The sequence below is a fragment of the Corticium candelabrum genome, chromosome 21 (assembly GCF_963422355.1).
Source record: "Corticium candelabrum chromosome 21, ooCorCand1.1, whole genome shotgun sequence".
NCBI lineage: Eukaryota > Metazoa > Porifera > Homoscleromorpha > Homosclerophorida > Plakinidae > Corticium > Corticium candelabrum.
Window position 1 is genome coordinate 4,846,042 of NC_085105.1, and position 125,609 is coordinate 4,971,650.

At 40.5% G+C, this 125,609-nt stretch overlaps 9 protein-coding genes across 14 annotated transcripts; 6 read left to right on the top strand and 3 right to left on the bottom strand.

Annotated features, from left to right (window-relative positions):
- Positions 1 to 597: 597 nt before the first annotated feature.
- Positions 598 to 2,670, top strand: LOC134196631 (uncharacterized). Its single transcript, XM_062665828.1, has 3 exons — positions 598 to 1,726; positions 1,804 to 2,196; positions 2,313 to 2,670. Exons 1-3 carry the CDS (start codon positions 1,235 to 1,237, stop codon positions 2,532 to 2,534), a joined length of 1,107 nt encoding a protein of 368 aa, XP_062521812.1. The 5' UTR covers positions 598 to 1,234; the 3' UTR covers positions 2,535 to 2,670.
- Positions 2,671 to 17,234: 14,564 nt separating this feature from the next.
- LOC134196247 (uncharacterized) lies at positions 17,235 to 30,438 on the bottom strand. 3 transcript variants are annotated; one of them, XM_062665333.1, is made up of 15 exons: positions 30,308 to 30,438; positions 30,179 to 30,236; positions 21,798 to 22,033; positions 21,030 to 21,131; positions 19,903 to 20,680; positions 19,708 to 19,848; positions 19,089 to 19,231; positions 18,963 to 19,026; positions 18,785 to 18,905; positions 18,529 to 18,727; positions 18,382 to 18,473; positions 18,215 to 18,317; positions 17,788 to 18,136; positions 17,613 to 17,669; positions 17,235 to 17,552 (listed from the first exon to the last, which is right to left on the bottom strand). In XM_062665333.1, the coding sequence occupies exons 5-15, from the start codon at positions 19,982 to 19,984 to the stop codon at positions 17,419 to 17,421; spliced, it is 1,485 nt and encodes a 494-aa protein (XP_062521317.1). In that variant the 5' UTR covers positions 19,985 to 20,680; positions 21,030 to 21,131; positions 21,798 to 22,033; positions 30,179 to 30,236; positions 30,308 to 30,438; the 3' UTR covers positions 17,235 to 17,418. The 3 variants fall into 3 exon arrangements, with proteins under 3 accessions (XP_062521317.1, XP_062521315.1, XP_062521316.1); XM_062665331.1 differs by having other exon boundaries at positions 21,030 to 21,560; positions 21,642 to 22,033; XM_062665332.1 differs by having other exon boundaries at positions 21,357 to 22,033.
- A 6,658-nt stretch (positions 30,439 to 37,096) lies between these two features.
- Positions 37,097 to 60,210, bottom strand: LOC134196222 (protein ST7 homolog). Of its 2 annotated transcripts, XM_062665301.1 has the most exons (18): positions 60,123 to 60,173; positions 58,848 to 58,930; positions 58,680 to 58,791; positions 58,562 to 58,616; positions 58,436 to 58,505; positions 52,707 to 52,758; positions 52,540 to 52,618; positions 49,096 to 49,150; positions 48,934 to 49,042; positions 48,770 to 48,867; positions 47,949 to 48,041; positions 47,852 to 47,873; positions 47,721 to 47,793; positions 45,649 to 45,751; positions 42,601 to 42,751; positions 42,452 to 42,544; positions 37,392 to 37,531; positions 37,097 to 37,330 (listed from the first exon to the last, which is right to left on the bottom strand). In XM_062665301.1, exons 3-18 carry the CDS (start codon positions 58,789 to 58,791, stop codon positions 37,235 to 37,237), a joined length of 1,401 nt encoding a protein of 466 aa, XP_062521285.1. In that variant the 5' UTR covers positions 58,848 to 58,930; positions 60,123 to 60,173; the 3' UTR covers positions 37,097 to 37,234. The 2 variants fall into 2 exon arrangements, with proteins under 2 accessions (XP_062521285.1, XP_062521284.1); XM_062665300.1 differs by lacking the exon at positions 58,848 to 58,930 and having other exon boundaries at positions 45,649 to 45,754; positions 60,123 to 60,210.
- Positions 60,211 to 60,362: 152 nt separating this feature from the next.
- LOC134196374 (cilia- and flagella-associated protein 299-like) lies at positions 60,363 to 66,204 on the top strand. The gene is made up of 8 exons (XM_062665480.1): positions 60,363 to 60,471; positions 60,538 to 60,668; positions 60,731 to 60,824; positions 65,401 to 65,439; positions 65,503 to 65,541; positions 65,610 to 65,674; positions 65,746 to 65,800; positions 65,874 to 66,204. Exons 1-8 carry the CDS (start codon positions 60,364 to 60,366, stop codon positions 66,003 to 66,005), a joined length of 663 nt encoding a protein of 220 aa, XP_062521464.1. The 5' UTR covers position 60,363; the 3' UTR covers positions 66,006 to 66,204.
- Positions 66,205 to 68,094: 1,890 nt separating this feature from the next.
- On the top strand, positions 68,095 to 69,310 carry LOC134196492 (uncharacterized). The gene has a single exon (XM_062665635.1). The coding sequence runs from the start codon at positions 68,118 to 68,120 to the stop codon at positions 69,291 to 69,293; it is 1,176 nt and encodes a 391-aa protein (XP_062521619.1). The 5' UTR covers positions 68,095 to 68,117; the 3' UTR covers positions 69,294 to 69,310.
- Positions 69,311 to 69,487: 177 nt separating this feature from the next.
- Positions 69,488 to 72,927, top strand: LOC134196201 (uncharacterized). The gene has a single exon (XM_062665276.1). It carries the CDS (start codon positions 69,488 to 69,490, stop codon positions 72,908 to 72,910), a length of 3,423 nt encoding a protein of 1,140 aa, XP_062521260.1. The 3' UTR covers positions 72,911 to 72,927.
- Positions 72,928 to 73,104: 177 nt separating this feature from the next.
- Positions 73,105 to 76,781, top strand: LOC134196202 (uncharacterized). The gene has a single exon (XM_062665277.1). It carries the CDS (start codon positions 73,105 to 73,107, stop codon positions 76,525 to 76,527), a length of 3,423 nt encoding a protein of 1,140 aa, XP_062521261.1. The 3' UTR covers positions 76,528 to 76,781.
- Positions 76,782 to 83,744: 6,963 nt separating this feature from the next.
- Positions 83,745 to 103,800, bottom strand: LOC134196589 (ELKS/Rab6-interacting/CAST family member 1-like). 3 transcript variants are annotated; one of them, XM_062665765.1, is made up of 15 exons: positions 103,468 to 103,800; positions 95,431 to 95,850; positions 91,624 to 91,743; positions 91,510 to 91,560; positions 91,305 to 91,454; positions 90,691 to 90,849; positions 90,458 to 90,625; positions 87,197 to 87,475; positions 85,302 to 85,657; positions 85,107 to 85,242; positions 84,753 to 85,045; positions 84,551 to 84,695; positions 84,374 to 84,463; positions 84,115 to 84,288; positions 83,745 to 84,057 (listed from the first exon to the last, which is right to left on the bottom strand). In XM_062665765.1, exons 1-15 carry the CDS (start codon positions 103,780 to 103,782, stop codon positions 83,929 to 83,931), a joined length of 2,985 nt encoding a protein of 994 aa, XP_062521749.1. In that variant the 5' UTR covers positions 103,783 to 103,800; the 3' UTR covers positions 83,745 to 83,928. The 3 variants fall into 3 exon arrangements, with proteins under 3 accessions (XP_062521749.1, XP_062521748.1, XP_062521750.1); XM_062665764.1 differs by having other exon boundaries at positions 95,431 to 95,898; XM_062665766.1 differs by lacking the exon at positions 83,745 to 84,057 and having other exon boundaries at positions 84,121 to 84,288; positions 84,349 to 84,463; positions 95,431 to 95,898.
- A 14,577-nt stretch (positions 103,801 to 118,377) lies between these two features.
- LOC134196311 (protein Wnt-1-like) lies at positions 118,378 to 120,913 on the top strand. The gene is made up of 4 exons (XM_062665411.1): positions 118,378 to 118,499; positions 118,568 to 118,806; positions 119,364 to 119,638; positions 120,179 to 120,913. The coding sequence occupies exons 1-4, from the start codon at positions 118,432 to 118,434 to the stop codon at positions 120,638 to 120,640; spliced, it is 1,044 nt and encodes a 347-aa protein (XP_062521395.1). The 5' UTR covers positions 118,378 to 118,431; the 3' UTR covers positions 120,641 to 120,913.
- Positions 120,914 to 125,609: the final 4,696 nt, after the last annotated feature.

Consider the following 125,609-nt stretch of genomic DNA (forward strand, 5'->3'; position numbering starts at 1 on the left):
CGCTCGAGAAAGCACTACTGAGAGATTGTAGATGGTGAGCTCCTGTTTGCGATGTGACTATTTGACCTCCTGTTGAGACCAAGGTGGTCTCTAGTGGTCATAGTGGCATACTTTGGTGTTAGTATAGCCACTCCCCAGACTTCTGGAAAACTCTAATTCTGAACTAGTAGCTATAAGCTTTGGCGTATAATTTGCTCACAACAACCTCGCCAGACTTCTAAAATCAAGAGCATGTTCAATAAAGTCAGGTCTCTTAAAAATATTGATCTATCTATTTATTGTATAAAGCTCAGACATATATATATATATATATATATATATATATATATATATATATATATATATACATATACTTCACATTGAAGGCAAATTCAAATGCGTGGAAAGATGAGTGAATGGGTGGGCGAGCAGATGCATGGGCAGGGGAGTGCAAGTAGGTGGGCACACTTACACAGATAGATCATGCACTGTATGGTAAAACTATATACCTTCTTCTCTTCTCTTGGTCTTTTGCGTGTCCATTTTCTCTACATAGAATTGCTCTTTTCAACTATATCTTGGCTCCATGAATGTGTCACTGATATTTCTTCATCTGCTACGACTGGTATATTATAGAAATTCTGTCCCGTTTCTGCGTGCGTCAAACAAACTAAGTATTAACAATTTTTAAATTTACTACTAATACGTACATTGGTGCAGCACACTCAAAACATTCGCTCCAACTATTCAAAGTAGTGCTGTGGCCCCAGCAGGTCCATCTCCAAAACAATATTATTTGCAGGCTAGAAGTAGTATTATAGTTAAACAAATCATTGATCTTGCGGTCGGTCTACGCGTTAGAAAAAAAACAATCACACGATTTTTCCAGGAACTTGGTAAGTAGATCTCTAGACTCGAACTCTAGTATCATCTTGTTCCTGTAACGAGTGTCTATGGGTCAGGAACGTCTTCATCTAACTCAAACGCTCATTCGCATTACTGACTGGCTACGTACTAGCACTAGAAGAGTACTATACAATATATGCATGGTGCCTCGTATTGATTTTTGGATTGTACTTTCTCTATGTATCTATAACCTTCTTCCTGTATGACGCAATCGATAATTGGGAGTTTCCGCCGAGGAATCGCTAATTATCCTCTGCGGACACGCTAATTATTCCCGATGCATCCAATAAAGCGAGTAACACACTGCACGAAACCCAGTCAGTCTTGTTCAACAGCAGACGCCTAGGATATGGCAATAGACGCCTCCGAAGTCGATGGTCGCATGTGGTTCACATCGACAAAATTTTGCCCACACGTTGCAGAAGGACTGCATCCGTCTGCCAAGCGAGCACGTGTATACACAGAGCAGCTTCCTAGTGTCTACCAGCTGAAACACCTGCGAGCACAGCGACACGACGGACGAGTTCCAGAGAGTCTTTGCGGCTACACACTCGAGGGAAGGAAACTGAAACTCACAACAGATGTGAAACATCGAATCAGAGTAAAGCGCATTCAGCTGCATCTCCGATCGCTACACGAAACGATCAAACCGACATACAAGTCAATGACCCCGTTCAGGCTGAGTGTCTCGGAATGCAGTGATCATGATCATGACTACTACGCTCTCCACCTCGATCTCGGTCTCGTCTACAAGGTGCTGCATCAAACCGACAGCTCTGTCCTCTACAGCCTTCTCTACAGCTTCCACACGCCGCTGCCGTTGTTGGTATTTCCCCAGTCGGTACGAACAGGATACCACGCGTCATAAGCACGTGCTTGTCTAGGGGAAACCCCAGTTAATTATCGTTTCCGTTTCAGGATACAAATGCGGTCGATTGTCCGGATGACGACGTTGATTCATCCGACTCAGAATTTAACGAATCAGACGACGACGATGAAGTAGATTGCTCGTTAATTTTACAGCAACTTGTTGGGAATTTTGCAAAAGATGGAATCACACTCGTCACGTGTCGAGGTGTGTCTGCTCCCAACTCCGAGCCCTACAAAATGTCGGTCGACGAATACGGCGAAATCAACTGCTCTGGCGTTGAGTCCAGTTACCTACCAACACAATTCGAGATTCTCGCCGACAAGCAGAACGTCAGTATTCCTGGTCATGTCGTTTGTATACGCTCTCGAGGCTTCGGTCCGGAAGAAAAATTCTATGTGGCTCTGACGGGTAGTGGAAGAAAAATGAGATTTACAATAGAGGTGAGGCTTTCCATTTCTAATAAATTGCATGAAACAATTAGTTGTGGGCGTGGCTAGAGTGCAAATGACTATGCCTAATTAAATTAACGTGCTCATCGAATATTCGTTTATTGCAGAATGCTGGAAGTGGCATGAAAAATCATTCGATTCCTAAAGATAAAAAGTTTTACTTTACTGTGAGCGAACATTCCGGAGGGTATCGTTTCCGAGCGGTAACCGGTGATAAGCGATACCTCGCATTTGAGTCGGCACCAAGAGGAGGAGTTCAAGTGACTGTTACGGACAAAAACGCAAAGAGCAAACTGTTAAGCACAGTCTTTGATCTAATTAAATGGTAATTGGATCGATGAGAGTATGTAGCGATTAATTAAATGGTTTTTAAAAGCGTCTGTTGACAGATTTCGTAGATCCTAGTCGTTTGCTGATTAACTAAGTTTCTTTAATTGAATTGCCGTAAAACAAAAGAGAATTACTTTGCTACTCATATTAGTGATCAGCTTGAAATGAATGTCGCAGCGGTTCGTGTTATCAAAGCTGTAATTGCACGTGTTGCTTTACGTGTGAGATGTGATGACAATCTCTTGTTCCTTGTTGATCGCTTGAGACGTCTGTTTGTCTGTAACATCTTCACTGATTGAGGTAAACATACCTTTCCAATTTTCTGCAACAAAAATTTCATTTGTTCAAAGAATGCTCACACGACGGTAAATAGTTAGTTGCTTACTAGAACTTGCGTTTTCCACTTTATTTTTGCAATAGCTGGAACCACCTTAATAAATCAAAAATTAGATTAGTACAGTGCTGTCTTCCTGGGTGGATGTAAGGCGTATGTTCTTTCCGCATGCTGGGCGGCAGCGTATTTAAGTACATTCGTAAGTTTCTATATAACTAGTTTCATAGTCCCGTGTTATGTGTGTGTGCGTGCGTGCGTGCGCGCACGCGCGCGTGTGTGTGTGTGTGTGTGTGTGTGTGTGTCTGTCTGTCTGTCTGTCTGTCTGTCTGTCTGTCTGTCTGTCTCTCTGTCTGTCTGTCTGTCTGTCTGTCTGTCTGTCTGTCTGTCTGTCTGTCTGTCTGTCTGTCTGTCTGTCTGTCTGTCTGTCTGTCTGTCTGTCTGTCTGTGTAGCGGGTGCAGCTCAGTGGTGTAGTCAAGTATAACTTTTGGAGAACTCAAATTGATATTAATAGATAATCTTATCAATATGAATAATAAAGTTAGTATGAAATTGCATACAAAACGTTAATTTATTAAAATCGCCCTGAATTTTTATATTTAAACATGATCTTCTCCACAAACTCTAGATTTGTAGGGTACATGTACCGTGTATATATATCGGAGGTGAGCCAAAACCGGTCAGCCTAACACACGAAAAATGGCAGTGCAGTAAATAAATGTCACGTTATTCAATCCAGTTCTACTTTACAGTAGTCGATATAGACGGGTAAAGTGGCCGACGCTAGCTCTAGGAAAGGTCCGGCCCCTTCTGGCCTCATGGCATCCATAGAAGGAATCTACGTTATTGGAGGGTGTTTGCATGTAAATAGCATGCTACTGTACTCGTGGACCGAGAATCGGTATGTAGGCATGTGCGCGCTCAGCTGGGTAAGTAGAACTTCACGCGTTACGTGCGCGTATGCATGCATGCGTTGGCGGTTTCCTTTTGTGAGGGTGGAAGAACCGGTCCCGAGATAAGATTAATGCATGCGTTGCTCGCCGATGCAGGCCCCGGTGCGTGCTGTTCGAGTCGAATGACATCATGTAGAGTACGAATCAGTGTCCTGTCGACTGTCGTTGACATGCACCTAGTGCTGTAATAGCAAAAAGGTATAGGATGGACTAACGATAAAGTGCGACATGCTAGCTAGCATACCCTAGTATACATGTACTTACATTTTCCAACGACCCTCACGCAAATACGAGACGCGTAGGTTTGCCCATGAGCATTTCTGGCAATACACATGTACACTCCACACTTGCTCTTCCTAGCAGCACCGAGACGAAGCGAGAAATGTGGCATGGCAACACCGCATCGAGCAACGCTAGGAAATGGCCTTCCTACACGATACCAGGTAACATGAATTGAAGGAGAACCGCACACCCCGCACTGAAGAGTGATATTCTTGCTGTAAGGCGGCACGATAATAGCGTACCGAAGTGAACCAAACACGCCAACGAGCGGATGAAGTTCAGACGAACAGCGTGCGTGAGGTGGAACTGCAACGATACCATGTGACTTTCTCACTGATTCTTACACGCCGTCACAACGTGAACGTTTCTTACTTCTCTTTTTGTTTGTTGCCTTTGACAGTGATATTTCACACGATGGTCCCTCTCCGTAGCAGTCTACAACCGTGTCTGAAAAGAATGAATACGGAAAACGTTTGGTTAGCTAAAAATGCATGAAAGCTTGCGATCACGGCCACTCACTCTGCTCGGTTGTTAGCGTTGCAAGTGACGAACTGATATTCGAGCCAATCGAGCACGAATCTGTGACAAACGCAATACATTTGCAAGCTTTGGACTTTCATACATGATAATCATGTTTTATTACTAAGCGTTGAGACTTTCTCTTCATTTTCGAATGCGTTCTCGGACTGTCGTGTCTCTGTCTCTTGCTCTTCTAACGGTAGAGCTGTCGTCAAACTATGATAGTGACTACCGAATAGCAAAATCAGGAAAAGATATGACGGCATGGCTGCTCCGGATGAAGTGACCGAATGAAGCCGATTTGAGATTTCTCTAGATATATAGAGATGTACAAACGGAAGTTAGGCAATACGAACCCAAAATCACGGGATTTGCGTTGTCACATGAGTCACCCTCGGAACGTTATGTCACACCTACTAACTTTACTTTCTGCTGACTCATCCTAATTAATTAATGTTTATCTGCTGTCTATAACATTTGACCTTTATCACATATTCGTAATAATGTGATCCATATTTCGCCTTGGTACTGCTAAGAAAATTTATGGTTTATTGTTCTACTAACACTACAAATATCATTATATAATTATACTAAAATTGCAAACGCAATAACGCGATTAATTAATGAATTAGGGTGTGACCAGTTTCAGTCTCACGTTGTTCCGCCGTGCCACTGAAGCACCTCACAATAAGGTATATATATATATATATATATATATATATAATAGACATGCAAAACGCAAACTCTGCGGTGTACACATTTGTACGTACCGCAGATTTGGTCCGCCGGACATTTGACGCAAGCGAATTTGGTCCTACCCAGACCACACTCGCGTCGCGGCTCTAGTCTCCTTCTGCGGATTTGGTCCGCCTACGTAAATTTGTTCTAGAACTCTATTACATATTCTACGCCGTATATTTACGTCTCGAGAGCGTCTCCTACTGCATAACAACACATCTTTGGACCTAAAAAAAGGTTATGACATTCATCTCGGCGGCTGCGAAAGCCGCTTTTGTCACATCAAACGGGTAATCAGATTCTAGCACCTCCTTTGTGCGACATGCATCTGCCTTGGCGTTTGTATGGGCTTCCTGATAACTGCGACAGCAAAAGAAACGCCTGCGTGATCAAATGCAAGCAAATCGTAGGTGAGTTTCATGCAGGAAGCGTACGTACATACATAAACATTGCAGTTTGACTTCGAAGAAACAGGAACAATAACGTAGACTTCATTAGACATCTAGATAGGGGTACTAGATCCAGCCGCGAGTTGTTGCCGCAAGCGGACGTACCAAATCCGCTAGCCTGGGGAACTTTGTACGAGCGAGGGGGAGGGGACCAAATCCGCTGCTACACAGGATCATGCGATCGGTGTGTAGGTGGGCAAGAAGAAAGAACGAAAAGCATGAACCACACGTCTCTTTCGAAGCAAAGAGTTTGGATTGCACTTTCCTGTTTCATAGTTTAGACCTAGTAGGCTACAGTGACTGGAGACTAGCATTGTTTGTGAAACGGATGTATACATAGAGCTAACTGCATTTGTTCTAAACATGCTCGTTCAATTTCAAACAATTTCCGCATGTGCATATGTAACACACAAACTCGTTTGAAACCGACACAGAAAGGTCACGCTATTTTGCCACCTAAAGGTTATTTCCTATATTTTGTTTGCGATGGTAAACTGTTTTACGAATATTTTGTTTGTGTTTTCTACAAGCTCAATTTTGTAGCCTTGTTTCAAGACCAGACAAGGCGAGTTAGTAGTCTTCAGCAAATAATTAATTAGTTCGTCTTTGTTCAATGATTAATTAAAAAACATTTTCACGTTATCGTAATAGATTCACGACAATCATAATATGGTAGTCTACCTGGTCGCGGTTAGCTGTGCATGGCCGTGCATGTTAGTGCTTGGTTTACGCAAATAAGACGAGTAATCGCTAAAAATTTTGATTTTTTGTGCTCCTCAACCTTTGTACGCAGCAATGTGTCGTGCGCTGTAGAGAACTGTGACGACGTAAATGTTTAGAAAAGCAATTTTACAGAACGTATGTTAGTACCGTATTGGGTAGTACTCGTAATGACTTTGGAGATACCCTAGCATTGGATGCTGCATGCATGTATGGTTACTAGAATTAATGTGAGGAGATACTCAACAATTATTGTATGTTTCGTTACAATGACGCAATGCAAGCTTACAAATTGGAAGTAGTGCGCTGTATGCAGTTGTAGCAAACTTGACAGACGCGTTCCCATGCAAGATTTCATCGAGCCGGAGATTTCAAATTGATGTCAATAAAGCGAAATAAATATATCAATATATTACATTAAGTGCTGATTTTAACAAAAAGTGTTACTTGTCATAATCTTATTAGTAGAAATGTCAACTAAACGTAAATTTTAATTAAAAGATTTGTTTAGTAGCTACAGCAATTTGCACATACATGTACCAGTAGTCACATAGACATAGACTACTACTATACGTATACCTAGAAAGTCTAAAAATTTTAGTATTATTATTCATTTTATTAATGGGCATCGAATAAAGAGACGTGCAGTAAATTAAATAGTAGACTGGTCCACATAGTTATAGCCGTTTTTGCTTATTCAAGGCCGCAAATAAGATTGGAACGGTGAGTACAGTCTTGTAGGTAACAATTGCCAACACTTTGCTGGAGGGCTTATCACGATACTATCCAACAACTGTGCAATGATTCGAGATTATTGTTCGCAAAGAAAGAGAGATGCAGTTCTCCCGACAATTTGGTTGCTTACTTTAATTGAGCAAATAACGACGGGTAACTGCTCTCTACCTCGACAATGACTGCTATAGAAAATTCACGAAGAAGCCGACCCTTCCCTGCAAGCCAAGAGCTCCAAAATTCATAATATTGTCTAGCCACTCTCGAGAGGTTTCGAAGAAAGATGTTTCGTGAATCTCTGGCGACACGCATCGTGAAGGAAGGAGCCGCCATACTTGAGAATGTAACGTCTTTGGCACGCGCAAGTGGGGGGGTATCAAGAATGAGCTATTATTATAGCGCTGCAGGCTAAATACATCACTGAAGTATCACGTGACCATACACTACATTACATCACTCCCCCTCTAAAAAGTGTCTAAAATACCCTTCTCTAATTAACTTAATTAGCGAATAGACTCGATCAGAGTCCATACTAGAATCAATGTCAGAATCCATTAGGTAATCTCCGTATCGCTGTGGGCGACGTCGATTGCGGACGGGACGTTGGATTCGAACTGCATCATCACCATTGTGGTCTTCACCCATACTGTCTTCGTTATCATTCTCCAGTTGGTCCATATCGTCATCGCTGCCATTCTCCGGTTGGTCAACGTCTCCTGAACAACATTCCCATTCCTTGGACCCTTTATCCCGTCCAGGATCCGTCTTATCGTGTTGGAGATTACCAATCGGTTGACACATCACTTCCGATCGTTCATTCGATGTGAGATGTACGGGCCTTGACTTGTATGGTTTCATCCGATGGTGATGAACAGAAATAACTTTCTTTCCGCGACATCTTTGAAACAAATAGACGACATCCGACAAAGGTTGAATTATTGTATAGCGACCTGTCCACCGGGGAGACAGTGATCGAGACTTCTTCACCCGTCGAGACGTTGCTGTTATGCATACCAGGTCACCGATCTTATACTTACGAAAATTTTGAACTTATTTTTGATATTGTTGTTGTCTTGCTTCCTTCATCTGCTTGGATCTACTTTCGACATTAGCGTACATTTCTGCAACTTTCTCCTGTTCTTGGTCAGCATACACGGTAGGTAGTTGACGTTCATCTGTTGACTCAGAATATACCAGATCCGCTGCTACGTGTAACATAGTTCTTGAGAAATCTTTGAAAACGATTCTGTAAGGTGTATCTCCCGTGGTTTCGTGGTATGCTGTATTGTGAGCAAATTGTGCTGCAAAGAGATGGTCATACCAATCTCGTTGATGTGACGCAACCATCTTAGACAAAGATTCACCCAGAGAGCGGTTAAGACGTTCAACAGATCCATTAGCCTGTGGATGATAAGGTGTTGAAAACGAATGTCGAATACCGTATTGTTTGCAAAATTCTTTAAAGACATGACTTACAAAACAAGGACCATTATCTGAATGAAAATGTGTTGGAATACCATACCTTCCAATCCATTCTTGTAGTTTCTCACAAACTTCATCGGCTGTTTGTCTCCGTATGGCACACATTTCTGCATACCGCGAGAAGGCATCTTGTATAACAAAAATGTATTGATATCCGCCATCGGTTTTCGGTAGAGGACCTTTGATGTCCATTTCAATAACCTCAAATGGTTTTGCTGATGACGGTCTTTCCAACAGGGGAGCTCGAGCTTTAATGTTGACAGGCTTTCTTTCAGCACAAACAGTGCAAGATTGAGTGTAGTTTTCTACATTTTTACGAACGGTTGGCCACCAAAAACGACTCAAGACCCGAAGCAAAGTTTTCTTAGAACCCTGATGACCTGCCAAATGTTCATCGTGCGCCAGTCTAAGAACCTCTGGAATTAACTTTGATGGTACCACAATTTGTGATCCAACTCCAGGATTTGTTCTATACAGAATATCAGTTGAAGAAATGTGTAATTCTTCTTTAAACAACTGCTTCATGTCCAAAGACAAGCTTGCAGCGGAAGCAGAAATATTCTTTTTCAATAGGTCGTACACTTTGTTAAGCAACGGGTCTCTCCTTTGTGCTTCCCTGAACTTATCTGCTGACCATACATCTTCAGCCCAGGCAACACAGTTTTGTGATAACGACCTCACAGCACAGTCGGGAATTATCTTGTCGACTGCACCATATTCTATGTTGTTTTCGCACCAGTACTCATCCTGAGGTTCCAAACGACTCAAAGCGTCCGCCACTTTATTTGTTTCACCATTTATATATTCTACACTAAATGAGTACTCTTCCAGCTCCGCAATCCACCTGACTCTTCGACCCCAAGGGTCTTTAACAACCGATCTAAATTGGAGGGGACGATGATCCGTTCGTACTATGAACCTCGTTCCAATCAAATGGTGTCGAAAATGTCGTACCGCCATAACTATAGAGAGAAACTCACGGTCATAGGTAGAATACTTTCTTTCTGTTTTGGTCAGAACTCTGCTAAAATAAGCTACAGGTCTCACACCGTCTGGAGTGCTTTGTGCTAATTCGGCTCCAATTCCTACCGTTGAGGCATCCGTTGTAAGTATAAACATCTGAGATGGGTCAGGATGAGCTAGCACCGGAGCAGACATTATCTTGTTTTTCAAAGTAACAAACGAACTGTCGCATTCAGGGGACCAATGAAAAAGTTTGTCACCTTCTAATAACGACGTACGTGGTTTAGCAATTGTTGAATATTTCGGAATAAAACGTCGGTACCAACCGGTCATACCCAAAAATGACTTGACCTCTTTAATTGAACTCTGTCTCTGAATTTTGGCAATCGCCACTGTCTTTTCTGATTTTGGACTAAGGCCATTTGCACTCACTCTATATCCACAAAAAACAACTTCAGTCATACCAATCTCACACTTTTTTCCATTGACTCTCAATCCATGACTGTGTAATGTCTGAAGGACTTGTTCTAGACGTTCTAAATGTGAATGAAACGAGTCAGAAAAAAACACACAGATCATCCATATATAGCACTAGCTGTAATGGTGACATATGACCTAAGATTGAATTCATCATACGGCAAAATGTAGCTGGTGCTCCCTTTAGTCCAAATGGCATTCTGTTGAATTCCCATAATCCGGATTGTGTACTAAAAGCAGTCCTTTCTTTATCTTTCTCTGCAATGGGTATTTGGAGATAGCCATGCGCTAAGTCGATTTTACTAAAAATACCTGCTCCAGCCATAGATTCAACAGCTTCTAATAGATTTCCCGTGGGAATGGCCGTATCTTTAGTTCTCGCATTTAGAGCTCTATAATCAATGCACAAACGTAAAGTTTCATCTTTTTTTCGTACCGGACATACTGGTGCAGCAAACGCAGACGTTGAAGGACGTATAACTCCTCGTTGGTGAAGATTTCTTACCTCTTCTGCAACTTCCGCTCTCCACTTTGTCGGCAATCTACGAGGGCGGCATGTCACAGGAGCATCATCTGTTAACGAAATTGTATGCTCCATTCCTTTTGCACTTCCCTCATTTCGTTCATATAAAAATACGGTACGATAACGCTTGAGCAATCTTTCTAACTGAGTCCTTTCCACTTGCGTCAACTTGTCTCCAAAAGTTACCTCCGTCCAAGGTTTACTCCCTACATCTGGAGATTTACCACGTTTAATTCCATTCTGATTATTAACAACGGCCGCTTCCGAAAATTCTGCAATATTTTGTCCCTTATACACTGCTATAGGAGAAGACGTCAAATTGCAAACTCGGACAGGAACCCTCTTTTGATTACCTCCAACTGCAATCGTATCGCAACCCAACAAACCAGATCTTTCGCACAAATCTTCTGTTACCTCAATAATACCTGTTCATTCCGTTGGTATGGCAGAACGAACTTGACCCCATATAGTCCTTTCTTGTCCTGGAGGAATCGTCATGTGGACCGGTGCAAATACTCGCCCAAATTTTACCAGCCGAACAGAGTGTTGAATAGTGTCAACCTTCTCGAAACTTGATACTTCATCTCCGTCAATACACAATTTCTTATTGGCCACATCAATCTGTACCGCTAGAGACGACAACACATCGGTTCCCAATATCCCATAAGGAATTCCTTTAACCACGTAAAAGGAGGCACGAATACCACGAGATCCTAGCTGGATAAATTCATTCACCATACCTTCACATCTAAGTATCGTGCCATCGACCATTACCGGTTGGCGGGCGACCTGCCGTGTCATTGCCAACTCGTTTCCCTCAACGACATCATAGCCTATTAAACTCACATCAGCTCCCGTGTCAACGAGGAAAGGGCATTTCTCTTTACCAATTATAGCTGTTACCATTATGAAACCATGTACATTAGTTGTCAGGTTTGTAACGTGACTTTGCTTACCGCTACCTCGATGTACTGGAGCCTGTGCCGTGCAATTACGGGCTACATGTCCTGGACGTAAACACCGATGACAATCGTGCAAATGGGGGCAATTGGGACGAATATGGTTAGGATCGCCACAGATGAAACAAAATCGGCCAGATGTTTTCTGCATTCCAAAGTCTTTCCGTCGTCGACCGCGACCGCGACCGCGACCCCAAACAGACTTCTGTCGGCTACCGGAAGCCGAATCAACCGCACTGACATGACCAACGCCATCGGCATCCGCCGACCTGTCAAATGTTAATGATCGGCAATTATGACATCGTGTATCTTCGCCGGTTGACAAATGACTGGAACCAGACGATTGACTGAAATCATGTGAAAGTGCCGGCATCGGCCCGCTTGGTTTTCTCTCACCGATACCTGCTATCTGTAAACGATGTACTTCTTCACTTAATTCTGCCACTGATTTTAAAGCTGTATCTCCACTCAAACGGAGCTGAACTTGGAACTCGTGCGGCAACCCTTCCAAAAACGCGTCTCGAGCCACTGTAGTTACCGAATCCACGTCAAAACTAGGGTAAGATAAACGAACAAGTCGTTGAACATCATGACCAAACGTACCAACAGATTCTGCAGTAACAGCCCATTTTCGTCGTCGTAGGTCAGTGACTGCCTGCATGCGATCTGCTCCACCACGTAGAAACTCACGTTTTAGCGAACTGACGATTGCGTCAAAACTTGTTTTGTCGTCCACCGACAGGCGTCGGTAGTTATCAAATGCAGCTCCTTCCAATCGTGGTGCTAGGGCGAGAGCCTTCTTTTCTCCAGAAAAACCCTTCAACTGTGACCAGACAGTAACGCAATCCAGAAATACCAGCAAGTCATCATAACCTCCAAAGGCTGTAGGTACACAATTGTCCATCCTGTCACCAATGTAACGTCTTTGGCACGCGCAAGTGGGGGTATCAAGAATGAGCTATTATTATAGCGCTGCAGGCTAAATACATCACTGAAGTATCACGTGACCATACACTACATTACAAGAAGCAGGACAGCGAACAGGAAATAACAATCAAAGGACGTAGGATACTGACATTTACATTCCGTCATGAGATAGGAGGTGCCCTCACCGACAGGATGATGGAAACGTTGGCAGACCGCGTTCAAACGTCATTCTACCTTAGGTATCTCTACACCTACAAGATTAAAAATATCGAGACAGGGAAAATAAGGAATTTCCGCAAATACGCACCAGGCAGCCCAAGAATGGTTGGGATGACAAATGCCCGCGCCTGGATAACTAAGCGAGAAATTCGCTTCTCCCGGGACGACCTAGACCGTCCCAGCATCGAGTGGGCTCTCATACGGTTTATCGAAGTCGAGCTGACTGCCGTCCTCGGCAGAGATGCTCTGGTATTCATCCAGGTTTAGCTCCCTTTCAACTGGATTATTGATCATTTTGCACCGGACCCCTACCCGAATGACTACGCCGTAAGAGGGTCACTGCTTTAGACACATTCAATGACAACCAATGTCTATTCCGTTGTCTTGCCATACACCAAGGCACACGACCAGATCGTAGCACCACCATAGCTAGAGAGTTAGCTACGGCGTTTTACGATATCCACGTTCGAAACATAGCTAAGACCAAACTGGATAAGATCGCTGAAATCGAGAAATGATTCAAACTGAGTATTCGTGTATACGAGCCCGCCCAATATGTCAAGGGAGTCGATGTCAGAAATGGACCAGTCTGGAGTTTGATTCGACAACTCGCCTAGTATTCCAATATCATGACCATTGGTATGTTTGAGAAGCACGTCTTCTATATCAAAGATATCAAAAAGGTCTCCAACCTCTACCTCTGTAGTCATTGTTCCAATCCTTTACCCAAGCATGTCACCGTTAACGACATTCCGGTGCACCGAGTCAAGTGTCCGGGCGACACAGTAGAAGCACCACAGTCGGCTTACAAGAAGGCATCGAATAGATTCTACCCAAGCTGCAACGCAAGCAACATCGCCATTCGCTGGCTAGATTACGAAAGCTAGCAGCGTGGCGTTCACATCCTCAACGCCAAATGCGGACACGGTGGTGAGCGTTGGATCAAAGGCGCTCCCGTCGACGGTATGGCCGGTTGAACTGTATTTCAGTTTCACGGCTGTCATTGGCACGAGTGTCCAAAGCATGAACCCAACACAAACAGCCTATACGAAGCAACCCTCGAGCGAGATCAAACTATTCGAGACGCCAGATTTGATCTCGTGGTCATGTGGGAGAGCGACTCATATAGGCAAGCCTCTGCCCCACCATTGTGTAAGACTTCGAGGCCTATCTCGACAAGAGAAAGGACCGTTTCCTCACAACTTCCCTTACCTTCAAGACCGAGCACACCACATCTCGGTTTCCATTGGTGACACACTAAACCCATCCACACACCTATGCAACACCGATGCCAAGCAACTCGTTGCAGACTTTTTCGACGAGCTGCGCAGACGAGGAGATCTAACACGAAAAGTCGTACGTCAACGATATCTTCTAGATGGTCTCGATTTTCTCTTCATCAAGCAAAAAACTGGATCCAAGAGTGGTGCCACCAAGTGCCCGTGATGAGATTCAATTCGGGTATGTAAGACTTGAACCTCATCAAAGAGCAGTTTGTGAACAAGATCACCGACACTGCTAAAAAGATCAACGTAGCCAAGAAGGCCAACCAGACCATGTTCCTACTAACATCCCACTCCGATTCCTGGATGTCATAAACTATCTGGGACCAGGCACCAGCTACGACAAATGGGTCAAAGCCTATGAGTGCAAATTGCAAAAGAGATGGTTCCCCTAAGAGTGATTCGACAATCCCGACAAACTACATCAGCCAGGTCTACCTGACTACCCCGCTTGGTATTCCAAGCTAAAGGTCAGTACCGACTCTTCCTCAAAGAGTGGCAATCATGCAAACGCACATTCCGAGAGCAAGGTATGACCACCTTTGCTGACTTGCTGCGGTACTACAACGGCCTCCATGTCGATCCATTCCTAGAAGCACTCACCAAAATGAGAAACTTTTATCATGGGTATGGAGTCGACATTCTAATAGACGCAGTCTCATTTCCCGGTGTATCGCTCCAGTTCCTACTTTGAGAAACCCACCAACACCACAAAGAACCCAACCTCGTGGCTCCCAAAAAGGAGGCCTACGATATGCTGAAAGGTGCAGTCGTAGGCGGTCCAAGTCTTGTCTTCTCAAGATATCACAAAGCTGGAGTCACACGCATTCGATCACACCGGTACGACACTTCTGCCAAAAGGTTGTGAACTACAACGCCAACGGTCTATACCTATCGACAATCACCAAGCACATGCTCTGCGGACCAGGAGTTGTTCGGTGTACTACTACAATCCCCAAGCCGATGCGCAAACCTTCGCCCAAAACCTTGTCCAAACAACTGGTCAAACCACTAACAAGTGGTTCGGGTATGCAAAGGTAGACATTCGTGTCCCTCTCAATCTCCACGATAAGTTCGCGGAGATGTTTCCACTATTCAACAATCGAGAGGTTCACGAAGCCGACGCCCCCAAGAGAGGCTAGACTACCTACAACACACTAGTAGAAAACGCGTCAGCACCAAGAAGCTGCTTGGTACCCTATCTTCATCTCTACTTACGTGGAATTCATTTCTACTGAAGTAGAAATCAGCACTTCAACTGAAGTAGAAATCCATTTCTACTTAAGTAAAATTCATTATTTTTACTTTAGTTGAATAGAATTCCACTTAAGTAGAATTGAATTCTACTTCAGTAAAAATTGACCACTGAATTCTATTTTAAGTAGAATTATTTTTACTGAAGTCAACTGATTACTACTTAAGTGGAAATAAATTCCACTTAAGTAAAATTAAATTTTACTTAAGTAATATTAAATTTCACTTAAGTAGAATTATTTCTACTTTAGTGGAAATAGCGAATTATGGGACAAGTGGCTCGCTTTAGTATGGGTCTTATACGAGGTTGTCTTAGCTAGATTCTCGAAAGATCAAATCGAAACGTTCTGTTTGCTGTGTTTCTGCTGTGCGAAAGCTTCAGTTTGTAGTTACCACAGCAAATGAGCTTGTACACTGACGGAGTCTGTACAACTTACAAAACTTTACATACTCTATCTTCTCACTATAGTCTAGACAAGTCCAAAAACATTTTGAGAAAATGATGGGTATGTAGGGATGGGTATGTACTTATGTCATTTATGCCCATCTCCTACATCACATTCACAACTGCTGCAAGAGATATAGGTAAAAAGAGTGTGATGTAGGAGATGGGTATAAATGACATAAGTACATACCCATCCCTACATACCCATCATTTTCTCAAAATGTTTTTGGACTTGTTTCATACACTTTTAGATGGAAATGACAGTTTTAGTAAACGGAGTGGTTAGCATTTTGAACATGTGAGAATACTTTCATGTTCAAAACCCAGGACAGACCACATGGAGGTTGCACTCTCTGTCCCGCCCCCCCCCTCCCGCCCTAGGCCAGGAATTCCAGGCTGTAATTAGATGCTGCACATCCCAGTTTAGCTACGGTATTTCTTTTCAAGTGACCTTTTTAGACAGTATAACAATCGGGTATGCAGCTTCGCACAACTTCGAAGTGAACCATATCACGATAATTAATGTACATTGACATTTCAGTAGTGTCTTCAGTAATAGACCGGTCTAAGTAGTATGTGTATGTAGTTTGAAACTAAAGAGGGGTAATGCATCGAGTATGTGTATGTAGTTTGAAATGGAAATGACAGTCCTAGCGCTATAAACAACTGGCAGCTAGCCTTCCAAACGGTAGTCACATGTACACCCGTGACCGGAACAACATGGCGTTGTGGGAAGCAGTACGTGGAATTGCATGGCAGCAGTTGACTGATACAAGGTGACTTTGCACATTTCTAGCTGTTGGGTCAGTGCAATTCTTCGGACAAGAGCGAATCGTTTGGTGTGACTCTCGTCGTTGTAGCTGCTTCGAGTGAGGCGCTAGCCTGGCTGACAAAAGTGAAATGTGAAATGTGAAAGAATAAATCGGGTTTTTTTACTTGCCGATAGCTGGCTTCTGAGGGACGTAGTGTCAGCGGTGATAGTCTGGCTACCATTAGGAACGTTTGAAGTTGAGCGCTACGTGGGTCCGAGATCTCTGTAATGAGTTCTGAGAGATCCGGTTCGGATGCGTTTGGATACTTTTGTATGGGGCGCCATTTTAGATTCTTCGCATCCCTACATAGGGAGTGCGGTATATGTATACAGTGCTAACTCTTGGTCAACAGAGGTCAGCATTGCTCGAGTACGCCTACTACGGGCAGGCGAGGGGCTGCAGGTCTCGCGTAGCCGACCCCTCCCCTTTTCGAATTTGTGTACCCCGTGTACCGGATGGCAAGGGATGGCTGCAGCTCTCTCGCCAAGGAGTATGAGGTCCGGAAAAGCGAGGTTACGTGTTCCGTAATATCAGGAGCCTAGACCCTTGACGTTCACAGTCAATGCTCCTAGACATCTGTATCTCTAGATACGCCGCTGCATTCGTGCATACAGTACAATCCTGCACAAGCCTCATTCGACAAGATCTGCGTTTCTAAAGCACTCTAATTAATTGTTGCCTAGCTACAATGCTAACTAAAAGTGACACACAACAAACAGTGAATGCTAACAGTTTACCGAGCAATACAGTCTTCTCTATCATATTTGCTCTCATCATTACTACACTCGCTCATTGTCTATAGCAATGTGTCCTTCTAGTCAAGTATTTCGTCTTCGCGCATTTCCTCGGAAGACGGCTCTGCTTGATCCTGTTCATAGACCACAAGAAGAATGGAATGAGGATCGGAAGAGACGTCATAGTACTTTTCGTTAGCAGTTGGATAGAAATCTAAAAACAACAACATTAAATCACTCTGCATGACTATTATACAGAACGCTATTATCCGACCATCCTGAGTTAACGTGAAATCACGACAATCTTCAGCCATATGAAGACACATGATGCCTAGAAACGAGAAAAATATTAACGTTTTAACTATCTAGAGATCCTCTTCACTACAATAGATAGAGCATTTCCACTATATGTTTAAGAAGCAACTGGCAATGTTAGTCAGTTTTCCAACCTGGGGTTCGGGCGGAATGGACAAATTTGTTGATTACAGAGACAGGATGAGTTCCTCGCATTGTAAAGCAAATTCTATCTCCACCCTCGGCCAACAGAGTAGCTATATCGGGTGTAGGATTGGGAGCATACGCGTGGTTGGCCAATGACTTTCTTTTGACAATCTTCTGTTGATACGGATCCACCAAGAAGACCTCGTTCGACAAGCGCATGAAAGTGAGCAACATCTCTTTACCACCATGTTTTGGCACGCATGTGGCAACCCCGTGCGTGTCACCCAAAGGGATGTTTCCATATGGTGTGTTGTCGTACGTTGGATCCTTCACTTTAGTATGCTTGGGCAGCTCTAACTGCAACGAGACGAAGACAATCAACATATAACACACATCGAAAACAACAAGCAAAACGCGGCAGGTCTAGACGTATACCTCTACGGGGTCTTTCCATTCACTGGCGTTTCTAGTCCGGCACGCATCTACTGTGTTCCACAAGTACAAGTAGTCTTCAGCATCTATCCTCCCCGTAGTCGCCCTTCATCGACAGATATTGAATACACGATTGCACCCAAAATATTGAGACTAGTAGAACGACTCACGCGTTCGTGATCATTGAATTCTGATGCCGGAAACGACGTGCCCCTCCGCACCCATTCCCCTTCACCACCTCCTTGCCGTAAGCTCGAAGAACCTGAGTGTACACTCACCATAATACATTGCAGTCGTGCAACCTTATTGTTCTGTACCTCCATAGAGTGGCCAGTAAAGTTTGCAATAATAAAGCCACCTTCAGAAAGAGTAAGATAGAAATAATGACAGCTACAGCGTGGATCAAATCCTCCACATATTGGCCGTGCCAGTGTGGTTTGTAGCTGCTCAGTGTATTTAGAGAGTGCAAGAGAGTGAATTAAAGTCAGTGTACATTCAGAGCTTACACAATCAAATCTGCACAGATCAGCGAATGAAAGATGCAGCCAGAACACGCTAGATAGATTATATTACTTGACAGTGTGGAGGTATCCTGATTGCAGCTGAGAGTCGAGATCACGACCTCCAATGTCCACAACAATTATGTACTTGCCGTCAATAGTAAACTCAGCATAATGATTCTGAACAGACCCTCCTGCAAACGCCTTCAATTCTCAATTTTCCTACCAAATGCATTCGTTACAGCGTATACCCAGTGAGCCGTTTTTCAGTGTCCTCAAACACGCAATAATCTTCTTAGTCTTTGTGTCCAGCACCTAAACAGCTCGACTGAGCCTACCATCTTTTCATACCGTGGCATGACTTTGAGTCTACTAACCTGAATGTCTCCACTGCCGACGTTGCTAATGACAACGTACTTCATGCTGTAAAACACGTCGAATGCAGACATCATGTGAGGCCTTCTGGCAATGGGGCAAGCAGCAGCCTCTGCAGCTTCAGCAAGATCGATCACTGTAGCATCTAAAACGAAAGCGAGTTGTAAGGAGTCAGCTAACGTACAGTCTAAGTGCAGGAATGTCACGCGTTTTGACCAGTCTAGATCTATGTTTACAGTTACTCGCTAGCCAAATTAATTAATGTCCACAAAAGCGGACGTGATTTCAAGACCACTTGGAAACCTCTTCAGATGCAGATTGTTCACACTATGAATCTAGACAGAGCATTCTCTGACTAGAGAACACATCACTCAAGTGCAACCCAAACAATGCCTGAAAGCATCACTTGGGTACGTAATTGCTAATGAGATTTGGTAGCTGCAGAAATCAATCACAGAAGACCGCAATTTGTTCAATTGAAATAATGTATGGACCTTGTGTTATATCAACCCTTAGAACTTACCTTCCCATAACTGTATGTAGTTAACCTGCCTTCCTTAGGGTAAAGCCAACTCCAAAACCGAACAACTACACAAAAGTTTCAAGTATTCCGGTACCTACTTTTTTTCCTGTCCAGTGCGTCAACGTCATACACATAAAGCAAACCACCACCAATTCCTTCTCTGGTATCACGTTGGTCCAACATCCACACTTCCTTTTTCTGACTAGCCATCTTCTTCAGGTGATCTTTTGCATCGTTACCTGCAATACCAAACACAGTAACTTTCATGACAGAAACAGCAGAAACACTCCCACCTTGACACAAATGTTCACATCCTAGGCTGACACTATGCTGTAACAGCAGCACAAAAACAAGCTGATTAGTTATCACCATCATTTCGTACTGAAGGTACAGACAACGGCAACCCAACAAACTGAAGTTGAAGTCACGATACGAGCTGCTAAATAGACCATCAATCAATGCCGTCTCCTCATTGGCTAGCTCTCGAACGGGTGGGTGGATTGTACAGCTGTGAACGGCAGGTCACCGCCAGTTGAGGATGCATGACCTCCTAGACTGCAATTCACCTTACATAGTCATCATCAACAGCTTTGATAGACCAGTAGTCAATTCCAAACATACACAGAAAACAAAACGTACACAAAGCCGCTCTTCCTGCCGCCTTTGTAGGTAGCCACACAAACAGTAAAAGCATTTCATAGTTGCACCTGCTAACACCACAGCAGCGTTACTAAGGACCATCTCGTTTCTAGACATTACAAGTTCTGTAGACACAACCCCCCTTGTCGTAATTGGAGTTGGGCTTCGTTTCTGTTCCACTCGTTTCCACCTAGTAGCCAGAATCAGGAATTGCCAATGCGCAAGTTAAAAATGTAATGAAAGAACAGGCAATTGCAGGACTCCCTGACTAACGTCTGTTCTATCCACACAGCAAATTTCAAGCAGAAAATCACGTTGCAATGAAGCGGAAGATTCTGCCATTGACCACTTCCGAAACCAACTGCTGTCTATGAACATGGTTAAAGAGAAAGAAATATTCCAAATGTTTCCGGACTGTAGAGTGCTGTCCTTCTAAGAAAGAGAGCCCAACAATCAAAGACCACACACCACACAATGCCCCCGTGTTCAACAGACAACAGACAATAACAATGCGATTATATGCAATCAGTAATGAATGAGTCAAAATTCCATTTCTCATCAATTTCATGATTACAGACTAAGCTACCGTCTGCTGCTAAATAATGAACGCTTATACACTGTCTAAAGTTGACTACACTGCAATGCTTTTCCATCTTTGTTCAGTCGGTATCATTTGCTCATCCTGTCATGCGTTCACCGTTTCCAAACTTGGACACAGTAAGATGCGCACCTGACTTTACTATGCAGAGGATCCACTCTCATGAACCCGGAGGTCTCTAACCTTGTCGGTGACTGCATGAGCAATACAGATCCACAACAGTTGCAAATTTGTACAACAGTCGGACTCTTAGCTTCTGAGCCTCTGCTCTGGCTTCGGTGTAAACTAATTCAAAACAACAATACCATGAAATGGCAGGTCAGTTGTAGCACATGAAGGACAGAATGATATGCAAAACACAGCACAGCCTATATGTCAAATGAATCTAGCCTCTAAGGCATGTAATCTCACTACTTCATAGTCTAATTCAGTACCTTTGTAACATCCTCATAAAGGTAACAAACATTTAATTAACAATCATAATATATAAATAGTGGTAACTGCACTTACATTCCAGAACCAGACAATGAGACATGAAGAGAGACAAAAAGAGGTATCTCCATTTCCCAAAATGCTTTACAGGACCCACTACACTGCAATTTCATTGCAGGCTACACAATAACTGGCAACTCTATTTGGAAATTTACACCATTGCTCTTCAGCTTCAAAACAATCACTGCGCCATTAGAGTACATAATAGCCTCCATACCATTACTAAAGAGAAGCCATGAAATTGATACCACTATCAAGTCAGGTGAATGAGATCGCAATCTTTTGAACCAAAGTTGGTCATACTTTGCAAGATACATCTTCGTTTTCATCACTCAACCGCCACTTGGTCACTTGTATGTGTAATAGCAAAAGAAGACAAGGAAAATGCCAAAAGCATACGCCATGTATAACTCTACAAGTAAGAAACATGATAGCTTTACTGACATAATCACATTTTACCTTATATGTTCTGGATGTCATCAATCTGCAAGATTCATCTGATTCAGACCACTATTAGCAAAAAACAACTACAAAGTAACGGTTGTCTACTATTTCAGCAAGCCACAAAACATGAGAATAAAAAAAGTTCTGATTGTACGGCGTTCTCACCATCAGTCTCACAGCCCTAGCTGTCATGAACTGTTGTGCGTTAGCAGATACCAGATACTGAACAATTAGCAACATCCAAAATGCACCTACCACATATATATGTACCAACAAATTAAGTTATTATACAGCCACACTAATTAAAAGAGCAACACTCACAAGAAAAAATTAAGTGGAAGCTTTATAGTAGCTCTATTATAGAAAGCCCTATTGAGGGTCAGTCATTAACTGTAAATACATATGACAAACAGCACTTGCTCCTGTAAATTTAGTCGTTGATCCTAAATTAGAATCACTATTAGCTATGACATGCTAATCTATCTACTCAGTCCTTTAAACGGTATTCCATTCACATATCACCCTTAATCACTATAAAGAAACACTCTTACTTGCCCACTAAGGAAAGGGAAAAAACCCTACCTGCACAGTAGAGTAGAAATACATCCCTAATATGGCAAACAACTTTTGTCTCTAGCGCCTATTCAAAAACCTACCCCAAGGCACTCATTACTTAGGCTGCTGACATAGCTAAATTGCTACTCTTAGAGGTACCTGTGGTGTGCGTGTGCGTGTGTGTGTGCGTGTGTGTGTGTGTGTGTGTGTGTGTGTGTGTGTGTGTGTGTGTGTGTGTGTGTGTGTGTGTGTGTGTGTGTGTGTATCCAATGCATGTGTTCTATAGCTTTATGTACTGCAAGAAATGACGGACTTGAAACAAACATACATAAATCAATAGAAACACAGCTGCTCAATGTGCCATTATTGAGCCATTCAAAACATTCAAGAACAACAATGGAATCAACATAACTTTTCATCATTGTCACCTTTGTGAGAAAGAGATCGAACAATAAACATCAACTTCATTTCATCACAGTTGAGAATTTAAAAACAATTATAATTTTATTAATTATTCAATCAGTGTCGTGCACTAAGTCTTATACTGCACTGAAACTTTGCCATAACAACAGCAATCTCAAAATTTTGCTTCTATCTCCATTGCAATTCTGTGATAACTGATCCAAGGATACTTTAGGATGCATGGAAACATCAATTCAATTCTACAAAAATTGTGATGTACTTGAACCAATGACATAGCCATAATCATTTTAACCAAATTCAATTAATATTAACTACAAAGTTTTAATATTAACTACAAACTTTTGATATTAATTAATTAATATACAACATTCCCAATCAATCTAGACAGACCCATATACCACAAGTCCTGTGTGCCACCTGCTTCCACTACGTATGTACTTGCTGCACTTAAGTACACCTGGGGCACGACAGCTACAGCTTGCATATGCATCTCTTTAACAGTAAGATACTGTTTTCCATACACACTTGAAATACATTAACAACAACCATGCAGTTCAACTATTGTTGTCAGCCATGTACAATACTGATGCTACGTATGAACTGGTTTACACTAAAACGAGTCACTATACCTACCAAGTTCACATGCACACAGTAAGCCCCTACAAGCATATACGCATGTTACTGTATCTACTTTTAAAACGCACTACAAGGCATACTACTTGGAAATAGCAGATAAAGACGACACACCAAATGTAAAATCTATTAACTGCAGACATACAAGTCAAGGCCAAAAATGCCTACACAAAATAACTGTACAAGAAATTGGTTGCAGGGTAAAAGGTGTAATGCACAGTCAAAAATAACTCTACACCTTTGTTGAACAGCCACAGGTACAGTATCATGCACAGAAAATAATAACTAAGTAGCTCAAACTGCTGCAATGGATAGCCAAAAAATTCAGATAACTAAATGTACTGCCTGTTTGCACATCCACGGTGAATACATAATAACACTGCTTTTAAAGCAGCTCTTGCAACCAATATTAGTCCATCAATAAAACAAGAAGAACTATAGTACAATGAACAACATCAGATATTCTACTCTGTTCTACTACGCAGCAAATCCTTTTTAACCGCTAAATGATAATTGTCAAACCATCAAATAATTATTAATTTAAAAGCGTAACAGAATGCCTGCTTTTTCAGCAAGCAGCATATAGAAACAGCTTGATACCATCACACAAGTTCAATTTGAGAGACACGACAAAGTTTACACATCATCTGTAAAAAACTGGATCATGAAAAGTCATACGGATTGCAATTTAGTTCAACTGTTTTATCAACCACCCTATTTCATTGTATACAAGGACAGGGCTCTTGTAAGAACAGTTTGGTACTATGTGCCTTTGTACAGTGTGATTAAGGAATAGAGTAGACACTTCGGAATTCCCAGTGTCTACAGATTGCAATCAAAGGAAGACATCACAGAAAACCATATTTCTGATTGCGATTTGGTTGCTTCCTCCACAGATAAATTTTCAGTGGCCACTGCTCTTATGCATCAGCTACACATGCTGCAAACTTTCATCAGAACTGTAGCTACCAGTGACGTCTTCTTTTGTCTGCCATCCTCCAGAAATTTCATGGCTTCTACCCTGATCTTTAATCATGCTGTACAAAGGCATAAAATACCAAAATGTTCTAATACAAGCCCTTTCATTTTATAGGAGGACAAACAACACATTTATGGCTTGTGTCACAAATTCTTGCACTACGTATTATTTTAGAAATTCCTGTTATTTTCTTGGTAAATTGGCAGTTTTGAAAACAATATTTGTTGCAAAGTTGAAATTAATGATGCACTTAACTAACCTCTGCATTGACACACATGCGCATACACACACATACATAAATGCATATAAACACACATACATTACAATCTTTAATACAATACAGTAGTTGATAAACTCTTAATTAATGAAACAATGAAATTATCATAAAGAACTAAACACGTTTCTAGAACTAAACTGTTCAATGTTGCAACTAGATAACTTGCAGACACAAAACACACACAATGTCTTGCAAATGGGATGCAATGTCATCAAAATGACAAGACTCTGTTGTTTAGCCAGTGAGCAAACCAAACAGGACATAAACCAAAAGTTTCTCATTTGTGCCAGTATGTAATCCAAAAGCTTGAAAAACACATTTGATGACAAATAGTCAACGAAGTAATATGTGAGGAATGTAAGCGACAAACAGTGTAATGCAGCATTTCTCTATATGAAGCAGATCAAAAATGCATGTTCAAGAATATCATTGGTTGATGACACACAAGAAAATGATCAAAAAAAGAGACTTGCTTAATGGATTAGGGCATTACATTCAATTCATTGGTGTCCATTCGCGTCGAGAGACAATATTGTCCTCCAAGACATAGAGCTAATGATACAGCACAATGTGCCTGAGCAAGTATCTAAAAAAGATGTGCCCACGATTGAAATATTCCTTCTTGACTAAACTGGCAAACCCAGAAGTTCTGTTAGCAGATGCATCTGCAGCCAGCCTAACTGCAGATTTCTGTCAAGGCTAGTTTACTCCCTTAGCAACTCTTCAACCAAGAATGATGATGCATAAGAGCCGCAATCAACACTTTGTTTAGGTGTCTGAACATGTCAACCTATATTCAATTACCCAAGAATCTGTCTAGCATATCAAGTCAGACATAACACAGTATTCGCTTACACCATTAGCTTTACAAGCCTATATGACACAGGTCCTGTACTACTAAAAGCATGTCTTAAATTGCATTGTATGATAAGAGATAGACCTATGCTGTTCCTGTCTCCCTTTAAACACATGAGCAATTATGCTGTCTATGCTCTCAAGAACCAAATGAACTACACATACCTTCAATTTATTATAAACTACAAAAGAGTAGTTAATTAAACAACCCCAGATGAATAACGTCTCATCTCTGTAATAACTCGTATGTTAAAACAATGTTAATTGACTAGGCAGTATACCAAAAACATAATACAGAAACTAATGAAAACGTAGACACTATAAGAAAGTAGCGTTCAGTAGCACATTCTCAAACAAAAACAGTCACTTTTAGGGAGAAACACATTTAGATACAAAGTTTTAGTCACAAATTACTAAGTGATATTACACAATTGCAAACTAGAGTACATTTTTTATCTCCACCAGGTCAACCATTGAGTGAAACCCATAGAAGTCTTTGCATTCATTCACCTCCACCAACTGACATTGGTGGAGCTCCATTACCTCCACTGCTTCAACCAGCAGTTTACTGGTAGAGCTAATGAGGTAAGTGAAGGCAAACATTATGTATGCTCATTGTGATACAACAGAACTTTAATGTACAACTATAGTATTTTGCATTTAATTATCCAAACCTAGCGTTCAGTTATCCAATTCAGGCATTCAATTATCCGAATTTCTGTCATAGAAGTGCCAAATTTATAATAATAATTCTTTCAGTCTGATACATAAAGTCAAAACCGTACACCTTCTATTTATGACGTCTTTCTAAGATGCTCAATCACGTTTCAGCTGAACAATAAATGATTGATTTAACCAAGGTGGGAAGACAATTAGTGAATTCAAGCTCTTTGATTAGTTAAAAAAATGGAAGTGTTGCAGTATCCAGCAGGACACAGCTTGTAAGAGTATGCAGATCATACTAAACAAAACCAAGGGGCAGGGCAAGACATCAAAACCTTCATACATATGTAGATTTTGTTCGCTCAAAACAGCTTAAAACCAAGATTTATTTATATAGTGCAAAGAAACGTGTTATCACAACACACACACTAACTAAAATACACCAACTTCAAGATTAATTACAAAATTATTGCATAGGAACGGCTGATGAATGATGATATTTCAGCAGCTGCCCAACAGCAGACTAGATAAGTTATTTAGTTTTCATGCAATTGCACAGCCATAAGCAACAGATAATTGAATGCCTACATGAGAATCAGATAATTGAATGCCTAATTCAGTTAATCAAAATTGCCTAAATCAAATAATTGAATGCCAGATTTGAATAATTGAATGCAAGATATTATAGTACTGTGATTAGTCTCACAGAAGACGGACTATACAGCTCCTAATTCTTCACAGCAAAGACCAATATCCAGCAACAGAGGGCACATGCTTGCTTCCACTAGAACATTTCTTTATTAGGACTGTCCGTAATTATCGTATTCTCAGTGATCAAAAAAGAGGTCATCAAGTTGTCATTTGACAACTAACTGAGTTCATGTGATAACCAATTATTCCAGTGAGGTTGCCATTCTGACGACTAGAGTTACTCAAGTTGTGGTGGACCCAGTGAATTTTTGTTTTTATGCTGTAGAGTAGAATAATGAAATTGCTCAGGATGGGCTAGGGCGGCGCCTCTGGGATCCTGGGATATCGTTTACTTACCAAAGCAATCAGTATCACTATTTGATATTTATGAATATATGAATATAGTTCAAGTCGCAGTGATGGCGAGCTATAGCATAATTTCCTTAAAGGGGAACTCCAACGGAAATACAACCTCATCTCAAAATGTAGGCTTTATCATGAAACTTCATGCTGTGCTACTTTCAGACTCACAGTCGCTTTGGAGAAAACGTGGGTTATGTACGGAGTATGCGCCAGGCTGATATGTCATTGGCACTATGCTCCGCCTACTCCAAATGAATTGCCCGCGTAGCTCAGTTATCTTGCCAGTAGACTACACGAAAACTAAACAGGAATGGTAACTAGAGAAGGTTCTTGTGCTTTAAGGCCTCAAAAGAGCTCTCTGCAACGAAAGTAGGATGCTAGACGTCGTTTTCTCCCAGCAGACTTGACCCTCTCCTCCCACAGAAGATGAGGCTAGTGCAATAAAACTCAACGGTAATTAGCGTTAGCCTTTGTTCTATTAATCTATGAGGAGAAACATTTAGAGGGTTCAAATATAAGGTTCTCTTGGAGAGATCTGAGTAAGCGGACACGCTCCTTTCAAACAGCGGCTTGGCGAAGTATTACAGGTGCAGAATGGCTTTGATTGAGCCTTAGAATTTTACCTAAGTGCAATGATGTAGACGGTGTAGCTAGTACTGTAGTACGTAAGTTGTTTCACCCTGCACAGTGTGTAGACTCGTGACCATAGCAATATACCGCCCCTTCATCATTCCGGATACTCAATCCTCTATCACAGCTCTTGAGGCATCTAGAAGCCAAGCTAATTGCCAAAGCTGAACACACCGGACTGCTACCTAAATTTGACGTGGACGTAGGACAGGAGAACGGCAAGAAAGGGCGTGTCCATCTACGCAGGTCTCTCAAAGAGAACGTCTACGCTTCCTTGACATACTTAAACCTTGTGCGTGTTTCTCATCGTAGATCAATAGAGCGAAGGCTGACACTAATTACAGTTGAGTTTTCTTGCGCTAGCTATATCTTCTGTGAGAGGAGAGGGTCAAGTCTGCTGGGAGAAAACGACCTCTACCATCCTACTTTGTTACAAAAAGCTCTTGTAAGGCCTTAAAACACAAGATCCCTCTATAGTTACCATTACTGTTTAGTTTTCGTGTAGTTTACTAGCAAGATAACTGAGCTACGGAGGCAATTCGTTTGGTGTAGGCAGAGCTTAGCGTCAATGACGTGTCAGCTTGGCGCATGCTCCGTACATAACGTGTTTTCTCCGCTACCAAAGCAACGGCTGGCCTAAAAGTAGTGAAGCACGAAGTTTCACGATAAAGCCTACATTTTGAGATGAGGTTGTATTTCCGTTGGAGTTCCCCTTTAAGCAAGAAACTAACACAAAAATTATTATTGCTTCTCTCGACTCAGGAGTATAAATGAGTACACATGTACCAGCAGAAATGCTGGGGGAAAAGGCAGCCTACTTAGGTAGCAGCTGCAGGACCCCTGGAAGATCGGCCTCAAGGCTGAAGGGGCATTCTGGGTAAATATAACCGTCTTCTTCTTCTTCTTCTTCTTCTTCTTCTTCTTCTTCTTCTTCTTCTTCTTCTTCTAAGGCCTAGAGTTTTCTGCCTTTTTCATTTTGGCAAATGCAATGACACCAATACTTTGAAATCCAACAGCAGACACTTCCTGTGTCAGATCAGGAGTAATATCTAGTGACCAAATCAGCTAATAACAGATGAAACCAGGAGTGTGGGGAATGCTACAGCATATGGGTGCGTCACACGCGTCATATTATTTTAGGAACAAAATTTGCGATGGGTGAGCGAGTCAACAGCAATTTGTCCTAAATCCAAATTGATAAACATATGAATTATGGATGGCCCTTACCAGGATCAACCAAAGTACCTGCACCAACTCCAACAGTTCACCTGGTGAATATAAAAATGCACCCTCAACAAGTGTCCGTAAAAACTGTGTAAATAAACAAAATGCTGCTGTAATGTCTGATATGTAAATTGGCTCATATCAGTGTTCTGCCAGAATTTGAGCTAAACTAAATGACAGTGGCTCATCCTGTTTGTGGCCACCCTAAAGGCCAGTCAAACTTGGTCATAAAATGGAGGTACATGTAGTCTATGAACTGGTTTCTTACACGTTAAGTGCAAATATGTAAAGTTAATTGATGGCAAACTAGGCTTTTCTGACTGATATACAAGTGTTTCTACAGTCAATATTTACCATCAACCAACTTTACATATACATGTAGTCTTTCATATAGGTCAGCATATTCTATTAGTCATGTATCAGAAGTGCATGACCAATCTTGTGAATAGGAGGTGGTTATACATCAGAGGAGTCAGACATGAGAAGGACTGGACTGCTGTAGCACGAAAGGCACTGTACCTTTTAGAATAAGCCTAGCAAGAAGAACCGTTCAGGCACCACAACTACAGTTAGATGCATTCTGCTCAGAGCACATCAACTGCACTCCTAAAATGGCCATTTAATAATACCGTATAACCAGTTATTTCTGTCATCATGATATTTCTGCAAATTTTGCGAAGAAATCACGAAACGCACAAATAAAATTTGCAGATATTTAGGCCTACCCTCAGAGTCCCAAGAAGTCACTGTTCCTGTGTACCAGTAACTGTCTTCCTGGTTGGAACGCTGAAATTGAATTCCCAGTAATTAAAACTTTTGTCTAAATTCTCAAATCACAGTCATTTAGGACCTCAGAAATAACCGGCTATACGGTAGTCTACTAGCTGTACTGATACCTGTTCCCGTAAAAGCACTACACAAGATTGCTGTGATAGAAGAACTAAACAGCTAGCTGAGTTACTGTCAAGCCCGTTGACCTATTTGATGCACACTTTGAAAAGATGTAGCTTCCGTTAACAAGCTTGCATTTTATAAATCATTTGAATGCCAGTAATTAGCTAACGTAAATTTGCCAGCTTATACTAACTGTTCTCATTTCCTTACCTCCAAACACGAAATTGCAGCACAACATCCATGTGTAGATGGTCCTGCGCTAGAAGCCCTGCAGCACAATATTAGCAAGTAGTATAGTACTGTAGCCTAAATAAACACACACATGAAGAACATTGTAACCTTGCAAAGATCTTCAGTTGCCTTGGTAAACTGGTGTCAAGCTACCAATCATTTATGCACGTAGTAGACTAGTCAGTCAAATCCAAACATGTCCTCTGAACCATGTCAAGGCTGTCAAATGTCACCCGGATGTTGATACAGCTGGGCTAGACTGCTGCTGATGAGCTCGCAGTTGAGCAGCGTCCAAGACACATGAGACTCTTATTCATCAGAGACGTAGCTAGGCATGAGGCAATGAGGCAGTTCCCTCACTAACAGAAACAGATGCTGTCCCATCACGTGTCCACATTCTCTCGTTTCTGTCGTGTGCCCGCAGCATGACTGAGCCTCTGGCAAAGAAAAGAAGGCAGACTACACTTCAGCAGCTGCTTCTCTCAGGGTAATTATTCAAAATGTCATGTAGGTAGCTGACTTAGCAGCACAGACTGTTCTGACGCATACTGTTCACACACTATCTGTGTGTGTGTGTGTGTGTGTGTGTGTGTGTGTGTGTGTGTGTGTGTGTGTGCGTGTGTGTTCACGTGTTGACAGTGTGAGCTGCAATTTTCTTGGATGTCGTTGTGTGCACTTGGACAAATTGTAGATACTACTAATCAAATTTATGTCAATGGCAAGACTCATATCAACTTGCCTTGGTTAAAAATAATCCTGGCAATGGCTATGCCACTCACTGTTCTTGCATGGTAATATTCGCCTTCTGCAAATACAAAACAGATGAGCAGCTAATCAACGCTGGCCTTTTGTTTCTTGTGTGCATCAACTTCCATTATAAGTCTACGATGCTAAAGCAGTGACAGCAAAAAGGAATCGTTGTTATGCGCACCACACAGGCGGCAAGTTGCGCACGCAGATCTCAGCAGCAAATGAGTATGTTCGTACAGAGCCTTAGATTTAGGGATCTGTGCACAGCGATGTACCCAGTCCAAAATTTGGGGCCACATTAAAAATTATCTCAAATCTGTATTTCTACCTCTATTTTAATTGCCCACCTTTTCACTTGTTAAGCTTGATTCTCCTGCTTTATCTACTGCAGAAACCCTGTCTACAGCTGCTTCCAGGTCTATCTTACGAGAAATATCCATTTCTATGGCCAGAAGCTCTAAGCTATTTAGTCTATCTTGTCCCATGCCATCCCTAAGGTAAGTCTTCAGTCTCTTCAAACATGAAAACAAACGTTCACATGACGCAGTAGATACACCTACAGTAGTGTCAATACAATGTGTGACAATGTAGGACTTTGAGCAGATCTCTGAACACCTCCTTGACTGGCAAGAGATAATTTAGTACATCACAGAGATTTTACTTCCAGTTTGCTAAACAGTTTTGTAGATATCATGCTGCTGATTCTGCCTGAAATGACACTATTTCATGATTAATTAAAAGACCACTGACATTCAAACATCAAAAATTATTTTAAATTGCTGTATGATAGTTCCAAAGATGTACATACTGGGAAAATTAATTTTAGATTTTTCAAATCAAGTTCTATCAGAAAATTGCACCGTAATGTGCTTCCGGTTTATCACATCCTGTTTAACAGCAGATTCGGGGTGTGTACTTAGAACATAAAAGTGAGAATGTATGGATGTTGTGTTAGCACAAAGTGAAGTAAATAACGTACAAGATTCGAGCGTGTGCTATGGTTAGAATTCAATGCTTAGACGATGTGTAGCAGCTGGGTGTTATAGTACGGCAAAAGAAGGTGTGAGGGTCTTTTGGTTTCTGACAACCTCAAACAAAGACGAAAGTGGGGCGAAACAAGTCAGACAAACGAGAGATCGCTGGGAAGGCCCAAGTGATTCTTCCGTCTTGTGTAATGGTTTTTAAAAGCAGACTGCTTTGAAGATGAGCCAGGATTGTGTAAGCAATTTAGTTCAGGCTCTGGGTGCTGAAATTGAGGCCGAATGCTGTGCATACTGATTGAGACAGTGCAAGAGCTGAGCAGTTGGAAAAACCAAGAAAGAAGAGATTGACATATATGAAAAACGTGAAAGAAAGAGAGTAGGTTGTATTTAGGCTTTACAGAAGTGTACATGAATTAAATTGATTAAACTATGAGCCACTGAACAATTTTACGGTGGAACTAATCTTCTAACTGCTGACAAGAGGCATTTCAGCCAGTTTACACCATCTTGCTAATTGATGGTAAGAAGTATATCTATATATCTCCTGTGCAGCACAGAAATCCATTGAAGTCAACATTGTTGTTATAATTGTTTCTCATGAATTTGGAGGACTCAAGAGAATCAGTTTCATACACTGCCATAGTCCTGCCATATGCAGTCTACAGAGCCCACACAACTTGGCAGACGTCAGAGAATCTTTGGTGTTCAGCGATGCAATTTTGTCAATTAACAAGTATGTCCTGGCAACACCCACAATGACGACCCGAGGTCAGCAACCACAACTACATGTAGTAGTACACCTAAACAAAATTCCATTACATGACTTGTAATATCAGCCTAAATAAATAAGCCTAAAGAAATCAAGTAGTCATTTGTTTCGCTCATCTTCGGGTGCTACCAGCAATGGCATCTCACTGGCGAGAAGCTCAAAGCTAGACAGCTCCACCTATTCTACAGCTTCACTTTCATCGTCTTCCGAGCCATTCTCCACATCACCAGTATCTACTCCATACAATACTGAAGGTTCTACGCACAGACCGTTTCAAGACGTCATGCAACGACGATACCGGAGGCAGACGTAACCGTAAACAATGGTGTTTTTCAGGGATGTCATTGCCATGGTGATGGTGCCAATTGTGGCACCAGACTTCAAAATTATGGCACCAAGCCTGGCATCAGAGTCTTATACACTTGGTATTCATGGCTTAATTTCTAAGGACGTACGCTGTCTCAGGCATTTTGTAATCATTCACCGTTTACAGCAGTTTGCTCGACTTAGCCAATTTTTGGACTTGGCAATTTTTTAATTTGCTGCTATCAATATAATTAATCAATATTAATATAATTAATTAATATTAATCAAGTGGCACTGGAGACCACTTTGGGGCCACAATTTTGGCACCGGCCATAACTAAGGCCAGAAACACTGGTTTTGCCCTGCTAACGATCATGCCTCGTAAAGAGTATGATTGTGCAAACCATTCTTGAGATCGCCGCCATCTTCATCACTAGAGCCAAGCCACTTGCTCTGTCATGTTCACTGCCTGAGCTAGTCATCAATACGTTTTTCGATAATACAACATCCGTTCTCACTTTACGTCATATGTACACGCCTCAAATATGATTCTCAAAAACAGATGTGATAAACCAGAAGCACATTACGGCGTAATTCTTATAGAAACCTTGACTTTAGAAATCTACAATTAGTTTTCTGGGTATCTACACCTCTAGAACTATCATACAAGAATTTAAAATAATTTTTGATTTTTCGTGTCAGCGGACCCTCAAGATCATATATGACATTAGCAAAGGAGGATGATCTTGAGCTACACACACTAGCAGCTGCTGTCATCAAAAGACCGAATTTCAACCAAAAAGCGTCAGATGAATTCTCTTACCACCTGATCCAGTTTTGTGATGTAAATGAAATGTGATAATGGTTATCAATGTCTCCAAAATCTTCTTCATTACTTCCATGCTTCTAGCTGTTGTTTCATTACAAGAAACTCATCTATACGGGTAGGTTGTTGCAATCTGCAACGTGGTCTAGGAGGGACTTCAATAGAAAGACCGTTGTCTTTCACCATAGATACAAAAGCTTCATCCATCGTTCCTCCAATCCTGAAGAGTGTCTCTGGTGCTAAAACCAACCAAATCTACAGCAGCAGCCAAATAAGTCTAGATCTTTGCTTGAAGTACTTCGGATAAGCCTTTTATCAGCAGCAGAACCTTCTCAAAGACAATAGTACAAACAAGAAATTGAAGCGACTGAATTTGAATTAGGCAAAAGTTGTATTAAATAGAAGTAATTTAATATTATCGTCATCAGCATCATTATCAATGTCATGGGCATTCCAATCATTGACTCCAAAGTCTGGCTAACCTACAATTTGAAAATATTGGTTGTAATTTGCAACCTGATAAGATAAAATCTAAACTACTGGTAGCAGCCAAATTTTGGAGGCTCGTGCCCCCAGCAGGCCCCTATAGCTACGCCACTGCTGTGCACCTAGCCAGACCATCTAGCTTTCTTTTTTATAGATGAGATCCCGCTCTTTGCGGGGGCTTAGATTTTCTACTGTTAATACCTTGCTGAAGACAAATGACACTGTAGGTCCCGTTCCGAAAAATTAGCAGCGAGTTTCCTGTCAGAGTTCGTGCAGCAGAAATTTAGAAGTCACGTGCAGTTTGTTACTCACACGTATAACGCTTGACTTGACGTATTGACCTAGTTATAGCACTGTTCGCTCTCCGTTTTCGGCTTACCCCGTCATTTTGAAGACGTTAGTATCCGTGCAGCGAACAGCCACATCAAAACACGACAACGGTTGGAGGCGCGAGGTCCTGCATGGATGCTCGAATCTTGGTCTTCTCTCTTTTCGGTAGAAATCGATACACTCCCCGTGTAACGCTCGGTGCAGGAACGTGTAAGTTGGATTCGGTGCAAATGCAATCAGAATTTGCATAAGCGCTCTAGAAGAGTGGCTTTATTAAATCATCGGCCACTGGAAAGCATTATGAGGGCAGGAAATCTTCGATCGCTGCAAAGAATTGTAAGAACAACAGAAAATCCCGCGGCACAGTGAACGATAACACTGAAATCGCTCGTACAGCAACTCCCGGATATTACGAGGCTGATAGACACAAACTCCCGGATAATATGCGACCAAGTCCGTATCGTCTTTCGACTGTGTCGTTGGACGTCTTCACTTCGAAGACGTTGGTGAAGTTGCAGAAAACAGGTATATCGAACGTGGCAGCTATTCGATGCGCGTACACAGGCATACGAATTCGAAGGTACAGACTACTACGGAAGCCGAGCGGATATTTCTGAACTTGAGCAGTCGTGCCTCTTCCGAAGTCACTTACAATAGAGCTGTCCCCAGACTGCTTTCTTTCTCTCCTCCCACTCTCCCCTCCCATCACGTGCAGAAAGCAGTCTGGAATACCGAGGCTACTGCTGTAGGTGCGTGTTGATATAAACAATCCAAAATGCAGCGCGCGCTACTAAATTATAACGCGCTGTATTGTTTAATATCAATGTAACTTATATGCGGATTGTTATCAACAATGTATACATCATAACAGTTTATTTCATATTCGATAGACGCGTTACAGCCTTATATTTTTGTTGTATTCTAAATAACGGAAGTGTGGAACGTGTCTTTGATCAGTAACTGCAACGCTTGTTTCAGAGGGGTCCCCATTTTGGGATCGTTGACTACTAGAAGTCGTGCAAAAGGTACGAATCGACTTTCCAGTAAACTGGATACGAGTAATGGGTTTCTGAGGCCATACTCTTAGGATGTAACGATTGCTCGTGCGTTGAAAGCGTTTTGGTAATTAATTGATTTATACTAATTAACAAACCTACACAAATACACACATATGCACACAGTTAGTTAGTTAGAGAGAGAGAGAAAGGGAGGGAGGGAGGGAGGGAGGGAGGGATGTTTCACTGCATTGCTTTGAGATGAATTGTTTTCGAGGTAACTGACCAATGTGCATGGGGTTGTTCTTAGTAGCTGCTGAGGTTTTTTGTTGTTGCTAGTTTATCATTTATAGTTTACATATTATAAAGAAAGAAACTGATTGGTGGCCAATGCATGCATCTAAACAGACTCTTTCGTTTGTGGCTGACATGTAATATTTTTAAGCATGCAGTCACTTCACACCTAAACAGGAGCAATGAAGTGCGTGTAGGAATGCGTGCCAGGGCGTTTGACATATATCAGCACCTGTAGAATCACAAATTAACAGAAGCTAACTACCTTCACCTGACAATGATATTGCTCTTAATTAACTTTAGGATCAAATGTCTCCCCATTACTGTTGACAAATGGTTAATTAAATATCATACCAGTGTACTTAGATGAACCCAAAAAGCAGGCATACACAGATCCTGCAATGAAATATTCAACCGTCTCTTGCACCACATGTGGTACTGTAACCTATCGTAAATGCAAATTGCAGATCTGATGCAACAAGTGTCCTTCACATGTTCTTTGATGATCAATTCTCAAATCTTGTAGAACACAGATGACAGCGTTATTCCACTGTAGTTAGACATGCCTGAGAGATCCTCAAATTTATCCTTCACTCCCCCCATTTTATCCTTCACCACCGATGGGACTACCATGCATGCCATCATTTCCTGAACCTTTTTACTGCAACTTGTGGATAGCTTTTTCAACCATTACAGCAGAAATAACACAATCAACATCACTAGACACATTTTACATCCTGTAAAAGCACTGAAGAACCAGACAGCATGAACTGCCAACTTGAATTAGTCTTAGTGTGGTACACAACCTGGAACACCATCATAAACTTCAGGTGCTGTCTAGGGATATTATTAAACAAGAGCTGATGATGCAACTGCTCCGGTCATAGCACACACATCAACTCTTCTTTTGCAGTATACACAAAGCAAAGGACATACACAAAACATGCACACGGTCATAGCCATAACTAACACAGCCCTCTGCATGTTCTAATTTACAATCAGCATGTAAATTCAGCAGCTCCACCTGACTCAATTGGTCCAACCACTGTTGATCAATCAGTGTCAGGTCTACTGCTAAACTATTTTGCCCGATAACATCTTGTATTCATTGTACAAACATCGTTGTCTCGACAGCATGGCTTAGCACAGTAGACAAACTCCAATTCCAAACAAACAATGATTAAAATGCTACTTAGATCAAAAGGTACAGAAATGCTTTCATTCATTCTGTAAGTCAAAACCTACAGTTAGTTGCATTCAGATGTAAGTCATAAATTTCATCAAATAAAGCTGCCATTACGAGTCAGTCAAACTACGCCAAAGCTGAGCTGGCAACATGTCTTCCATCTTCTCAAACAAAAAGAGAATAGGTGCCATCACCCATCTCATAGTCTTGCATATTAAACCACACATCTTACAACCACATATTTGAATTAATCAAAAAGTTGCTTACTATCTTTGCAACTCGAGCCATTAACCCAGGATAATGATGCGTAGTGACAGATAAACCAGCCATGAAAGTGCACAAAAATCCAGTAAACAAGATGAAAAACGGCAATTCTCTTTTTGGATACACTGACAACTCATGATGAGCTAAAAAACAATAACACATTAACTGACAGAAGCTGAAAACATTAGCAACAAAAACAACACAACCCTAACAAAGCATTGTCTTACACATTCATTCCTGGTCATGCATTCATTTGCTTCTTATTCAATAAATATTCTCTTCAAAACTATCTTATCATTGTTAAACAAGACATACTTTCACAAATAAACTGACTTGAACAAAAATGGCACTAAAAATAAAGTTGCTTGCTGCTGTAGCATGAAAGTCCATATAAATTATATAACCCTCTGAGGCTCACACTGTGTAGACTTTGCTTGGCATAAAGTCATGTAAACCATCGTGACATTATAACAACATCAGTGCAGTAACAAGTCATCACAATAATCCTTCTTCACCTAGAATAACATCGAAATGACTTGTCTACACAAGTACCGTATGGTAATGACTGGATTCACATTTACGCAAACAGTACTATAAATAATAGCACATGTCTGGCTTCAATAAATACTAGATTTACAAAATCCCTCAATGCACAAGAATGCTATGCCACTTCTGGTAGGTTGCATACATCTCAAGAAAGTTATTTCTGTAGCTTAGCCTAGAGCACTGAAGAACCTGGAAACCTACCTGATAAGCACCTGTAAAAACAGTGTGAACTCATTTAGCCAACACTTCCAGTCACAAACAAAAACAAGACTTGAATAAGTAAACAATGAATAACTAAGAGTTCAAATTTCGTCACACTCCCATAGTGTCAAACCATATTAAGTCATTAAAATTTCCACTGGTAAATAACCACCAGCGCTGTAATGACACCCCACAACTTGCTATGGCACTTGATTCCACACATGTAAACAACCCATCTAGCACAAATAAAACTACTCAGTGAGAAACCTATGTACACGCACATGTTAATTGTAATACTGACTCACTAAAACCACATATTGCATCATTATCACTTTCAAGAAAGTCTTACAGTGTACATATACCATATTTCTTTACCTAAATGCCTAATTAAAAATATTTATGGCTCTAACGCCTACAGCAAACTAGCTAAATTCATTACCTAGCACAAGCACCTGCACTCCTGTCAAAAACTGTAGACTCAGAAAACTGACAAAATAACATTTTGTTAAACCTACAGTAAGAGTCAATGAAACAGATAACCAGGAAAAGACACTGCAAGAGTCAAAACTTACAAAGTCCTTGCAGGAGTATGAAACACAAAAACTGCATGTAAATAAGTATTTGTATTGCTGCATATGCTATTCAAACAACTACTAATTACTAATACTGTAGATGCGATACTGTAATACCGTAAAGTCACCAATAGAAGCCATCTTGAATAAAAACCCTCTAGATCAAGCCACCCTTTTGCCTAAAAACCCTTGCACCCAAGCTGCACACAAATAAAACCACGGTCATAAAATCCCTAACCAGAGCTTCCTCTTCTCAACCATGCTGGCTTGCCGCGGCCAGCTTGGCATTCAACTTGCGGTCAAAAAATGAAACAATGACAGACTAAAGCTTACCCTTGCATCTTGGAATGTTTGTACTTCACAAGACAGTAAAAGAATCATGAATGTCAGTCTGCAATTATTGCAAGAGAACTGAAGCAATATAACATCAGCATAGCAGCACTGAGTGAAACCCATCTTCCTGGAGAATTGACTTTTGAAGAAAAAGGAGATGGATATACTTTCTTTGCATCAGGTGTGCCCAATGGTGTAGCTTATCAAATCGAGTGCTGGTTTTGCAATAAAAATAGAGGTTGTGCGTCTGCTCAATTTTCTGCCTAAAGAAATCGACTTTTGTCTAATGACATTGCGAATAAATCTTTCCCAAAGGAGGTTTGCCACTCTTATTAGCACACATGCACCTACATTAACTGCCTCAGACTCATGCAAGGAACAATTTATGAAGAATTAATCAAGGTTCTTTATTCAATGCCTAGACAGGATAAGCTATTTCTTCTTGGAGACTTTACTGCTCATGTTGGTCATGACAGTAAAGCATGGTGCACAATAATTGGTCACCATGGTATAGGGAAGGAAAACTCCAATGGCGATTTACTTTTGAGAACATGTTCAAAATGTAATCTGGTCATAACCAACACCTTTTCCAACAGTCCAACAAATACAAGGCAACGTGGATACATCCGCGTTCGAAGCACTCGCACCATTTGGACTAACTACGTCATTGCTAGACAGTGTAATTTACAAAACATCAAGTTCACATGTGTCATGAGAGGTTGTGGTAGTTGGTCCGACCATCAACTTGTGAGATGTACCACATCTATTGTAATCAGGCCTAAACAACGCCAGCAGAGTGTTATGCCTGTGTTGAGTTACTACGCTTGGACCACACTAGACATCAACTTTGAGGCAGGATGGCAGTCCCTAGCTGATACAGTAGTTACGGATGACACTGAATCTTCCTGGCAAAGCAAAGTTTTGTATGTGTGCATCTGACATATTAGGCTATGCTAAACGTAAACATCAAGATTGACGAAACAACACTTTGATTCAACTGTTACTTGATAACATGCACACAGCTCATGTGGACTAGAATAACAAATCATCAAATGTCAAAAAACGGGGCTATGTAACTTTGAGACGAGAGGTGCAAGCTAAGCTGCGCTCCATGAAAGAAGACTGGTGGTTATAGAAGGCACAAGATTTACAAATGGCAGCAGACAAACATGATATGAAGACATTCTACTCTGGTCTAAAATCAGTTTTTGGACAACAATCAAAAGTACCACATCCATCTTATCTAATGATGGCTCCTCACCAAACATGAAGATATCCTTCAGACAGGGGCAAAAACCACTTTCATTCTGTGTATAAACCATTCATCTGTCGTAGACAATACAGTTTTGGATGAAATTCCATAGCTGGCAAAACAATTTCAGCTAGTGGGTAATCTAGATATTGGCGAAGTTATGGATGCAATTCAGCAAATTTCGTCTGGTAAGGCATGTGGGTCAGATGGTCTACCAGCTGCAATTTATAAACATGGAGGAATAACTTTGGTGAAGAAGTTGACTGAACTCTATAGTGCTATTTGACAGCAACAATCGATGTCTCAAGACTTTTAAGATGCCACTATTAATCACCTATACAAACGTAAGGGTGAACGCTCTGTCTGTGAGTATCTCACTCCTGTCTACTGCTGGAAAGATAATGGCTCACATTATTCTGAACAGACTCACCAATCACTTTTCTAACAGCGTATTACCAGAGAGTCAATGTGGCTTTTGCTCTGGTCGAAAAACCACTGATATGATATTCACAGCCAGGCAATTACAGGAAAAATGTTCTGAACAGCAGGAACATCTCTAATTGATCATTATTGATCTTACAAAGCTTTTGACACTGTCAACAGGAATCTCTTATGAAAAACTTCTTAAAATTGGTTGCCCGAGCAATCTTATTAACATCATTATATCTTTCCAAGACAGCATGTCATCTAGAGTAATTGACTCTGGTAATTCTTTAAAATCTTTTGAAGTTTGAACAAATAGTGTAAACCAAGGATATGCTCTTGCACTATTGCTATTCAATACCTCTTTCTCCATGATCTTGCATGTTACCTTCACGAGTTGTAATAGAGGTGTCTACATTCAATCATGCTTTGACGAAAGCAATTTCAATCTTTGTTGTTTCAATGCTAAAACAAGGTCAAAGACATTCTTTTACGAGATTTACTTTTTGCAGATGATTGTGCACTTGCTGTACACAATCTTGACATTCAATTCATCATCGACTGCTTTGCTCATACTGCACAACGTTTTGGCCTCATTGTCAGTCTGAAAATGACTGAAATAATGTTCCAACCAAGACCTGGGGCTCCAAACATACCTCCCTCCCGTTGTCAAAGTTTACTCCTCTTAAGACAGTAGACACATTTGTCTATTTGGGGAGCACTCTTTCTCAAACTCCTATTATTGATGCTGAGATATCATTGTGCCTACGTAAGGCTAGCACTGTGTTTGGAAATCTTACCGGATGTCTTTAACTAGTACGAACACGGCATTAGCATACCGATAGCTACAAAAGTAAAAGTATATCTGTCTGATAACCACTTTACTCTATGGATGTGAGAACTAGAAAGTGTACCAAAGGCACATCAAACAACTCGATCAGTTCCACAAGCGCTGTGATTGCAAATTTGAAACGGCAAGACAAATTGTCCAACACTGAGGTTTTGAAGAAGTGTATATGTCAGGACAAGAAATTCTGCTGATAAAGGCTTGACCTCGTTGGTGTGGCCACATCATTCGCATAGATGATAATAGATTCCCTAAGACAGTGTTTCACAAACAACTGAAACAAGGGTTTAGACCAGCTGGTGGTCTAAAACTTCGCTTTAAGGACAAACTGAAAGCAAATATGAAATCATGTGGCACTGGACTTTATGGAGATCCTACTGCAAACTCGACCAAGAATTTGAAGACAAACGTGTGCAACTTTAGCAGCAAGCATTACAACAAAAGAGGGAAAAGTGAAAAACAGTAGAGTCATCTGTGAGTGGCAATTACATCTGTGATAAATGCGGCCACTCTTGCTCAGCGTAAATTAGTTTATGGAGACACAAAGTCATAATTGAGCTTAGTGATATGAACTACTCATGTCATTATTAGATTATGGGTAATTGCATAATTGTCATTGCATCAAATTCCTTACACTTCCCTATATTCAGTTTTATTTGAAAATGACTATAGAAGTCATTCAAAGTAACAGACTGTCAGACAGAAACAGATTATCATCAAACTTAGCAAAACCAAACAAACATTGACATGCATGAATACACTCAATTGGTGACATCCTTGACATGTACCAATCTGAATCAACAATGCTGTTTGTTTTTCATAAGCTTAAAAGTACACAAAGACCTACCCATATCAATTAAATAATAATTATATGCACAATAATTCTTACCTGGAAGCAGATCCCGATCAGCATTCTCAGTGCAAGCTGGATATGGATGAAACAAATGTCCCTTGTCTAGAGGGTATGGTATAAGTCTAAAAGCTGCATAATTGAATTAATCAAACAATACCTGTTACAATGACAGAGAGATTACCTACCTCCTTCCCAAGTGCAATGAAGAAGTGAGAGTGCACCTTCCACACGCTTCCAGTGCTGCAGATGATGGAAAGCATATGCTACTGCTTCACTATCTCCCCTCTTAAGAATATGTTCAGGTGGTAACACAATGCTCTTCTGTTCCAGCAGATACTACAACCACACTTTAATTAGTACTGTACATGTGAAATGCAAACATATATGGTCTACCAATGGCAGTTATCAAAGACAACAAAACATCCTCCAAATACCTCCACACACATAAAACCTAAAAGGCTAGTTTCACTCTTCTCACATTTATCTCTGATACAAATAACATAGAATACTACTAGTTGTGAATAGCTTACAACTAATCCTTCACTATAGCAGAATACATGTACACATAAATATCTCACTTCTTATTACAGTCATGCAATAATTATCTCTAAGACAAACAATTCTAGTGACAATACATTGCACAAATCAACTTCACTTGGCAAACAACTCACTAGAGAACAAATACAAGCGTCAACTAAACGGTCAACTAAAACAGCCAACTAAACGGCTCCCGTGTTGGATAATGTTCAGTCTAAATCATAAATGGAAGTCAAATTAGAGAACAGCACCACTACTGTAGAGTAGAACCAGTATCTAGCACAAACAGCATCTAAATTTGACTACTACTGCTGCATCTGTCTGCTTTAACACACATTTAACATGCCACCTACTAGAATGTCATAAAACAAGTTTACTCAGAACTACAGAAAAAACTTAAATCTGGTACACTCTATAGCTATAGTGAGCAAAGCAACAGAACACATTATATCTTTACTGGTGACTGTTACTTTGCACTATGATTTCTCTGCTAACACATATTCTGACACATGTTGTGTATGAGTACGCAAAAGATGTTAAAAACAGAATTCATGGGTCCTGTATAATGTAACGCGCTACCGCAATAAAATGATGCAATGAAGTTCCATTCTCACAGTTCCTAGAGAAGTCATATGAATTCAAATATTGTGGTTAGACCAAGCATTCTATACGTACTACCTCAACTTGGATTACATACAGCATGTGAGACATAAAGTAGCAAGTGGACCACTATAGTAAACAAAGACAAAAGGTCTTCAAAACACAACACATATAGCCTTAGTGGAGGTTCACAAGTAGGTTATGGATGACAATGTGGTTACAACAATCTAAACTAAATATTCAATTAGAGCTCTTCAAAAATCAGTCATGACTAAGAATTCAAACAATTTGCTGAAACAGTACTCTCATCTGGTCATGCGCTAAACAAAGTCCAGACCAAATAAGAAATAACATTATAAGTTCACAAATTCATGTTATGGTAATTAACAATATACCATAGACAAGAAATTTTGGCAACGGTTTTATTTTGGACGATTTGGCAATTTAAGAGTGAATCACCAAAATAGAAAGCGTCAATATTATTTTAGTTTAGCTTCATTGCGCATGTGCACAACTGAATGACAAAATGGCACTGTACAGATACTTTCAGCGCAAGACTTTGAATGGCCTGCTTTTGTCATGATAAATGTCACGATAAATGTGATGGCCTCGAATGCAGCTTGGAACTTCATATAAGTCTCCAATGACTCCATGCTCCCAGTTGTATGGTATCCGTTTTCACGTGCACTACTAGCCTCGCATTGCCAGACCAGACAGACATCACATGTAGCAGATGAAGTGACATCAGAAGTTCACCAGCTTTGCAAATCGCCAAAATATAACTCCTCAAATTTAAATATAGTAATTTTGGAAGATTTCACCACGTTGCCAAAATTTCTCGTTCTATGATATTACTTACCGAATAAGATGATTTATTGGCGGAGACAATTTATTTTGGTAAATTGGCAGATTTTCAGAAAGAGCCAATATAAATTTTACCATTAATTTGGCCACCGGGATATGTTGACCTCATCACCCACATGGATCGGATATCTACCTAATTGTGATGTGACGATATGTCATGCAGATGAGGCCACAAGATGGTAACACCTGCTTGCCTTCTGTTGTGCCTATACTCCATCTAGCAGGGAGGTTAAGAATGAGAATGAGGCCGTGAAGCTTTCGATAAAGCAGGAGGCGTCATGCAGGTCACGTTCTTTGCACTGACACATCAATCCTTCATCAATACAGCAGTTGGAGACCAGTAAGTTAGGGAAATGTGATGGCCACAAACGCAGCTATTAATCACAAACTTCTCCATTAGCCAGCCACATAAATGTAGTGGGTAGGGACTATTGTACATATCAATATCAAACAACGATGACCACCGCCAAAATACAATCCACCAATATGCTGCTCTGTCAACTTGCAAACCGCCACAATAAATTCCCGCCAATGTTTCTTCTTATACGATATTTAACTGTAACACTAACATGCAAGTATATTGAATCACTTGTAATAGCAACTGTCAACAGCAATCTGACTTCATTTGTTTGAAAAAACTACAACAACCAAAGTGGATTCTACAAGTATTTTATTTTATCTTTATACAGATATACAATTGTTTCTTGATTTGCTGCTTGTTTGCATACCCTATAAATTATTTCTGTAAATATCAGGGCCGTAGGAGCCGGTCCGACTGGTCTGGCCATGGCCAGACCACTTTTTTCTAAATGAACTTTCACCAGAGGCCTAATTCAGAGCCGTAGGAATTGGTCTGGTCAGTCCGATTTTGGCTGGGCTATCTTTCAAAAACTTTACTTCAGAGAGTCAACGATTGGTGAAACTTCTCGTGAAAATATAGGTGATTAAATAACTAATATATTTATAGTTGAAACAAAAGTCAATTATAGCATCTTGACTTAATTAATTGCATTTACGCTGCCTTGAGGTCATTGCATAGCCAAGTATTAAAGTAATTATTAGTAAACAAAAGCAATTATTCAAGAACCAGTTGTGCAATAGACTATGCTCCTACAGGCCTGAATATGACCACTCCATCAAACTACTCCTAAAAGCTCACAAACAAGAAGAAACAACTAAGATATATAGCTGTTCTCCTTTAGATACCAAGCAAATCCGAATTGTATACTGACCTTAGGTACATGTGGATTAAATTCAACAGCTCGATGAATTGCATCAACAGCAGTCATTTCAGTAGAACTCAGTCCTCTTCTAGATGCATTTTCTAGACTAAACCTACTTGAGTACACAAAAGAAAAAACACAACAAGAGTTAATCAATATGTTAATAAAGTCCCTCTGTCAAGCAACTTGCATTAAGTGCACATGCATTTTTCATATATTAAAGCTTGCAACACTGTTTTAACAAGTACATGTACTACTCCAGCTTAGACAATACGTAAACAAAGAAATTCTTGTTTGTAAATAAAAAACCATGATTGTGCAACACTGTCTCTACAACAAACTGTCCAGATCCAACTTATGCAATTTCAAAGCCACATGACTACCTTCCCACATGCACATTCTTAGCAAAACAACTACAAATGCGTATATGATACCCTTTACATGCTGCTGGCAGTATTTCATAAGTGCAAAACCATTTGCTTCAAAAAAGTAACTATTTCAAAAATTTCTGTTTAGCAACGTTCAGTTAACATTGGAACTACATAAACTGTTCCATAATATGATCAGACAACAAAAAATCCACATTGAATAATAACTATCACTATAACCTAAAATAAAAAATTTTCATAACTATAAGCCATTATAAATACCATGATTAATTTATCATCTTGATACCTTTACAGTTAAAGTAATAAAAGTCTGTCAATCGTTTATCCCATAATGCCTAAGGCACGTGCTAATTATTACCATTTACTGCATCATGGCAAAAATTTTCAAAACCAATAAAAAAAGTATAACTAGTGTAATCAAAACACTTAGCAATGCCAAAAATGAAAAAGATCATAAACCTGTTGCATAATTCACATCTTTACAATCAGTACTACAGTGTAAGCAAGTAGACAACAAAGCTTAAAGCAAGTAAACAGCAATAAACTCTAGTATATTTAATAGTCACTGAGAGGTAGCAAAGCAAATGTATTGATCTTGTCGTTTGCTATCATGCCTGAGAATGCATAAAATTAATTAAACAAATTTCCCCAAGTCAGTTTTATGACTATAAAATTATAGATTATCTATAGCCAGTTGATGTCAATATAACACATTTTGTCCCAGGCAACAAGTTATATTAGTTTTCTGGTTTCACTAACTACAAGAAAAGACATAAAAATTGATATCAATTTATTGTTTAGAAATGTTGCTTTGGTAGTCAAATATGTGCATGAGTTTTTAGGGTTTAATCATACTTTAACAAAGCTATTTTTAGCCCTGCCTTTCGTAGCCAATTTGTAGCTACCAGACATTACAATGACTGGTAGGCATGACTGCAATAGTCTTATGTATGTATCAGTGACTGTTTACTTTCTCACGTGAGTGTACAGCAGGAGCTCAACACTTGAACAGTACAGAACTTTCGTCCATCAGTCATTGGCTAGCTTGCTCTAGTAGTCATTTAGTGTTCAATTATATTCAGCTAACCAGCTGAAGTAGAAAAATGTTTACACCTACTATGTGCCATTAAGTTAATGCCACATTTCCTAAATGGATTCTATACTATGGCATACTACGTATTGACTGTAGTAAACTCCACCAAGGAGGTCATATTTTCATCACCAAAGGTTATGTTTTCACTCATGTGAGTTTGTTGGTTTGTTTGTTTGTTTGTTTGCTTGTTTGTAAGCAGGATTACTAAAAAATGTGTAGATGGATTTTGATGAATTTTGGCAGGATATAGAACTTTGATACGAACACTCACTTAGGTTTGGGATTAATCCAATGTTGTTTAAATAGTCGTGTACATGCTAAGGTGAACACAGAGTCTTTCAAATAGCTGCCATGAAAAATCTATTAATGGCATTATGAGGAAGTAACTGAACTGCCTTGGCAAAGTTTGTGCTCTCTAGTACTACTGTAGTTCAAAATAAGCATACTTATCATTACATGTTCAATTTCCAAAATTAAAAACTCAATAGTGCAGAAATGTCCAGGAAACATCATCAGACACCAAAACAATATTTCAATACCTGCAGACCAACTGCACAGACAGAAACAATAATATTTTCATTGAAAGATAAATTCCTTACTTTTCACACACAGAACGAGTTTTCAGCAGAGCCACTGTGTAGCAAATAGTAGCAGACTTTGGCAGGTTTATGTCTACCAGAACACAACGTTCATCTACCTACCACTTTACTACGTTGATTTAATCACCAACCATCGTATTTGGCCAGAACTTGCTATCAAAGACAACCAATTACTCGCTTTACCAAATGATTTTGATTACACAAAAAGGTACAAAAACAGCCATTCACCTGGACTTCTGAGTATGCTTGCATCTCAAGTAGAACTTCCACAAGATTCTCGTGAACATTCAAAACACTGATCATTGGAAACTCCTTAATTAGCTACACCACAACATGACATAACTGTAGCTTTAAACATAACTCGACTAAACTACAGCAACATGTTAAGAGTTACAAAAGACCTTCTTTTGAAGTTATCTGTATTTTTCAAACGTTCAAAAGCAGCATCATAAAAAATAACACATTACAATCCACAACAAACCAAACTACTACAGCACATGCATGGAATAATAAGCTAAATTTCAGAAACCACAAAAATTGTACGTTGCAGTCACCATCAGCTCAGAATAAAAGCTCAGTTACTAAAGCCAACCAGTCATCACAGAAGTTCAACGTCATAGTGGCATGGCAGAAAACACTGAAGGACACTGAGCTATCCATGTCTAACTTAGACAAAGTAGCACAGCTTAGCATTAACCCTTAGGGCAGATATTGCAATCTGAACTCCTCACATATTAATTAATACAATAAAAATAAACAGTTCCACCCATAGTTGTTTGCTCAAGTAAGCCTTATAGGATTATCTTAAACATAACATGGCTTTGTACTTTGAACAGACCATGACCAACAGTCATGCTCCTATAACTGCACTGACCTTAATTAAAACACTAGCAGCAAACTACAAGCAAGACGTCAACAAAACCTAATAGCACCAACTCTAATTGCCTGTTGAAAGGAAAAGTCAGTACATTTAAAAACCCTAGCACATTCACGAAGTACTAGTATTCATGTTGCTGCTAAATCAAACCGACATTAACTCTATACCATACATCTTTCATAATTTTAGCAGCTTCACGATAACGCCCAAGCTTCCTTGCACACATGCCCAACCTCCGTTTGATGTAAATACACAGATTAGTCTCATGTTCTACAACAAAATCAGCAATTACGCACTACTCATTTAACAAATAACCAATAAAACTTAGATATTTACTTTGATGGGGATCAGGTACACTGTCCTTATGACCTTCTCGAACCATTTGTTGAGTACGTTTAATCTGAGATTCAACTGAGCGAAGCGCATGCTTAAAGAGCTTCTCGACCTGGTCATACACATATAATGAAAAAACTAACAAACCCCTCTACAGTTAGACACCTCAATAATGGTCTGTGCTTTCTCTTCAGCCACCAGTATTAAAGCAGTTGTGCAACTATAAAAACATAATAAAAATAGAACTTCAGTTTGTAGAATAAGATCTAGCACAATCTAAGAGCTATGTGCAAAATTGCTGTCATTTGCAGAAGAGCCCAATTTCTAATTCTCAATTCCATACTGTGCCAGAACTTTTACACACCACAGTTGCTATATTATCCAACAACAGTGTTCCCAGAAAGCACAACTGTCTAAGAAAGTTGAGTTCCATAACTCTTTAACATGCATATATTGTGCATAAAGCGCAGATTCAGACAATCCATGGATAGCCCAGTACAATCTATGGATTGCCTGTACAAACTAGTCTCGTACCAGACCCTCTCACACCATCGTGCCCGGTTCCTGTATGACATGACAACTCCACCAATACAAACCAGCATACCTGACCCTAACCTTAAACCCTAACCCTAACTCTAACCCTAACCCTAACTCTAACCCTAACCCTAACCCTAACTCTAACCCTAACCCTCAAATTACCTGGAAAAACTAGAAATCCACGGTTTGTCCATATCCACGCTTTGCACATAACATATACATACAAAAGGCCTTAATGCTACTATAACATGTTCCCATCAATTAAAACAGTGAAGAAGACGAAAGAGATGTTAGCTAATCTCTTGCACATGCTCTAGAGCATAGCTAACCACACTTTATTTTTCTTCAATCAGAGAGTGTTCATGTTTGTCCCCAGCACCACTGTAATACTACAAATACAGAAGGTACTAAATATTTAAGTGTACCGGCTCTTTGTAAAGCTCTAACTCGGCTGACCTTAAGCAAACAAGTTCTTAGTGCTATACTTCATTTCAAACCTACAATCAATATCTTAAATGCAAACGTAACAGAAGCTGTGTTTACACCGTTGCTTGTGAGCTTTCTGAAAATCACCATATCTATAGCATTGTTGTGAAGAATTACAAATTTAGACATTATTTTCCTTATAAGTGCACTACTTGTAAATGTATCTAAAATTATACAAAGTGACTGCTGTTTCACATGACCACAAAGTAGGTAAATGGTCTGTAGTCATCAAAGTATAGTAGCAACAGTCATCACACACAAGATATAACAGGGATGCCCAAGGCTTTAGCAACCAGGGCCCCCGCACAAGCTTTAGGTTGTCTGGAGTCACGCCCTCTTACCACGGAACCTTAAGACATATAATATCCAACTAAATTAGCCTGTTGTTTCACATAATTGTGCAATTGAGCAGACTATTACCTAACTGCAAGCTAATCAAAAGATGAGCTAAAATTTATTCAAATATAATTGATTAATTAATCAAAGTTTAATCAACTGGTAGTCTTCAACTACTCACTCACACAAAGCTGACACATGCCAGAACCCTATACGTACGCATTGAACTTGGGGTCTCTAGACAGTATAGAACCAGAAATCCTCTGTGTATGTATGATCATTGCTCAAATAAAGATTTTAAGAGCAACAGGTCAGGGGCTTCATTTGGCAATCTCTGTATAAGTATTGCAAGAGGTTATGCAATGTTAAAATGTCACGTGACCTTTACAAATGCTGATTGGTCAATATGAGGTCTTCTATACATGATAGAGACCTCTCGGCTGTGATAGAGACCTGCAGTTTGATATGAAGACTGTAGTCCAGAGCAACTAACATAAAGCACTTAGGACTCCCTCTATTGAATTGTCTCGTTGATAAGTCCTCAGGCTTTGGGTCACTAACATTGATAGATCTCTACAACTATGCTCTAACTATTACTTAAGTTCCCATATACATATTGTAATACAGGAAAGTGACTTTGCATTCGCAGTTGCAGCCAGGTAAGTTCTGTTGTTTATTTCTGACAAGACCTGGAAATTGCAAACATGAATTACACTGTTCTGGTAAAAATCTTTCAAAAACATTTAGCAGATTTGATTGGCAGTTTGTCCATTGTCTCTGGTTGCCATGTATGACAAATCACAAATACTGCTTGGTGATTGGATCATACTAAGACATTGTCAGCCAGCCACACAAATAGTCACAAACCAGAAGTCAGTTAACCCCTGTAAGTTTTGAGTGTGCTACTCGCTAAGTCATGTGACTTTACGAAGTCCCATTTCTTATGGCTCATAGCTGAAATAAATAATTAATTAATACAAGTTCAAGCAAAACGACAAGATTTGCATAACTCACTATTCCTACAAAATTCAAAGATCTTGGCTAAGTACCATACACTAAAACTACAGTACAATTCAGCATCTCCTCATAACTAAAATGTATAAACGTAACAGCTCTTTAATTTGTCATTTTCTTAAGGATGCCTGACTTAGAAACACCGTGAGCTCAGCCATGATAAGATTATCACCCTACTTCCATTCCAAATAATAACTCACTACTACAAGGCAAAATTTCTCTGACAAAGTAACTGTGGTAACAACAAAACCCCACTGTCATTATCTCTGAATGAATAAACTTGCTGCCCTTCATCTGACTTCAAGTCTGCCACCATGTTATAAATTACACATGCCTTATGTTACCTTGAATTCACTAGTAACTCAAACTAGCAGCTATACTAATCTTCACATTTTGATAATATGCTATTAAAGTAATGTAACTAGTTAAAGATGCAAAGCATTGTTGGGGCAAGCCTCAATGAGAACAAACAGACCCGAAACACAGTGATTTGTCATCACAGAGAACATGCACGTCTAGGTACAGTGCTAACATAAATTTCTTTGTAGTTTGGAGTTCTAGCTATAGCCTGTTTGCTTCTTGTAGTAGTCCTGTGGAGTGCAGCAATTAGTTGTGAACATCTTCCTCTCTTGATGTGTCAGCTAAGAAAAATGTATGTACAAACTTGAAGTAGACACAAATCGATTAATTCGTACACCTCCGCAACACAGAACGCAAACCACTTTGTCGTGTGTATGCTTATAGCGTTTGTAGATACCCTATCAAAGAAATTTATCTGTAAATTTTGTCCGCTTCAAATCAAGCTACAAGTACCATTTCATTTACAGCCAGACCTGGACGCTCACGTTTGGACATCACGAAGAACATGCACGTACAGATAGAGCGCTAATGTAAATTTGTTTGTAAAAGTGATGTGTTCTCACATTTAGTTGCATTTTTGGCCGCCGTTAACAAGCCATCTCTAGAAGCTCTAGCCTGTTTGCATTAGTCCCGTGGGGCTGGTGCACAGCAACCTGGAGAGCCGTGTACAGCTACGTAGTACACTTACATCTGCATTGTGACATCACAAACCATCATGTCTGTGATTGGCTCAAAATCAACATTATTTCCGGTTGGTCACACGTATGTACCATCACACACATCTCAACACAGTACAGTACACATAGGAAGGGCCGTGCAATAATTATTGTGGGTAAAATACATGTTCATTAGATACATAGAAGTATTCAGATATACTTTGGATCAACCATAAGAGCTTCCTCAGCCAAACCGATCCGAAGACTGTCTTCTTTTTCCCGCCATGCCTTGAACATGACTACAAAAGAAATGCTTATTACATTATATTGGCTTGTACCTCAGTAAATCAATTAATCATCATGCATGTAAAAGACACTCTCACTCACTAGCATCAGCTTGAATGTCACTGTCAAGATCTTGCTCACGAGTGAAGAATGACTAGTAAAGTTCAAAATGTTTGTACTTTCATAAGTAAAAATTGTTGCAATTGTGTAACTAGCCAGAACATTATAAATTTATATAGTATTATCTGTAAACTAACCAGAAGGTTATGAATACTATCACTTAAAATGAATTAATCAATCAAAAAAGTACTACCATAAAAGATCTCATTTAGGCGCCATTCTACTGTCCATTCCCATAATATTGGAAGTGAGTAATGAAGTAGAGGTCACACTAGGTGTGCTCATTTGAGTACTAAGAGCTGCTCCAGTTGGACCATGTTACACCAATTATCTTAAATGGTTCCAGTTGCTGATCTGTTGGTCTTACAAGATAATTGGATAATAGACATTGCTCCACCGGTTTGTCTTTCATATGCACAAGTATTATCCTTCCGTTTTGTTCGTAGGAAGGGCTTAGATAATTTGATAAACAGAAATGCCAGACCTAGCAGTTTCTAACAATACCGAGATCATTGGAAAGTCCAAAACAGCGGAGATATTGATGATTTTCAAACTTCACACTTATGGGGAACAAACAGTAGGTTAGTCGCTTTTTGATGCTAGAACTATTTTTCTGGGTTCTGAAAGAAGCGCCTTTCAGATACTGCATAACGTGTTATTTTCGGTGTTTTAAAAGTTTGATATTGTAGAAGCAAATACCGTTCCGTGTAACCTAATTTCAAAAAGATAAGGCACAGATTTGAAGAAGAGATTTTGGGTGTCAAGTGAGATCTATAACCGATTGCCCACTATGTATGATGTCATAAACATGGTGCACCTTGGCTCTTGCACTTGTGGGTTGCTCTAGAAAGAATCATTGTTTCTTCAAGCAAGCGGTTCTCATTGCTGCGGGAAAAAACTTCCAAAAGTTTGTGAAGTATCCAGGTTACTCCCATTCTATCAATGCCTTCTGCACGTGGAGTACAGCACTTAGAATTTTAGGTGGTATCTTATTTTAGGTAAAGAAAAGTCACACCGAATTACTGAAAATAGAATAACACTGAAAATAACACATTATACAGTACCTAATTATTTTTTGAAAGCGACAAGTAATTGTAACCTGTTTGGTGTCCAATGTCTGCTGCAATGAGCTGGTCAGTGGTCTGGCATTAAAGACAACTGCAAATAACTCTGTCAGTCCAACAACAGTGCCCTCATCAGCTACTTTGAATTCCTATTATAAAGTCGTCTCATCATTCTTCAATCACATTTTCTTCCTGCGTACACTTAGTTTGCAAGGATTGTGATTAGACTCATTAGTGAAAGTGATGACAGTGGTAGTAGTGACTGTGTAGAAGACTAGACTACTAACACCAGATGTGTGTTACTGTTTGTGCTGTTCTGGTGCCATTATTGACAAACTGCAATGGTATCTACCACGTTGGTATGTTGGGTTGAGTTGTTGTTCAGTTCTTCTGTAAAAGCGGGTATCACTATCAACCATTTATGCAACAAAGCTGATTCTTACACAAAACTTCTCGCTTGCAACAGAGCAAGTCCATGACTACTCAAATTTGTCATTGCAGAGCATGGGTCCCTCTTGAGAAACTGACCCCCTTTCAAGAACCTGACCCCTCCTCCTTCCCGAGTAAAAAATCTCAATGACAATCATTACACCTTCCAGTTCATTCAAACACACGCCCACACCAGTCCTGTGTAGACTGTATGTGTCGTCGCCCTCTGCAACCCTTCCAGTGATCGAAGACTTCTTGCCGATTGAAGCCTCTCATACATCATTAGCTTTTCTCTCTAAATTCTGATTGTGTTTGCACCGAATCCAATCTACCCATTTCCTGCACTGAGCACTACACGGGGAGTGTGTTGACTTCTCCCTCAAAATACTGCACATCTGCTCGCATACACCGTTACCTACTGCGCATATATCTACGCTCAGAAAGGAACCGTCTGAATCCAGATGCCGTCTGAATGGTAGCTCTTGTTTTATTAACTACATCAATTATCATGTGCATTCAATATATTTCTTTACTTTCTTAAAGAATATCAGAAAGGAATGCAAACAAGTGTAAAAACACTTTAAAATCATGAGAAACATGTAGGGTTGTCGTATGAAAAAGAATAGAAACAAGACATGTAGGGTGTGCCGTGACACTTTTCATGAAGTCACTCATACAGACTGAGCAATACATCACACCTACATCTCACCATTTCTAATACTGTAAATCAAAAAAATTTCGTATGCAGAAACTTAGGTAAGTGTCCAAATTTGCCATTTCATAAGCAGCCAACTTTCGTAACAGTTGATGAACACTTTTCTGTGCAGAACATCAACACATAATCAACAGAAAATCAAAACCACAGCACCGTGCGTAAATATCTGCTATTGCTCAGAGCACCAAAAGTTAGTAAGCAGTTAAGTTTAGTAAATCTGAGATCGCTTACAAAATTTACGAAAGTTTGATGCTTACAAAATTTGTTGATTTACAGTAACACTGCATTATATACCCTAATTAGAAAATGGTGCAAAATGTAAGGATGATGTATTGCTCAGTCTGCATGAGTAAATTTATAAAAGATGTCAGCACACCCTACGTGGTCTCGTTTCTACTCTTTTTCACACGACAACCTTACATCTTTCTAATTTTTTCAAAATGTTTTTATACTTGTACAATCTCAAGTGTCACTTGAGATCAAACTGAGGTGCCTTCTGAGATCAAAATTACCTTAGCAGTCTCTATTAAAATGATGCACGGGGCACCTAAATTCGAGCCTTTAGGGTAGGTATCCATGCCATTCCAGCAAATGAACCTAGTGAAACCAAGTCATATGTAAAAGAACAAAATATGTGTACCATTGTAACACTTAAATTGAGATGTTACTCTAAAATGCTTAATAATTCACTCACATTAATATCATTTATCTGACAAGCAATTGTGTGCTTCTTGGTAACGTATTGCACCTTGTCCAACACTATTCACTTACTAATAAATCTTATGTTTGTATCAAGTTATGTGCCTGCTGCTGCAGTCAATCTATAATAGAAGCTTGGTTGGCTGCTCTCTGTGGTTTCCCTCCAGCTACTAGCCCTGGTGGTTCAAAATTGCTCTGTCAGTATCTTCTAGATGCCATTGAACGCCTGTGTCTTCTGTAAAGATCTCAGACCGACTAACACATTTCATGTGTTTTCTTCTTTCTGGTCAGGCAGGCACTTGGTTAGCTCTCTGGCTTACAGAAGCACTGCTAACTGCTCTATACAAGAAGCAAGGTGACATCAGGCCTATTGCAGCAGGAGAACTTTTAAGACGCCTTCCCAATCGTCTCTGCAGCATAGCAGCTCAATCATTCCCACTGCCCAAGTTGGTGCTGGTATTAACTAAAGGCAGGCTAGAAGCTGCTATTCACTGTCTTTCCACCTTCATAGAATCACATGTGGATAATCAGAATCTCTGTTGTCCGACATGTACCTGCTTTAGTTCAGGAGCTATTAGTGTGGTCTCAATGGTCATATAACTAATTGCCATGGAGCACTTCGTTTTGGGAAAGATGTCACCAGATCATCAGGGGGAGTTAACAAGGCGCTCTTGGTCCTCTTCTTTTTCTTCAGTCATCCTGGAGCTCCTTGATGATATTATGATATACCTAATCTGCACATCTAGCTTTCGTACCTAGACGATGGCACCTTTGTTAAAACACAGTTCTGTAGCTGTGTTCCTAGATTTACTGTCATCAAAAGGTCCCTCTCATGGCTTTAATACACACATATAAACATGTGAGGTATTCTGACCTTCAGGTGACATTTCCAGAGTTCCCTAGAGAATACGAAGTAATTAGGTTTGGGAGATGCAAAGTATTTAGGAGCTCAGGTTGTTGGCTCTGATTCGTTCCTCAATCAATCATTTGCCAAACAAGCGACTAGGTTCTCTCCTGTCAGAATCATCTGCTTTTGAATTCCTCAAAAGCAACATCACCAGGTGGAATAGAGAGACGAATAATAAAGTGGACCTACTGTCCAACAGATGACAATACAGTGGATTGACAAACATGTGACTTGTTGCTAGTACGTGGTTTCCATGTCAAGCTGTCAACAATCACTCAAAAAAACCCACAGAACTGTTCATGGTTTTAACATGACATCAAATCTCTTCTCACACTTAGGGTGCATTGTTTAATTCTATTCCCACTGTTCTGGAATATTCCAACTCATTCTAATTCGAACACAACAAACTCACATTCATGTATCCATTCCGGATTGTGGCGGATTATCTCCCAGAGCATCCGGGGATAAGGTGTATTTGTGCAAGATAGACGCTGAACAAACTATTTCTTCCTCTGCTACTGCTAAACTTGCTAGAGGCATTAAGTGACAGCAAAAGTAGTGAAGAAAGCAGCGGAAATGAAACAATAAACTTCCAACTGGCGTACAGTACGTCGTCAACTTTCTCCATGACCTTGAGTTAGGAAGTGGAAATAATAGCCAAGTGGATACTCAGTCATAGAATACAAGTTAGGCTGACTTTTGCGCCATTCAAAGAGTCATGCCATTTAACAGTGTAGCATTGAGCATGTACTGTTTGCAGTTTGGTCAAAACAAGCAGGGTATTCCTTTCATTCTCACACCTCTAGTAAACCAACCTCAAACTAAACCTAAGTAAACCAGTCAACAGAGTGGTTTCATCGGAATAGTCAACTGGCCATTCTGGAACAGTTTTCAAATGATTATTCCCTTGTATTCTCATTCTGGAATGGTTAAAACAGAATAAACGAACGTGCCCTTTTCGAGTACAACTAATAGCCAGCAATCTGAGTAATCATACACTACAAATCACTTAGGGCGCATTTCCACTAGAGCCTAAACCGGTTTAACAAGTGGTTTAAGCTAAGAATTGACCTGTTTCCACCTGCACTAAACCAGTTATAGTTTAAACCTAAACCGCTTTCTTAAACCTACTTCAAAGTAGGTTTAGCGAAGTGGTTTAGGTTTAACTGTCACATGACAGCAGCGCGCTATTTTAGATGGCTTCTGACAACGCTCTTTTGGATAATATTGACTATTTTACTGGGATAGGATTGCCCTAGAAGATGTAAGGGTCGCTAACTTGGGGAAAGAAATCAGCAGCTACGGAGAGAGAGAAGACGGTGTCCTTGGTCATCGTCATGCAACTCCTACCAGCAGATGCCGAATCAGTGACAACCAACAGTTGCTCTGACTTGGCGACAGAGCAGCCCAATACTTCGAAATAAGGCGTTCATACACAGTTTGTCTTGTACATCCCGGATGTGCAAGTTCCTAGTGGAAACAGTCGCTTTCTTGAACTGGTTTAGTTTTTAAATGCGTTTAAGCTAAACTAGTTTAAGGTGCAGCTAGTGGAAACACGGCCTTAAATACAGCTAGTTTAGTGTTATCACAATAAATTACCTAAGTCTTGAGGCTTGTCCTCGATCATTAGCCTTGGCTTCACATCAGCCAACTATTAACTATTCTCGAGAAGTCCTCAGACTCTTGTAATTTATCTTGATAATGTTCCCAACCATAATTTAAGCATGGCAATATTTAGCTATATATAAAATTTGCTTCTGCAGCCCTGACAGGAAGCAAACATGCATCTCCAAAACAACATTGCAGTGTCACTTAATATTAAACAAGTTGACCCACTGCAAATCAAGCAATAGAATAATCAGCAATTAATAAAATTTTACAAATTTTAAACATTCACCTGATAATCTTGAATTGTCAAATCCATATCATGTGTTGTTAATGCCTTGCTTCCAGTTGCTTCCAAATACCTACTCAATTCAACATGGAGTTGCACAACATACATACTGCTTCACTGTCCACACACCTGGAATACTCAGCACCTCGAAACAAATTCATGGGATTGCGCCATACCTTGCAATCTGTGAGAAATACATAAAACAATTGAAAAGAATTTCAGTATGCACTTTCCACTTAGTATAAACCTGGTGTTGTGGGTAGAGTATCAGCTCCACCAAGAATAGGAGTAAGATAATGAAGAGACAAGGATTCAATAAATGACTGACCATATCTTCGATAATACAGCCATTCGAACATCTGCAACACACAAAAATATACATTGTCTAGCAACGTAAGAGCGAAAGGATTAGTACCAGTATTAAACATGAAATTAGTGAAGAAGTTCCTGTCAGTGCCACATAGAACTTTGGCGACAAACTGTTCAACACAACTGCCGCTAATAAAGAACAAATTAGAAAATAAAGAGTACTCATGACCACTGAACTAGTGCTAGATTACATATAGCAATAAAATGAAACAAATCTTATCCATGAAACTGGAGCAGTCAACACTACTACGTTTGAACTTAAATCTAGAACTGACAGAGCACTTTAGCAGTTTGACTGTCAGAGCGGGCCACAGGGGCCATGTCCCCCCAATCAGCAGCCTATTGTCACTATATATAAAATAGGTCACCGTGAAAACAAGCTACAAATGGAAAAGAACCAGGAGCTCCAATAAACGCCAAAGCTAGACTTGCATGAAGGTGATGAGAAACAGACATGCAACAACTAGGCGCCTAACAGATCTTCTTAGAACACTCCAATTTTAAATGAGACTGCTTGTACATTGGTTTTACATTCCTGTGTTTGTACGATCACTGCAAGAGAGGAACACACAGACAGATACTATATCACAGACAGTCAGACGAAGAGACAGACAGACAAGCAAAGACACATTAAGACTGTGTCCGCACTAGATCTGCTCTAAACTAGTTTAGACTAAAACTTGTTTAAATCTAAACCTGTTTAGTTGAGAGCGTTCACACTTGGCTTTCTCATGTATGGGACAGACTAGCAAATCGTTGTGTCCTACATTGCAGCAACTCTCTCTTTCATTCCTCTGACTGCCTGAGGCGCTGTCTATTCCGAATGTCCCATTAGAAAGTAAATAAGACCAAAACAAGGGCTACACTTGCAGCAGCCATCATTAGTTAACATGAACACGTGTTAAAACCTTGAACTAAACTACCTCCAACTAGGTTTAGCAAAATTAACAATTAAGCTGCCAACTAAACATGTATAGTGCTAATGCAGAAACGCTAAGTTTTAAACATATTTAGATCTAAACAATTTTAAAATTAGTTTGCTCGTGCTCTAATACAAACAAAACGACAGGTTTGAGTCCACTCTCAAACCAAAACAACAATTTCCCTGTCTTTTTATTTTCTACCAGCAACTCTATTCAATCCCACTGTTAAAAAGCTTCAATTTAGTATCATCACTTTCTAGTAATTTTCAACTGCGACACAGCAGCTGAGCTAGAATTAAATTTTCATCTTCAGATTTATAAACACTACAATGAGAAAAATCAACCTAGCCTCCCCAAAATTATTGTATACGCTAGAGGTAACAAAGGTTTATTCTCACAGTAAGCGATATTCTCACGCAGTCCCAACGGAGTTTTGACCAGCCACAGAAAAAAGGCGACCACTAGAAACCACACGCCCCACAAATACGACCACGACCAGCCAATCCACCACTTTACGCCTGTCTGCACTCCAGCACTCTCCTCCTCTGTCTGACTCTCGTTCTCGACCATTGTCCAAAGATACTTGATATAAACCAAGGGTTTTTATATAAACTAATGTTTCTATGGCAACTAAAAATTATGGAAGACGACGGACCACCCGGAGCAGACAACGTTGTGAACGAGTTCTCCACATACGAAGCGTTTTTAGACAGTCAGATAACACAGACAGATCTCTACTATCTCGAGGTTGGCTTCTAATAAGTGTTTTTTGATCATGATTGATCAACGAGACGAGGCAGACTTCTGTTGAAGGATGAGGAACTAGCTAGACAACTTGTTGAGCTAGGTTACAGAGGGAGTGGTGAGGTCTTGAGACGAGAAGAGTTTCAGGCTAGAAAAGAGGCCGCTGAAGCAAGCCGTTTGTCGAAACGAAGCCAGAAAAAGTGAGATTGCCAAGATGTCCTGATATTCTAGTGAGAATGATGCTATTTTTGTTTTAATTAAGGACATTGGCCCACACTGGTAAAGAAGTTAGTAGTTCTGCCTTTTTAACTGCTTTGGCTGAGCGTGAAGAAGCCAATAGGAGTGGAAAAATGACGGTAGGTAAATACTTAATGATCACTTGTTCAGGACTAGCTATGAAATTTATTTAGATTAGCTATACAAAAAATAATTGACGGGCAATATGGCATTTAGATAGACAGACAAACAGATAGAAATTACATGCTGTTGCATTGTTGTGAACCTCTTGACGCTTCTTCAGAATCAAGACTTGGGTGGTAGATTGATATTAATGATTTTAATTGATATGAATAGTAATGTTGATCCTTTGTCATCACAACTAATATTTCTCGTACGCTATATACTATAAAGATACAAGAACATTATCAGTGTCAGATCTAGGGAGAGGTGTGCGCCTGTACCTCCTGCAGAGTACACATCTCGTGGACTACTAGTACTGTAGAACTTGCATGTGTGACTCCCGTGTATCGTTTGTACTAACGTGCACGTGTGTTTCATGCATGAACTCGAGCTCTGGAACTTAAGCTCGCCAGTTTGGGATAAAAATATGAACTTGTCAGACAATATCTTGGACTAGTGTTCTTCGGTAGTCTCGCGTAGCCAGACCCTACAGTACTTGCTCCAAAGTGGAAGCGGGTAAGGTCTGGCTATGCGAGACTAGTTCTACGGATGTTGCACGAACTTTCCACCATTGTTTGTTAGTTTCGTTGTTGGCGGATAGAAGTCATTGACTAACCTTAAAAGATGTACGGTTTTAAGTGTCTTTCTAAGCAGAGGGCTGCTGATTAGAGGAGCTTGCCAGAAATGTTTGAAATAGTTACAAATATGAAAATAGTTGTTATTTGAAAAACATCACAAACTCGACCTCATTTGAACTGATGACTATAAGATATTCCTAGAGGGCCAGCTGCGAATTCAAATGTTGAACATAGACACGTGACTAACTGGGACGTCATTACCGAACCTGACAGACCACGCCAGTTCCTGGTGAGAATTCTGGATCCGCCACTGATTATAAATGTATTTTAGTAAGAATGGCTACACAAATCAGCAAAAAGTGAACAAACAAGTGTGAATGGTTTAATACTGTACCAAATTGAGGGTGCCAGACTAACTCACACTGTGTTACTATTTTCTGCAATGATGAGTTAGTCATGGCACCCTCAATTTGGTACAGTATTGAACCATCCACACTTGTTTGTTTGTTTTATATATTTATATTGTTTTTGTATCTTGTTCATTCACTTTTGCAGGGTGCCTCAGAATGACAAAAAATGGGAATCTTCATTAGCTGAGTGAAACCAGTGTGTTAGACGTTGCTCCTAACAATTCCCAATAACGTATGGTGGGTGCACTTGATACTCACAGGGGCACTCTGCTGTGCTGATAAATCTAATTACACAAGCCGTCAGATTTTACCCTAAGAAAGTCCAACCTACATATTTTGAGAGCATATGAAGTGCACTTTTGTCAGTTGCATTCAGTTTTAAGTTTACCGTCCTAGACACTTTGTAGCTGCTGAGCACATTTTTTTAGATAGGCATAGCGCGCGCAGCAGAGAGGTTAGTCGCGCTTCCTTCGTTGTCTTGTCACAGCATCCATAGACATGTTTGTCAACTCCTCGCATGTCGCAACATCCATAGACATGTTTGTCAACTCCTTGCATGTCTCATCATAAACGTTTTGGGAATCTCTGAGAACAACAGAAGCGGCTGTCGGCAGACATGCCTGTGAGTATCAGATACTGGAGGACACGCTACACTGCTCACACAAAATCATGGTAGTTGTATTTTCGAACCAATCGCAAAATGGAGAAAAATACTTCTGCCCAGGATAGTTTGCAACAAAGAATTAAACGTAACCAGTTCAGTCGGAGAAAGTGTACAGAATGAGAAACCCATCTGAAGAAAGTTAGTTAGTTAGTCAGACAAAATTGTGGTATTGCAAATACATTTAAAAAATAAACCAAGCAGTTTTAGAGCTTGAAACTTGGCACACATAGAGAGGAAAAGCAGGAGACTTCAGTAATGCTATTGGTTTTTTGTAGTAGTGCTTCTGAGCCAAGATAGAAAGGGGGCGTAAACGAGCTTATGCATTGACACCCCCAGTCTACCAAACAACCATAGAATTTATGGTGGAACAGGTCTCTTATACCCATGCAGTACGACCCATATAACAGAGCTAGAGTTCAACCACGCACACGCATAGTCCTATCATGGCAGAGCTTTGCCCTACGTTGTAGCTCCAGTCGAACAGAAGCCCTCGCTATCTGACTGGCACATGGGGTCTGCAGTGTTCCAGCTGTTGTGACTGCCTCTTTATGCCGCAGACTCAAGAAAGGGACACATACAAGACTTCCTCACAGAAGTATTGCAACATGTAAGTGCAAATACTTCGTACCAACTGCTTCCAGAGATACCAAGGGTTCTGCGCTAGAGGAATTTAGCCAGTCACACAAACATGGATGTGGACGGTACATAGGGCCTAGGCTACGTCAGTTACTGTGCTTGAATATTTCTAAGACATGCACAGTATGCGCAAACCGCTATTGCGACAAACTAGTACGATACGCAGTTGTAATTACAGCATGCAGATGCCAATAATGCAACTGCAAAGCTTAGCTATGAGAGATATTGATCTGTGTGAGAGCAGGGAAAGCTGCCAGTTAGCACCCAGTGACAACAAGGAAGAGGCACTTCTTGACCATTGTGGCTTCGCCTACATACCCAGAGAAAGATCTGAAAACACTGTTAATAGGGATGAGCCAAATTATATTTTTTCAGACATTTTAAACCATCTTCCTACACAACATTAGCTAATTAAGAGTTACTATTTTCAAGTAACGTGGCAATACACATAATTCCATAATTACTATGGTGTTACACACTGTATGCTACCACAGTACTGTACACGTGCATGTTCTGCTTTCAAGTCACCATAGGTGTATTACTGCAGTGTATACATTACACAGTTAGCTAAACATCTTCAAGTTAGAGCCTCTACACGTATGCTACACATATTGTCCAAACGATTGTCCACTAATTCGCAAAAGCAAATGCAATATCTAAATGTCACGAAGCAGCATCGCCCTGACACCACAAGTCTCGCCTAAATTTGGCTGGCATCTGTCATGAGTCATGTTGGATAGCCTTGACACAGCGGTAGTTTGCATGGTGCTGGCGGGACCTGACGGCTTAGAGAAGTGCACACACGACTGAAGTAATTCTTCTACTTTGCATTCATGCAGATAAAGAGATGAAAATCATTTGGGTAAAATGTAGGGAGCAAAAGAATGTTGCTTACTTTGACCGCTCTCAGCAAAGTCCAGTCCGTACTATTAGCCCACAAAAACTTATACCCAGCAAGCCCCAACGCAACCGATTATTCATCAAATGTATGTGCTAACGACAGTCTTGCACATGCTTTACAATAAATGCCAATAACACTCACCTTGTAGGACTACCATTGTGAGTCAAAATGACCAGAAACCGTCATGATCATCGTCACTTTGACCTCGTCCTGCACCTCCAAACAAGAGAAGATTTCATCTTGACAAGAAGTTCTGAAGAAAGCAATAGTGCAGGCACATCCAAGAACCAAGTAGGTTGGATTCGCTCCGCTCTATATGTTGGGCAAGCAAAACGGCCGAATATGGTGTTCGTTTGCCAGTAGCTTTGACTATTTGTATCTGCTCTCTAGGGTTGGAAAGCACGCAAAAAACAGAGAATAGATCAGTTGTCAACGCTGCCTTGTAAGACGAGCTGAGGTCAAAGACTTACTAAACTGTGCGCGGATGTTTCGAGGTTGTCATGCAAGCTATTGATACGCCCTACAGATGTTCAGATTATCCAGGACATCTCGCAAACTTAACTTCCCCGGTTGTTTGGTAGACTGCTCTCAGCCATTCCTAGATAGTGACTATACGTCACTATCAATACACTGTCCACTGATCTGTGCTGGAGTGGGAGACAATTTATCAGAACTCTCATTCAACACGTACAGCAAACAAGTGCTAGTTGTAGCTGACGTTGCATCAGCCAGGACTATTCACTGAGTGATTGCACTTTTACACCAACACTTTTCTCTCTAATTAAGATCATGCAATGGCTCAGCGCAACTGTACAACTTCCGTAGATTGATTCAGCTAACGTTCAGCCCAATATGATTTTGGCTTGGAGATCTGAATTATGATAGCTGCTGCTGCACTCTGAATTGCTACAATTGCCTAGATGCAACCATATATAGAGTGAATCACTCACACTTAGTGACTAACTCGCAGTGGATTGCTCACTTGCACTTACGGTGAATTCACAGTGAATCGTTGCGAGTCACTGCGACTATAGCTGTCACTCACCAGAAGTCGCAATGACTCACCATGAGGCACCATGACTCGCCAAAATTCTCAGTGATTTGCAGTGACTCGCAGTGACTCGAAGTGACTACTAGTGACTTGCAGTGATTGACTATGAGGCTCTGTCATAGGTACCTCCCTTTTGAAATGCGGTTCATTTTTTTGTTTAAGTGCGAACGTATGAGATCTTCCTAAGCAAGCAGGAAGGCAGGCAGATGCTTAGTTTATCACAAGACTAAGGCAATGTGTTGGAAATTGGAAGCATTTTGCATGATATAGATTATAATGGTTTGTACATTTAGACTATCATATTCATCAGGGACAGAAATCCCAATGGGCAGGTTTGATGTATAGTATACATTTATGTTATGCCTCAGAGGTTGTAATTTGACCTTTCTAAGCAGGAAATCTCTGGATATATTGACTATGCTCACAGACTGAAGGTACACACTAGCTATTGATTGACTAGAGTTTACAAAGTGGTGCTGTTATTGCTATATTATTATTGCAGACTGAAGATTTTGATCCTTATTTCAGTGGAAGAAAGCGGTTACTACCACGACAAACCGATCTTAGGTTAGCCAACTAGTAATCATGTCAATGATATCAGAACATTTATTGTCTTATTGACATGATCTATTAATTAGCTTCTACAACTGGGAGACTCAAACTTCTACTTCAAACAACACTCCAAACTATCAGGTTGGGCACAGACATGAAGTTTAGAGATTAGGTGGCAACATTGGTTATCAGGAGCTTGGATTTTGATGCATAGGTTATAGCTGATAATGCCACTGGTTTGTTGTTCAAGAACAAGAGAGATAGGAAGATCCTCAATGTTGATCCAAAGGTATACAGTCGCGGACATAGTACATATCCTCTACTCCATTTCAGAGCAAATTCTTAATAGTTGTTGCAGATTTAGTAATGATAATGGCATGTCCACCAAATACGGTGATGACTTGTTAGTGCCTTTAAAGTGGGTGAAGATTGTGCAAGCTGAAACCCACTCTTTTGTCTTGAAATGCTTCATATTCACTGAGGCCAATACAGGCAATGAGTGGAAATGCATACAAGATGCAGTGTCTTGCCAGTTGTACTGATGGGTCTGTGTTATGCCATAAATACCCTGCTAAAGTGCCTGATTGATTTTTTACTGCAAGCACCACTTACAAAAGACTTTGAAAATAGCACTAGTTTTGAATGGCGACCAGTAATCGCCATGTCACGATACTGTCAAAGGTTTATGTGAAATTTTGAACAAGAGTAATAATTTAGCCACCTTTAGCATTACCAATGCCCTGATGGCATGATCACTGATGGACCATGATTGCTATGATCTTTATTAAGGAAATTTTAAGTGGTGATGAAGCCAGGCATTACACAAACGATGTTGCAATTAAAGGAATAGGGTTACCGGTAATTACTAATAAATGTAGGAAATAATTGCAATCGGGTTAGCTATACTGTAGACAGAGCTATACTTTTGGCAGAGCATGTAGAAATTTGTTGTATGCATGCCAGGCAAATGGATGGGTATATAGAACATGTTAGTTGTTTGCATACAAATTGTTGTGTTAAAGAACACCCCAGGGAACTGCGCAGCTTTAGTGCGCAGCATAGCGAGGTCCGGTGATGGAGGGAGTCTGCGGAAGTGTCCCTGTGTAGGAGTGAGTGCTTCGTAAACTGCTAGAACACAATTGACGACAGCGTCCACTGCCTTTAACGCCAAAGAATTTCACAAAACGCCAATTCTCTCGAATGTTGCCGGACGGAAATAAATTGTACCAAAAGAATTTCAGTCTTTAGACAGTCTGAAAGTAGCACAGTGGTTTCCACTGTTCTTGGAGCGACGATTTCCGGGAACGTGATTGCGCCAGTAAGGCTCACGTAATCTGATGGCGCGCAAAAAAATGCTTCACTTGGGGGACGAAATTCTTAAAATGGCCCCTTCAGTTTCTAACCTTTTAAACGTTCTTAACGTGCATCGGTTGGGTTTGCTCTGATATGAATGAATAGATGATTGAATGATTTATTTATTTCACACCTAAAGGGTACAGTTCCCTCTTGGGGCAAACATAAAAACAAGTAAGACATAAGACGTACAGCTAACAGACTACAAAATACACCAACTGTATAGCGCCCAGATACCCAACTTGGTTAGTATGGATTTCCCATTAGCAAGTGAAGGCAGAGCCAGCAGCCTAGCATATATCTCCGGAATGCTCCTTTAATTGGAAAACATGAAAACACAGAATGGTTTATCTTGGGCTTTGATAATGTAACAGTATGTAGCGATATAACACTCTTTAGTTGCCATAACAATGGCAGCTGTATGTTTCCCCTCAATTTTATGCTGTTCAGACAGCTTGTGAACTTGAAGATAATGAAATATATATAAGGATACATTAGCTATTTTTACCCTAAAACTTAGTTGTCTTGGTGTTCAACAGAAGACCATCAGCTATATTCACACGTGTGTGTGTGTGTGTGTGTATATATATATATATATATATATATATATATATATATATACGCAACAGGAAGCATATTCGAACCACTTGTTGTTGAGTCTCTTGATCTGTGGACGCTGAACAGTTTACGCACATTGAAGAGTATAACACGCAAGGCATCATTTCACAATGGACAAACTTTAGTTGAACAATTACTAGTTTGCATGAACCAATTTGCAGTAGCTTGTGGTTGTTTAATTCTATACTGATTCTAGAGAGACTGGCATTGTCCTGTAAGGACTCGCTTTGAAAGAATATACTATTGAATTATAAATATATATATATATATTGATATATATATATATAGAAAAATTAGCTTTAGTTACTTTTGATGTTGACTTTTTCAATTACAGTGTTCTAGAAGATGACTCTACTGGGTCACCATTAGTCAATTAAATATATATACTAGCTATACTACATATATATATATATATATATATATATATATAGATAGATAGATAGATAGATAGATATTGAATAAAGTCGATCAAACAGCCGTTTCCCGAATGAATAAATGTCTTCTCTATAAGAGAGCGGTGCTACCGCGGCTTTCATGGTTACTGAGCATTGCATCTATTCCTTTGTCATGGATCGAGCAATCATTGGACAGTGTAGTCACGAAATTCTTAAAAAAATGGGTCGGTCTTGCTCATTCAGCAGCTGTCTCTCGCCTTTTCCTTAACACCAAGAACGGCGGCCTCCAACTTGGCCAACCGTCAGATTCTTTCAAGAGACTACAGTCTTGCAACCTGCTTCGATTTACTAAATCAAATGACGAATGCTTGAGAGCCCTGGCAACTATAAAGATTTCAAGAGAGACTGAGTTGTCATCAACCAGATTTAGTGCCGGCAGTTTCTTGGCAACTCTTGATACTTCGCCTGGGTGCCTGCAATCAAAAATAAAGAACATCAAAAAGACGATTACGGAATCATCAAATAATCGTCATTTGTCACATCTTACCTCCCTGTCTGTACAAGGTCAAGCGGCTCGATTCAAGGACGTGGAAGCTGAGCACTTTGCCTTGTCCCTAAAATCTCTACCCGATGACTTGTTCAAATGGGCAATAAATGGGCTCCAGGACACCCTCCCATCAGCAACCAACTTACAGTTGTGGAAGAAAATTTCGTGCAATCAATGTCCTCTCTGTCACCAACCCCAATCGCTGTGCCACGTGCTAAATGCATGTCCCAGTCTACTTGATCGAGGTTTGTACAAACAGAGACACGACAATACGCTGAGACTATTTGTGGACTTTCTAAAACGTCATCTTAGTCAACAGTTTTCCATAGTAGCCGACCTACCAGAATCAGTATACAATTTTCCTGTCGATATAACCTGTACCTGCCTTCGTCCAGACATTGTTGTTTGGAATGCCGTCCTCAAAAAGGCCTGGATGCTTGAGCTGTCGGTCCCATTCGAAACAGTCGTGGAAGAAACGAAGGCCCGGAAAGAACGCCGCTATGCCCAACTTGTCAAAGATGCTAACCATCAGTATAAGACGGAGCTTTTGCATCTCTTGGTTGGGTCGAGAGGATTGATTTTTCCTGAAACTCGACGAGCAGTCTGCATGTTGTGCAAGCCTCTTCAACGCGACTTGGACGATCTGTTTCAAGCTGTCATTCATTCCACCCTGAAAGACTCTTTTCGATGCTGGTTGGCAAGAAGAGACAACATCTCTTAACTTAAAAGTTTTTTTTTTTGTTGTTGTAATTTCTGCTTTTAATCATTTGTGATGTATAGTCTTCGACTGGACCTCTACATAGTACTCCAGAACTCTACTTCTGTTATAGTGCTACCAGTCCTGTAGACGCTTATTGTACTGTATCGTTCGGTATATTACAATAAAGGACCTTTCATAGACTTACTACCGGCCAAATGTCCAAGCAAAGGTCCTGCCCGTTCTGCAACAAACTGTACGCTGTTCTTGGACGGCACATTCACTCTTGTCATGAGAGAAAAGGAAGGCCTTACTCCGAATTTATTGCCGGCCGTGGCGCATCTACTGTTCAGCTGTCTCCTCCAACTGTCAATGAAATCGTTGGACTCCATCTTGAAAGTTCCCGGATGAGTCTTGTTGCCGCCTCGCTTTCCCCGGAGCATGATAGCAATCACAGAGTAAGAGCCCCTTCTGTTAAATCAAGCGGAAGACATTTTGTTATGCGTTCATGCCCATCTTGTTTGAAGTCGTTCAAACGTTTAGATGTACATCTAAACCGGTCTTCCAAATGCTCTTACGTCAAATTGAGTACTGGTAATAATGCAATGTCTGAGCAAGCAATTACTGGGTCTACTTCGTCCAATATTTTGACTGATGTTACCAGGTCTCCTAGAGGTGCTGCTTGTGCCCCAATGGAAAAAACCTCTTTTTCAGAACCTCCGGAAGTTCAAAATCTTGGTAACAATACTACCGAATTCCCTCTTCTTCGACGCCTTAAACTTCCTACTTGTGATCATGAATGGAACACTGCTGACATTTATTTTGCTTCATCAGTTGTGCCTTTGGTATGTTCGTACATCGACCCAGATGAAGCAAATGACATCTTAGTGAAAGGGATTTTCAACTATTTCAGCAACACCTTTGGCGTTTCTGCAAGCCAAAGAAAAAGAACAAAACGTCATGCTTCCAACCTTGCTCAACGTTTAAGGGTCGCAAAACGAGAAAACAGATTAGCTCAGAAGGCCCTGCGTCGTGCAAAGAAATCCCTCAACATGTCCAAGGATGATTTGTTATCTCTTGTTGCCGCCCTGCGGAAATCTGTGAGATCTCTTCAAAAAATGAAACGGCTGCAGATGAAGGCAAATTTCCAAAGACAATCAAAATTCCAGCAGAGGGACATTTCGTCAAATTTTTGGAAATTTGCTAAACAAATCCTTCGTTCCGACCAAAATGAAGTCAGTCCTTCATTTACTCAGACAACTGCCTATGATTATCTTCGTTCCGCTTACTCTGCTTCGTCACCAAGAAATTGCTTTGACTACCCAGAGTGGCTGAAGCACAGAGATGCTCCATCCTTTCCAATGGGTGATCTTGTCATCACGGAAAAAGACATCTATGATAAAATCAAGTGTGCTCGTTCTGATTCGGCTCCTTGTCCTCTTGACCAAATTAGCTACAAGTTATTGAAACGATGTCCATCTTTGACTGTCGGTCTCCTGCACATCTACAATCTGTGCATTCAGCAATGCAGAGTTCCAAGACTATGGCAGTGTGCTGTCATAAAGTTAATTCCTAAACCAGGAAAAAGTATCCCTTCTGACCCGTCTACCTTCCGACCAATTGCTTTGACTTCTGTAGTTGGGAAGGTGTTCACGTCATTCATCAAAGACACTCTGTTTAAGCATCTCATATCTAATGGATATCTGGATACATCGATCCAAAAGGGGTTCATCAATCACGTCAGCGGGTGTCAAGAACATCAGTTCAAATTGGTGGAGGCTATCAGAGATGCGAAAGCCAATCAGCGGCTTCAAACCATTCTATGGATTGACTTGCGTAATGCTTTTGGAAGTGTTGATCATAACTTAATCCGCTTTGCAATGTCCCATTACAATTGTGGTGATATGGTGACAAATCTCATTTCCAATATATATTGTGGTCTTCGCGCAGTCATTTGCACAGATGACTGGTGTACTTCCAATTTTCCTTATGAGGTCGGTGTATTTCAAGGGGATCCTCTGTCAGTGGCTATTTTTGACATGGTTTTCAACCTTTACACTGATGCTTTAGAATCTCTCGCTCTAACTTGTGCCTATCAGTTTTCGTCAGTGGCTCAAAACTCTTTCTTGTGTAGTTTTGCTGATGACGCTGTCGTAGTCACAAGAGGTCCACATGAAATTAATGCTGTGTGCAAGCGAACAGACCAATTCCTCGAATGGTCTGGCCTAGAAGTCAATGCGGCAAAATGTTCAACTTTTTCACGTCGGAGGCTGATTCATCCAACTGTCTTTGACCCGGAAATCTCTATACAAGGGCAAAAGATTCCATTCTTGTCACACAAGAAAAGCTACAAGTACTTGGGTCTTCCAATTGCGTCTGATCTGTCTCATGCCGACATTTCAAGAGAGCTTCTGGAGACTACTAAGAATTTATTGAATAAAGTCGATCAAACAGCCGTTTCCCGAATGAATAAATGTCTTCTCTATAAGAGAGCGGTGCTACCGCGGCTTTCATGGTTACTGAGCATTGCATCTATTCCTTTGTCATGGATCGAGCAATCATTGGACAGTGTAGTCACGAAATTCTTAAAAAAATGGGTCGGTCTTGCTCATTCAGCAGCTGTCTCTCGCCTTTTCCTTAACACCAAGAACGGCGGCCTCCAACTTGGCCAACCGTCAGATTCTTTCAAGAGACTACAGTCTTGCAACCTGCTTCGATTTACTAAATCAAATGACGAATGCTTGAGAGCCCTGGCAACTATAAAGATTTCAAGAGAGACTGAGTTGTCATCAACCAGATTTAGTGCCGGCAGTTTCTTGGCAACTCTTGATACTTCGCCTGGGTGCCTGCAATCAAAAATAAAGAACATCAAAAAGACGATTATGGAATCATCAAATAATCGTCATTTGTCACATCTTACCTCCCTGTCTGTACAAGGTCAAGCGGCTCGATTCAAGGACGTGGAAGCTGAGCACTTTGCCTTGTCCCTAAAATCTCTACCCGATGACTTGTTCAAATGGGCAATAAATGGGCTCCAGGACACCCTCCCATCAGCAACCAACTTACAGTTGTGGAAGAAAATTTCGTGCAATCAATGTCCTCTCTGTCACCAACCCCAATCGCTGTGCCACGTGCTAAATGCATGTCCCAGTCTACTTGATCGAGGTTTGTACAAACAGAGACACGACAATACGCTGAGACTATTTGTGGACTTTCTAAAACGTCATCTTAGTCAACAGTTTTCCATAGTAGCCGACCTACCAGAATCAGTATACAATTTTCCTGTCGATATAACCTGTACCTGCCTTCGTCCAGACATTGTTGTTTGGAATGCCGTCCTCAAAAAGGCCTGGATGCTTGAGCTGTCGGTCCCATTCGAAACAGTCGTGGAAGAAACGAAGGCCCGGAAAGAACGCCGCTATGCCCAACTTGTCAAAGATGCTAACCATCAGTATAAGACGGAGCTTTTGCATCTCTTGGTTGGGTCGAGAGGATTGATTTTTCCTGAAACTCGACGAGCAGTCTGCATGTTGTGCAAGCCTCTTCAACGCGACTTGGACGATCTGTTTCAAGCTGTCATTCATTCCACCCTGAAAGACTCTTTTCGATGCTGGTTGGCAAGAAGAGACAACATCTCTTAACTTAAAAGTTTTTTTTTTTGTTGTTGTAATTTCTGCTTTTAATCATTTGTGATGTATAGTCTTCGACTGGACCTCTACATAGTACTCCAGAACTCTACTTCTGTTATAGTGCTACCAGTCCTGTAGACGCTTATTGTACTGTATCGTTCGGTATATTACAATAAAGGACCTTTCATAGACTTACTACCGGCCAAATGTCCAAGCAAAGGTCCTGCCCGTTCTGCAACAAACTGTACGCTGTTCTTGGACGGCACATTCACTCTTGTCATGAGAGAAAAGGAAGGCCTTACTCCGAATTTATTGCCGGCCGTGGCGCATCTACTGTTCAGCTGTCTCCTCCAACTGTCAATGAAATCGTTGGACTCCATCTTGAAAGTTCCCGGATGAGTCTTGTTGCCGCCTCGCTTTCCCCGGAGCATGATAGCAATCACAGAGTAAGAGCCCCTTCTGTTAAATCAAGCGGAAGACATTTTGTTATGCGTTCATGCCCATCTTGTTTGAAGTCGTTCAAACGTTTAGATGTACATCTAAACCGGTCTTCCAAATGCTCTTACGTCAAATTGAGTACTGGTAATAATGCAATGTCTGAGCAAGCAATTACTGGGTCTACTTCGTCCAATATTTTGACTGATGTTACCAGGTCTCCTAGAGGTGCTGCTTGTGCCCCAATGGAAAAAACCTCTTTTTCAGAACCTCCGGAAGTTCAAAATCTTGGTAACAATACTACCGAATTCCCTCTTCTTCGACGCCTTAAACTTCCTACTTGTGATCATGAATGGAACACTGCTGACATTTATTTTGCTTCATCAGTTGTGCCTTTGGTATGTTCGTACATCGACCCAGATGAAGCAAATGACATCTTAGTGAAAGGGATTTTCAACTATTTCAGCAACACCTTTGGCGTTTCTGCAAGCCAAAGAAAAAGAACAAAACGTCATGCTTCCAACCTTGCTCAACGTTTAAGGGTCGCAAAACGAGAAAACAGATTAGCTCAGAAGGCCCTGCGTCGTGCAAAGAAATCCCTCAACATGTCCAAGGATGATTTGTTATCTCTTGTTGCCGCCCTGCGGAAATCTGTGAGATCTCTTCAAAAAATGAAACGGCTGCAGATGAAGGCAAATTTCCAAAGACAATCAAAATTCCAGCAGAGGGACATTTCGTCAAATTTTTGGAAATTTGCTAAACAAATCCTTCGTTCCGACCAAAATGAAGTCAGTCCTTCATTTACTCAGACAACTGCCTATGATTATCTTCGTTCCGCTTACTCTGCTTCGTCACCAAGAAATTGCTTTGACTACCCAGAGTGGCTGAAGCACAGAGATGCTCCATCCTTTCCAATGGGTGATCTTGTCATCACGGAAAAAGACATCTATGATAAAATCAAGTGTGCTCGTTCTGATTCGGCTCCTTGTCCTCTTGACCAAATTAGCTACAAGTTATTGAAACGATGTCCATCTTTGACTGTCGGTCTCCTGCACATCTACAATCTGTGCATTCAGCAATGCAGAGTTCCAAGACTATGGCAGTGTGCTGTCATAAAGTTAATTCCTAAACCAGGAAAAAGTATCCCTTCTGACCCGTCTACCTTCCGACCAATTGCTTTGACTTCTGTAGTTGGGAAGGTGTTCACGTCATTCATCAAAGACACTCTGTTTAAGCATCTCATATCTAATGGATATCTGGATACATCGATCCAAAAGGGGTTCATCAATCACGTCAGCGGGTGTCAAGAACATCAGTTCAAATTGGTGGAGGCTATCAGAGATGCGAAAGCCAATCAGCGGCTTCAAACCATTCTATGGATTGACTTGCGTAATGCTTTTGGAAGTGTTGATCATAACTTAATCCGCTTTGCAATGTCCCATTACAATTGTGGTGATATGGTGACAAATCTCATTTCCAATATATATTGTGGTCTTCGCGCAGTCATTTGCACAGATGACTGGTGTACTTCCAATTTTCCTTATGAGGTCGGTGTATTTCAAGGGGATCCTCTGTCAGTGGCTATTTTTGACATGGTTTTCAACCTTTACACTGATGCTTTAGAATCTCTCGCTCTAACTTGTGCCTATCAGTTTTCGTCAGTGGCTCAAAACTCTTTCTTGTGTAGTTTTGCTGATGACGCTGTCGTAGTCACAAGAGGTCCACATGAAATTAATGCTGTGTGCAAGCGAACAGACCAATTCCTCGAATGGTCTGGCCTAGAAGTCAATGCGGCAAAATGTTCAACTTTTTCACGTCGGAGGCTGATTCATCCAACTGTCTTTGACCCGGAAATCTCTATACAAGGGCAAAAGATTCCATTCTTGTCACACAAGAAAAGCTACAAGTACTTGGGTCTTCCAATTGCGTCTGATCTGTCTCATGCCGACATTTCAAGAGAGCTTCTGGAGACTACTAAGAATTTATTGAATAAAGTCGATCAAACAGCCGTTTCCCGAATGAATAAATGTCTTCTCTATAAGAGAGCGGTGCTACCGCGGCTTTCATGGTTACTGAGCATTGCATCTATTCCTTTGTCATGGATCGAGCAATCATTGGACAGTGTAGTCACGAAATTCTTAAAAAAATGGGTCGGTCTTGCTCATTCAGCAGCTGTCTCTCGCCTTTTCCTTAACACCAAGAACGGCGGCCTCCAACTTGGCCAACCGTCAGATTCTTTCAAGAGACTACAGTCTTGCAACCTGCTTCGATTTACTAAATCAAATGACGAATGCTTGAGAGCCCTGGCAACTATAAAGATTTCAAGAGAGACTGAGTTGTCATCAACCAGATTTAGTGCCGGCAGTTTCTTGGCAACTCTTGATACTTCGCCTGGGTGCCTGCAATCAAAAATAAAGAACATCAAAAAGACGATTATGGAATCATCAAATAATCGTCATTTGTCACATCTTACCTCCCTGTCTGTACAAGGTCAAGCGGCTCGATTCAAGGACGTGGAAGCTGAGCACTTTGCCTTGTCCCTAAAATCTCTACCCGATGACTTGTTCAAATGGGCAATAAATGGGCTCCAGGACACCCTCCCATCAGCAACCAACTTACAGTTGTGGAAGAAAATTTCGTGCAATCAATGTCCTCTCTGTCACCAACCCCAATCGCTGTGCCACGTGCTAAATGCATGTCCCAGTCTACTTGATCGAGGTTTGTACAAACAGAGACACGACAATACGCTGAGACTATTTGTGGACTTTCTAAAACGTCATCTTAGTCAACAGTTTTCCATAGTAGCCGACCTACCAGAATCAGTATACAATTTTCCTGTCGATATAACCTGTACCTGCCTTCGTCCAGACATTGTTGTTTGGAATGCCGTCCTCAAAAAGGCCTGGATGCTTGAGCTGTCGGTCCCATTCGAAACAGTCGTGGAAGAAACGAAGGCCCGGAAAGAACGCCGCTATGCCCAACTTGTCAAAGATGCTAACCATCAGTATAAGACGGAGCTTTTGCATCTCTTGGTTGGGTCGAGAGGATTGATTTTTCCTGAAACTCGACGAGCAGTCTGCATGTTGTGCAAGCCTCTTCAACGCGACTTGGACGATCTGTTTCAAGCTGTCATTCATTCCACCCTGAAAGACTCTTTTCGATGCTGGTTGGCAAGAAGAGACAACATCTCTTAACTTAAAAGTGTTTTGTTTTTTTTTGTTGTTGTAATTTCTGCTTTTAATCATTTGCGATGTATAGTCTTCGACTGGACCTCTACATAGTACTCCAGAACTCTACTTCTGTTATAGTGCTACCAGTCCTGTAGACGCTTATTGTACTGTATCGTTCGGTATATTACAATAAAGGACCTTCCATATAGATATAGATATAGATATAGATATATACTAGCTATTTAGCCCATTCTTTGCCCAGAAAATAAATTAATGTAATTATCACACATTTCCATTATACAATTTAGTTATTGGGCAGAGAGAGAGAGAGAGAGGGAGGGAGGGAGGGAGGGAGGGAGGGAGGGAGGGAGGGAGGGAGGGAGGGAGGGAGGGAGGGAGGGAGGGAGGGAGGGAGGGAGGGAGGGAGGGAGGGAGGGAGGGAGGGAGGGAGGGAGAGAGAGAGAGAGAGAGAGAGAGAGAGAGAGAGAGAGAGAGAGAGAGAGAGAGAGAGAGAGAGAGATGCACACGCGTGCAGCTCTCCTTTGTATAGCCTGTGGAGATACAGAACAGTTGATCATGAAGATGAAAGTGTGGAAGTAACAAAGTGGGAAAGGTGGGCGTTGATTACTATAGGGGTATAATGACATGACATTCAGGATAATTGAATATAGCAGAACACCTACAATTTCACCACTACTGTACTGCTCAGCAAAATCATGTTGTAGGAGAGACTAGCAGTTTTCCATTTACCAGTGTAAAGTGTAACTGTGTGAATGTAGTCTGGTGGAGGTAGGTATGCCCTGTGTACACCGGTGCTTTCTCGGTAGATAATATGATTGTGGTAAGAAGATATAGCCAGATGGTTTTGATTGCCACTGTCATAATAACAGATGTCTCATTCTTATGACTCACTTCAGTCCAGTAGAGATTATATTCGATCCGCCATTAGCTGTAGAGCGAAACCCAGGCATGAAACAGGTTCAACCAGTAGGAAATTGATCATCTCTCGTGGCACATGCATGTATGTGTCAAAATTCAAAGTCACGCTGCAGTCATGATCGTCGTGAGATGTTATATGGGGTTGACTCATCGAAATTGGACCAACAATTCATCAATGGGCGCAGGTAGAAGAGCAGACAAACAACAGTTTGATCACCTCTCTCCACAGCACCATTCAAGCGTTTACTTTGAACACACACACACACACACACACACACACACACACACACACACACACACACACACACACACACACACACACACACACACACACCTTCCTTCTCCTGTATTGCTTCCATCTAAAGAGACACGCTACCCCTTCAGTGGGGACAAAGACAAAGTCATGAAAAAGTTTTCCCATGAATATTGACACATTTGTGTATTGCATTGCCTCCTTTGCTTCGAAAGTACTTGTACAGGTCTGGCATTCAATGGTTTCTTTTTGTTGATGTATAGGTTTTACTCTTTCAGCAATGCATTTGTGTCTCTTCAAGTCATTAATGCGTTTAACACCTCTGTGGCATTCAGGGCAGACAACAGTTTGTAAATCAACATTGCCAGATGACACGTGACTAGACTCCAGACATGCACGGTAGTGGTCTCTCCAGGCAGATCTTGATTTATTTGCTAAGTCATATCAACAGCTTTCTAGAATGTTCAGATCATTTAGGTCTTTCCTAATGATATCTTGCCAGCTTTTCTTAGGGCCACCTTGTGGACGTTTTTCTGATAACCACCCAAAAAAGCGCATCTTGGGAATTCGACGGTTGGGCATTTGAGCCAAATGCCCTAGCCATTGCATACTTTGTCTAAGCTTGATGTTTGTAGTGTCAGGATCTCCCCATCTTTGTCTTATTGTTTCATTAGAGATACGATTTTCCCACTGTGTTGTGATAGAGATTCTAACACAAGACCAAAGACATCTATTATGAAAATAGTTCAATTTCTGAAGATGTTTCTTCAAGGGGTCCACAATTTAGAGCCATATAGTAGTGTAGAGAGCACACAAGCATCATATACTTTGCGTTTTGTCAAGGTAGTCAGATTTTTATCCTCAAACACAGCTTTACGTAAAGCTCCAATTGTCTTGGATGGTTTCGTAATTCTGCAATCTACATCCAAGTCTAATTTTCCTGAAGCTTCAATTGTAGATCCAAGATATGTGAAATCTCGTACATATTCAATGTCACCATGTTCAGTATGTATGGGACTGCAATCTTTGGAACATACCTCCCTACCTGCAGCCATCACCTTAGTTTTTGGGATGCTCAGTGATAAACCAAAATCTTGACTTGTCTTCATATAGTCAGTCACTGCTCTCATAGCCCCTGATCTAGTAGTTGACAGCAGGGCAGCATCATTCGCATATTGACAGTCAGTTAGCAGCATCTCAGTAGAATTGCACGTGTATCTCTGAAATAGCTTTTTGTTATGCTTGTAATTGATCATGACACCTACACTAGGATCCTGTACTCTTGTACTCCAGCTTTTCATTACAAAACACGCATATAGATTAAAAAGCGCAGGAGCCATGCAACAGCCTTGCCGTAGTCCATTATCAACACTGATTGGCTCTAGCAAGGTTTCATTTAGTTTGATTTGAGCCGTCATTCCCCTCTTCCACAATTTTGTTGATGTTCTTTGTGCAAGAAATCGACCCCGACAGACTTGGAAGTTCTCTGCGGGAAAACAAGAACTTGCACACACACACACAAACAAACAGAAACAACGGCTTTCTAATGTATAGAAGTAAGATAAGATATATAGTATGTATATATAGAGGTGAGCTGTCTGTATGTGTGCCCAAGCGTATCTCCACCACCCGGGTCTAATCTCCACCGAATTTGGCTTGCACACACCGAATCCATGCAGATCGATAGTGAGCCTGGCATCGTCTTCCAGAGTACTCTCGGGATGACACTATTTCCTGCCGATCAAACCCGTCCCACTTGTGTATGCCCATCGAAGTGACGACATCCAACGGGACTGTCAAAATGACTGGGAGTTAAGACATGAATAAGTTGTATATATGGGGATCCCTTTATCCGGGTGAGTAAGTAACTGCACATTGTAGTATTGTAGTGTGGAACTTCGAGGATGGGAAGCATGTGCAACATAGAGAGTTGTGGTTTTGGCGGTACTATCTAAAAAAATATATCAGTTATTCTGTCATTCTGCAATGGTGTAGTCATCATGGCCTGCCAAAGTAGGACGAGCCCCAAAAGAATTTGTTTTAGACTACGGCCACAACATGGCCTCAGAGTTTGAGCTCTGGCTCAACATTGTCAATCTGCAAGGTGACAGAGCCTGCGGAGAAAAAGAGTCTGTTCCTAAACTTGACTGGACTGAGCCTGAGGAGAGTGGTCAAGGGATTGGTAGTAGAAAAGCTTACTGGAGACAGAGCAAATGAGTATACAGCCTTGACAGATGCCATTCTCGCATACTTTTGACCAGCTGTCAATACAACAGCTGAGAGGTACAAGTTTTGGCAGGTGAAGCAACATGATTATGAATCTGTAACCTCCCTTGTTGGCCGATTGCGTTCTAAGGTAGAACGATGTGATTTTGCATTCACACGTGTTGACACGGTGGTAAACAGCCAACTCCGAGAACACCTGATCGCTGGTATAAGGAGTAATGATGTTAGGAAGGTATTGATGAAGTGCTCAAAACTCACCTTGGCAGATGCAGATACTAGTAACCTGTATTGCCAAAAGCTCAATGTATGAACATGGACCTTTGGAGTCACCGTCCCCAACTTTCATGAACAAAGTGAGTCTACCCAGTCTAGCAACCAGGTAAACTCCCCAAATGCAGTACTGTGGTCGCCTGCATATTCGAGGCAAACAGCAGTGTCCAACAGCAGACACAAAATGCCACATTGTCTGCAGAAAAGGAAAGCATCCATAGCCCAAGTTGTTGAATATGAAACACCAACGTCCAGCAGAGCCACTTCATCATGTCTATGAGGCTATGTATACAGCCAGTTTTTCTTCAAAAGCTGAGACATTTACTGTCATACTCAAGGTGAATGACAGAGTGCAAGGGTCTTCTCAACACTGATGCTGCTCGAACACTCGTCACCCAAGACACAGTAGCACCAACACGACCCAGTCCTGCTGTGTTGAAAGCATATGATGGTAATGCTGTGGAAACCATGGGCATAGCAGGTGTCACGATCAATGCAGGAGATAAATCTTGTTAGTACACCTGTTTCGTGGTGCTTCCTGGACAAACAGTTCTTTTTGGGCAGGATGTCATCCTGCAGCTGCAGCTGCTTGCTAAGCAAGATGTCAATGTGGTCAAGATTCAGTCCATCAACTTTATGATAGATCCTCAAGCAACGCCAGCAGATCTTCCAGAGCGGCGCCATGCTTTCAGCCTTTGTACGGCCTGGCCATAGAAACAAAGCTACAACGCTTCAAGGAAGCCAACGTCATTGAATCTGTTCAAGAAGCTACTCAGTGGGTGTCAAGACAGGCTTACCTGCATTGGAAAAATTGCAGCAAAACTAGATGGAGCTGGATTTTTTTAGTCTTGGAAAGTACCTTGGTATTGGTGCTAGAAGAAGCACCAGTTGGCATTAGTGATATTCAACAAGCGTCAAAGGAAGACTCCCTTCTGTCTAATGTCATGCAAAGAGTTCTTACAAATGGATGGAATGAATGCAGCCGATCAGAAGAACCCTACTACCTAGTGCAGAACCAGTTGACTGCTGTAGATGACACCTTGCTCTTGGGTAACAGGGTTATGATTCTGGAGGCCCTTCGTAGATCATTCCTTTGCCTAGCTCATGAGGGACATCCTGGAGTAGCAGCTTTTCAGGACACATTAAGGACCCGTGTTTGGTGGCCAGGCATCACAAAGATGCAATATGCAGAGTGGTGTGATATAAGCTGATGCTGACGCCCAAATCCCCCTCAACAATTCGACTTTGAAGCCGTATGGAACAAATTGGCATGACAGCGGACCTCGTGACTATTGAAGGGATATCATGCTTATCAATTATCAATTATAAATCACGTTTTCCCGAAGTACTCCCCTTAGAGGATACCACAGCTACAGGTGTGATAAACAAACTCATAGAAGTATTTGCACTATTGGCTTGCCCTCTGTTTTTGGTATCAGACAATAGTCCCCAGTTTATTGCCAGCGAGATGGACCACTTTCTGAAAAAATTGGAGTTCAGCATGTCAAGGCATGCCTGCGGTATCCTTAGTCAAATGGAATATTAGTCAACTTTGAGAGTTGAATTTCCGTAGGGGGAAACCCAAGTAATTTTATTATGTTTGGGAATTAAACATTTTAGTACCAAATAAAAGAAAATCAGCGAGATTCCGTTAGTAGCAGCGAGCGAAAACGGAGTATAAGCTCCTTAAAGCAGAGAGTCTTACGGGAGAGACGTAAGGGACTTAGGTGCTCAATTGCTATTCATCGCTGCCTTTAACAAACCTTGATGGATATCCGCAGTTCAACTAACTGATTGCTGGGCACAACACCCTTGGAATCACTGTTTCAAAGGATCCTTCACACTCGAGTACCAGCTTACAGGACCTCTCTTATGATGAATCCCAGACATCAGTCTCAAACAAAAGCTCGCATGGCAATCGACCATGACCTTAAAAGAGGTGTGTGTCAGCTACCTAAACTAAAATCTGGTGCGGTAGTTATCCTTCAAGACTGCTATACTAATCCCAGCAAGCAGTGGAGAGTATTGGACCAATTCAGTCAACAAAAGAGTGTCACAAATGGGCAACATATCATGCTTAGGAAAAAGAAACATGTAAAGCAATACATTCCAGACATGGCAGTAACACTTCCTCCAGTAACTGAGGTCAAAGCTGCAATGAGAAGAGGCCGCTAAGAGCCAAGCACAGCTACTCCAATGAATCCTACAGGACAAGTACCAACGAATTGGTCTATGAGTGTTACCCAAGAGCAGTCTAGTCAAAGTGTTTTGGACACTGTGTCTTTGGAAACACCTGCAACTAACCCTGGTTTGAACGGCAGCAGGGAGTCAACGACTGTGAGATTTGCAGCTAGTTCACAATCAACTCTGGGACATTCCTTTTTAAGGAAGAAGTAGTAACTGGATTCTGACATCAAGTGCAATTATCAGTAAGAGCCAAGGAGGCAGAAATGTCATGAATACTTTTACATTGAGTTGACTTTTTTTGCGTCAAGTTGAGTTGGGTTGTTGGTTAAATTTTTACAAGAGGGTATTGTAGTATTGTAGTGTGGGACTGCGAGGATGGGAAGCATGCACAGTCTAGAGAGTTGTGCTTTTGGCAGTACCATCTAAACATCAGTCATTCGGCCATTCTACACACGTGACTCCAAGTTTCTGCTGCTTGGCTATATCTCTGAAACTCACTGGTAAATTTCTCGGAATGGGACACTCGGTTGCATTTTCATTTGTCTTCAATGGGATACTAACACTAACACCTTCCAGGTTATTCGAATGCATGCCTACACCAGTCATTTGCACTGAATCCACCTACACGTTTCTTGCACCAAGCGGTACACGGGAAGTATGTCAATTTCTACCAAAAAGCGAGAAGAGCAAGATTCGAATTCATTCAACACATACGGGACCATGCACATAACTGCACGTAATTTCCAAGCTTCTAATGCCCAGATATCTAACTCTGACCAGGACGTTCCCTGTTAAATTTTCAGAACAGGACACTCGGTTACATTTTCATTTGTCTTCATGGGATATTAACTATCAATAATCTAATCAGTCTGTGCGAAGAATGGGATCTATAACAGCATGTATACTGGATCTCATTGAATGGGATTTAACTCTGAACAAAATACTTCATGAGAATGCTGACTGGCTGCTAATTCTTCAGAACGGAGTAAAAATGCATGTGAACAAGATCTACTTCTTGATAAATTCTGAGAACAAGATATGCATGCAACAACATACATTTACATACAATGTTAAATTAATTAACTGACAACCAATAAGCTAATCTGCCCATGCAGAGAACGGGCTATCCAGCTAGTTATTACATAATCCAATAATCATTATTATTGACTTTGCTTCCAAATAGTACCACAAGTCCTTTAGAAAGTTTGCCAATCGATCATATTTGCATTAAGTATCAGTTGGGTAACTTTCATAATGTGTACAATATGGTAATATATGAAAGCCTTCATAACATCTTCTTTACTTAGGTGTCCAAGCCAGGAGACAATTCAGTGCGAACACCACTGCAGACAACTGAATATGTCCAAGTTGTAATTTATGATCATATTACACGAAGGAAAACTTAATATTTCAGCGTACAAACCATAATAGTCAGAAAATGCATAGTCCAATATTGACCTTGTTCTAAATATAACAAAAATACTTAGCAACAGCTGCGTAGTGTTTCATTCTTATCTTAGATGACGTGTCAGTCACACTCCCACCTAACATCAACTTTGCAATATTGCAACTGCCTCTAAGATCGAAGGCTGCTGCTCCATGATTCGCTGCAGTAGCAAATTGGCATAACCTTGAAGGTTGAAGTTGTTGCGCTCTTTCTCTCGAAGCTCCTGAAGCATCTGCAACAGAGGTGCACTTTGCAACAAACTATAAAACTGTATGCTCAATGAGGAAACCTCAGAGAGTGAACAACCACAAAGTAAATCTATTGATTGGCCTTGGCCTTGCTGCCGTCTGGGCATTCCCTCAAGTAGTCCAGGACATTGTTCAAGCACAACTGCCAAAAGCTGGTCAATATAGCTACGTAGTCTTGTCATGTTATCATCCATGTTTCGAATAGCTTGTAAAACCTGAACAGAGGCATTAGCACAAATTGTTGCGTATTGATTATTCAATTAATACACAGATACATAGGTATGAATTATCACAGTAGACCTGGTCTGGTGATGCATCCGACAGCTCTTCTGCAAGCTGTGAGCTCATACCATCTTCATCACCTCGATGAAATCTCACACGTCGTTGTGTCTAAGAAATATACAGCCACAGATTAAGAAGAGCATGATGGTCATTGACATTAGACTGCTGCTGACTCAACAAACTCAATATATATACCCATTCTTTCAATTCAACAACCAGTTGATCCTTTTGACAATGCAAGGTATGAATTGCATCTTGATGCTTCTCTTTATTTGGTGAAGTTTCTAGCAATGCAATGTTCGCATCCTTTTCTGAAATAGCAGACAAGAGAGCGTTTTGCCTGATAACATATCTAACATTAGTATGTACTACTGCTGAACCTGTCCTGTATACTAACTTTAATTCCATTAGCTCTTCTGTCTGGCACTGCCTTTCTGCACGTAAGGATGCAATTAAAGCTTCTCGATCTTGCAATTGTGAATACACACCAGCCAACCGGCTCTGCAAAGTCTCTTGCAACTCCTTCAGTTCAGTAACTTGTCTCTGAGACAATTTTAGCTCTCCCTCAGTGTGTGCACATTTTCTCTTTTCACTTTCTAGCTGACTTTCTCTGCTTACTATCATTTCCATACTTTCTTTAAATGCTGCTTCCAGTTCTGTTATTCTGTGGTTTTTGTCTGTTACATGATCCTGGACAATAAGATCAATAGATTTGCAATAGTGACCTATGCAATAACTTATGCAGGCAGACTTGTAATTGTGACATGTCATTCTCTATTTTATCTTCTCGTTGTTTGGCTTGACCCAGCAGCTGAGCACTTTGGGTCCTTTCCCTTAGCTGACTTCTTTTCAAACCAGCAAGTTTAGTTCCTTGATTGGACACAATCCTATAAGTCATTGCACTTAATTAAGAGAAAGCTGTTGGCATGAAAACTACTTTAAGTACCTTGCCATCTCATCAATACTAGCATTTCTAACCCTTAATTCTTCTTCAAGTTTTGAAATTCGGTTTTGTAACTGCTGGCATAGGACCTCATTAGAATTTCTTTCTACCTCTTCTTGAAGTTCTTTTTCTTTTGCAGAAAGTTTTTTTCCCAATTTGCCTATTTCTGTCTCCAACTGCTGTCTTTGCTTAGTAGCCTTTTGCTGTGCTAATTTAAGGTTACTTGATTTCTTTTGTTCATCTTCAAGATGCATATCTTTCTCCACAACTTCTTGTTCCAATGCAAGTATCCTGGTGTTCTTCTGAGTAATTTCTACATGTAATGACAGAAGATCATCCTGTGCTGCTGAAAGTTTGCTCTATAAGACAAAAGTGACAATAGAAACAAAACTGTTTCTTCATAATATTCATAACTTTAAAGACATTTGGAGCCATTTCAACATATGTTTGTTTTGCCAGTAGGGATTGAAAAGGACAATTGCTGGTTCTCCTCTCACTTATTAAAGAATTTGTAGTCTTTATGTTTACAAAAAAATATTGTACATGATGAATCGTTTCTTAAATCATTTAATTGTAGAATCGCAAACCCTGCAAGTTCTAATTTAAAGTCAAGACTAGAGGTGACAGCTACTGTAAATATATTTGATTAACACAGGAAATATTTTATAATCATTTAGTGTTGGACTAAAAAACAACAATGTTGCTTTACTACAGCAATGCTAAAACAGTGAAGAAACTAACATGTATCACATTGCAACAATGAATCTGCTGTTCAGTGACACCAAGATACCTATAATTGCACAATGAGCTCACTTGCAATGTGCCACAAAGAACGATAGCATATGCTTCATATTTAATAAGTTTTACACAGTTGCTTCTCTTGTATCCCCAACAACAATTAATTAAAAGAGAAATATTATGGCTTCAATACACTGCTATGAGGATAGTTTACTCGTCACAGTGGCCAATAGATTTAGATGTAGCTGTTTGCTTCAACTTCAAAATCTCAAAACCATTGCTGAATGTTGATCAGTCTGAGACAATTAGTACACAAACAGGCACAAAATACAAATTACCTTTATATTGGTTTTATTGTATAGTATCAGATGACATGATACAGAAGTTTTCACAGACATCTCGGTGCCTGGTACTACACGCATGTACTTGTATAACTATTGATTCACTGATGTGCTTACCAGAGTTGATGAACACTAATTAATTAGTTTCTGTATTGAATTGTTGCTACATCCTTTCATCTTTGTTACTGTATCACACACATGCAAAACCACAATGAGACAGCTTATAATCTGCTTTTATACTATAACAGGGTATAAGAATAAAAGCAGACTATTAGTATTTTATGCAGACCTAAAACATACCCGTATCAGTAATATTTATCATTTTATATACAAGTAACTGGTTCCATGTAGCCCACAAAACAAAACCACCAAGAGCTGCAAGAGGGTTTCAAATGTCCTGAACGCTTTCTGCATACATTTGACACCACTAAACAAAATTATGACCATGCTGTACTTGTATGTTAGCGGTATTCTATCCCTTGTTTGCAGTAACTGATGTATAAGTAGTAACACAAATCTTATGTTGATCTATCAGTTGATGACGTAAAGAACTTATTGCAAGCTGAAAGAAAGCCAGTCATGTGGCCAAGCTGCTCAAATGTCAAATATCAACATGTTTGCAATTCTGACTAAATGATTAAAGTCAGACTTTCTAAGATTTTAGCAGAAAACATGTGGATTAAAATAGCCCATTATAGAAAGGTATTTATGATAACTAAAGACCACCGTACTATCAGTTAGCATTAATTTTCTGTGCTATCAGGCTATAATGCTATCATGCTAAACTATATTTACATATCTTATAGACAAATAGGTTACCTCTGTGTCTTCCAGACTTCTTTCTGAGCTTTTCACTTTAGCCTTCAGTTGTTCTACTGTCTGTTTAAAACCGTCTCTTTCTTCATCCCTCTCCGAGTCATATCTCACACGCTGTTCTTTCAGCATCTCAATATTCCTCTCCTTGACCATCAGTCTTTCTTCGAAACTTTGAACAACATCAGAGAAGTGTTGTTGATCAGACTTACAAGCGGCAAGTGAACGTTCACTTGATTGTAGAGCACATTCCTTCTCATGGATTCCTGCTTTCACCTTACTAAACTGTGATATAAGGAAAAATAAACTATCAGTACGACTAACCGTTAATCACAAACTAAAAGGAGATACAACCCTAATTATGCAAATCATGTGTTTATACATTAGATATATCTCTATTACAATAAAACACATATATACTCTATGAAATAGGGCTGCAATAACAATGGTGCAAGTTAAGCCTGCAACCAGTCAAAAATGTTCAAGAGAACATTAATTAATTAATTAATTAATGCAAGTATAAGTTTTTTGCAACCAGATGGCATTTGAAGATATCCTCCTAGTCCTGTGTTACATTTATGGGTTCTAGTGTCACATACAAGGAAAAATTTCTCCATGATTGAAAATTGTTATTTGACACCATGCTTTCTCTAGACCCTATGCAGTCAGAAGAAAGAGTTCACCAAGAGATCCCTTGACCCAGTGCTATTTTTCATTGCCTTGCATCCATTTCTCTTAGATCTTCAGAAAAAGCATCCATCCACTTGTGTTCTAACACATCTGGATGACATGTTTTTCGCTGGTCCAATGGATGACGTTCTCTCATGTTTGGATAATGTAGCATCAAGGTTGAAAGATATTGGTCTTCAAATTGTCATTGAAAAATGTGAGCTGTTTTGTAATGGTCTTCAAATCAATCCTACTACTGATAGAGCCATTCAAATTGCTTCTGATGGAATGCTCAGTTTGGAAATCCCAATTGGTCAACATCAGTATGTCTCAGATAAGAATATTGACAAACAAGAGTCTTGTTTGGACATTGCAAATTAGGGCAAAATCTTTGCAATGAGTTAGTATCTCTGAATGACCCCCATATTTCCGGAATGCTGCTCCAACGCTATTGTCGTCTGCCTTGCATTAATCACCTTGCAAGGTCAAAAAATTTGTCCCGCCCTTCTGGAGTCTGCTGCAAAGTACCATGATAGACTGAAAAAGGAACCGTTCTCACAAATCGTCTGTTGTCATGACATAGGGGAGGCTCAATGTCTTCAAGCTAGTCTGCCAATCAATGGAGGGTTTGGAATGACACCAGTGTGGTCAACCTGCCACATTGGATTTGTTTCTAGCTGGGCCCACTCATTAGCCTGTCTTCCTCATTCATTTGGAGATCTCATGGATCTAGTTATAAAACATTTGTTCAACCCAAAGTTCGGATAACACCGGATCCATCAGTTCTCAGCTACTTCAGGCTATGCCCGGTGACAAGAGCCTACACAATCTTATCAGCAACCCAAAAAATTACAACACAAGTTGAATTTAGAATGTGTTGAGAGAATCGTGTCTTCTATCCTTGCAAGCCCAGAGTCTCAACGCACTGCTGCAAGATTCAGATCAGTCCCAGGGGTGGGGCAGGGGTAAGGCTTGACTCCATTCCTCACACAGGGAAGTTTGCATTAAAACCCTGCGATATCCACATTGCAACTCGCTTGAGGTTGGGTCATGCTATGCCCCTTGGATCCATGATGATACCTATGAATATAGCAAGGGTACTGGAGAAGATGGTACCACCTCTTGAAGTACAAAACTGGTGGGGACAGGTCTGGACCCACAAAACATTGGCTAGCATTTGGAGCGACTGCCTAACACAGCTAAAGATGACGCATCACAGAGAACCAAGAAATCGCTACGCCAATAGTGATGATAGACCAGACATCATTGCATTCTACGCTCAATCTGACTGCGATATCGAACTTGACATTTCCGTAGCCCATCCATGGGCACAACAGGTCATCTCTCTCTGGCAGCAGTGGAAGACGGTGCAGCTGCAGGTGTAAGGGAGACCCAGAAATCACTGAAGTATGTCAACGAGTTGGATGTGTGGGGTCGCCCCTCTAACTGCATTGCACTAGTGTTTGAACACTTTGGTCATTGGGGCCAGGATGCGATGAAATAGTTCTGGCGGAAGCTACCTTCCATTGCCTTACAAACATGCAATGCCAGCCCTATAGGCAGGAAACTGACAAGACTGACAAAGTCAAAAGACATTCATTGTGATAGTTATTCATTGCTAGTTAAGTAAATTTACATTGTAGTGTGCCAACCTTTTGGGGCGATTGTCAATAGCCTGTAATAGTGTTGATTTATTCAGTACTTGTATGGACAGACAGACAGACAGACTTTGGTCGTTGGGGCAAAGAAGCCAACAAATACTTGAAGGTACTGTCACAGAGGACCTCGGACAATTCAGGCAACACCAACTGCAAGGGGGATTTATGTGCTTTTGGCAGAAACGCTTCTCAACGACATTGCAGTAGTGCAATGCTAACACAATCACTAAGAAGATTTTAATTCTAACTTCCAGTAATCATAATGACATAGATGATTTGTAACTCAGTTTTATGTACATTAGATTGATAGGTATAATGGCCCTATAGGCCTATATAGGGCCTATTGAACTCACTTTTAAATTTGCTATCAACTACTTTATTAGGCCTGTAATAGGATCATGCTTGAAATATACTGGTACTACCATTGTCAGACAGACAGAAAGATAGACACACAGACAGACAGACGAAAGCCTCGGCAAAGTAGACCAGTTGTTTGCTAGATGAATGAGTGCTAGTGTTGGTCCTTTTGAAGACCAGAATATTTTAGGTTTATATTTTCATGTAGTATGAACTTTATTGTAATCATTGAACTTTATTCTTTATTCTTACCTTGCTGCTGCTGGTTATTGTAGCTACCATTGTTTGAAACATAAGACAGACAGACAGACAGACAGACAGACAGACAGACAGACAGACAGGGAAGCAGGCAGGCAAACAGACAGGTAAAACGATAGACAGTATACACGTACATCCTTCTATCTGCTACTTTGACCATGCACTATCTGTTACCCTAGGCATGCAAACCACAGAACAACGTAGCACCAAAGTAAACCCTTCTTTCAGCCTACTTTGACCACTATCTCTTTCTCCTATAGGCTTCCATAATAGAGAACATCATCTAGCACCAGATTAAAACCGAGTGCTGTTAACAAATTCTTACTTCCTCAGTTAGGTGAGCTATCGTCTTGTCACGTTCACATACAGCAGCCTCTAAACCTTGTACTTGTACTGACAATTCATTACAGCTGGTTTTGCTGCTTTCTCTCGTTGCTTCATATTCAGAAATCAAACTGTTTTTGTCAGTCAGCTGAATCATCAATGCTTCAGCCTATAAATATTAAAATATATACCAAATTAACTGGTTGGTCAACTGCTATTACTGTTAAACTGTACATTTTTCTGGAGTCTCTCACACTCTTTTGCTTTTGTAGCAATGACTTCTTCAAGTTGACTGATCTGTGTCTGACTAGACTTGCTAAGTTCTGAGACGGCTCTTATGTGTTCAGTCACCATTACATCTTTCTTCGCTAGCTCTTGTTTCAAGGATTCAATCTGAAATAAAGTTAGCAGTAAATAATCAATTAAACTATGATTCAAGACATAATCCATATCTTATCTAGTACAAACAAATGATACAAGAAGTCAAGCACATACCAAACTGCTAAAGACTGAGTCATGTAGCAGACATGTAGCTGGATGTAAACCACATGACAATAAGACAAATTGACCAAACTTCTAGAAACCATTATGTATTCTTGAAATGTTTATTGCAAGTCATCTTAGTTGCTGAGAACTGCCTAACTGTGTCAATAATTTAAATATTCTATATTTAAGTACAGTACAGTAGTCTCAAAGCTTAGTCAACTGTTTTCTATTCATGACTTCCATTTGCTATACTTTATGACACTGAGAAACCCATAAACCATGAACTAGAAGACAAATATCTTTAAGTCTTAGTTGTATAAGCCATGCACTCCTAACTACACAGGTATATAAACAGATCAAACCTTTGCTTTCATAAACTTTGAATGGCTTTGAAGTGCTTCTAACTGACGCCTTTCCTCCTGCCTCTCTTCAGCTGCTGCTTCAACTTGTCGAGTTCTCCTATTAACTTCTGCACTTTGCAATTCTTGCACAAAGCTGCTGCTTGAATGAATCTAAAAAAGACTTCAGAAGAGAAGAGCACGTACCATGCACATACACAGTAATTACTTTCTCGTCTCTGTCTTTGATAATCTGTAAAAGTTGGTTCAACTGAGAGTCCTAACAACATATATAGTCTACTGACATTCTAACTATTACTCATTACTTGCAGATGAGACAAACCTTTTGTTCTATTGACGTTTGAAGTGAAGCTACATGACTAGTGCACTCGTGTGCTCGTTGCTTTGCCTCCTCCAACTCCAGTTGCTTTTGGCGAAGCTGTTCATACAGCTCTCTCTGCCTCTGAAGGATATATAGCAAGAACAGATAATTAGATGCTATGCTGTATACTGACATAATTAAATTATTTCTGAATTAGTACCACCTCACCCTCAATAAATACAAAGATTAAGAAAATCTTACTAAGTAAATTAGCTATGCATTTCTTTTAGGTTTGCAACCATATCCAGCTTCCTTAGCATTGAAACAACTTCTCACAGTACCTATGTATGTACACACTGCATAAATAGCTTGTTGGCTTCAGGTTACACTATCAAATTGATACTTATCCAATTTCATATCATCAAAGCTAACCTTTGATCTTGTAAGCCAGTGGCAAACAACACATACTAAGGGTTCTAGCTACCCTGCATTAAAATTTTCAATGTACAGTATAAGTCAGTACACACAATCAACGTTCAAAGCTACAGCAAAATACATTAAACATTATGGCTTATGATAATTCAATCAAGCGGTTGAAATTCTTGTCATTTATCAGTAATCAAAATTTTTATTATATATATCAAACAGTTGAACCTAAGTAATGTTACCACGAGGGATACTTGTATTGACACAATAGACATAAAAAGTGACCAGGTGGATGGTCTCCTTTTTACAACCTGCATAGCATAGTGAAGCAAGGTTGGTGTCTGTGTGGCTGTGGCTGTCTCTAAATACAACATCTCTTGAACAGCTTAAAACATATATCAATATCAAATTTTTCAGAACGTGAAGATCTTTCCAAATCTTGGACTTCTAGACATTGGCACTCAGAGGTTGACATTTAACATTTAGAACACACTTTATAGTTGGCATGTGGGTTGTGCGATCCCATCGTAGATATAGCTTCTAACGTAATCATCAAATCCTTGCATGCATTCTGACACCAGGTTATTTCTACCTGTGTAGTTGGGTACGTGAAAGTGTGGTGGCTACTGCTTGGCATTTAGAGCAAGCTTTGGCTTCAGAGTCAATGTCTTGATCAATACTGTTCTGCCGCATAGCTCCTGGCTAGTCCCTTCATCTTGACTACATCAATGTGACCTTTGTGAAGACACTGAAACACATGACGTTAAAGCTGTGAGACTATGAATTGCATTCTCAAATTAGAATTTCACGATGTAAACAACTTTGGCTCTATGACGGAAGAATGGAACAAGCTTAGGACCCTGACTTGTCATTGGCCATCCAGACTGGACATCCCTACCTAGCTACTCTTCCCAAGAGAGGATCTGATGTGAGAATAGCTATAAATCAGCATATATCACTGTTAGACTGTCTGTGATAGTTATGTCAACTTCATCTTTTTTATCTTCACAAAGCTGTGGTTAAAGAAGTCTGAACAAATCATCACAGTTAGTGTGCTTGCTGATACTTCCACAATCTATGTTGTGCTGCGAATGTCATTGGAGTGGCTCTAGTTGGATTCAAGATGTATTTAAGTAACTCTTTGTGGTTTCTGCAGATTTGCGCTTGCAGCCTCTTCCTGCAAGCTCCCTTTGTGTCTTGCGTTAGTGCACTTCTCACTGCAACTGCATCTCACACCCTTTGACTACATCAATCACGATACAGAAGTAAAAGAAGGAATGCTTAAGAGTCGACTGACTGTCCAGACAAACATCAGAAACATCCATTGTCCCATATATAAGGTTTAATTAAAGTAATTCAAATCGCGTATATATAAAGAAGAGCTGTGTGTGTATGTGTATTTTGTCAGGAAGGGCATATGCCCAAAATGGCAAGCTGCAGTGCCATCGAATTTTGCTCACGCACGCCAACTCAATCGAGGTGGACAGTAAAGGTGTGATCGTCTTCCAGACTCCTCTTGGGGTGACGCAATTTCTTGCCAATGGAAACCATCTTCACTCGAAATCAAATTTCTCTAGAATGGCACATCGGATCTCTACCAAATTAACTGCTCATTCCTGACTTTGGATGGTAGGCATGGAGTGTGTTATTTTTGCCGACGACATCGATAAAAGCAAGATATTTTGAGTATATCTGGGGTTTTAAAAATGCATGCGTCGAATAGCTGTCACGTTTGCTACACCTGTTCCTGCAATGGCAACAGCGTCTTTGATATGACAACATGTAACGAGACTGCTGAAATGGCTGAAAGACAAGACATGACTTGGTCACATATACGGTGAACCAATTATTTGGGAGTTCGCCCAACTGGAGTGCCTACACGGGAAGTTGTGTTAATTTATTATTAACTTAATTAGTTTATCCGGCAAAGAACAGGCTAATCAGCAAGTCTCGTATATAGCAATCGACTACAACTGGCTCAACCAGATCTTAGGGTCTGAAACTTCGAGGCTATGGTGAGGTATGAAGCACAAGTAGCTACATTTTTTGTATCTTGTGTATGACAGCCAGCTAAGGACCACTGGTTTTAGGACTTGAACTGTTTAAATATTTGGCTGAACTGGTGTCTACTGCATATGGAATTATGCCACTGGGTTCTTGCAAAAAGTGTTGGACACGGACAAATGTTATTGCATCTTTCAGGAGAAACTAGGATGCCACAAGGATGTCAAGGGAAACATTTCCATGCGAGTATGATGGTGCATCAGCATTTGGAGATGTAGTCCTGTTGCATTGGTACAAAGCCCCTGGTAGAACAAGCATTGAATGACTTGGAAACCCAAGGTCTGATCAAACCAGTCAGACACAGCAACTGTGTTGCACCTGTTGTGTTTCTGATTAAAATAGATGGATCCATTTGAAGGTGTGGAGAGTTCAAGATCACAATTAATCTACACATAAAAATGAACATATATCTCTTACCTATAGGGTTGATGACATCCACGCCAATCTGAGCAGAAGTCAGGGATTCACAACTTGTATCTTTAATGATGCACTAGTATTCTCAGTTTTTGGCTTATCTACTACACATCGTTTGTCCACTGTCTCTGAACTGTCTGTTATGTAAGAATTTCAAATGTATATAGTGCAAAGCACATGAAGAAGGCTTCTAAGCTGTGAAAAGAATGCTGAAAGACAGCGTGCTTGTACATTTCAACCCAAACTTGGACGTCATTGTGGCTATACTGACAGTTTATTGTATTTATTTGGAGCTGTTCTGTCTCACAAGATGTTCCAATGGTTCTGAGAAACTAATTGCTTATTTTAGAATGGATACAAGCAGAACAGAATTACTCACAGCTAGACAAAGAGGTTCTCTCAATCGTCTGGGGAGTAAAGAAGTTTCAATAAAACATGGCATTTCACACTACTCACACATCTCCAACCCTTTAATTAGTTCCCTAGGAGGTCATCCAGTCCATTTCCGTGCATCGTCATGGCTTCTAGACAAGGAATCAAACATCAATGAAAGAAGCGTGCTTGATAGACGTCCGATCACATGTTGTAATCAAAACCGCATCAAGAAAGATTTGGATATGCTTGCTGATACAATGTGAAACTTGTCTATATAGCTAAATAATTATTTCAAAAGCGTTTTAATTGAAACTTTATGTATTTTGGAGAAACTTGATTTCAAGCATGTCCATACTGGAGTCCAAAGGAAATGACTGCTAGACAAGTAGATAAGTAGAGATAATACCCTGCAGACAGAGAAGACAGCTAGGGTACTCCTCACAAGCACATGCACATGCACACAAACAAGCCTAAAACTGCAAACAGAAACAACTGACAAACAGAAAGACAAACACAAGTTATAGTAGACTAGATTCAAAACATCGTCACCTGGATTGCTTTCATATGCTCAAATTCGTGTTCCGTGTTCTTAGTATTCAAGTTTGTTATCTCCTCTTCTGCAGCTTCAAGCTTGAAAGTCATCTCAGAGACATTGAACTTATTGATCTGCTCATGAAGCGAGTTCACCTCAGCGGTTTTGGTTTGTAGTCTTTCTAACAAGTTCTTAATTGTATCTTCGCGCTGCACCAGTGCTGATTTCTGTGAATTGACTCTTAACTCCATTTCATCCAGAGTTTTTCTTAGAGCTTGCAACTCTGAAAATTGACCAGGACTGGCTTCCAACTTGGATTGAGAGTCAAATTTTGTAGACATGCCAGGCGATGAGTCTGTGTCACTAGCATCAGATGACAATACGTCACCGTGTAGTCTAGCTGCACTGAGATGGCATTGACTTTGTCTATCACCGACCTGTTCATTGACATGTAAAGTCAGACAAGACATTTTCGCATGTTTGATCTACAAAATAGCAATGTTGACATAGTCCTAATCTTTTCTATAGGTCACAAATAAAAATGGCTCTAAATCTTAATTGTATTCTAGAAAAAATTACAATGAGCCAAGTGGTGTACTTCTTACTTCCCAAGTAAATTAATCCTTTCATCTCAGGCAATCTCTACACTTTTCAATAACATGAGCAACAGTATCTATAATATGTTGTAATCAGACCAAACTACTACTGTATGATGAAACAAGTAAGGTCTCTTCCCAAGTCTTTGTTGGCTATGCTTCATGTCACTAAAATTTGGTCAACTCAACAGCAGACTAAGCCATTTCCTTACAAATGATATCAAGACTGCTGCAAATATTTTCTGATAAGTGTATGTGTCTGTGTGCGCATGAGTGTAATCAAAATTAAGTGTAATTAATTGTTCATTTTTATTATACACATTAAAATCTTACAAAGACTACTGCCCTACTTGACTTTGAATTACTCATACCGTTACTGGTTGAACAGTTCAGTACCCTCCTCTAATTAGGAGCTATGTAGATAATATATTCACAAAACAAAACTAGAAATAGATATCACATTTTGCCATTATATCCACTGACTGACACAGTTTTCCCTGTTTTTTCTAGCACAGTAACAATGCACTAAATCATTAGAGGAATGAGTTGCTTGCCACAGAAAGATTGGCACACAATATGCATCATTTCTGACCACACTTCAAATTTGCCACGTATGTCTTTGACAGTCCCAAGAATAAAATACAAAAGGAAGTACCGTAGAACTCTTGAGACCATTCATTTACTACAATAGATAAGTTTGTAATAATAGTGAATAATTTATTATCCCAGTGAGCAAATTCTAGTACTTTAAGTAGATTCTTTCCATCAACGACAAAAGTTTCTTCTTTGCAGTAGACAAACCAGCTTCTACTGAAAAGAATGGATCTTATATACTCTTATCAACATTAAACTTTAGGGACTATACTTTAGCAAATTTTACAAATCATCAATAATGTCTGCATGCAGTTTCTACTTGTAGCCAGCAGATAGTGTAGCTAGGTGTCACGCCTACAAAATTTGCTATTCACATATATGCTGGCCACAGAGCAAAAAAGCATGACAACCAAACAACACAGGCAAACGTAACATACCCCATTAGAAAACTTCAAACTCTTTAGAAGTTGATGAATTCAATCTCACAAACATACATTAATTGCTGGCCATACCAGTTCTTCAAACTTTTAAAATGAATAAAAAGATTTCATGCTCCGATATCTTTTTGAATAGTTTGAGATGACTCACTTTGTTCGTATGATTTAGATAGGTCAAACAGCTAATCAAAACATTGTTTTCATTCTTTAGATAATGGGTCACTGATTCCTTCACCATAAAGCCACCCATACCACACCAAGAAGACTTACAACCAAATTGTTGGCTTTCAGTAGCCTGATGTTTGTGATACTTTGCCAAGACAATCCTCTCATCCAGTTTCACAATAACTGACAATAGAGCTAGCAATCCCTCTATAGTTTTCTAGAATGCTCCTGTTAGCTGTGTTATGTTTTAGAATTTGAATTATCACTGTGCATCTAAGAGCACTGAGAAGACAGCCATGCTTGAGTATCCCTACACAGTCCAGCAATGTGACAAAAATTATAAAAAAAGTTCTGCTTGGATTTCATCGGAATCTGCACCCCTTCCGTTTTTTAACTGCAAAGATGATCTTCTACACTCATCAGTCATGATAATAAAGTTCCATCTAAGTTCCCTCTCACCCAATATCCTTTAATTCTGTGGTAGAGTGGATATATATAAACAGCATGCGCAGTTGGGCGATAGAATAGACCAGACATTAGAGTTACCACACTGATAACAAAAATGGCAACATTCCTACGTTTGATGACAGCTTTGATCCAGATCAAGAGGATTAACCAGCGTACACTGAACTGGTGGAGCAGCATTTCGTGGTAAATGGTGTCACAAACAAAGCTCAATCGTCTTCCAACCTTGATTGCACTCATGGGCAGCCAGACTTATGGGTTGTGGAAAAGCCTAACAATCCTGACCAAGCCATCTACACCCAGTTTCCAGAAGATCATCAAAATTTTAGGAGGTCATTTGGTGCCAAAACGCTTGGTAATAGCATAACGTTTCTGCTTCCACAAGCAAACCAAGGCTCTGATGAAGATGTCAGTACCTAAGTTGAGGCTTTACAATACTCACACAGCATTACGAATTTAGTACCTTTCTTGATGACACCCTATGAGACTGTTTCATCTGCAGTTTCTGCTCAAATAACATACAAACAATTACTCTCTCAGAAGAAGTTGACCTTCAAAACAGCATTGGAGATAGTCTTATCCATAAAAGCTACTGTGAAAAACTCTTTTACAATAACCACACCTACTCCACTACCTATCCCTTCAGCTACTGAAGAGGTGCATCAAGTGGCAGACAGGCAGTCAACTACGCTGAAACTAGGTAAAAAGCTGTACAACCGCTGTGGCAGTCCTGCTCATCTGGTCCCTGCATGTTGTCATCTGAAAACTGTGCACAAGTCACATTGGAAAAAGGAAATCTAGCTGCAGCAAGTTGGTCCAAGCCACAGAAGTCAACTCCTGGTACTCAGACAAAACACAGGAAACTTGCCTCAGATTCTTAACCAGACGCACTTGTGCTTACTTTTTCCAGTCCTCACCCCCATTAAGATCAGTGTAAACTTAGCCAGTCAGGAGGTTACAATGAAGTTGATACTGGAGCCACAGGGTCACTGACATCAGCAGAGTAGTGATCTGGTCTGCAACTTCCTCATCAGATGGAGCCCTCAAATTGCACATTATGCACCTATACAAGGAAAGTGATTGCAACAAAGAAAAAGTTCATGTGAAAGTCACACACATAAACCAAAGGAACACATTACCACTTGTCACTGTTGAAGGTATAGGGCCAGCTTTACTTGACCGCAACTAGCTGACAGCAATCCATCTTGACTGACAGCACATTCACACAGTAAGTTCTGACTAATAGCATTGTGCCTTATCAGCACTCCTGTATCAACACAGTGAAGTGTTTCAGCCAGGACTGGACAGTATAAAAGGAATTCAAGCTTCTACCTGACTCCGAGATCCACATTCAGGTTTCTGAAGTACAGAGCTGTGCCCTACACTATTCAAGAGATGGTTGAGAAAAAGTTGGCATGTTTGGAAAAGAAATGAATCATGGAGAAAGTTGAGTGGTCCCAAAGAAAAAAATTGCACAGTCCGTCTATGTGGTGACTACAACCTTTGTATAGAAATTGATTGATACCCTTTATCTAGGCCTAAAGAACTGATTTAAATGCCGGCAGGATTAACTTGATTCACAACAGTGGACTTATCCCTGAACCCAAGCTTACCAACAGATGCAACTAGATGATCAGTTCCAGCCTTGCACTGTAATCAACACTCACAAGGTCTTTATCGTTACACCAGACTTCACTATGATATTGAGTGTGTGGCTCTGCCAAATTTCAAAATAGTGATGGAACATTCAAGACTTAGAAGGTGTCAATGTCTACATTAACAATTTGCTGGTGACAAGGACACCATAGAAGCACACTCAAGCAACCTAAAAGTTGTCCTTACTAGAATACAGAAACACGGTCTCAGATTGCAAAAATGCAAGTGTTGTCTTTTCCAACCCTCTGTGGAGTTCCTGGGGCAGCTAGTGCATTGTCGCTCAAAAATTCCATGTCAATCCAACCACGTTAATGCATTAAAAATGCCATGGCCAAAAGCAATGTTCCAATTATACTGTTCTGGGGCATGGTACAGTACCACAGCCACTTCATTCCATGGCTGTCAACTTTACTTCACCCACTTGCCAGTCTTCTACAAAAAGAGCCAGTTGAATTTGAACAGATCAGTATAAACAGGCTTTCACCGCAATCAAACACCAGTTAACAAGTGCCACAGTTCCCACTACATAAATCCTGACTTACAGTTACAGCTGGCAAACAGATGCTTCGTCACATGGTGTAGGAGCTGTGATAACGCACATGTTGGGTGGAGCAGAGCATCCCATTGTTTTCGCTTCAAGATCTATGACAGCCAGTGAGAAGAACTATGCCCAGGTAGAACTGAGGCTCTGGCCATCATATTTGATGTTACACCAGTTCCTGTATGGAAGACCATTCACACTTGTCACTGACCATAAACCCCTGCTTACTATATTGGGTCCATACATGGAGTCCCTACCATAGCAGCTGCTCACTTACAGAAATGGTCCCTCACTCTGGTGTCACACTCATACTCTATGGAATTCGATTATTCCAAGAAAAATGCCATGACTGATGCTTTCTCACAATTTCCTTGTCCAGGGTTGGAAAATGACTTCATCACACAGTCTGAAAAAGTCTATGCTATTGATCATCTGCAAGGTTTTCCTCTCACTGCTAAGCAACTAGCAGCGGCCACCACACGTGATACAATTATCTCAAAAGGTCCTTCACTGGACTAGGACTGGCCTACCCAATGAACAGATCAAGATTCGCGCCCATATTTTAATAGAAACTGGTAGCTGTTAGTATCTCAAGATTGTCTTCTTTGGAGAAATCGGGTGGTCATTACTGCATCCCTTCATTCCCGTCAGTCTACTGAAGAAACTGCATGGCTACCGTGATGGGGCCTCTTGCATGAAGTGTGGCCAGAAGCCACTTTTGGTGGCCCCAGCTGGATGCAGTCATTAAGAACACTGCCAGGTCCTGCAACACATGTCAACAGCCACAACCAAACCCTGCCAGTGCCCCATTACATACCCGGCCTTGGCCCGAGATGCCCTTGCATCAGATCCACATTGACTTTGCTAAGTTAGATGGTGTCGATTTCAGGTCCTTGTGGATACCCACTCAAGAAAAGTGAATAACAGTGATCCATGTGTCTTACTCCACAACTGCGTGGTCCACCATTCAGGCATTGCAGCAGGTCTTTGTCATACATGGCTTGCCAGCAAAGCTGGTTTCAGACATTGGGCCACCTTTCACATCTGAGGAGTTTGCAACATTTATGAGACAAAATGGGATATGGCATATTTGGAGCCCACCATTTCACCTAGCTATCAATGATACAGATCAAACAACAGCCAATGCTGTCCTTTAATTAAGAGCAAATGAAAAATCAACCATTACACCCCTGACAGCACTGAACACCACTAGAGGACAACCAATATGCAACATGCACTCTTCGCACAGGATTTGCTCTCCAGCAACAATCTCCAGCAGCAAACGTTTCCCAATGACAGGACCATCAGAAACTATGCCATGACAAGTGTACCACACCACGTTCCTTCTCAGTGAGAAATCCAATCTTCATGCATGACTACCAAAGCCAAGAGCCAAAGTACAGTCCAGGTCTTCACACAGGCTTCAAGACCCCTTACGTACCATGTTTGCCTGCCTCAATGGAGCGTTACATAATAGTATTCTCTCGGTAATTATGAAAATTGCCCAACCTATGAAATTGATCCTTCCAAGAATTACAGATTTCATGATTCATCATCGGTTCTATCCCGTTGCAACTGCACTCACCGTATAGAGTGGCAGTGCAGAGTTGATTCTTGATAGATTTTCAGAAACCTCAGTGTTTGTTAAGTCTCTTCAGCAGGACATTACCAGCCTGCCTTTCCAAACTAGTTTGACTTGTTTTAACTCCCTCCAAAGCTCTTGTCTCTCTGTCGCATTTCTTCAAAGAGAGACCCTGTTTCAACTCAACAAATATACGTCTAATACTAGCCTCCTTTAGTTGTTTTTAAATATCCATGTCCCAGCAAGGTCTCTACACTGATTTGTCCCTTCTCTTTTCAATTGGCGCTTGTGCTGGCCTCTAGCTGCAAGGTGCCTACAATTGACTGCCCATATGTCTTTAGGCAAAAACTGTGCATACATCTCCTGGCTGGTCACAACAAATGGCTTCTAGTGTTATAGTTATACCAGAGAGGTATTTATCCGATGCTCTTGATATGTCATATTACCTGACTTTTTGTAATCAGTTGCCAATCAACATCAACTGAACTTGTAATGAAGAGGTCTGAATTCTTGGTTAGTCTTCTTGATTCCACAGAGCTTTAGATATATTGGCCAATACTCAGAAGCTGATCGAGACTCCGTCATGTAAAATTCTAACCTCCTATATATTCTGCTTAGTGTTCTCAGACACTAAAGCAAAGTCTATCAGATAATCCTATTGTTACAGTCCCCTGATTTTCATGTCAAGTTATTGTCAGCCTTACATATATATATATATATATATATATATATATATCAAAATCAACAATACATAAATAATTATTGATGGCAATCCAAGCCCTTAATTAATTCCCCATATCTGCATCCCAAGCACAACTTAGAATCACCATTAAGATCATCTATAAGAACAGTCCTACTGCATTGACAGTCTAGCAGTAAACTCTTAAGACAACCCAACTGTTCCTCATATGCCTCCATTGACTTCAAATTCCTGTACTCAAATGAAACATACATATGTACTGACAAAATATATGAATCTGATTCAAACTGCAGACAAAGTGCACACACTCAGTGAGTCAGTCTTAGAAACTTGTGAACATTATTTTCCCACACTTTCCTCCATAAGATTGCCATACCACCAATCAACACCATAACGAAAGTGCTTGACCACTCTCTGTAGGAACGTTGCTGAGTAATGAAAGTCTTTGTCAAGTCTGTTCCTTCCTTAATTAACCGATGCTCTTGGATAGCAAAGATATCTGCTTGCTTTGATCATTAGCAAGTAATTTCAAATGATCCTCAGACCAAATTCCCCCACAATTAAACTTGATTCTCAGGCACAAAAATTCTATAGTTAGTCTATTCGATTCATGTCTGTTACTCTATCGTGGCTTACAGTGCCCTGTTTAGATCTTGGGAAGTAGATCCAATTTTGTTACTACATTTTGTTATATTGTTACAGTACTGTTTTAATTAATAGCAATATGTTTGTACAAGAAGGCGGGTCTGTTCCTCAAACATATCTTATTAATTGTGGCTCTTTCTGAATATGGTGCTCGAAGAATGGCACTCAAGGATATAATGTTCCCATACTTACAGAAGGATGTACACTATACAGTTTTAGAGCAGTTTTGCTTATTAATTGTTATGTATTAAAAGGTATATATAGTGTAGCTAGTTGTCAATTTAGAATTAATTATTGTCTTGTATTTCATAGCATTGAAAACAATTACAACCTGTAAAAGGAATACTCTGATGTAAAATATAGAAGTATGAAATCATGCACGCAAGTTTGATTCAGACCTAAAGGTATTGACGAGTAACAAGATTGCCAGTAGATAACTGCAGAGACCAGGTGAGGAGATCTTACTCAGAGGATTAATCCTGTTTTGTATGATGTAGGCTATAGGCTATACACCTCTAGATAACAGCTATATATAGTCTACATAACTGAGCTACGTTGCGCAGAAAAAGTGAAAAACTTAGGTTGAAAGTTAAAGTGTAGTGAGTGATGCGACATGCATCATAGCCAACATAACGTAGACTCCACAGGATTTAAATAGTAATCTGCTTGGCACCTTCAATCTCTCGCATTCTTCTGTTACAGCAGCCAGCTTCTCATTCTCTAGTTTCCTTGCCTTCCTCTCTTTGTTTAGCTCCGGACTCCAAAACAGCTCAACGCTCCTCATGCAGGAAGACAATTTAGAATCTTTAAGATCCAATTCTGCCCGTAGCGCAACATTCTCTCTTTGATATTCCAGCACTCGGCATTGTAAAGCCTGTACTTCGTATAACTTTTCTTTACGAGAATGTGTAGAAGAATGAGCAATCTGAATATGTCCCCAGCGTTGCCTAGCAGTCGAGAAAGCTTCATCATCCATTTTTCTCTCCATCTCTGCGGTACATGTACAGTGCACTGCTGTACGCCCCACATGGGCGTGACATGAGAGGGGCGGTGCGCGCTAAATCAACATCTTGCCATCTGATAGGACACGCCTCCGCACCTGCTTTATGGCGCTAATTATAAATGACGGACAGTTGAAATGCTGTTGCACGTTCTCGTCCTTGCGGCAGATGAGCTGATGAGCTTCTATGTAAGACGAGAAAGCTAGGCGGCTTTCAAAGGAATGGAAAATGGAGAGGCTAAAGGGACATGTTGGTTGGACGAAGATGTTCGGTTGCCCAACATTGCACTTCTAGCCAGGGTGGTAATGTCGAAGAAAGAACTTCAATACTAGGAGCTTTAGTCTCTACAGTAAGACAGCCTAGACTTGTTTGTACTGCAGCTACTTAGACCAACTCATGCCCTAATCTAGAAGCGTTTGTGTGCAGGTAGACACGGTCTGTAGATATTGAAGTTGGTCTATTAAATTTCAACGTGCTAAGGTAAGAAATTAATAAAACCTTTAAGAATTTAATTAAATGAAAGGCTTATGTAGCTACTTTAATACGGCACAAACACGTGAGTTGTTTAGCTACATTTTTTATTCTTCACAACCTTATCCGATGAGCTCATCCAAACTCCACAAACTAATCCACCGTCCCACTGGATTAGTTTGTGGAGTTTGAGTGAGCTCAACTGGAGCAAATGGAGAATAAAGAAATGTGCCCCTAATATTTTATAGTAAGCCCTAGGTCTCCCTTCTACATAGATGATTTACATGTTGTGGCGTTATGAATGACTTAATTTAAGATTAGAGATAGACAACAAAAGGCAACACACTACCTAAGGGCGCGTTCGTAATTCCAGTTTGATCTGGAATTGTTGGAACTGTTACGCCCACAGTTCAACAATTCCAGCTCAGATGGTCGAACTGCTAGAACTCTTCTGACAGTTCTAGAACTCTCAGAACTATCAATAGAACACGAACTACAAACTACCCCTTCCCCGTCAATTCGAGTTCCAGAACTAGTATTCGAACGCACCTTAAACAGTGCAACTTGAACTATAATGAACTCACTCAAATCACACCGACAGGTAAACAAGTCATCTCTGCTGAGTTCCCAAATGTCCTGACACCCCTTTCCTTAGGTTCTTACTCTTCATAGTCCCGCATATACTGTACCCTGGTGTCTTCATTATAATTTCCCACTTCGGGTGACCTTTGGATCACTTTCAACTCCCACTGTCTTTTCTGTGCCTGAACTTTCTCTCTGTTGCTTGACGGTAACATTTTTGTTCTGTGTCCAGCTTGGGTCTTGCTCCTCATGTGCTGATTTCTTCACTTTTTCACTAACTGTTGGCTCACTTACTACTGATTTTTCGTCCTCATGGGTCTGTTACACTGGCTGTATGATTTTCTTCATCAATTTCAACTGTCTTCGGTTGCCGCCTGTAGACCATACCATCCTCTAATTGGACACTGTAAGACCGTTCTTTGACCTGGCCTAGAACAATAGCTTTCTTTCAATTTTTCCTTGTAATGCTTACTGGTTGTACACGCATTATGTCCTCGATAGCTAATTCTTGTAGGTTCTTGGCATTTTTGTTGTATCGTATCTATTTTCGTTTTTCTAGCTGTTGAAGTTGTGTGCTCTGCAATGTGTCGTTTCACTAGCTCCTCTGTAGTAGGTAACAATGTCTTCATTTTTTGCTGAATAGTCGTTGTGGAGGACATGAGTTCAGTGCCTCTGTGGGTGTATTTCTGAAAGCTGAGAGAGAGAGAGAGAGAGAGAGAGAGAGAGAGAGAGAGAGAGAGAGAGAGAGAGAGAGAGAGAGAGAGAGAGAGAGAGAGAGAGGAGAGGGAGAGGGAGAGGGAGAGGGAGAGGGAGAGGGAGAGGAGAGCGAGAGAGAGAGAGATGGGTCCTGTTTTGCAGCAATTGCTTGATGACTTTCACTCCACTTTCTGCCTTACCATTTCCCTTGGTAATGACTGTCTTGTGCTTAAATTCTCGCTTATGACTAAACCGGTGGAACTCCTTACATGCAAACTGTGCCCCATCATCCATTATTTTACATCGACGGCATCATCCATTATTTACATCAACGGTATGCCATGCCTGACAAATTGTTGATTCAATTCTGTATTACTGCTCTTGACATGAGGACATTCAGTGGCTTTACCTATATAAAGTTACTATGGTACTCCACTAAAATCAGATAATGTTGACCTTGAAAACAAACAGATCTGCTTCCACCCTTGACCATGGGTAGAGTGGTGTCTCGTGTGGACTTAGTGTTTCCTTAGGCTGTTTCTGCTCAGAAGTTCTGCAGGTCTCACACTTGCTGACGTATTCCTTTATTTCCGCTGTAATGTCCAGCCAAAATACACAATTCTTAGCACGCCTGATGCATGCTCCAATGCTCGTGTGAGAACTATGAATATGCTAAAGTGTATATGCTCTAAGTGCAGTAGGGATAGCACATCTATTTTCCCAAATATGATACCAAAGTAACCATCCTTACGGAATTCAGCTTGTTTTTCGTGTGGCCATCCTTCCTTAATCACTGTTTGAAGTTCCTGCAAAGTGTAGTCCTCTGCTGTACTTTTCTTAATGTTCTACAATGACCTCCGTGTAATGTAGGGACACTTTACCACTCTAATCTGTTCCACCTCTGCTTCAAAAGAAGACCTAATGCACAGGACTGCTTCACCTTCTATGTTTGCCGTCTTTGCAAGTATTGGGTGAGCTCTAGACAAACTGTTGTCTAATACAATTTTCTGTCCCTTTTGGTATTTGACATGCAGATCACTGCAACCACATTAACATTCTTGTAGCATTTTGGGGCTAGATGTAGTGCCATAATGATCTCTAGCAGCTTGTGATCAGTATGGACCATCACTTTCTTGCCATAGGCGTATTGATTGAATTTTCTGCAGCTAATATGATCCCCAGTAACTGTTTTAATTTGAGGGTATTCTTTTTCGGTTTTAGACAGCACTGTGCTGTCATACATGACTGGTTGTCTGTCTTGCAACAATACTGCTCTCCTAGTCCGGTACTAGATGCGTCGCACTGGGGCGGGCTGTTGTAATCATTTGCTTAAGCTGTTTGAACGACTGACTACTCTTTCTTGTCTTTCTGTCCATTTCCAGATAGTGTCTGGGAAAGTAAGCTGCCTCATAGGCTCCCACATGTCTGCCAGGGCATGAATCTAGTTAGGTAATTTACTACTCCCAGCATTCTTCTCACGCCCTCAATGTCTTGAGGAGACTCCATCTGCAGAATTGCTAATACCTTGCCTGGATCTGGTTTGACACTGTCGGGTGTTAATATGTATGGTCCATATACAGTTTGCGTCAAAACTATTGACACATTTCCGGTTTACTTGTACTATTTTTGGAAAGTTTTCTAGTTTTGCTATTTATTAAGATATCATGCCAATTTTTTCTCAAACAGCTGAAAAACAGTTACAAAAGCTATTCCATAATATGCGCATCCACATAGAGAACTTATCCATCATGAAACGAGTCATGAAAGACAACACCGTGATAGTCTGTTACTATACCGCTCCATCTGCTGAGATCTGCCAACTTTTACGTGTTTCTCGCTCTACTGAACTCTCCAAAGACTGGACACTGGAGAAGGAATTCAATGCAGAGCTTCTCGTTGAAGACCAAAAACTAGCTGAAAACCATCGAACAGCTTCAAGTGAACATGACGCAACAAGGAACAACAAATCAGCGAACAAACATGCACATCAGCTTGCAGCGCAGGAAGTTGTTGTCATGCTGTTCTTCCACCAGCAGAAGAGAACTTTATGATGCAAGTATTGCTACATGATGCCTAACAATTAAAATTCTGCGGCTAGTGAAGCTAGAAATACGAGACTCTGGGATCCACTATTCTCGATTGGCCTGCTAGCTCACCAGATCTTGCACGAAATAGAAAACTTTTGGGCAGTCATCAAGCGACGTGTTGAGCTTCCTAGGCCTCAGAACGTTCATGAACTGGAAGATGCAATCCAGGCGGAGTGGCACTTTCTCACGCCTTGTGATCTGTTGCCGTACACTGAACGTCTAGCCGATTGCGAATGCGCTTTTTTATAGAGCTACGCTAGCAAGGATAATGCTATCAAAAATGAAAGGAGAACACAAACTACTGATGCGCACTTGTGAGCTTCCACAAGTCTAGCAAACCTACGAGCATACACAGCAGTTCTCTCCTATCTAATAAACATACTTGACCTGAAAACGGATGCGTTTCTGCTACCCGTGGACTGCACTTGACTTCACTTTCTCTCAACTTGAATTATCCGTGTCCAATTTTAATTGTTTGGTTTACAACGATTGAGCAGTGCGGTCAATCTCAGGTCATGATTTTGAACAGCTTCACGTACTGTAGCTTTTTCCTCTGCTACTAATATGTCATCAGCAATCACATAGACTCCATCTGCTAACTGGTGCATTCCTCAAAGAAATTGTTCTGGTGTAAAGAGTAGGAAGATTTGGTGGGATGATGAACTGACTTGATTGAAATCAAGAGCTCAACTATGTTTCATAGTATGGCGTAATTTAGGAAAACTTCTGGATGGAGCGGAGTACATGGAGATACAAAATTCAAAGAAGAATTCAAACACAAAGTAAAACAAAAATGACGTTTGGAGAGAGAAATGTTTTGTGAAAAGTTAGCTGAGGTGTCATCGGGTAATAATACGAGGAATTTTGGCAATTGGTTAAGAGTGGCATTTCACCTACACCATATAAAGGCTTGGTGTGTGATTGGTAAGGCTGAATCGGTGGAAGATACTTTACATTTATGGAAAGAGCATTTTGGTGCAATTGTCAGCAGCGAGGGTGACAAGGATCTGGAGAGAGACAGAAAGGTCTTTGTGAGGAGTTACCTGAAGCTGTTGAGGGGAAATCCAAATGACCATGGTGGAGTATGGAGACTACACCATCAGAGGTGCTGAGAGGTTTTGACCGTGTAAAGTTAAATAAGTCCACTGGTCCGGATGGAATAGAATCCGAGCATTTACAATACGGATGTTTTGATCTGGCAATCCATATAAGTATAGCCTTACTGCGTTTATGAGGCATGCTTTCATGCCTCATCAGTTCTCTAGGTCCTACATAGTACCGATCAGTAAGGACAAGCATGGAGATATGTCTGATCCCAATAATTAGAGAGGTATAGCGATTTCGTCCGTTGTATCTAAAGCAATGGAGCATGTGATATTGGATAAGTTTGGACATCATCTTGTAAGTTCCATTCAACAGTTTGGTTTTAAACAGAATCATAGTTGCTATGACTGTTCATTTGTGTTGAAAGAAAAGAGACAGTAAATTACTATCTACAGAATGGTAACAAGGTAGTATACTTGTGCCTTAGACCTTTCTAAGGGTTATGACAAAGTAAAGCATTACAGGATGTTCTGTAAACTCCTTCAAAAGAAGTCCCTGTGGGTGTTGTGAGACTCGTAGCTACATGGTATTCATCTCAAACCATAGAAGTTAAATGTAAGAACCATACATTCTGAGGCTTTTGAGGTCACCAACGGCGTGCGACAAGGTAGTGTTCTATCACCTTGTTTGTTTAATATTTATATTGATGACTTACTCAATCAGTTATTTCATTCTGACGATGGCGCAAAGATTGCCAACATGTATGAGGGTGCATGGCTTATGCAGATGATATACTAGTAGTGTTGGTGTCTCCAACGGTATGGCGTTACAAGGAATGCTTGATATGTGGAAATCTTTTGCCACAGCAACAGCTTGACATTCAATGTGAGTAAGAGTGTAGTGATTACATTTGTGAAGTCAAGATTTGTTTGTGTGGAGGATTCTCAGCTAGTGCTTAACCACAACACGTTGCCTTGGAAGTCTTGTATCACTCATTTGGGGGTGATACTGGATGAGTTATGCAACAATGCCTCTACCGTAGAGGATAGAGTTAAGAAATTTTGCGGAGCTGTCAATTCTGTTGTGCCACGTTTAGGTGGTATAGTTTCGTCAGATCAAGTTTGGATGAAAATAGTAGACACTCAGCTGTTTAGTACTATCTTGTGGTAGTCACCTCTGGAATATTGACAAAGGTCCTATTGCAGGAACTGTAGAAATAGCTAACTGGAAAGGAATTCGATGTGGTTTTGGAATGAGATCAAGAGAGTCAATACATGAGAGACTTAAAGAGTGTTTTACAGAAGCTTCAGAGAAGATCAAAGACTCCAACTATTATTCATGAAAAGAGCAATTGACTTTGTAAATTACCTTGTACAAGGACTGTCATGGTTACTTTGCAGACATAGTTCTGGATATTTGTTTAGTGGAATAGAGACTAAAATCTTGTTTTTATAGAGACTTGAGGGATTCCATGAAATCTTTTAAATTTTTAGTTTAGTGTTAGTTTGGTTATGTTTGTGCTACTTGTGTGTATTGTGTAATAGTGGATGTATGTGTAGTCATTGGCCCTGTGTGGGAACTGCACCAAATTGTGGTGTGTCAAGAATATATTATTATTTTAAGTTGGTCCTTTTTTAATTCCATCAGAATGTGCACCCTTTCAGTTATTTAATTAATTGCAATGATGCTCAACCATTCATTGGCCATGCCAATAAATTAACTTTCACCAGGATTTTTCTTAGACTTCCCAATATTCACAAGTATAAGTTCAATGCTGTAGTCTTTCTGTAATCATGCAAATTGCCCAGCTTATGCAAGTGATCCTTCCAATAACTGCTGATTTCATCATCTGTTTTAGCCAGTTTTAACTGCACTCCACTGTATGAAGTGGCAGAGTCATTGCATGATAGCTGTAAAAGAATATTGTGTTTAGCCATGCAGCCAGCTTCACCTTTGTCATGTAGTTTAGTTTATTACAGATTTTGGTTGGGCCGCTGTTCAAAGGGTCAAGTCTAATACTGCACTTTCTATTGAATTTTGTTGTATGAGATATCCAGGGATGATAAGAGTATCTCAGTTGGTACCTAAATTAATTAATTAGTGACTTTATTGAAGCATAAACCATTACTATACTTCTGTTATAGCCTCTTGTATACCAAAGTTATTATAATAAATTAGCTTGGCAATTTGAAACACACAAGAATAATTAGACAGATGGTGAAGTGAGACTATGGCTAATGGATTTGTGTCTTCATGTTGTGGTAATTAATTAAGTCACAGAACATAGCATTGTGTGTGGTATGTTTTGGTGAGAAGGCTACAATATGAGCACAAGAACAAACTTTAGGGCAAACTCTGATGCAAACTCTGATGCAAACTGTGATGGACAGACTGTCTCACTTATAGAGTTTGAGTTTGCCAGCAAGCATTCTATGCTACTTTCAAATAATTAGTAAAGAGCTGACAACATTTTTTATCTAATCAGGTTTGGCAGACTGCAGGTTATGAATGCATGGATGTCCTGGTTTTGTTGGCGTATGTAATAGAGTTTTGGGGAGTTGGGAGGTATGGTTTCAATACCAAGATGATTTCACTCATGTTTAGTGTGAGACACAGCCTCTTTTATTAATTAGCTAATTAACATAATTCTTATATGGTTGTGTAGTGTGTACAAGTAGTTCTAAAATGTTTTAGTTGTACAGTAGTATTGTAGTGGCATTGAAACCATAAATTGCTGCTTTAGCTAACAAAAATCAGAGAGACCCCACATGGTAATGTTTTTTTGTGAAGAGAAAGAGCCAGCTGGTAGACAAGCAATAGCAAGGACAGAGAACTGCAGGCTTCAGAAGTACAATGACAATCTATTTTACGTGCAGTTTTAAGGGGTGTCCCCAAGATTTTTGCAAGGCACGGCGGAAATTGTTATAACCACGCCCATCCTAATTTTTGGGCCCCTATTCCAATTTTTATGGTGACACACCTGCAAAATCTTTGATGCAGCTTTGCTTACACTAAGATACCACAAACTGTTGTCATGAAATGCTCAGGCACAAAAGGAACAAAGTGGTTTATGTTCGAATTCTATAGAAAGTTTCTCTGTCTTGACCACATGATAGCTATATTAAACCTTATAGCCCATGGAAAATTTCCAGACCTCAAGTAGCTGATAGCCTAGTACATAGGATAGGAAGGGCCAGATATCTACAAAACTCGTTTGTACGTACCATCAGATACTGACCTAAGTAGTGGGCGGTTCTGACAACCACTGCTGATCTTTGACTACTTATATTACAATTAAGTTTATACCATATGGCAGCCTTTGTCCTAATTGGTCTTATCTTCAAACCAAACATCTCAGGACTACTTGTTAGCCTCAAACAATTTCTCGAAATACAAATACACGTCATTGTCTTTATACCTAATCACTGCATACTCATGCAGCAAAGCATGGCGGCCTGTACCAAGTGGAAACCAAGGAATGGCGGAGCGCGGTGCCTTTAGTATGCTGGGGACAACCCTGCCTGAGGCTGAGGCTGAGTGTTTGTGTTGTGAAGTTTGATTATACATTTATTGCTTGAACAACTTGACAGATATCAGTCTCATATTGTGGGGCTGGATTATTGCCTTTATAGCTACCAGTTCTGATTCCTTTATGCAGATAGTATAGCTAGGAGTGTGAGTCGAGGATGTCCTCTCATTTGATTCAGTGACATGGCCTGTCGGTTTACTGGACAATTGCAATTACAGAGGACTCTGGCTAGGGATGACAAGTTGGGAATCTTCATGGAGGTGGGACCATCGTGCATGACTGTACAGTGTATGTGTAAGCAAGCACCTCAAACAGATTGATGTGAAACCTTTTCGCATAGGCAGCAGTTCTCTTCATGTGCAGTCTCAGAGCAGGAAGCATATATATGCTTTGTCAGTACACCATCTCACTAAGAAACCTTCTGTTGACTTGAAAGATTTCTAAAAATGACTGAATCTTAGAAATTTTTGCTGCAATTGATGGCTAGCAGCTGTTGGTACTCAAGGCCGAACTCTTTGGACTCACCATGAGCACAACATTCTGCATCATGCATGATGTCATCATGTCGTGATTTCCACTTGTTGCTTGTATACAGTGCAGATTTGGAGACAGTCAACCATATTGTGGCTGGCTGTGTAGTGCTTGGGCATTGACTGACTACACTGACGTCATCCACTGTGATATTTGTTGTCATTCTTGAGGTTGCAATGGCCCCGAGTACAGTACTGGCATCATCATTGATAGGCTTGTGGAGGTGGACAAGCTGAAAGTTACAATGATGTGGTGGGGATACAGCTATTTCTAATGCTAAGAAGATTGGTGCCTATAGTCTTGGCATCTGCTTCAGAAATGTGAAGACCCAACTGTCTTTTTGTTGATATCAGCTGCCCTGTTGATGCATGGCATGCAACATTACCAGGAAACATGCTGAGAATTGATGAAGTACATTGACTTAAGGGTAGAGGTAAATTTCTTAATTGTGGCATTGTTGGCGACTGCATGGTTGTTCCAGTGGTGTCGGAAGCATTGGGCGTAGTATATGGCGATATTGCATGGTGGCTGGACATGATCAATCCAGGTCATCACAACATGCAGCACTTACAGAAAACAGTGCTTTTTGAATCCACTAGGATATTGCATATAGTTGTGGTTTCTGTTTAGACAACCATGATGATCTAAGCACCTCTGAGGCAGGGTTTGCTCCCTGTGCTTACAAAGAGGCCTTACAAACCAGACCGATCGATCACCAGGTTGAGCATGACATAATATAAATAATAATATTCAATATTTTAATCATTCCTATTATACAGTACAGCACAGCTAGTGCTTTAGCCTATAAAGAATAATTCCCCAAATAATTTGACTTTTCTGTTACTGTGACGACTGCGAACGTATTGCACACACTGAAAAATAGGACATTACTGTAATGCATGAATCCAGAGTAATCCTTCTTAGAGTACTTTGGAGTGTTACATACATGGTTTCAAGGGTACATGTGCAGTACCCCTATATCAATTATGTGTCAATTATGTGTAGGTATATAAGTCTGAAGTGCAGTGCATTTCTAGACATGTTTCTATCAACACCTTAATAATTGTTATTCCATATGCATGGATGGTTGTTGCTCTTTAATTATCTTATTGATGTACAATACCATGTAGGCCAAAGAAGTGAGGTCATGCAGCATATGCACAGAGAATTCCATAAATAGCCATCATGCTGTGGAATGTCTCGTTGATGACACTAACCTTATCTGACTTGGTATGCCACAATGCAAGTAGCCTAGCTATCCCCATGCATAGGCAGTTTGTTTACTGTAATACAGCAGCTGCACCTATAGATATTTCAATTGCTTAATTGTTTGGAAGACTCCCATCATCTACTTTGTAACTATTCTTAGGTTACCTAATCACTGTTACATAGTCCAATTGAGTTACATCAAGCTTTGTGCACATTAATTAACACATGTGACTCATGAGCATATATGCACATGCTAGAAGTGAACTTGCTGCTTCAACTTCTTGCTTGCTTTTGCTAAGGATTATCATCATGTTTTTGTTGTGATCTGTCACAAGTTACATTGCTTTAATTGGAACAACTAGACTCTTTAAGTAGCAGCACTTTTGCTTTATATATATATATATATATATATATATATATATATATATAGGCATCTCCAATTACCGAACATTTTTTCCAATCTGAACAATGCTCAATGTGGGTGGGTGGGTAGAGGCTTGTTCAGATTGAAATGTTTGACACTAGATATTGAAATTTGTGTCTACACTGTAGCTGCATGAGCCCACCGATATCGTCACCTCTATGGCACAATTAAGCCACTGAGCTGTGTGTCAGTATCCTGTGCTAAGTTGTTTGTGGTGACTGTTTCCCAGTGTAACATGAACTAGTAAATAGCTAGTCTTATTATCTTTTGCTCATTGGTATTAATAGAGCCTGTCATGATGCAAGCTAGTGCTCTGTTTGGGAACTTAAGTTAAGCTGAAGGAGTTGTTTTTCGGAAACATCACTCTTGTTGAACATGTGTCCAACATTTGTTCAAATTGAGGGGTGGGATTGAGGGCGGTCACCACGTATCTGATTGTTGTGTAGACTGAAGGAACTGTTTGGTTATTGGAGATGCCCCTTATAATGGTTATGATTTCTATTTGATGGTCTAAAACTATTTGAAGAAATGTTAGGCAAAGTCTTTTTGCATTTTTTTGCAAACAGTATGTCTATTTACAACTAGTTTAAATTATGGTGACAGCAAAGTCATACCTACTTGTTTACAAGTAGTAAAACTGTGTCTTGTACTGAGTCTGGATGGGTTTTCTCTTTAGCTTTTAATGGAACACAGCAAATGTGCAAATAAGTTAGTAATGTATAGATATTTGTGTGTAATTTTCAGTGCTGTAAAACTGATTAGGTATTCTACTTACCATACGTTGTTTGAAATCTTGTGATATATTGCAATAAATTTGATTTTATACTTACATTTTGTTAATATTTTAGTGAATTGATTATTACATCATGATTAAATTATTCGTAGAGTCTTACTCACTGCTTAGAGAATTATAAATAAACTTTTTTGTTGATCACTGTGTAACTTGCCAGGAACGATTTTGTAAAGCATAGGTTTGCAGCATATTCTGTATTAGGAAACTAATATGACATAATGTTTTGCACCAACATGAGAGTGCAAAGTCTATATTGTGTCTGCATAATCTACTAGGTGGTCTATATTGTGTCTACATAGTCTACTAGGTGGTTAGAGTTTGAATCTGACAATGACGATTTGGTGGTGATATGACAGCAATAAGGAAATGTACATTGGTTTTCTTACTGTGTTTGGCTATCTATGAGAGTACACTTGTGTTTTAGTGTGTAGAGAGATCAATGGCCGAATTCTTGTAGCACACACAATTGATGATAACTACATTGCTTACTTGCACCATGTAGATGACATAGAGACATGTATATTTAGGGACTCACTTGCTGAGTTAGTGGGTGTACTCGAATGTATGTAGAGACTCAGCTCTTCTTTGATTAACGAGAGATGACGATCTAGACTTTCATATATAATTGTAGTGAAATGTTGGTCAAATAAACTAACATTTGTCTAATATATGTAGTCAAACAGACATGCAAAGACTGTTACTTGTGTATGTCTCTGAAACAAGAAAGTTTTTCTTTACAAAAATGGTAATAATAACTATATACATATATATGTAGACAACCCAAACTAAGAAAGGAAGAAATAAAGAAAAAGAGACAACAAGAAAAGCAAAACCTAACATAGCTAGTTTTAGGTCATCATATGTAACTGCAAACAAGTTTTTACTAGTCGTATACGATCACCGATTATTCTTTAAGACTGAGATTTACAGTACATTGAATGTGGGTGTGTGGTTACTGGTAATGTTTCTATCCCGACAGTGTCCCATGCTCAAATGTTAATAGAGCCCTAGTTCAGGGTTTATTCATAGAATGCTGTACCTGGCATATTGATTCTATATTGCTTAACATTTTGTTGGTTAACTATTAGTAGTGTCAGATAAGCAAACTGTTCAGATAACTGATCTGATACAAAATATGCAGTTTATTGTTTTTTGGTTCATGTGACTGCCTGTGTTTGAACAGTAGAGTATCCTTGTTTTCCATTAGACAGCAATTACTTATTTTGATCCAACTGCAAAATCTGTTTAGTAACCGTTTCACTGTCTTTGCCCATATAAAGCATCAGAGATTGTACATGCATATTATATACATTGCACTATGTATCTTGCAATTGATCAACCCTTGTAGTCTCATCTGAACATCTTTCATTGACCATGTTTTCAAAGTTAGAAAACTTGCAGCCTGAACTACAAAGAGGCTGGACTCTGGTTGTGTAGACCGGGTGGCCATTGCATGGTCTATCCAATCAGTTATCAAGAACCGATGTCTCCCTGAATAACTTGCTAAGTAAACTAACCTGGATGCTGCTATATTTACAATACTTCACTCTGAGCTAAAGTGTACCCCAGATTTCAATAGTAATGCTGATGCGTGACTTGTAAAATATATGAAGGTGACAGATACATAGGCATAGGCATGTCCTTGTGAAAGTTTGTTTCTTCCTCCTCTTGGTCTTTCTCATACCTACACCACCTTTTAAATCCACTTCCAGCCATAACAACAGGAGAAGCCTAACATCATTTGTCTATAGGGAAAGGGAGCAGAAATCTCTAGATAGCACTCAACTCACTGTTAATTAATGCTAGGATAAATCTCTGATAGTTGTGATTGGTAACATCTTTCGTTATGCCTTGTTTGCATGTAAAGAATCAAACAGAGCAGCTAATATTCTAATTTTTGATATCTTTTTTTAGTTTTACGTATAATTCAGAGTACATTGTCGATTTAGAGATTTTAAATGCTTAGAAGTGTTACAAAATTTTGTCAATACTTTGAGAAAACTGTTGAGAACAAAGAGCCAATCTCAAGTTTATTGGTCATGTAATATCTGCTGGAAACGTTGATGCTGTTTTCTAAGTTGTCACTTTTTGTCAAACTTAATTGGTTGATGATTTTGTAAACATGCACTCATTTAGCTACTGCATGTTGTCATGCAGTTGGCTGATGAGTCTTAGCTGTTCCCATCATGAAGGATTGAGCTTTATAACAATTGAAAAAATAGAAACACAATGGTTTTGTGAAACGCAGTGTGAGAAAATGGAATCAGCATACTGAAATATCAATATCATTCCAGAAATCTGATGAGATGAAAAATGAACAGTTAGCTGAAAAGAGTGTATGCATGTAGTGAGGGGGGCAACTTCAAGTTGATAGTTCATGGCTCCACTTCTAATTGGTCATTTTGATTCTTTTAGTTGAGTATATACATGCATCATTTTAGCCACCGCACTTCAAAATTTGTGGTCAATACAAGTATATGAACAAGGCACAGTAACTAGAAATAAGCTTGACTAAAACGAATGATAATCCGTTCATTAGGAACTCCCCCACAGATAGTCTTTCTGTTATTTCACTATGGATATCTTGATTATTCTCAACCAGAACAGATGACCACAACTATTTTATTTTACTTTTTATCTTGAGTTATGACACAGTGCAATGTAGATGTTGTGATATTGTAGCTTTCTTAGCAGTCCTCCTGCTGTCCTAAACGTTTATTGCTGTGGCAGAGGTGTTGAAGAACTTTTGTTATTGGAAAGAAAGCAAACTTGTAAAGGAGACTGCTGGCAAGTAGAAAGTACCAATCGTACAAAAACAACTTTCATAGTATGGCAGTTGTACAGATTCTTTTGTCTCTTGTGCTTGTGTGATGAAGGTCTTGTACAAAAGATGGATGACACAGAGTCAAAAGTAAATGTTTGGCTACTCATCAAATAATTCCATGAGACTTCATGGTCTATTGTGACCAATAAACTGCTATCAGAACAACATCTATAGGATCTGATGCAGTGACACAAGCAACCTGCTAAACCACCTTTATTGTTGTAGTTGCCTAAGGGGATACAGCCTGTCTTCACGTGTTTTGCCACGTGTTGTTGGTTATATGAAGGCGGAGCCTGTCATCACTTGTCTGTCCTTTGTCAAGTGCTTGATAGCGTTTCCTGTTTATCTCTTCGGCGTCTCAACCCACGGGTTGAGCATGCGTTTGCAGAGATAAAAGTTTGCGTCTTGATAGTGAGCCGCAGAAGTCACGGGAAATTGATTGCGGCATGGTGGGGTGTGTTGCTGTCGCTCTTTTGCCTCTGCTTGCTGTTTTCAGACAAGCCTCTTGCTTGCAGTACGTTCTACTTCAACCGGTTGTGTAATTAAGCCTCCTGCAGCTGTCAATTTACGTGTGTTTTGCAGGTTGCCATTCTTCGTCGACGTGGGAATGCCAGGCTTTGCTTCCAGTCCTGCGACGCTGTGTCCTAAGTCTAGGCTACCTCATGATCAATATGAGAGATGTGAACACACGCAGGGAGTTATGCAAGCCTTCCACGAAGGCTCGACTCTTGGTCTAGAAGAGTGCCAGCGTCAATTCTCACAACGGAGATGGAACTGTACAACTGCCTATCGATCCAGCTTTGAGACAGCGATAAGCAAAGGTAGGTAGTAGACATGAGACGACGCGCAAGTGGGTGCGGAGGATGAGCCCTGGAGGCTTGCGGGAACGATGCACTTTAGCAGTATAATTGCAGCTTTTCCACATGCATGCGATGAGCTTTCTATACACATGCCATTGTGCCGAGTTTGTTAATTTGACATTGCTGTCTGAGTTTGCGGTTGCATAGTGCGATACTATAGTTACATATGAAAGTTTCTGCAGAAGTCGCCGTGACGTTCGTACGTCGCGACGGCTGCGGCTAACCCGTCTTGCATTTCTTGCATTGCCTCTTCCTTGCAAACCGTCAGCTCAATTATAACATCGTCATATGGTAACGCTCTGTAGGGGTTCTATGGTAGGCTATCGTGGGTCTATCTGCGGTAGGTCAGCATCGAATTAGTCGACTGAATCAGCTAGAGTGAACCGGAATCGTAGGGTAGGCTTATCTGTAGCGAATGCCATATTCTGTACCAGACGTGTCATTGCGACTGTTTGGAATAGTGTCAGATTTCAGTACCAACGTTGTGCACGTGCTAAAGTTGATTGTATTGCTTTCAGCGACTCGAGAGACTGCGTTTGTGTTTGCAATGACAGTAGCGGGAATCATTTACTCAGTATCGCGCGAGTGCGCTCTTGGTGATCTACGAGAGTGTGGCTGTGATCGCAGCTGGATCAAGAAAACGCACCAGTATGGTGATTGGTTTTGGGGAGGATGTGGTGACAACATCGAGTATGGAGTGGAGTTTAGCCGTAATTTCATCTTGGCGAGGACGCCCGACAAAGACCTCGCCAGAGAAAACATGGACAAACACAACGTTATCGCTGGAGGAAAGGTATACATACACACACATCTACTTAGAGAGTGTGGGAATGACATTATGGCTGAATATGGTGGGTTCCTTGACTAAAATCTGCAAGGCGCCATGTGCGTAGGCGCGTTCAAGGTACACGTGCCGTTATGGTAATCTCCTGCTTGAAAAGATTCTGCCTAAAACAATGTCACTGCTGTTAGTGGAACCATGCAGTGGACTATCTAAGGCTATAGGAAATTCAAACTTGAACAGTTTTTGGTTGTAACTGCAGGGAGTGAAGCCACAGAGATTTTCCAGTTGCTTGCTTGTCACTCTAACCAACATTATGTGAAGATATCTATAATAATACACAATATAAATTGCAAATGCGAAGTTGTAGGTGGCACATGATGGCTTGGTGGTGGTGAGCATTGCATGCTTTGCCTTTCTGTAATGAAATATGTCCTTCTGTGGATGATGTAGGTATAGTAAACATACTTATACAGACTGTCTGTTGTTACAACTAATATGTGATATGCCTTGGGAGCATTTGTACTAAGTGTTGTTCATTGGGTGGTCTAGATAACACAAGATAGTGCAGTAATGGAGTGCCAGTGCCATGGATTTTCTGGATCATGTACTGTCAAGTCCTGTTGGAAGCAGTTACCTTCTATGAGCAAAATTGGATTACTAGTGAAAAGAGAATTTGATGGAGCAGTCAAAGTCACTCTGAATGATGCAGATAGGGAGTTGATACCTGAAAACCCAAGACACATACCACCCACTGACTCAAACTTGGTCTACTTGACAAAATCATCTGACTATTGCAAGTATGATCCATCTACCGGATCACATGGAACTATTGGGAGAGAGTGCAATAAAACGTCTGATGGTATTGATGGCTGTTCACTAATGTGTTGCAACCGAGGTTTCTATTCAAGAGAGGTTACCCTGACCAGGCGGTGCAAGTGCCAATTCATTTGGTGTTGTCATGTAAAGTGTGAGACCTGCAAAGAACGAGTGATAAAGCACTTTTGCAACTAGCTGTATATGTTCTAGAAAAGGCACTAGTTACAAGTTGCTTTGTAGTGCAAGACTCAAGCTTGATTATGTAGCATAAGTCAAGGCTAGATGGCTTGGCTCTATGAAACGAGATATGTTATATTACAGACTTTTGCCATCTAGTATATTCTAAGCAGTAATTAGGCACTGGATAGCATAGGGTCAGTATTGAACTGCTTGTACATCTACTTTTTTATATGTATATCATATGTTTATAAATAGAATGCCCCTTCTGTTGCTGTGAGCATCTTGTGATAGTGGTCTGGTTATCAGTTTGCATTGACAGGTTTCACTGTGACACGAGTCCATCCATCTAATCTGAGAAGTGACTGCTTTTGTACTGGTGCATAGCCGACAAACTGATATATCTGAGCAGTGCTAGCAGCTAGCCACAGCAGTGATTTTGTTCAATGTTGTGGATGCTAAAGTAGTATCTCTAGAAACGTATTTTCTATAAAGCATTTACATGTGGCACAAACCTCTCCTAGAGTAGTCTAGGGTTAGATGTCACACGTGTTTCGCCACTGCCATGTGTCGGACCACGTGCCTGCTAACCACGCCCTTTTCCCGGTCATGTGACTATTCGCCTCGTGACAGTGGATTGAGTCGAGTTCTGGATAACAATGGTATTGTATAGTTTGCTGCTTCTGGGTTTGCTTTTGCAAATCAGTGGTGGAGAACTTCTGTGGAAACCAGACGTGGTGTATCATGCTAAAGGCACTATCAAACTGCCGTATGCTGACATCGTGGAGCCTTTTGAAGCTTGGTATGACGGAAAGAATATGCGCAGCCGACAGACTTACTACAACGGTATGTTGCATATTGAAATTACATCTCTTGTGCGTGTATCAACGACTCTTGAGCATGGCAATTATATTATGGTTCTGCATGCAGAATTCGATTATCGTGAACTTTTGAATTTTACGTCGAGCGTCTGGCTAGTGTGTAGCATTTAGGGGGTCTCTTCAAACGTTGAACGTTTCCTTCAATCTGAACTACAAAGTGCGTTATCCACCCACCCGGTAGGTCCACCCACCCGGTAGGTCCACCCACCCCGGTAGGTTTACCCACCTATAATCCCTACCATCACACACTGATTGAATGCTCACAGTTTTATTATTGTGAACTGCTGTAATTAAACCGCTATTGCAACAAAAGGTTCCTTTGACTTGAATACTCTGCCAAAGAGTTGTCTATGGTAGTGACACAGAGAAACCTTAAAAGCACAGTGCAAGTGTAAGGGTGCTTTGACCTCCACTAGCTCAACTGGTTGAGGCGGTAGAGGTACTCTGGTTGAGCGGAAGTAATCTCGGTGGAAAACAGTGAAGTTAAAGAAACACAAGAGTGGAAACGAGCATGAGCAATTATCTGTAGCTCAAGATGGAAAATATGCACATGAAGAATGCGATCTTCTGCTCTTCTTTAGAGTCACTCTTGCTGTTGGTAGGGCTGAAGTAGATGTTTTGATGATGCTTTTATTCAACAACCATGATTTATCGGGGACCCAGTTGGAGACAGTGATGAGCAGACGGGAACTAGTTGGAATCTTGGGGTTAGAGTTATCGTTAGGGTTAGGGTCAAGCTGCTGAAATCATACTTATTCCTTGTTTTCGCCATTTGTCCATACGTGGGCATGCGCAATTGCCTACCTCCACCATCTCAACCAACATTTTACTGGTAGAGCTGGTGGAGCCGGTGGACCTCCTGTACGAGAACTCTACCGTCTCAACTGGTTGAGCTGGTGGAGGTAAAAGAAATGCACCCTAAAACTGATCTCCACGCAAAAGAAAATGACAAATGGTCTTTGTCACGTAGGCACAGAGAGTTCATCTGGAAGCATTTCAAAGATCCTCTTTAATTAAATGTTTACTGTTTGGCATCAAACATATATTCAATTAATACAAACAGTATACTCACTTACTCAGAAACGAACATTATTTGGATTGAGGGAAACATTGACATTTGGAATGCTCCTTTAACAATTGATTGACCAACAATTGTTTGATGTCTGATTGTTACCACAAGCTCTTTGTATTAGGGTTACTTTTAATAGTTTGAAATGAAACTTTCCAGTCTTGTGCTGGAGTAAAGACAACTCTGAATACTTGAAGTGACACGTTTGTACAAGAATATTGCACTTTTATAGCTTTTGAAGCAATTGGTTAGCCTACTTTATGAACAATTTGTGCATAAGTTAATATAGCCATGACAGTATTGGGGAGTGCGCTAGCACTCCCTAAGTAGGGTAGCCTCGGTATTCCAGACTACTTTCTGCATGTGATGGGAGGGGAGAGTGGGAAGAGAGAAGAAAGCAGTCTGGGGACAGCTTTATTGTAATTGACTTCAGAAATAGGCAGTGTTCATCTTAATCAATAATTACCCGTGTTCATTAGGAACAGTAACAAGCACCAGATGGCTCATGGGATATTTCCAGAAGCTGTTCGCTGCCAGCCGACTACAAACGAACAGGAAAACATAGAAAATGAGCGACTTTACTGAATCCGGTAGGGAGAAGGCAAAGATGTCACGACGTCGTACTAAAATCGCTTGGCAAGCAGTTCAAGGGTCTTCAAGGCTTCAAGTCAGAGCAGCCGCTGCAATGGCTTTATCGTTAGGTAACGTCTGACAAGCATTCGATGAGTTATCATGTCATCAGGAGCGAGATGAGTAGAATGTCGAATTTGCGTTAGCTGCACTCCACTGTGCTATTACAGTCGTCTGAGAATCACTTAGAGGCAAAGTACGCATTGACGTCAGCAGTTGTCTACAGTGCTATAATTGGCCTTTTTAGCGGTGGTTTTGATTGGAGCGGATGTTTCTGAACTTGAGCATTCATGCCTCTTCCGATGTCACTTACAATAGAGCTGTCCCCAGACTGCTTTCTTCTCTCCACCTACTGTCTCCTCCCATCACGTGCAGAAAGCAGTCTGGAATACTGAGGCTAAAGTAAGGATGGCACCAGTAGGTAAAATGATCTCGATTTTCACTTTGGGATAGCGTAGGTCTGAAATGCTTCCATAAAATGCCACAATTTTTTGTATCATTTTGTGTGGCTACTCAGGAGCCATGATTTTTGACTATCGCTTTGGTGCTATCACATTCGGACGACGCTGGGACGACGTTGTTTACTGTGAAATTTGACATACCGTTTACCACACCTTTTTCTGCATGTGACATATAGTCCCATGCACATGCCGACTTGCCAGTTTCGTGGGATCTTCACTGTTCTTGAAGCCTCTCACAGGATCTTTACTTCTCCATCATTCCATACGTGTTATTATAGGTACTAGAAACAGTCGCCAATTTAGCCTACTTACGAGACCTGAGTACTGATCGACTTGCCAGTTTGGGTCTTTGTTTTGCTCACGGGATTTTGTGTCACTCACAGGACCTTTGCTTTGTCGTTCTTTGCCTGTTACTTGAAACTTTCGTTGATTTACTTGCAAGGTCTGAGTGCCGATTGACTTTCCCCGTTCTCTGCATGGGCTCGCAAACAGGATCTCCACGTCCCTCACAAGATATTTGCAGAAAATGTGCACATGCGTGTGATAGAGACAATTCTTTCTAACTGGTAGATGAGAAAAGCATGAGCCTTGCTTGCAGGGGCATAGCGTGGCATGGGCTAGACCGGGTTATAGCCATCATTTGTAGGCGTGGTCATAAAAATTGTGGACTGTAAATACATGTGAGGACCAAAGCTGTTTATAGTATACTAGCTCACCATTCCGTTCTCCACACGGGCAGATTAGCTATTAATTAATATTACTAATCGTTAGTTAATTTTTATTGTTATTAGTTGTTAGTTAATTAATTTATCATTGTATGCATTCATGAAGTACATCTCATTCACAGATTAGCAGCCCCTGACAAAATTCTCATAAAGTTAATTAACATTGTATGCAAGTTTCTGTTGTTGCATGAGTGTTCACATGCATTTTTACTCTTCTGAAAAATTAGCAGCCAGACAGAATTCTCATTTAGAGTCATATCCCGTTCAATTATATCCCATTCTGAGAAATTAGCAAGAATCGAGTATCCCAGTGTATGCAAATTTATATGTTGTTGCATGAGTATCATGTTCTAATTTATCATGAAGTGTATCTCTGAAGAATTATCAGCCGGACAGAATTCTGATAAAGAATTTTGTTCAGAGTTATATCCCGATGTCAATGGTATCTCGTTCTGAGATTAGTGATTGTTAGTATCCCCATGAAGACAAAGACAATGTACCGGAGTTTCTCGTTTCCAAAATCTTGTTGATTGGATTATTGATTGGTAGTATCCCGTTGAAGCCATTTCGACAGTCCCGTTGGACGCAGCATTACTTTGACGGCGTTGCTGCTGCCGTTGTAAGGAACAGGTGTACGGAACTTGGCATCTATTTGATGCGAATCCAGTTCGGAAATATATTCGAGCAGCAAGAACTTGGAAGTCACTTGCAGTTATGTACTCACCCAGATAATCTGTTCCCCGTATATATACCAAGTCACGACTCACAGTGACAGACTCTCTCCATTTCAACAGTCCTGTTGAACGTCGTCACTTCAGAGACGCTGCTGGCATTGCAGGAATAGGTGTATCGAACGTGGTAGCTCTTCAATGGGTGTAGATGGGCAAACGACTGTGGGCGTTTTTTCAAGACCCAGATATACACAAAAATATCTTGCTTTTCCTGTTGTCACCCGCAATAGATGACACACTCCGCGCGTACCGTCCGACATTGGGAATGTGCAGTTTAAATTCGGTGCAGATCTGATTGGCTGTTAGGGAAATATTTGCGTGCGAGCGGAGACGGGTTCGAGGCAGGTTCCGTCGGTAGGAAATCGCGTTGTCGCTGGAGAAGTATGGAAGACGACAATCTCACTTTCAACATGGATGGATTCGGCATGCGCGAGCCAAATTCGGTGGAGATCAGACTCACCCTTCTTGTAGATTCTGATTTACACACAGA

What these genes read in the sequence shown, in the direction of transcription:
- LOC134196201 (XM_062665276.1), top strand. Translation starts at nt 69,488, where the DNA reads ATGTCCAAGCAAAGGTCCTGCCCGTTCTGCAACAAACTGTACGCTGTT.
- LOC134196311 (XM_062665411.1), top strand. Translation starts at nt 118,432, where the DNA reads ATGGTGGGGTGTGTTGCTGTCGCTCTTTTGCCTCTGCTTGCTGTTTTC. An exon ending in AGACAAGCCTCTTGCTTGCA is followed by an intron (nt 118,500 to 118,567) that starts GTACGTTCTACT and finishes TGTGTTTTGCAG; the next exon opens with GTTGCCATTCTTCGTCGACG. An exon ending in TGAGACAGCGATAAGCAAAG is followed by an intron (nt 118,807 to 119,363) that starts GTAGGTAGTAGA and finishes TATTGCTTTCAG; the next exon opens with CGACTCGAGAGACTGCGTTT.
- LOC134196492 (XM_062665635.1), top strand. Translation starts at nt 68,118, where the DNA reads ATGAATAAATGTCTTCTCTATAAGAGAGCGGTGCTACCGCGGCTTTCA.
- LOC134196222 (XM_062665300.1), bottom strand. Translation starts at nt 58,791, where the DNA reads ATGTTCGAATGGCTGTATTATCGAAGATATGGTCAGTCATTTATTGAA. An exon ending in AAGCACAGACCATTATTGAG is followed by an intron (nt 49,043 to 49,095) that starts GTGTCTAACTGT and finishes GTGTATGACCAG; the next exon opens with GTCGAGAAGCTCTTTAAGCA. An exon ending in AGTTCTGGCCAAATACGATG is followed by an intron (nt 47,794 to 47,851) that starts GTTGGTGATTAA and finishes GTGTTCTGGTAG; the next exon opens with ACATAAACCTGCCAAAGTCT.
- LOC134196202 (XM_062665277.1), top strand. Translation starts at nt 73,105, where the DNA reads ATGTCCAAGCAAAGGTCCTGCCCGTTCTGCAACAAACTGTACGCTGTT.
- LOC134196589 (XM_062665764.1), bottom strand. Translation starts at nt 103,782, where the DNA reads ATGGAGAGAAAAATGGATGATGAAGCTTTCTCGACTGCTAGGCAACGC. An exon ending in AAGAATGCGAGAGATTGAAG is followed by an intron (nt 95,899 to 103,467) that starts GTGCCAAGCAGA and finishes GCTATTTTGTAG; the next exon opens with ATCAAACATGCGAAAATGTC. An exon ending in GTGAGAGACTCCAGAAAAAT is followed by an intron (nt 90,626 to 90,690) that starts GTACAGTTTAAC and finishes TAATATTTATAG; the next exon opens with GCTGAAGCATTGATGATTCA.
- LOC134196374 (XM_062665480.1), top strand. Translation starts at nt 60,364, where the DNA reads ATGGAAGACGACGGACCACCCGGAGCAGACAACGTTGTGAACGAGTTC. An exon ending in CCACGACAAACCGATCTTAG is followed by an intron (nt 65,675 to 65,745) that starts GTTAGCCAACTA and finishes TCTATTAATTAG; the next exon opens with CTTCTACAACTGGGAGACTC. An exon ending in ACAACACTCCAAACTATCAG is followed by an intron (nt 65,801 to 65,873) that starts GTTGGGCACAGA and finishes TTTGATGCATAG; the next exon opens with GTTATAGCTGATAATGCCAC.
- LOC134196631 (XM_062665828.1), top strand. Translation starts at nt 1,235, where the DNA reads ATGGCAATAGACGCCTCCGAAGTCGATGGTCGCATGTGGTTCACATCG. An exon ending in TGTTGGTATTTCCCCAGTCG is followed by an intron (nt 1,727 to 1,803) that starts GTACGAACAGGA and finishes TTTCCGTTTCAG; the next exon opens with GATACAAATGCGGTCGATTG. An exon ending in AAATGAGATTTACAATAGAG is followed by an intron (nt 2,197 to 2,312) that starts GTGAGGCTTTCC and finishes CGTTTATTGCAG; the next exon opens with AATGCTGGAAGTGGCATGAA.
- LOC134196247 (XM_062665333.1), bottom strand. Translation starts at nt 19,984, where the DNA reads ATGATGGTGATAACTAATCAGCTTGTTTTTGTGCTGCTGTTACAGCAT. An exon ending in AATTCAATGATCACGAACGC is followed by an intron (nt 18,318 to 18,381) that starts GTGAGTCGTTCT and finishes CTGTCGATGAAG; the next exon opens with GGCGACTACGGGGAGGATAG. An exon ending in TTTCACGTTAACTCAGGATG is followed by an intron (nt 17,553 to 17,612) that starts GTCGGATAATAG and finishes TGTTGTTTTTAG; the next exon opens with ATTTCTATCCAACTGCTAAC.